Genomic DNA, 105,000 nt, shown 5'->3' with positions numbered 1-105,000 from the left:
AAGATTTTATTAGTACTGCATCTGACTCCTTCAGTTTGAAAAGTGTACCCTAAGCTGAATAAAATCATCAGGCTGTTGCAAGAATAAAATGAACGACGTTTCCTGGCTGAATGGGTTAACACTAACATGATCATTTGCCCCGACATTATCCGATTTATTCACCATCTCGATAACTGACTGAAATTTTGGTAGTCATGGTCGGTGACAGGATGGGGCTTTGACCATAATGGCTTTCAGGTTGGCTCTCATGACTGTACCGTTCACATATTTGCATAAAGATTGTGATTTACACCCTTCCTTGATCAGGGCATGCGTTCTGACGTCGTGCGTTGTGTGAACTACGGGGGGAGGGGGGTGAAGATTGGCAGTACCCCCACCCCCCCACGAAATTACTTAAAAGAAATCATTCGTGTACTCTATTGGATGACGTGGATGTGGACGTATTATAACTACATATTTACACGGCACAGCAATTCCACTATGACACGAGCTGTGGACAATGCTGGTGCTCTTGGGTCTAAAGAAACTATTTTTTCGGTGACAATCCCTACTAAGAAATGAGTTCATTATTCACACACCCGTCCGGCAAGGGAGATACAATAATCCTGGTTAACATCTGTTTATTTCGAAGGTGCCCTGAGGTTTATGAAAAGTCCCAGACACTCCTTGCTAATTAAACAGCCGATGGAAAATATGTTAAATACCATTGTTAAATTTGCCAACATTTACAAACAACCACACTGATATATTTCCAGAGGTGGATTTTTGTGTTTTGGCGTCGTAGCAGTGGCTAATTGTACACACCATCTCTAAACTGTCACCTTCTCTATGCCCGCTACTCCAGTCCCCCTTCCCTACCCCCTCACCTCTTCCCTACCCCCTCACCTCTTCCCTCAACCCCCTCCCCTCTTCCCTCAACCCCCTCCCCTCTTCCCTCAACCCCCTCCCCTCTGCTCTACCCCCTCCCCTCTTCCCTCTACCCCCTCACCTCTTCCCTCTACCCCCTCACTTCTTCCCTCTACCCCCTCACCTCTTCCCTCTTCCCCCTCCCCTCTTCCCCCCTCCCCTCTTCCCTACCCCTTCACCTCTTCCTTCTATCCCCCTCCCCCTTTCCCTACCCCCTCACCTCTTCCCTCTACCCCCTCCCCCTTCCTTACCCCCTCCCCCTTCCTTACCCCCTCACCTCTTCCTTACCCCCTCACCTCTTCCCTACCCCCTCACCTCTTCCCTCTACCCTCCTCCCCTGTTCCCTACCCCTTTCTCTTCTTCCCTACTCGTTCACCTCTTCCCTCAACCCCCCTCCCCTGTTCCCTACCCCCCCACCTCTTCCCTACCCCCTCACCTCTTCCCTCTACCCCCCTTCCCTCTACCCCCTCCCCTCTTCCCTCTACCCCCTCCCCTCTTCCCTCTACCCTCCTCATCTCTTCCCTACCCCCTCACCTCTTCCTTCTACCCCCCCTCCCATCTCCCTGCCACCAGTCAAACCTCCCCTACCCTCACACCTCTGCTCTCCACCTCTCAGGTTGAATTTTTCCATTGACACGAAGAAAGAAGAGGATTTTCGCACGACCAAGCAGGCAGAGGATATTTACACGGCCAGGCAAGCAAAGGATATTTACACCGACACGACAGACGACAGGAGTGGCAAATAATAGCTTTCTTCACAAGTAAAAGGTATTGGAACCATTTTTAAACTTTTTGAAATTTGAAATATTTTTTTCTGAGCTGTTCTCACATCGTACACTTAGTCATGCATTTTGTTTATTGTTAAAAGAGTTATTTTCACACACACACACACACACACACACACACACACACACACACACACACACACACACACACACACACACACACACACACACACACACACACACACACACACACACACACACACACACACACACACACGCACAAATCTCTCTCTCTCTCTCTCTCTCTCACGCAGACAAATTTTGCACGAGAGCACTGATAGCTGTGTGGTGGTTGTGACGGTGGTGATGTCAGCGGTGTTGGTGGTGGTGGTGTGTGGTTGTGGTGGTGGTGGTGGTAGTACGTGGTTGTGGTAGTGGTGATAATGTTATGCTGGTGGTTGTATTACGATGGAGTGTGGTTGTGATGGAGTGTGGTTGTGGTGGTGGTGGTGGTAGTGTGGGTGTGGTGATGGTACAGTATGGCTGTGAAGAACTTAAAGGAAGGATGTGTGGAATGGGAAGGAATTGGATGACAAGTTGGGGTTAGAAGACATTGACGTAAGTTTGCAATATAATGTTGGTGTTATGGAAAATAAATCTCTCAGGGAAATGCGCTACGAAGCCTGCTATGCCACCCAGAATACGGGACATAGGCTCAGCAGTAGCATATAGTGCGTACTTTGGCCTAATTGATATTTGCTCCACAGAAAACGATGGAAACGCCGGAGGACGAGATGTCAACCCTGGCCAGCGAGATGGCAACTGCAGGCGAGGGGGAAGGCGAAGCTGCAGCCCCAGAAGACGAGATGGCAACCTCAGAAGACGAGATGGCAACCTCAGAAGACGAGATGGCAACCTCAGAAGACGAGATGGCAACCTCAGAAGACATGGCAACCTCAGAAGAAGGGGTGGCAACTACGGAAGAAATGGCAGCTGTAGACGACGAGATGGCCGCTCGAGAACATGGCAAGCCCTGCAGAGGAACTGGTGCAGCGTGTGTTGTAGCTTGTACTGATAGGTGATGTGGTAGGGAGGGTAGCAGCAGCTGTGGCGGCACCTGTATAGCGTTACTCTGGTAGGCATTGCATTCCTTAGGCACCTTTGATGTTCCTGTATTTCCCAAGGCGATGCAGAGACGGCTACGAGGGAGAGACGAGACGGCCGAGAGACCAGGGGAGACCGGAGAGCCTGCAGGGAGATCGGAGCGCCGGACAGGACAGGTGACAGGTTGTATTTTTCTTTGTATTTTCCTTTAGTGTGTGTGTGTGTGTGTGTGTGTGTGTGTGTGTGTGCCGGACAGGACAGGTAACAGGTTGTATTTTTCTTTGTATTTTCCTTTAGTGTGTGTGTGTGTGTGTGTGTGTGTGTGTGTGTGTGTTTAGTTCCCAGCATACTAGGCTGGGTGTGGCAGGTAGGTGGGTCTGGGGAGGGAGGTGGGGTGGGGGGAGGCGGGAAAGGGGGAGGCGGGAAAGGGGGGACTTCCTTCCACTTCCATCTTCCTCTCCGTCTGTCCTGTCTGCCTGTCCTCAGCGCAGCCGAACGTGCTGGGATGGTGTGTCTGTCTGTTAGTGTCTGTCTGCTTTAGTGCTTCTTTCTCTTCCCCACCTTTACTTTTTTATGCGCTTTTTCTTTTTCTGTCGTTCTAGAGTGAGCGTGATGGAGAGAGGGTAGAGGGGCGAGTAGGAGCGAGGGAGCGAGTTGGAGATAGACATAGGACCTACTACATAATATTAATTGCTAAAGGTATCTTGCCCGTATTTAACTGATATACTTTGATAATACTTGAAACATTTGCTCTAGTCCAATACTTTTGTGATATACTTTGAGATACTTTAATATATAAAATCTTCTGCCAGAGTAACCTAACAGCTGCTGCCATTGCTACTTGTATACTTTGTAAATGTATTGTAATTGTAAACTCTTGTAAAACACTAAAGATAACAAAAGAATCAGCTGTATATCAACTTTACTTTGCCCTTTATGGTATTACAAATGACTAAAATACAATATCACAGAAAAAGTAAAGTATGCAAAGAAAGCCTACAATGCTATACTCTAGTTGCCAAAGACATGGAACAGAGTACACAGTAGACTCCAGCACAAGTTAAATGATTCTGTCCCGTCATCCTAAGAGGGTTTTCTGAAGCTGTAGGATATCGTCAGAAGCTAGCAAAGAGTAAAAGTGACATCCGCAAACCGAGAGCTCTGCGTCCAGCGCTCCGCGGTTCAAGTCCCAGAGGTGGACAGATGTTTTGACGTGTAGACGTTACCAGGGCGTAGCTTGGTGGCCTACCCTTTAATATTCTGGACTAATGGTGGTCTAGCCTCGTGCACCTGCGCTCCACCTCATAAAAAAAAAAAAAAAAGGAAAGCCAAGGGTCATGAATGAACTAAAGGACTGAACTAAGCGGGGAAGAACAAAAATCGTAGAGAAGATCGCCCCAAATTTGATGAGACAGTGTAGTATAACTGAGTGAAATAGGCGTTGGATATGACGGAACTGTTGGATATGACGGCAATTATACCCACCACTCTTCTGTACCCTACACTACCCTGATTCAAGCCTACCCTACCCTACCTCAGCCCTACACTACCCTACCCAATCCAACCCCACCCTGCCAAGACCGACCCATCCCAACCCTACCCTGCCATAACCTATCCTACCCTCCCCAACGCAACCATAACCTACCCATGCTTACCCTCGCCTGCCCTAATCGACCCAACTCTATTCAACCCTGCCATAACCGACCCATCCCTACCCTACCTCGGCATAATCAGCCCAATCTAACCTCACTCTGTCAAAACCGACCCAATCCTACCCCACCCTGCCAAAACCGACCCAGTCCTACCTACGCCACCCTGCCAAACACGATCCAACCCGTCCCCATCCTGCCAAAACCGACCCAATCCTACCCCACCCTGCCAAAACCGACCCAGTCCTACCCTACCCTGCCAAAACCGGCCCAATCCTACGCCGTCCTGCCAAAACTAACCCAACCTTACCCCACCTGGCCATAACCGACCCAACGCTACCCCACCCTGCCACAACAATCCCATCCCTACCGTACCTTAACCAAACCAGTCTTATCTAACTCATTGTCCACATTAACACTTTTTTCCATATTCATCTTTCTTCCTCCAGACGATTTTCTTCAACACTGGAGAGAAATTTCGTACTGGAGGGGTTAGATACAGTCACCATCAACCCCTTCACTACGAGGGGATCTCCTAAGCTGAATAAAATCGTCCGGTTACCTAGAACAAAGTAACTAAGTCATTCTCTGTCTGAAGGGGTTATTGTGTCTGTCCCACCATCCCGAGAGGGTTTCTTTAAGCTCCAGGAAATCTTCGAAAGGTAGCAAAGTGTAAACATGACGTCAGCAATTGGTCTAGGCGCCACAGATCGAATCCCGGAGGTGAACAAAGGTTTTTATATCATATAGACGTTTTATATTTTATATTTTGCAACTTTCAGAGGCATTTACTCAGTTTTAGGAGTCTTATGGATAGGCTCAATCAAACGTATCGAACCTCCCATGTTAGAAAAAATAGCTTACAGAAATGCGTCCTCGTACTGAAGGGGCGGAATGGACAGATCGAGTGGCTAATATATTGAATTATGTATATGACTGGTTTCGTTGTTATTTCTATTATTATTAGGAGAAATACACTGAGGTGGTTTGGACATGTGGAGAGGATGGAGAATGAAAGACTGACTAAGAGGGTGTATGTAGGTGAGGTGGAGGGAGGGAGAGGGAGGGGTAGACCGAGGATGAGGTGGAGGGATGGAGTTGAGAGGTATATGAGGGAGGGGGGGGTGAGCTGGGGGGAGGGGAGTCAAATGGTGGGTGACAGAGTGACTTGGAGGCGTTTTGTCTGCGGCCACCCTTTGCGGGATTAGGGCGTCGGGCTATAGATAGATAGATTATTATTATTATTATTATTATTATTTCAGGCAAATGTCCCAGGCTTCTAGACTTGCTGACTAGCGAATATTATTAAGTCTCCCGTGGCTCCGTGCTCCTTCCACTCAAGAGCCTGCACTTCACGCATTCCACGCACAAGATGGCGTCACCACTGCATTCCTGCGAAGACGAGAGGTCAAGAGGACGACACTTGCTTTTTGTTTGTTTGTTTACTGTAATTGCTTAAAGTTGTGATCCCTCCAACTTGAATGCTCAGTTGTAACTATAGATAACTAGAATACGATGCTAGTCACGAAGAAGGGCTATGAAAAGATACAGAGCTCGTAGTATTGGCTGGATGAATCACTCTTGCGTGATAATCAAAGACGGTGAATAAAACCCACACTTGTAGACGAAGACTATAATTACCAAACAGTTTCGGTGGACACTGCCACCATCTTCAGTGGTCAAGATAGTGAGAGGGAGTGACATAATGACTATACAAGGGTTCCTTTTTATGCGTGTGTGTGTGTGAAAGGGTGGGGTAAAGGTGAGGTGGGGTGGGGTAGATTGTAAGCGGGGATTAACCCAAGGGGGATTTTGGGGGGGACATTACCGGACAGGTCAGGTGTAATTCCTATCTGACCTTACCTGTGTCGTAGCAGGAAGGGACATCCCTTCCTGCTACGACACAGGTAAGGTCAGATAGGAATTACACCTGACCTGTCCGGTAATGTCCCCCCCAAAATCCCCCTTGGGTTAATCCCCGCTTACAATCTACCCCACCCCACCTCACCTTTACCCCACCCTTCCACACACACACACACACACACAGGCATAAAAAGGAACCCTTGTAGTGTCAGTATGTCACTCCCTCTCACTATCTTGACCACTGAAGATGGTGGCAGTGTCCACCGAAACTGTTTGGTAATTATAGTCTTCGTCTACACGTGTTGGTTTTATTCACCGGCTCGTAGTATTTTTTTCTTTTAACTAAGATACATGAAATAAGCTGCAAAAATACGAAAATACGAGCTTACTTAATGTAAATGAATTATAGTACGTTCAGGATGGAGGGAAGGCATTTTGTATTTTGTTTGTGATGTTATAGTGCAGTGGTTCCCAACCTTTTTGGTCCTGTGGCCCCCCGAGAAAATTATGAGAAGCTCCATGGCCCCTATATAACTCAGATCGTATATTTATATATTTTTAATATTTGATATTGTGCAGAAAACGGTAATTACCCCAATATACTTAAGGCTAAACTAGCACAGTAAGGTATATTTCATACTTGATTTCTGTCAGGTTTTACCCAGACCAAATAACTTATAATATCTTACATTACCAATAAGGCCCATGACCCCCAGTCAATGTCCCATGGCCCCCTTGGGGGCCATGGCTCCCAGGTTGGGAACCGCTGTTATAGTGTCTCTCAGGATCCTAGGATCCTGTCTCGGCTGAACCAAATTGTCTGGCGTCAGCTGGAACATGATGCTAGAGTTATGTCGGTCGTGAGGGGGTTAATGGTGACGGTATTGACACTGTCAGGCTCCTATGACTCAGTCGAATAAAATCGTCTGAGTCAGCTGAAATGGGGTACTAGAGTTGTCCCAAGCACCAGAGGGTTAAGACTCTTAACCTCCTGAGTGATGCTTGTCCGGGTTAATCTTAACCCCCTGAGTGATGCTTGTCCCGAGCATCCATTCAGGGGGTTAAGATTCTTAACCCTCTGGTGCTTGGGACAACTCTAGTATTCCGTTCCAGCTGACAGACGATTTTGTTCGGCTGAGTGAGTCATAGGAGCCTGACAGTTACTACACTGTCACCATTAACCCCCGCATGACCGGCATAACTCTGGTATATCATGTTCCAGCTGATGCCAGACAATTTGGTTCAGCCGAGTGGGTCTGGGGCCTGGGGGGCACTAAATGAAAATATCCAAAAAATATTTAAAGAGGGGGCTATATCAATTTTGCCACAGGAGGTATACCAAAATTGGACTTTTTAATAAAACCCCCTCCTCTCTCACTCCCTGTGTTTTGTATATACCCTTCTCTGTCTGCCTGTGGTGTGTCTGCTGTCTGCCTGTCCCACCCTGTGTGTGTGTGTGTGGTGTGTCTACTGTGTGAAGGTGGCTGTGTACGTGTCTGGTGTGTGTGTGTGTGGTGTGTCTACTGTGTGAAGGTGGCTGTGTACGTGTCTGGTGTGTCTACTGTGTGAAGGTGGCTGTGTACGTGTCTGGTGTGTCTACTGTGTGAAGGTGGCTGTGTACGTGTCGTGTGTGTGTGTGTACTGTGTGAAGGTGGCTGTGTACGTGTCGTGTGTGTGTCTTGATGTGCGTATGTATGTAGTAGTGTGTGTCTTGATGTGTGTATGTATGTAGTAGTGTGTGTCTTGATGTGTGTAGTAGTGTGTGTAAGTGTCTTAAGTGTGTGAGCTGAAGTTTAAGTACGGGGCCTTGTGGTTTTAAGGAAAGCCTGCTACGCAAACTTCCCTCAGCCACATTTTAAAGAAACCTCTATCACACCGGGACTTGAACCCGGGTCCTCCTGATTAGCAAGCCAGCACCATGCTGACCATGCCACCGCGGCCCCACAAGGGTAGCGGCTAAAACTTCTACTGTATTTTATTTCTTTACATGTTACAAAAAATGGGAAATTGGACAACATGCATAGACTTAACTAAATTGTCATGTACCTATTAATGTCGCTTTAGGAGGAGATATCTCGAAATTTCCTGAGCTACTTGGAATACCTAAGCCTGCAGTTTAATGCTAATCATGAACAAGTGCTATGGAAAGAATATAGAGCAGTTGCTACTTATATAAAGGGAGAAAGTAAAAACTGCAACTTAGACTGCTATCCAACGGCAGGACTTAAACGATTAACCATATATTACATAAACTTAACACACTGAGTGACACAGAAACTAAACATATGATACAAATTCTTTAATGAAACTTATAATGAGAGTACAAATGACAAAATATACACTGCACAGGAAGACAGTACAGTACTCATTGGTCATACCTTCTGTGAGAACTGAGAATGAAAGCCTGTCTGTTGTACCGATTTATAAACGGAAGAGATGAATCGCTAAATTTGATCCACAGTAAAAAAATAATAATAATAATAATGAATACATAAAACAATAAAGACAAACCATATAGACTACATGTCCACCCTAAACTGACAAAAACCTGGCATCTCTCCACCTTGAATGCTGAGCTGTTTCTAGAGATAAAGACTAGATTATCATGCAAATCACAATGAAGATCTATGGGGAGGATGCAAAACCATAATACTGTCTTATTCTGCCACTTAGATACAGGAACTAAGCAGCAGAAGGACTAAAATTTGTCAAGGTGAGCCAACTACAATGACACAGATGAAGTCTGAGATTATATAATGTGTAATCATGAACTGATTGCATCATTCAGTAAAGATTACAAAAGGAAAAGCTATCAAATCTGAAAGTGTAAGTACTATACAAGATATGATTAACCTCGTACATCCATGTTCTGAGATATGCTTCCTATATCATAGCCTACACACAAATTCATCCCCCTCAACAGTAATGGTATATTCCTGCTGTCTCCTGACTTCCAATCAACTTATGAAACCTCTCTCCTAATTACAGTACAGTAATATGTTAATGAAGGCTGCTAGTAATTACCTTCAGTATGATAATTCTTATTTAAAGGCAGCAGCAATGGCTAATGAAGGATGTAAGGTATGCAGTCCTTCCAGTTCAATATACTATATCTCCAATCAGGCTTTATCCAGTGTCTCTCCTACACATGTTAATACCTTCAGTCTTCACTAGTTTAACTCACAGAGCAGGGATTTTTTTTTTTCATGCCATCTCATGATTATATTTAGCTTTGTATAGACTTCTGGAAGTGTAGGGGTTAGGCACAGCCTCACTGAACTCCTGCAATAGCAGAGACTTTGCATAAGTTGAATAAAATTGCCTTCTGGCACTATGAATAAACTGAAAAGGGCATCACCGGGATTGCAAGAGTTAAAGGGACTCGCGGAGTTTATATCCCCGATGTAAACAAACTACCCATTACAGTTTTTACACACATCCCCTCATTTTTTCCAGCCAATTAACCTACTATGCCTGCCCATGTACAGGATCACATTCGACCTTAAAACCTAAACAGATGGTGTGAATATCGGGGGATTTAAGTAGCACTGCTTACTCGAGTTTAAAGGGACATCTTGGTCACCTGGAGATACACACCGCCGTATATCATCCTTATAGCTAATAATTACAACTTACATCAACCGACTACACCTCTCGATAATGACAGCAAACACTGATAAACACATGGGCATAAGAATTACCATAATAAGAAGTAGACTAACACCGTAAAGAATAAAATCTTCACTCACCTCCAGCATCTCTCAACGTTGTTCCCATAATGCAACAGTGACGTCACACTTCAAATTAAACATTTACTTATTAAATTTTAAGAAGAAAATTTCGTGAATAGATTATCAGTCTTTTAAACATTAATATTCGTGCAAACTGAATAGAGAGGTAAGTAAAGTGTTTCTTGTTAAATTAAAGATAACCCCATGAATCAGTGGCATCATCATCTCTCTCTCTCAAATTCCATACAGAGTACCAGAGTAGGATCACTATTTACTGTCCTGCCGATATATCGCTATAGTTTTACAAGGGGATTTAAAAATAAACGGCCTGGTGGTGGTGGCAGGGGATAAAATTTTGCGATACCAGTCTCTAATCTGCTGCCATTCCCTACAGAACCTGAGCATAATAGAAGAGAAATTAGCCCAGGTTGATGCAGCAATTCTTAACTCAAAATTGCCCCAAGAACAACTTTCTGAAGATTGTCAAACATTTCATGCAACACCCTGTATGGGAAATTTGGATAAAATATTGGTGAAAGAGAGAGAGATTGTCCAGGTGCTTGAGGGTGCGAAAGTGGATGTATGTGGAATAACTGAAACAAAATGGTGAGGAGAAAGTGTGAGAGAATGGGAGTATGGATGGGGTATATGTGCAGGAGTAGGTGAGAATGAGAGGGCAAAGGAAGGAGTATGTATAGTTGTGAGTAAAAGATGGAAAAGGAGCATAAGACAGTATGGATCAGTTGGGTCAAGGATTGTGTGGGTAAAGTTGAAAGTTGGAATACAAATGTGGGCGATTGTGTGTGTGTATGCGCCAACGCAAGATCGTGCTAGAAGAGTGAGAGAAGAGTTCTGGACAAATGTGGAAGTGTGCATGGAAAAGTTTGGAAGGAATGAGAGAGTGTTTTTGATTGGTGATATGAATGGTAAAGTTGGGAATGTGAAGATGGATGGAATAGTAGGTGAGTGGGGTGTGCCTGCTGAGATAGATGAGAATGGGAGTGCGTTAGTGGACATTTGTGCTGGGAGGGGGTTGGTGATAGCCAATACCCTCTTCAGGCATAAAATGATCCACAGGTATACATGGCGAGTGATGAGAAGGGTGGGTGGTGAACTGAATGAAAGGAAGGCAATGATTGATTATGTGTGTGTGGATGAAAGGATGCGAAGATGTGTAAAGGATGCAAGAGTGTATAGAGGTTGGGGGAGTGGACTTTCTGACCACTACTTGGTGGTGGCCAGAATTAGGATTCAAGTAAGATGGAGGAACAGAAGAAGGGAAAGACGAGAGGAAGGAGTAGTTGCAAGGAGAGTGGAAAGGTTACAAGAGGATGAGAAAAAGGCAGAGTATAAGAGAGGAGTAGAGGAACGATTGGGCAAATATGAATTGGAGCAGATGGGAGACGTGGAAGGTGTGTGTAGGATATTTACAGAAGAAATATGTGCAGCATGTGATGTGGTGTGTGGAAGGAAGAGAAGACGGAGGGGGGTGCAATGAACGGCGTGGTGGACTGAAGAGGTGAAACAGGCTGTGGCACAAAATAAGAAAGCATACAATGAATGGATGAGAAATAGGGGCGTGGAAGAAGTTGAGAGGCGGAAGAGAGAGTTATATGTAGAAAGAAAGAGAGAGGTTAAAATATTAGTGAGAGAGAGTAAGAAGAGAGTGGATGAGGAATTTGGAAGGAATTTGAGTGTAAAGTGGAGGGACTGTGAGAAAATGTTCTGGAAAGAGGTGAAAAGAGTAAGACAGGGTGGAAGTGAAGTTAGCAGGGGAGTGAAAGATAAAAATGGTAGATTACTAGTGGAGAAGGGAGAAAAAATGAGCAGATGGAGAGAACACTTTAAGGAATTGTTGAACATAGAGGATGGAAGTAATGCGAGTATAAGTGGCTGGGGAATGGCTGGGAGGAGGAGGGAGGTGAGAAGACAGGAAGAAATCAGTAGGATAGAAGTTGTGGAAGCAATGAAGAAAGTTAAATCGGGGAAAGCCCCAGGAATTGATGGAGAGTGTGGCGAAATGCTGAAGCATGGGGGAGAGATAGTAGTAGAATGGATGTGGAAGATGTGCAGATTGGCCTGGGAGGAAGGTAGAGTCCCGGAGGATTGGAAGTCAGGTATAATTATTCCCTTGTACAAAGGAATGTCCCCCCCTGTGGCGGGGGGGACACAACCTGGCCGCACTATGGGGTGGTGCTACTACTCTGTGGCCGGGTTGTGTTAGGAAGAATACTGCCACCGTATTCCCTGCGTGTCGTAAAAGGCGACTAAAAGGGGCGGGGTGAGGGGACTAGGGACCCCCTCCTCTGTTTTTTTAGTTCCTAAAAAGAGACAGGCCAGCAGCCCTGAGGGGATATTCTCCCGCATTTGGTCTGATCAGCTAGTCAGGTCAGGTGCGGGTAAGGGGATGGGTCTGTTATGATGTGGCAGGGGTACACCAGTTCTGCTGTCGGGCCCTGCTGTGGATGTCACTGCTTGCATTGCGCAGTTGACCCTTGTGCGGTGTGATGCGGTGAGGATCTGTCCGTTCTCCCCTTTGGGGCTAAGATGCGAATGAATGTGTTTGAATGGATGAGTAAATGGAGAGTGAGTCGTCCTGTCTCGGCTACCTCCCTTTCCTTGGGGGAAGCAGCCTAGGTATATAGATAGATAGATAGACAAAGGAAAAGGGGAAAAAGAAGTGTGTGGTAATCATAGGGGCATTTGTCTTCTTAGTATATTAGGAAAAGTGTATGGTAGGATACTTATTGACAGAGTTAGAGAAAGAACAGAGAAATTAGTTGGAGAAGAACAGAGAGGCTTTAGGAAGGGAAGAGGTTGTGTAGATCAGATATTCATTCTTAGATCTTGAGTGGAAAAGTTTCTAGAGAAAGGAAAGAAGTTGTATGCGGCTTTCATGGATTTGGAGAAAGCATATGACAGGGTGGATAGACAAGCATTGTGGAAAGTGTTAAGAATATATGGAGTAGATGGGAAGTTGTTGAATGCTGTGAAGAGTATGTACGATGGTGCGAAGGCTGCAGTGCGTGTGGATGGTGAACTAAGTGAATTTTTCTCTTTGAAAGTTGGGTTGAAACAGGGATGTGTCATGTCTCCATGGTTGTTCAATCTGTACATGGATGGGGTAATAAAAGAGGTACAAGGTAGGGTAGTGGATGTTGGAGTGGCCCTGGTGAAAGAGGATAGTGTCTGGAAACTCCCTGTACTGTTGTTTGCAGATGATACTGTGTTGTTGAGTGAAGACGAAGGGGAGCTGCAAGGCTTGGTGGATGAGTTTGGGAGAGTGTGCAAGAAACGGAATCTAAAGGTGAATGTAGGGAAGAGTAAAGTGATAGTCTTTGAGAGAGGTGAAGTCAGTGAATCTACAGCGAGGTTGGATGGTGAGGAATTGGAAAATGTGAGTACGTTTAAGTACTTGGGCAGTGTGATGAGTAAGGATGGACGTTTGGAGGGTGAAGTGCTTGAAAGGGTACAGCAGGGAAGAAAGGTTGCTGGTTCTTTGAAAGCAGTGATAAGAAACAGGGAAGTGAGCATGGAAGTGAAAAAGTTACTACATGACAGTATTGTGATACCAACTCTAACGTATGGAAGTGAAGCTTGGACGTTGTTTAAAGGACACAAGTCAAGAGTGAGAGCAGTGGAAATGAGTTATTTAAGAGGAGCCTGTGAAGTCACATGGAGAGACAGGCTGACGAATGAGGATATAAAGGAGCGTTGTGGTGTGGATGTGGATGTGATAGGAAGCGTTATGAGAACACACTGAGGTGGTTTGGCTATGTGGAGAGGATGGAGGGTGAAAGACTGACGAAGAGAGTGTATGTGAGTGAGGTGGAGGGGGGGGGAAGAGGGAGGGGGAGGCCGAGGATGAGATGGAGGGATGGGGTGGAGAGGTATATGAAAGACGGGGGTGTGAGTTGGGAGCAGGGCAGTGAAATGGCGGGGGACAGGGCGACTTGGAGGCGATTTGTTTGTGGCCACCCCAAACGGGATTGAGGCGTCTGGCAATAGATAGAGATAGATAGAAAATTAAATAACTAAAGCTAACACTGATTTGAACTAATACACATCTGGTCCACAGGTCGTGCTGGAGTCTGCTGCCTTGACGCTGCTTCCTTGCCACACTTGTCATACCCTGCTGAAGTTTGATCTGCCCTGCCGTGAGAAGCCTGACGGTGGTGTGGTGTCTTCCCCTACTCTGAGATGCCTGGTGGTGTGGTGGTGGTGGCGGCGGCGGTGGCGGCAGGGTGTCGTGTCTTCCCCAGCCGTGAGATTACTTGCTGCTGCTGCTGGTGATCTGCCCTGACCTGCCGAGAGAAGCCTGGTGGTGATGGTGTGATCTGCCTTGCAAGTCCAGGATGTTCTGTGGACAAATGCTACTTTTGAATGCATATTTTATATTGCTGTCTCTGTTAATGTATTTTGTACTGAAGTATTAATAATGAAAACTTAAATTTTCTGTCTTGTTTCATTACCTTTTTAACTGTGGCTTTGACTTAATATAGGTGATAAGTATATTGCGCTCTGCAGTCTTGTGTGTTGTGGGGACGGCTTTTGTGATGAGCTAAGACATTCTGATCGCTTCACCAAATTACTACTCAGCCGTGTGATCAGTGGACAGAAAAGATTATACAATACAATGATATACAGCTAAGCATAAAAAAGGTTATGGGAATTCTCCACCATGCAATCAGTGGACCTAAATTAAAGCCTATATTATAAAGCTAAGCCTGAAGAGGGTTGTGGGAAATAGATAATGATGCAGGGTAGACACTGGTAATGTTCACTGAGCCGTGCCCGCAACACACAAGAACTGGGTGGCGTAATATATGGACCACCTTGTATAATGAGAGGCCGTAAGTGTGTGCTGACCCACAAAAATGCCCCGTCATAACTATTACTGTGTCTTGTAGGAAGCACAAAGAAAACAGGCCACAGAATACCTCCTTGTCTCTCGTTCCTTCTACACAAACATACACGCCTTTCACTTTAGCTTGACACAGAGTTTCATTTAAAGCATCTGAGAATGTCACGCAGATCAGTAGCAGAAACAGCCAATACTACAGCCCAACATCCTTTCCACGGCACTCATTCGTGACTACCATCATATTCTAGTGACAACTATCGCTACTACTCGGCAAACCGTATGGAAACTAAAAGCTATCTGTCTATCCATCTATCTATAGCCAAACGACTTAATCCCGTAAGAGGTGGCCACAAACAAGTCGCCTCTATGCCACCCTGTCCCCCGTCATTATGCATCACTCCCCCTAATTCACACACACCCTCTCTCATATACATCCCAACTCCATCCTCCACTTATAAGTAATACATTAAAACAACCGTGAATTACTGCCGCACAAGCTGAGCCGTAATCATATCCAACACAAACACGAAGGAGCTTTAAAGAACAGAAAACAATACTTTGATAGCAGAAGACACTAAGACCACAAGTACTGACAGCCTACACCAAGAAACATAACTAATTTCAGTCAGAGACCAAGTGAATATGAGAGGCACACAGTTCATCACTTCAGCTCAAGATCCGTCCCACCTTTGTAACCTTATGTTGCATCATCCTCTCCACAAACAAAATCGAACAACCGCCCAACACTACACAGATTATCTTTGCAACATATCCCCTCCTCCACCAAACTCTACACTTCCCAGACACATACATAAACTCACAAACACCCCAGCCAGCCAAAACTTTCTCTACCAAACACATACATAAACACACAGACACCCCAGCCAGCCAAAACTTTCTATACCAAACACATACATAAACACACACACACCCCAGCCAGCCAAAACTTTCTATACCAAACACATACATAAACACACAGACACCCCCGCCAGCCAAAACTTTCTATACCAAACACATACATAAACACACAGACACCCTAGCCAGCCAAAACTTTTTACCAAACAGCATCCTTCATGTGCCACCACCAGCCATACACCCTTCAGACACTACCGAACCCAGAGACACGAGTACACCAACCTTCCCTGCTACAATACTAACACAAAATATAACACACATACAATCCCCTGTATTCATACTGCAAAGTGGCACCCCCACACCACAGCACACCCACTCACTTCCTGCACCACACTACCACAACACAGACAGTCCTTCAACATAACACTGGGTTCACATCCAGAGGAGCCTAAGATGTAACAAGAACAACAACAACAACTCAGGCCAAGTAAGAGTGAAACGAGTATAGTTACGAAAGGAAAATTATTTCGAGTTATTTTGTAAGCGCTTCGGGTACATAAAGTTACAAGGCCGCAGGGAACGGACTGCATACCGAGGGTTATAATACTGTGGCGGCTTAGGGGGCTTTATACCACCTTTTCTTCAGTGATTTATTGTTCAAGCGAGCGAGCGTACAGAGCAAGCGAGCGAGAACACTAAATGACATTGTATAATAGGGTGGCAGAGAACAGCGCCAAGACTGTGTTGTCTAGGAAACTATTAAAGCAACAACGGATCTATGGACATCATTAGAAACCTAGTAAAAAAATAACAGGAGTTACTTGAGGGACTTTTCTCAAAATTTGCCGCGCCAGTGCTGATAAAATGAAAATAAAAGTACCAAACTGAGCACCAGAACCGAGTTATTCTAGAAGTTTTTAAAGCTACTGCAGATCTGTTCAGACAGCTGGAAAGCTTATGAAGAAGCAATTGATACTAAAGTTAAATAGACTTAGCTTTTAACATCAAGCGAGATGGATGAGTGGATGGATGGATGGATGGATGGATAGGTGGATGTGGAATCGTGGATGCTTGGACCGATGGTAGAGTTCCTGCTGTTTTGTCCTGTCCTTCCACCTGCCGACAAAAATCATCATCAATATCATCATCATTATAATCATCATCATCATCATCATCATCGTAGTTGTCGTCCTCATTACCACCATCATCATCATCATTATTTACACCGTCATTCTCATTATCATTACCATTCTCATCATCATCATCATCATCATCATCATCTTCATCTTCATCATATTATCATCATCACCTACCTATTTATCTATATCGGTTTACCTATAGCCAGACTCCTTAATCCCGTAAGGGGTGACCACAAGCAAATCGCCTCCATGATGTACTGTCCTCTACCATTTAGCTCAAGTATCGCACTCATATGTTTCTTCTCTTTCCCTCCATCTCATCATCGGTCTTCCCATCCCCCTCTATCCTTCCAGCTAACTCATGTGCACTCTTCTAGTCATTCTCTTATTCGCCATCCTCTCCACATGGCCAAACCACCTCGAAGTATTTCTCTTAGCGCTTTCAATCTCATCCACATCAGCATCACAATGCTCCTTCATCTGCCCATTTGTCTGTCTGTCTCTCTATGAAATTCCACATGCTCCTCTCAAGTAGCTCATTTCCACCGCTCTCACTCTTGACTTGTGTCCTTCCAGCAAGATCCAAGCTTCACTTCCATACTTTAAAGTGGGAATCTCAGCATGCAGTGCCCTTTTTTTTTTTTTTTTCATACTTTCATCTTCAGTTCCCTCTTCCTAATCACTGCTTTTTAGAGAATAAGCAACCCTCCTTCCCTGACGCATCATTTCAGTCACTTCATCCTCTAATCTTCCATCCTTATTCATCATATTACATAAATACTTAAATGCACTCATATTCGTCCATTTCCTGACTATGCAGCCTCACTGTGTATTCTGTAACCTCATACGTTGAGATGTTAAAGCATCACCACCATCAGCATCAACATCATTATCACCATCAATATCATCACCATCAGCCTGTGACACACCACTGCATGATAAGGACCCTCTCACCTTTCTCCACTCTGATCCATTGATTGTTAGTCTGTTTTCCGTCCTTGCTCGGTAGATCTGCATCATATGATCTCTCTATCTTGTTCTCTGTGCACCTCTTCTTCTCACTCCATCTCTGGCTTGCCATTCAGTTACGCTCGCTGTCCTTCTGTTATCTCTTCTGTGAAAGACGTGACCTGAGGTGTGTGTGTGTGGAGTTACCTGGAAACAAGCTCAGAATTACTAGATGCGGGAGCTTCAGGACCCTTTGGTTAATCCCCTTGGTGTGGTGTGGTGTGAAAGGGTGGTTGGTGTGGTAAAGTTTGGGGTGGTGTGGTGTGGGGTGGGGTGGTTTGGGGTTGTGTGGTGTGGGGTTTTGTGGTGTGAGGTTTTGTGGTGTGGGGTTTTGTGGTGTGGGGTTTTGTGGTGTTGGGTGGTGTGGTGTGGGGTTGTGTGGTGTAGGGTTTTGTGGTGTGGGGTTTTGTGGTGTGGTATGGTATGGTATGGCGTGTTGTGGTGCTGTGCGGCTTCACTGTCCCTAAAATCTAGAGGAATGTAGAACCTCGTTCGAAAATCATTAGTGAGAAGCAGATGGACATGGCCGCTCTTTGATGTGGCCTGTAAAACGTAAACAAATCGTGTGTTGCATCCTCACAACTAAACCAATATAAATAAGGATAATTATTCCATTTAAATCATTCACGGTCCAGAGAAAGACCAAAACTGAGCTACTATTTCGGACACACATCCATCCCTTTCCTTGCGATAAATAGAGACAGTGAACAATGATTTTTGAAACCCATTGAGTGACCTTAGGAATCCAGTATGTTTTTTCAGAATATAGTGTAAATGTTTAGTATTTGTATGGCCAAGAAGAGCAATATCCCTGACCTCATTTGCACTCTTATGATATAAATAGTTCGAGTGTGAGGGAAATGCAGTACACGCGCACGCACGCACGCAAATACACACAAGCATGCGCGGACACACACACACACACACATTTTCTCTCTCTCTCTCTCTCTCTCTCTCTCTCTCTCCTACACACAGTCACCAACTACATTTGAAGAGAAACGAAAAACAAGAGGTGACTCAGCCATAGACATGAAGATCGTCGCCGTCACCATCATCATCGTCATCACCATCATCATCGTTGTCGTAGTCGTCATCATCATCATCATCATCATCATCGTCATCATCATCATCATCATCATCGCCAGGAGCAACAGCGTCAAGCACAGCAATCATCACAACCCTGTTAAAGAGTTACTACATAAGTTCCATCACCGTCATCATCATCATCATTATTATCCCAACTGCTTCATCATCATTACAATCACCATATTCTCGGTCCAGTTAGTTGGTTCAGGAGTTTCAACATCACTATCATCAGCAGCATCACTATCATCATTATCAATATCATCTCCGACAACCCTATTATCATCATCATCCGCCTGTGACACACCGCTGCAGGATAAGGACCCCTGTTCAATCTAACTTGGCGTAAAATTGCAGTCTCTTTCTTAAATTTTGTGTTGTGACAAGGGGTTAACACTAGATTGGTGCTAGTCACGAAGAAGGGACGTGGAAATGATGCAGAGCTGTATATTTGTCCAAATTTACCACTGCACTACGGGAAATCAGCTGCAAAAAAACGACGATCTCGGCCTAGGCAAATGAAGGAACAACACCGTAATATACTTTGTGTGTGTGTGTGTGTGTGTGTGTGTGTGTGTGTGTGTGTGTGTGTGTGTGTGTGTCTGTGTCTGTGTGTGTGTGCGTGCGTGAGTTCGTGCATGCGTGCGTGTGTGTGCGTGTGTGCGTGAGTTCGTGCATGCGTGCGTGTGTGTGCGTGTGTGCGAGTGTGTGCGTGTGTGCGTGTGTGCGAGTGTGCATGTGTGTGTGTGTGTGTGTGTGTGTGTGTGTGTGTGTCTGTGTCTGTGTGTGCGTGTGCGTGCGTGAGTTCGTGCATGCGCGCGTGTGTGCGCACGCGTGTGCGAGTGTGCATGTGTGTGTGTGTGTGTGTGTGTGTGTGTGTGTGTGTGTGTGTGTGCTTCAGGACAAAATAATTTACATACAATAATTTTTTCCATCACATTGTCCCTCTCATATCTGAATCGCACTTATCAGTATACATTCAGGTCCCAAACTGTACTGTTGGGTGGACATGGACAAGGAGGCAGGCAAGCCTAGTCCACCAGTCTGATCGGCACGAGAATCTACAGGATGACACTCACACTGCTATTTCGCTGGTCTGAGACACCAAGATTGAGGCGGTACAAGGCCTCCATCTCCCTCACACCAACAGCCCCCTTGTCTCATCAGAATTACGTCTAGTAGCCTCATAGGTAATATTTCTTTGGGCCATGATACTTCCTGGCTGTCAGTGCGATATCCTTGTGTCCTAATGTAGTCACCTTAATGGCTAAGAACAGCAAATATCCAACACTTACCTCAGAGGAATGATGCTACAGCAACACACATACACCCTCGCCCTTCCACTGTCATACGGCCACTAGCAAAAGTAGCCAAGTAGCGACGCCTACCAAGACGAGAGACTTGTCCAGCTACTTTTACAACCACTATAGTCTGACAGATCGAAACGTAGGGTTTTGGTGGAGTCACCCCCTCCCTGCACTGTTGCCACGTTTCCGAGCTGACCTCTCCATCAGCGATGACCTTGACACTGTTTCCCTCTTGTGATCTCCGTTTTTCTAATACCCCCTATACCCCTGCCACCAACACCCCCTATACCCCTACCCCCAACAACACCCCCATCAACAACACCCGCTATACCTCCACCACCAACACCTCCTATAAATATAGACCCCCACCATCAACACCTGTATAATAATTAGCCGTTGATAATTGCTATACTTTTATTGAGAGCATACATTCTACCCTATTGCTCAAACTCCCTAATCTTACAATCCCATCTGTCTTAATCCTTCCCACTGCCTTCGTTCCTAAATCCCTTAATTGATCTATTTTTAACCTAAGTGTCCCCACACCTTTTAAACCATTTACCTCTCTGTCACTATTCTCCACCATATGTATCAACTTGTATTATATTGTGTATAGAACTTTCATACTGTATGCTGTACTACTGTATAATGTATAAGAATACCCACTGTTTAGTGGAAATAAAGTTTTATTATTATTATTATTATTATTATTATTTCTCTCTCTCTCTCTCTCTCTCTCTCTCTCTCTCTCTCTCGCTAGATTTTGTTATGTCATCCATGGTTTTTTACTTCCATTTTTATGTATGGATTATAATTTTGACTTTATTTCCGCACCACCCTTGAGGTAAAAGTCACGGCGCGTTTTTTTTATAGAGGTTTCCCCAATAGGCCTAAATCCTGTAGGGGTTGGTGACCTCCCACAGCGTACACACAAACACGTGTCGCGTGAGTGCTGCCACCCCAGAGCTGTTTGATATATTTATTTTAATTATGAAAGGATCGCCTCTTCCCACTTTTATCCCTTCAAATTTTCTTGCAATTATACTTGCTAAATTAATTAGCAATGTTAGAAGTGTTGGGGAAGTAAATAATAATTAGAATATTTTTAGAGCAACACTGCCAAATTTTTATGCCACGTTTCTCTATTATCGTATAATATAGTATGCAGAATAGTTTTATTCTTCCTTGATACATGTCAGCACTTTCATTACAGTTATATTAGTATGAGTTATGTTTATGTATCATTCCTACTACACAAACCACAGGCGTTATACATCGTAGGGTTAGGAAACATGGCAATAGTGTAGGGAGGGGGTGACTCCACCCAAACCCTATGTTACGAGGAGGAACACTATAGTCAGTCTTTCATTCTCCATTCTCTTACATAAAAAATCGCTGGCATCCTTCTCTGCTTTCTCTAACACCCTCCCTCTTTCTCCTTTCTTCCATATACCACTTCATTCATAGGTGTTTGGCTTTATTGTCCTTTTGCAGCTTTTTTCACGTAGCTCAGTGGAGAATAAGGTAGTACTGCAGCTCTACTTCCTTCCCAGAGCGCCTCTTCGTGACTAGCATCGTGTTCTGTCGCAAAACTCTTCATATATTTAAGATGTTTTAAAAGGATTTAGATACCTCTGTCCATGTCCTCAACCTCCCTCATCCTCTCCGGCTGTAGAAGTGATAGATAGATAGATAGACAGGTGGATAGATAGGTAGATATATAGACAGATAGATAGATCGACGTTTACCTTATAACTAACATAAAAGAAAATAATAACGCACTAGATACGGAAATAATCAATATTTCCCTTTGTCTGACAGAATTGGGTCACTCTCACAATTTAATTACAGCATCATGGTTGTATTTCATTCACTGAGCACATGTTATATGGTAGGAATGAATCTCCTTGGTTACTGTAGTCTGACAAATCTAAACGTAGGGTTTGGGTGGAGTCACCCCCTCCCTGCACTGTTGCCACGTTTCCGAGCTGACCTCTCCATCAGCGATGACCTTGACACTGGTTCCCTCTTGTGATCTCCGTTTTTCTAATACCCCCTATACCCCTGCCACCAGCACCCCCTATACCCCTACCCCCAACAACACCCCCATCAACAACACCCGCTATACCTCCACCACCAACACCTCCTATAAATATAGACCCCCACCATCAACACCTGTACAGTATAATAATTAGCCGTTGATAATTGCTATACTTTTATTGAGAGCATACATTCTACCCTATTGCTCAAACTCCCTAATCTTACAATCCCATCTGTCTTAATCCTTCCCACTGCCTTAGTTCCTAAATCCCTTAATTGATCTATTTTTAACCTAAGTGTCCCCACACCTTTTAAACCATTTACCTCTCTGTCACTATTCTCCACCATATGTATCAACTTGTATTATATTGTGTATAGAACTTTCATACTGTATGCTGTACTACTGTATAATGTATAAGAATACCCACTGTTTAGTGGAAATAAAGTTTTATTATTATTATTTCTCTCTCTCTCTTTCTCTCTCTCTCTCTCTCTCTCGCTAGATTTTGTTATGTCATCCATGGTTTTTTACTTCCATTTTTATGTATGGATTATAATTTTGACTTTATTTCCGCACCACCCTTGAGGTAAAAGTCACGGCGCGTTTTTTTTATAGAGGTTTCCCCAATAGGCCTAAATCCTGTAGGGGGTTGGTGACCTCCCATAGCGTACACACAAACACATGTCGCGTGAGTGTTGCCACCCCAGAGCTGTTTGATATATTTATTTTAATTATGAAAGGATCGCCTCTTCCCACTTTTATCCCTTCAAATTTTCTTGCAATTATACTTGCTAAATTAATTAGCAATGTTAGAAGTGTTGGGGAAGTAAATAATAATTAGAATATTTTTAGAGCAACACTGCCAAATTTTTATGCCACGTTTCTCTATTATCGTATAATATAGTATGCAGAATAGTTTTATTCTTCCTTGATACATGTCAGCACTTTCATTACAGTTATATTAGTATGAGTTATGTTTATGTATCATTCCTACTACACAAACCACAGGCGTTATACATCGCAGGGTTAGGAAACATGGCAATAGTGTAGGGAGGGGGTGACTCCACCCAAACCCTATGTTTAGATTTGTCAGACTATAGATGGTACCCGGGCCCTCTCATGGTAGGGGCAACTCTAGTATTTTATTCCAGGTACTGCTGGGCGATAGCATTCAGCTGAGAGTGAGTCATAAGAGTGTTAATACTGTCTCTGTTAACTCTCATGATCATACAGGTCTCTTTACCAGCCCTACCTAAAAATAAATTCTGTGTGTGTGTGTGTGTGTGTGTGTGTGTGTGTGTGTGTGTGTGTGTGTGTGTGTGTGTGTGTGTGGATAGCGGAGATACCTAATGTAAATGATATGTCATACCCAGTGATTCACGATGATGTAAACAGGGCTAACGATAACGCTGAATTGTTGTGTACTATATGTATTGATAACAGATTGGTTGTCATTAATAACCTCATGTATGCTGACAAACATTTTCCTGGTGATAAAACATATCGGAGACGCGGCACCTGGGTTTCGTAGGTGGATACGTGTGTGGCGTCACCGTCTCTGATAGACTATATGAGTGATTTTTCTGTGTTAAGGCGGGGTGACCTCCCTTCCGATCATGCCCCCATTACAGTAACAGTTACGTGTTCAGGCGTAGATTTGGACAGTCTCATGACGAGGGCGGGGTCGCTAGGGGATCACGCAGCCCTTCATGGAAATGCTGGCAAGACTTGTTTAATGAGAAAGTCACTCAGAATTAACAGAATCAAAAAAGAAGCATTTGTGAATAATATTATGCAAAGAGTACCTAACGAAGATTGTGTAAATGTTGATGCTTTTGAGAAGCGCATCACTGACGCTTTATACTCCTGTGCGGAGGACAATGTAGGCAGGGTAGACAGAGCAGTAGAGATAGGTGGTAGCAATCTTGGTAGGTGGGAGAGGCTGCTGGATGACGCTGATGACGCAAGAGTGTGGAGAGCAATTGATTGGAGAGGAGACTTTAACATGGACAGACCTGATGAAATCTTGTGCCCCAGTGATGAGGATTTTAAATTCCATTTTGAGTCTGTGCTGAACAGAGAGGATGTGAACAATGAGGTTGTAGATGAGGTGACAACTGATGTCACTATCCCCGTACTGGATGAGCCCATCTCGCCCGCACAGCTGCGCCAACAAGTAAAGAAAATAAAGCCTGATAATGCGTGTGGGCCAGACGGTCTCCCCCCGGGTGTGTTGACTCTACTCCCAGCGCAGTGGATACTTGCTATTACAACGTTATTTAACAATGTGTTTTTCTCTGGTTTGTATCCTAGCTCATGGAAGAGGGCAAAAATGTTCACTATTTTTAAGAAGGGAAACAGAGGAGACCCTAATAATTATAGGGGAATCAGTGTCATAAATTGCATAGCTAAACTATATGACATGGTGTTATGTGAGCGGTTAGGAAGATGGTTTACTCCTTTCAGGGAACAGGCAGGAGCGCAAAAGAACCGCGGTTGTACGGAACATATAGTTACTTTGCGCCTCCTTATTGATACTGGAAAGAGAAAGAACCTAAAACTTTTTGTAACATTTATAGATTTTTCTAAAGCGTATGATTTAGTTCCGAGACGAAAGTTGTTTTCGGTTCTAAAGAGGTTAGGTTGTGGCGTGGTGATGCTAGCAGCAATAGCAGCGATGTACCGGGTAACGGAGAGTATTGTGGGCGCTGCCGTCATGACTGCTACAGTAGGTGTTAGGCAAGGATCTCCGACCTCATGCCTCTTATTTGTACTCTTTGTCAATGAACTGATAAAGGTAATGAAGGAGAAATGTCACCCAGAAGGATTTCTACAATGGTTACTCATCCTAGTCATGATGGACGATACTGTGTTGCTTTCAACAAGCAGAGATAGCATGATAAGGCAACTAGAGATAACATACCAATACTGTCAAGATTATGGGATGATGATAAACAGTAGTAAGACTAAATTTTTTGTGATAAATGGCGAGGATGGGGACGCGGAGCCGATCTACGTGGGGGACATGGTTATTGAGCAATGTTCTAGTTACGTGTACTTAGGTTCACCTTCACGAGTGTTGGCTCCGTGTCCTCAGCCGTTCAGCTGCATGCAAAAAACAAACTATGTCATGTTTTGAAATATGTGTCTTTTGTAAATAAGAATAATGATGTCCCGTTTATTGTAAAAAGGAGAGTGTTTGATGCAGCCTTGATCTCATCCCTAATGTACGGTTGTGAGTCATGGGTTGGTGGTGACGTTAAACCCGTCATTAAACTTTACAACTGGGCATTGAAACAATTGTTGGGAGTGAGAAGGTCGACATCCAACCTTGTATGCTATGCTGAGGCTGGCTATCCACACCTCAGGACTTTATTAAGTGGTCCCAACACAAGTTTTTTCATAGAATGTAGTTAGAGAGATCTGTTATGCATGACGATCCGCTGTCACTTGCCATCAGAATTACCACTGACGCAAGGACGCACACCGGGAAAATTGTTAAGGAGTTCATTCAGAATGAAGTATCCGGCAATCTTCCTTAATTGTTAATGTTCGCAATATGATTACAGACTCAGTTGCATCTAGGTGTCGTGTTTATAGAGAAATTAATCCTGACTTTGTATTACATGATATATATAAAACAAAACACTTGGTCAGCGAGTCACATCGTATGTCATTCACAAGATTCCGTGCGTGTGGCCATAGCTTGGCGGTGGAGACTGGTAGGTGGAACAGGAGGGGGCGTGGTAGTCTTCCCATTGAGGAGAGATTATGTATCTGTGGTCTTATTCAAACAGAGAGACATGTGGTAGAGGTGTGCCCTTTAACAGAGGATATCAGAGAACAATATAATTTTAGGAGAATGGCGGATCTTTTCGGAGAAGCTTTTACTCTTGAAAAAACATGCAAAGTAATTCATGATATCTTAATGGTGTATCATTAACGTTTGTCAGCTGATTCATCATTTGTTTTGTTATTGTAATTGCTTAGATACCGGTAAGTCTTTTGGCTGTATTTTGATGAATTATTTTGTGGACTATGGCTGTTTAGTATTGTGAATTTGTTATAATCTTTTGTACAAATTATATGCATATATGTTTTTGTGATTATGTATATGAGAATATATTGTAAGCTGTGGTCAATAAACTATCTATCTATCTATCTGTGTGTGTGTGTGTGTGTGTGTGTGTGTGTGTGTGTGTGTGTGCGTGCGTGTGTGTGTGTGTTTCTGTCTGTTAGTTCACTACTCGTCAAAGAACCTCTGCATGAGAAGACATGCTTTTAAAGTTAGGGCACAAATGCAATGTGCTCTGTAGTCATTTACACTAATAATAATGCCACGCTTCGTCTCCCCTTTGTGTCTCCTTGCCTTGTATCTGTCTGTCTTCTGCCTGTCTGTCTCTCTGTCTTCCTGTCCTTCTATTGCAAACCGCAAACTTCTCAACTGTCCACAACGTCCTAGATTATCATTGTAACACGTAGTATATTATTTTTTCATTGTTAAGTGGCCCAAATTTTCGTCCTTTTGCAGCTTACTTCACATGGATCATTGGAAGAGTCGGACAACGCTACGGCTTCCTTTCCATACCACTTTTTTGTGACTTACGTTTTCTAGCATTAATCTATTGCTACAACTCAGCATTCAGGTTGGAGGGATGGAAAATTTGAGCCAAGTTAGAGTAAAACGAGTACAGAATTATAGTCGTGGCGCACGCCTCTGAGGTTGATATTATATGAGACGCATGTGATTCGTGTATAATATGTTCGTGTATAATAACATTTCGTGTATAATATATTCGTGCTTATTATATTGATTCGTGCATAATATGATACGAAATCGGTCGCGCTTTTCAATGGTAAGTTGCCAGGGTACGATAATGACAACCTCAGGGTCGTGAGCCGCGAGTATAGAAAAAGCCAAACAGCATACCTTTGGAGGGTGCAGCGGGAACAAGGCGAGATCACAGACAGGAAGACAATGGCGAGAAAATCCAGCAAAATCTATCCACCAGCTTATGAAGTGACGCCAACAACTCTCGTGCTTCACAGTCGATTCAAACGCCAGTCCACTTTATCAATAAACACCTGTGATTCTAGAGTATTGTAACAGAAAAGCAAATAATCGTGTAGACGTGATGTATTGATGCACTCTCTCCACGGAGTCTATCTCTGAGCTACTGTTTATTACTTGCTCATCACAATGCTTCGAAATTGATGAGCCTCTCGCTCGGACATGACGGCTGACTGAACCTTTATCTTTGTCTTGTACCCCTGACCTTTTACTGAATGCTATAAAAAAAAAAAAACACTTCATCCTAACTTAACTCAAAGTCTAATGACAGAGATGATCTGCTCGCTTGACTTCCCCGCGCACCTTTTGTGACGCAACAGATTAAGTCGGGGTGGCCCTATTCAGAGAAAGCAGTAAAATGGATGGGCAACTGCGAAAAATTAGTCACTGTCCGCTGACTCTTCCTGCTTGGATTCCAGCGACAACGTTTCCAAGTTCGTATGAGTTTGTACAGAATGGTAAATTCAAAAGCTAAATAAAGAAATAAGATAATCTGCTGACTTTTCCTTATAATCTTGCTAACAGACAGGCAGGCAGGCAGGGAGGCAGAAAAGGCAGACAGGCAGGCGGTCAGGCAGGCAGACAGACTGATAGATAGATATATAAACCTGGCCAAACACATAGCTTCATCGGGCTTTCTCGGTTAACTGTAATAACATCCACTAGTAGCAGAAACAACGATTTTTTTTTTCTGGCCGCTTTTCTGATTACATATTTTGTTTTCAGCCATACTCGTACCAGATCACGTCAGTTAACAATGATGTGCGTATCTGAGGATTAATAAAGCTTTAGTTTCACTCTGTATATGAGAAAAAAAGGCAGAGAAAATATCAACAGTACCCCCATTAGTCTAATACCACAGCCTTCCCCCATTCGCCTCTGTCTACGTTTTTTCCTTTAACCATTCTTTTCCCCAGATGGAGAGTTGTGGCAGACTCCTGTATTCCATAAACTAGCAAGTTATTCGTTCCATGTACAGATTATTATGCAAAAATCTAGATCGTCATTGGCCACGAGAATTTAGGTAAAGAGATTTTGAAGTGATGTAGAGGCTGAGAACCCTCTATCTTGACTGCTTTTGGGCTGGGAGTTTCCTGTTAGTTAATATTAAAAAAAAGGTAATTACACAAGATACCAGTTATTTATTTGATGACATGCTCTGATGAGGAGAGAAACTCAGACATAATTGTATTTCACGTTTATTTGTATCAACATCTACACTTCGTGGCTTTGGAAAGACAATGTTAGGTAGTTTCGAAGACGGTGAGTAGAGAGGGACTGGCGGGGATGTGTGGTGGTGTGGGGCGGGATATGGTGACACACTGCAGTAAAGAAATGCCACATAGCTCTCTGTTGGCTGCTCCTGTTACTGGCCGTTCGTCACCCCTGCGAAAGGAATAATATCTTAGTTAACCTTCACTGCCACAGATCTTTAGTATTAAATAAAATCGTCTTGAGACAGTAAGAATAAAATAAAAAAAGTATGATGTAGGATTCATTGGGGTAATCATATCACAACCGGGGTCTTCTATGCCATGTTGTACTGCATGTGACTTTGGAGATATTGTAAGGTGTGGCTGTGTGGAAGTGCAGCTATGTGCAGGTCTGTGTGTGGGGGGGGGGGTGCGTCATAGAGAGGGAGAGAGAGAGAGAGAGAGAGAGAGAGAGAGAGAGAGAGAAATTACATGTCCACATACGTAAATGCTTGCGTGCATTAATCTTTCCGAGCATCACTGAGTCCATTCACCTGTGTGTGTGTGTGTGTGTGTGTGTGTGTGTGTGTGTGGGTGTGGGTGTGTGTGCATCATTCTGCGTGTGTATATATGTGCTCGTATCTGAGTGTGCGTGTATCAGTGCCTGTGTGTATCAGTGCCTGTGTGTATCAGTGCCTGTGTGTATCAGTGCCTGTGTGTATCAGTGCCTGTGTGTATCAGTGCCTGTGTGTGTATCAGTGCCTGTGTGTATCAGTGCCTGTGTGTATCAGTGCCTGTGTGTATCAGTGCCTGTGTGTATCAGTGCCTGCGTGTATCAGTGCCTGTGTGTGTCAGTGCCTGTGTGTGTCAGTGCCTGTGTGTATCAGTGCCTGTGTGTATCAGTGCCTGTGTGTATCAGTGTCTGTGTGTATCAGTGCCTGTGTGTATCAGTGCCTGTGTGTATCAGTGCCTGTGTGTATCAGTGCCTGTGTGTATCAGTGCCTATCAGTGCCTGCGAGTATTAGTGTGCGTGCATGCGCTGATCACTGCTTGTATCAGTGTTTGCGTGAATGAATATGTGCGTGCAGTAGTGTGTGCCTGCTCCGTGTGCGCGTGGATAATACGTACATGCCGCAGCGTGTGCGTTCATCGGTGTGTGCGTGCATTGGTGTGTGCGTGCATCAGTGTTTATGTGCTGAGTTTCTACACGTTCAGTGTGTTCGTTTAGTGTGTGTGGTCACCTAATGTGTGCCTGTTAAGTGCGTACGTGCTCACTGTGTGCGTGCTCAGTGTATTAGTTAACTGTGTGTGCGTATTCAGTGTGTGTGTATCAGATAGGTATATACTGTATCAGATAGGTATATGAGAAGCTACAGAACGTGATGAAAGTTTTTTTTGGTTTATCTGACGGAGCCAGGATTCCGGGGGCTTGACTAATGAGTGAATGGAAGCGTGGTCCATTGAACTGGGCAAACTTAGGTTGTCTGGACGTTGCTACTTCTCACCCTGCCGTAGGGTGGTAAAGGAGGTCTGGATGATGATGATGATGATAATGATGATGATAATGATGATTATGATTATTATTATCATCATTATTATGTGGAGATTGTGAGGTGTGAAAGGACTGAACTTTCTGGTGAGTCTTTTGAGTGTGTGGAAGAGTTTTGTTATCTGGGACACATGTTATGTGCTGGAGGTGGGGCTGGAGCAGCTCTGTGGCTAGAGTGAGCAGTGGTTGGAAGAAGTTCAGGGAGCTGTTGCCTCTCCTGACACTGAGAGGGCTCTCCCTACGTGCTAAGGGGTCTTTGTATGTGGCATGTGTTAGGAGTGTAATGCTGTATGGTAGTGAGACCTGGGCAGTAAAGAGAGAGGATATTCACAGACTCAAACGTACAGAAATGACAATGATTAGGTGGATGTGCAGTGCGTCCCTGAGTGTGAGGCCTGGGGGAGGAGGGGGGGCAAAGTTTGTGACGGAAGAGTTGAGAGGTAGGATTGGACTGGAGTGTACTGGTGGTGTGATGAGGAGGGGTAGATTGAGATGGTTTGGTAGGAAGGATGGGAGTGGAGTGTATTGGTGTGGTGATGAGGAGGGATAGATTGAGATGGTTTGGGAGAATGGATGGGACTGGAGTGTATTGATGTGATGAAGAAGGGTAGATTGAGATGGTTTGGGCATGTGGAGAGGATGGGGGATGACAGTTGGGTGCAGAAAGTGAGAAATGTGAACATTAGAGTTAGGGATGCGAGAAGCAGACCGAAAAAAAAAAAAAAAACCGGGGCGAAGTCATTGGGTGCGACCTCATGGATAAGGAACTGAATAGGGAGGCTGCCAGAGATCGAGCATCATGGAGAGCCGCCAGTAGGTGACTAAGGCAATGCATGCAAACAGGTTGGAGCGTTTATAAACGAAACGAGACGAAAAACGAAGCGATGATAGTACCGTACAACTGGCCTGGACATGGCACTTGTACTGTAGATGCCACACAACAGTAAAAGTGATTTTGTTCCCACCAAACACTACCAGTCTGATGTAGCTATTCAGTCAGGAGATCATTCCATCATTCGAGGTGTTTACTGTGCACGGCCATGTAAGGCAATGCACACACGGGGCTGGAGGTGACTGGGTTGATCACAGAGGACTGGGGTGACCTAGAGGTTCACCTACCACCACAACAGGGGGTCAGAGCTCATGGTACGACACTCCAGCCATTGTGGAAGTGTTGCCACTGAGAGGATATGATAATAAACATAGTGTCAGTGAGGGGCAGCGTCTGTGGCAGCCATCCAACGCGGGTGACGCTAAGCACCCCTGCACACGTCAGTCCTGGCAACACCCTTCACTGGTGCACTTAGGGTACCAGTGCAAGGGGCCAAAAGAACACAGGGGCAAGGTCTGACTGATGATAGGATGAGTGACATTATCTGGCTACCCCACACCACCAAGACATGTCACTCAGCAAAACCATACAGGTGATGGAGCACGAGGAACCTACCGCACTCAATGTAAACATGAGAAGGCCAAAGACACAACACATACGGTAATGAAGAGACCAACACAGCGGCAACTGAGCAAAATATCGGAGGTGGCCGACTACTTCAAGGATCAATGGATATGATTCCAAGGTGGCGACCATCATCCACTCACTTGATGTAGTGCTGCCTACTTCTTTCTTTACCTCTATCATTCTTTTTCTGTGTCTGCTCTCCTCTCTTTCTATTTCTCACCAGCATCCACTCACTTGATGTAGTGCTGCCTACTTCTTCCTTCACCTTTATCATTCTTTCTCTGTGTCTGTCCTCCTCTCTTCCTATTTCTCCCATCTTTCCTGTCACTTTTTGTTACTCCTCTTTCCTTTTCAGGTGGCTTTACATTGAGTGACAAGCCTAATGGTTTCCTGTAAGCCAGGAAACCATTTACAACGCTGGGTGGTAACCATATAACCAACCCATACGTGTTCCTTAAGTGTCAACAAGTGGGTTGGCGGAGGGTTAGTGCCCCTCCCCGTAAAACAACTAACTCAAAGACAAACGGCCACCCCTTGCCGGATTATGGCGTCTGGCGATAGATAGATAGATAGGTACGGGATTAAGGCGTCTGGCGATAGATAGATAGATAAATATATAGATACATGAGGGATTATACCGTCTGGCGATAGATAGATATATAGATAGATATGGGATTATGGCGTCTGGTGATAGACAGATGGATAGATAGGGGATTTTGGCGTCTGGTGATAAATAAATAGATAGATAGATGGATAGATACGGGATTATACCGTCTGGCGATAGATAGATATATAGATAGATATGGGATTATGGCGTCTGGTGATAGATAGACAGATGGATAGATAGGGGATTTTGGCGTCTGGTGATAAATAAATAGATAGATAGATGGATAGATACGGGATTATGGCGTCTGGCGATAGACTGATAGGTAATGAATTATGGGGTCTGGCGATAGATAGATAGAAAGATGGATGGATATGAGATTATGGCGTCTGGCGATAGATGGATAGGTACAGGATTATGGCGTCTGGCGATAGATAGACAGATAGATGGATAGATACGGGATTCTGGAGACTGACGATAGATAGATAGGACGAATAACTGTCTATCTATCTATCTATTGCCAGACGCCTCAATCCTGCAAGGAGTGACCATAAACAAATCGCCTCCATGTCGTCCTGTCCCCCGCCATTTCACTGCCCTGCTCCCAGCTCACACACCCCTCTCTCATATACCTCTCCACTCCATCCTTTCATCTCATCCTTGGCCTCCCCCTCCCTCTCTCCCCCTCCACTTCACTCATATACACTCTCCTCGTCAGTCTCTCACTCTCCATCCTCTCCACATGGCCAAACCACCTCAGTGTGTTTCTCCTAACGCTTCCTATCACATCCACATCCACACCACAACGCTCCTTCACTTCCTCATTTGTCAGTCTGTCTCTCCATGTAACTCCACATGCTCCTCTCATTTCTTTTTTTATGCAAGGAAGGAGGAACCAAAGGCCAGGAGCCGGGAAACCGTTCCTTCCAAGAAAAAAAAAAAAACAATACAAAGGAGAGCCAAATTCAAGATCCTTTCATTTCGAGATGCCTGGACACACTGCGTGTGAAAAACTGGAGATCATAGGATGTAGGAAATACAGACAGAGGGAGACAGTTCCAGAGTTGACCTGTTGCATGAATGAAGGACTGCCCAAAGGATCCTAGTGAGATATACCACCTTCCCCTCCCTCTATAAAACAACGATAATAAATACAAGGAAATTATAGTATATGTAAAGACAGCGAGGAAAACTATTTAGTATGTGTTTGTTTATGTAGATGCATTTCTGATGGATTGATAAGTCTATAGGAAGTTGTTACATAAGAAGATGGAGGGTGAGCAGTTCTTCACATCCCTGTCTATCTGTCTATCTATTGCCAGACGCCTTAATCCCGCAAGAGGTGGCCGCAAACAAATCGCCTCCATGTCGCCCTGTCCCCCGCCATTCATTGCCCTGCTCCCAGCTCACCCCCCCCTCTCATTTACCTCTCAACTCCATCCCTCCACCTCATCCTTGGTCTCCCCCTCCCTCTCCCTCCCTCCACTTCACCTACATACACCCTCTTAGTCAGTCTTTCATTCTCCATTCTCTCCATATGTCCAATATGGCTTAGATACAGTAATACACAACTCTGTACGGTAAGTGTTATGCACAGCTTTGTTTTACTGTTTACATAGAACTATTCCTACTTGTTTTTATATATTTGCTTTAGAATCCATTGTCATTATACAGTGAACTACGCTATGTTGTAGTTTCCTCTTTCTTGCTTTACTATCCTTATCCTTCAGCAAGTAGAATTAGATCTCGTAGTCATAGTCTACTCTGTAACAAAAAGCCTCGAAAGGATCATAAGGTCTGTTGCTGTTTGCTGTTCTTTGTATTCCTTTGTACTCCCTCTTAACACTGTCTTGGAGGGCGCGGGCTATGGCATTATCCCCAGCTGACACCCCCCCCCCCTCCTCTCCTCGGCTCTGTAAATGAGTAGCGTGTAATTTTTCCCACGTGCATGTCCGTCGTGTGTGTGTGTGTGTTGATATTCGCCCTGCACATATAGGGGCACGGGCAAACAGAGAGCCCGTCAGGGAAATGGCGGAATCAAGCTCTCGATTCAGAGCAAAGCGGGAACAGCAGGCGGAAGGACGAGGGGAAGCGGAAACAGCAGGCTGAAGGACGAGGGGAAGGCGGCAGGGGCAGGGGAAGGTGCGATGGTCAGTGGTGAAAAACGGCTGGGCAAAAAAAAGCACCTCAAGTCTGCCCATTAGAGTCCGAGATGTCGGTGTACTCGGAGTCGCGATCTATATCCTCGTACAACTCTAGCTCCCCCGAGTCCCTAAGGCGAGGTGGAACGCCTAATGGGGAGTCTTGAAGGACCCGGCTAAGAGCTAGAGTTATGCCGCGTTCGAGCCTGGCGGCGAGGAGCTCACGAGTACACGCAGCATCGTCGGACTCAGCAGAGGATGGCAGAACAAGGGCAGGTGAGGGGCTTGCAGGCGGCGGATAGGTGGCGGAAGTTGTGAGATCCACTCCCTCAGCAGCAGGTGGAGAAACGGGGGGGGGGAAGGGCCCCTCGACGTCGCGGTGGTCGGGCGAAACGGGGACGGCAGCCCTTTCCCCCTCAGCTGCAGACGGCAAGGAGTGGATCTCAGCAACGGTGGTGAGGGTGTCAAGCTCCATGGCCGTGATCGGTGCCGGGTCGGTAGGGGAAGAGACAGACGAGCCAGACGCCCTGTTGAGGGGTCCGTCCAGGCACAGCCGTTTGCGCGGTGTGCAGCGGGGCCGAGGTGGAGGTGGCCGGGACTTGGGCTGCGCAGGAGGCCGCCGGGGACGACGATCTGGACGAGGGGCTGAATATGCGTCTCCGACAAAGCTCTGGGGGATGACAAGTCTTGGTAGCCCGTTCTCCTCAAAGATCTGAGGGAGGAGAACGTGCAACAGAGCCTTGTCACCCCCACAAAAAGCCTGTGCCGTAGCGACGCACATCGAGACCAGGAGATTAGTCTCCCCAGAACACCCAGGATCACGTGACTGGCGTCTCTGGGCCGTGGGGCGCCGCCGTGCATGGGCAGAGCCCTGCACAGCAGCACCTCCCGGCCCAGTGACATCCGTAGCCTCGGGACCCTTGGGTGACTGACGGAGCCGAAACTCCACAGCCTCACCCTCGCCAAGAGAGCGCCAAAAGTGTCGGTGGTTAGGTGCAACGATCCGGAGTCTGTGCACGAAAACATCAGCACCGGTGTCCCGGCGCTTGATGAAGCCGTACCCAGACTTCACGTTGAACCACACCACCGCACCTGTGATCTTCGTGACTCCCGGCGGCCTAGAACTACTGCTGGATGCCCCCCTCAACGGGTCGTAGGCGGTGGCAGTAGATCGCTGGTCGGGCATAGCTGGGAAGGTCTCACTAAGCCGGCAGTGATCCTCCTACGGCTGCTAGACCGGAACTGCATGTCCGTCGCTTATTTGTTTTTCCACATTAGCAGACGTTTTTCACGGAGCGGCAACTCTGTCAGCCTGTCTGTCTCTCCACGTAGCTCCACATTCTTCTCAGAAAACTTATTTCCACACCACTTTTCACACAAATAAAGATTGGTTAGGAGAAACACATTAAGGTGGTTTGGCCATGTGGAGAGGATGGAAAGAGTGAGACTGACGAGAAGAGTGTATGTGTGGTGGAGGGGCGGAGATGGAGGGCGAGGCCAAGGATGAGATGGAAGGATAGAGTGGAGAGGTATATGAGAGAGGGCGGTGTGAGCTGGGAGCAGGGCAGTGAACTGGTGGGGGACAGATCGACAAGGAGGCGATTAGGTTGTGGCCACCCCTTACGTAATTAAGGCGTGTGGCAATACTGTAGATTGATAGATGGTTCGACTGAAAGAACAGGCAGTATCAAAGAACTGATGAACAATATCCTGCCTCACCTTTGTTCATCTCGGCAAGATGGGCAAGCTGTTGAAACACTATCAACACCGAGAATAGACACACAGCTCGAGCGTCCTTCCCCTCTCACGGTTAGAGGGTGACTGACGGGATTCGAAGCTTCTCTAGGTCGAGATAAAATACTTGTTTTTATTATGCTGATTAATGTTTACCTTTAGTATTATTCCTATCTATATATCCATCTATAGTCAGACGCCTTCATTTGCGTAAGGAGTGGCCACAAACAAATCGTCTCCATGTCACCCTGTCCCCTGCCATGTCGCTACCCTCCCCCCATCTTACACCCCCCCCGTTTATGTACCTCTCCACTCCATCCCTCCATCTCTTCTTTGGTCTCCCCCTCCCTCTCCCCCCTCCATCTCACTCACATACACTCCTAGTTAGTCTCTCACCCTCCATACTCCCAAGTTACATCCTCCGCTCCCTCTTATAGGCCCTATCCTACCGCTCTCCTCCATTCCACCATCTCCTCCTCGGTCTCCGCCTCCCTCTCCACCCTCCACCTCATTCACGTACACTCTCCTAGTTAGTCTCTCACCCTCCATACTCCCAGCTTTCACCCCGTGTCTCATACCTCTCTCCTCCATCCCCCCATCTCTTCCTCGGTCTCCCCTTCCCTCTCCCCTCTGCACCTCACTCACATACATTCTCCTAGTTAGTCTCTCATCCTCCATCCCCGCCATTTCATTGCCTTGCTCAGTGCTCACATCCCTCTCTTTCATATACGTCTCCACTCCATCCCTCCATCTCATCCTTGGTCTCTCTCATATACCTGTAATCTGGTGTATGGATTTTTTTTCATTCATTTGTTTTTCCTTCCTCTCTTCTGTTCTATCTATCTATCTACTGCCAGACGCCTCAATCCCGTTTGGGGTGGCCACAAAAAAATCGCCTCCAAGTCGCCCTGTCCCCCGCCAACTCACTGCCCTGCTCCCAACACACACACCCCTATCTCATATACCTCTCCTCCCCATCCCCCCATCTCATCCTCGGCCTCCCCCTCCCTCTTCCCCCCTCCACCTCACTCACATACACTCCCTTCGTCAGTCTTTCACCCTCCAGCCTCTCCACATGGCCAAACACCTCAGTGTGTTCCTCATAACGCTTCCTATCACATCCACATCTCTTCTGTTATTTACAAAAAAGGTGATGACACTACAGGACTCAGAATTACAGCTAGGTTCAAGCTGCGGCAGCGAGCAATTCTAACCCATAGCTTTCCATCTCAGGTCCTACAGATTGTTCTCTCTCTCTCTCTCTCTCTCTCTCTCTCTCTAAGGTTTGGCCAGTAATTGTCTGATCGTGTGATTTTTGCTGTTGGCTAATGACGTGAAACCGGGGCTGGGACACTTGTTAATTACTCGGGTGTTTAGGCTTGTGTTGGGGGTGGTGGCAGTACGAAGAGCTGGTGGTGGTGGTGGTGGTGGTGGTGGTGTGTGTGTGTGTGTGTGTGTGTGTGTGTGTGTGTGTGTGTGTGTGTGTGTGTAGTTGTAGATGACAGTAAGTAAGTAATAAGGACTGGCACCAAGCCCAAGAGGAGTATATGGCACTAAAACCGCTGCATAAAAATGACGGGTATGCTGTGGTGGAATAAAGGTAGAGGGGAAGACGGGGAAGACACTAAATGTGAGGCAAGATACGGGTTTGAGACAGGAAGCGCATGAGATGTGTGATGGAAAACACAGGGGATTCACCAAGAAGATCGGCTAAGGTAGGGGAACGTCGAAGGGAGTAAAGGAACGGGAGAGTCCGTCTGCTTACGACGTGGAACGAAGGGCAGTCAAGCAAAAGAGGGTGGACCGTGAGTAGGGCCTGAAAACATTGACAGATCGGAGGAGTGCCTCCTGACATTAGAAAGCCATGTGTGATCCGCGTGTGGCTAAGGCGCAGACGGGCTAGGGCTGTTTCCCAACGCCTGTTGCAATGGGAGGACGACTGCCAGTGAGTGACAGTACGTTTGATGGCGCGGAGTTTGTTATCAGTTGTAGACGTCCATTTTGCTTGTCACCGCTGGCCAAGGAGACGGGTAACAATCGGGAAATAATCAGTTGCCGGGATAGGATGAGGTGTGACAGAGCAAGAGGTGACAGCTGCACGTGTTAGGCAGTCAACCCTCTCACTACTCGGTATTCCAACAGGAGACAGACTTCAATCTGGTGTTAATGCGGAACAGCCATTCCTGTATCTTCAGCACTAGCGGGTTGCTGGCTGGGATAGACTGAATACCATGAAGTGCACTAAGTGAATCTGTGAAAATAAAAGTAACCTTGATCGGTATATAACACGAAGGACCAGTAAAATGGCCAGCAATTCAGCAGTGAAAATACTTGAGACTGGTGGAAGGCGGATCTGATAGGTATGGTCTGGGAAAAGAGCAGCAAAATCCGAGCCCACAGAAGACTTAGAGCCGTCTGTGTACACTGGGGTCGCTGAGGAGTGACAAGGCATATGGTCCATAAAAAGATGATAGAGTTCCTGTGGGGTGGAACAGGACTTTGGACAAGAGAGCAGGACATCACAGACAGTAGGGCGAGGAAGAAGCCAAGGCGGGAACATAGAATCTCGCAGAGGGAGAACTGAAATAGCAGGGAAAAAAGGGGATGGAAATAAATTGGAGACCCTACAAGGAAAAGATGAAGCTAACGAGGGCGGAAAAGGAGGGGAGAGGTGCGTAACAGAGGAAGGGAAACCTGCAGATGGGTGTTGCAGAAGGAGAATGTGGTAACGGAGAGTCAACTTGTCACGTCTGGAGGATAGAGTGGACATACCCGACTCGACATATACAGTAGGCTCGTAACCGGGGTGGAGCGAAAAGCACCCAACGCCAGACGTAAACCATGATGAACAGAATCTAGGCGCCGAAGGGAGGCAGATGAGGCAGATGCATAAACCTGACAGCCATAATCAGTCTTCGACAAAACTAAGACTGTATGAAGCCGGAGCAGAGATGTACTGTCTGCACCCTAGGACATATGGCTGAAAGTTTGTAAGAACCGAAGTCTGAGGGAAGCAGAGGTCTTAAGGGAAGTGAGATGCGGGGACCAAGTCAGTCGAGAATCAAGGATATGGCAAAGGAAAGGGGCTGATAATCGATATGGCAGGGGAGTACCATATAGTGTAAGAGGGGGTTGAGGGATTGAATGACGGCTCGTAAAAGTTATAGCACAGGATTTCGTGGGGGAGAATTTAAAGCCATGATCTGTGGCCCACCCTGCAGCGGCATCTATAGCTGATTGAAGTAGGGCTCGTAAGACCTGGACATCCGCTCCAGCTGTGCTATTATTTCTTCAGCGAGAAAGGCAGTTATGTATCCCTTATAGCCTGTAATATATAGCCAACATTTACTGTCCGCAATAGGTCAGGAGTTTTGTGCAATGTCACGCCACTGTATCTAAAAAAAAATGCCTAAAAAAAAATCAACTCGGATTGAACCACCGACGTTAGCGAGCCCGAAAAGTTACCAGACATTTCTAGTAATATAATTATTTGGAATGATTTCAGTGCTAATCAGATGTACTGAGAGAGGAGATTATACTAGTTTTTCTATAACATAATGCTCAACCACGCTAGTATGCCCTTTTTTTGTCCAGAAGTTCAAATATACTAGCTCTTCCAGAATCAACAAGCATGCAAATATAACCATATGGAAATACGAGTTGACGAGCGGTCCATTCAAAACACACAGTCTCAAAGTTCTTATTTTAACATATTTCCGCTTGATTACTGTACCTTAATGCTTCTGCAGTGTGTAATAACGTGGTAGGACATATATAAACGTTTCTGAGATGAGTTAAACGTGAGACTGAAATGATTAGGCTACAAATGAAGAGATTTTCTTGTCGTTCATTCATGTTTTCTCACCCTTTGTTGACGTTACGTTCCATTCATAATTATACTCGTTACGGCAATGTTTACGTTGCAGACCTTTAAATTCATTCATACAAAAGTTTGTACTTCATTCAAGAAAGAAGAAATGAAAGAGAAAGAAGAAAAGGGAATGAAAGAAGAGAGGAGGAAGAAGAAATGACAAAGAAAGAAGAAACAAGAAAATAAAGGAGAAATGAAATAAACATGAAAGGAGAAAGAAAGAAATGGAAGAAATGAAAATAATGAGAAAGAAAGTAGGAGAAAAAGTCATGGAAGGAGAAAAAGAAATGGAAGGAGAAAAAGAAATGGAAGAAAGGAGAAAGAACGAAGAAATGAGACAAAGAAGAGAAAAGAAAGACGAAGGGGGAAAGAAGAAAAACGAGAAAATAGAAGAAAGGAGAAAGAGGAAATGGAAGAAAGAAAGGAGAAAGAATAAAACAGAAGAAAGTAGAAAGACGAAAATAGAAAATGAAAAAAGAAAGAAAGAAGAGGAAGGAGGAAGAAGAGGAAGAGGAGAAAGAAGAAGAGGAGGAGGAGAAGGAGGCAGAGGAGGAAGGATGGGTAAGGACAAGAGAAAGAGGAAGAGGAAAAGAATGAGGAAGAGGAAGAATGGGAAGAAGAAAAATGGGAAGAGGAAGAAGGGAAGAGGAAGAGGAAGAAGAGGGAAAAGAGGATGAGAAGGAACAGGAAGAACAAGAGAACAGGAGGAGGAAAAGTGGAAAAGGATGAACTGAAAAAGGAGGAAGAGGAGATAGAAGAGGGGAAAGGGAAAGAGGAACAAGAAGAGGAAGAAGAAATGAAAGGACAAGAGGAAGAACATGATGACAAGAGAGAAGAGGAAAGGGAGGTACAGAAAGAGGAAGAGGAAAAAGGAGATATGAAAGAAAAGAAGAAGAAAATGAGGAAGAGGAAAGAGAAGAGGAACTGGAAGAAAAAGAAGAAGAACAGGAAGAGGAGGACTTGGAAGAGGAAGAGAAAAATTGAAATGCCTGGGAGGAGGTGTTAGGGAGCTGCCTTAACTGACTAGAGTGTATGCCATGATTTAAAACTCTGGCTAAGCACTGAGTCAAGAGAAGAACATAGCTGAGGATAACTGAAGAAGGCTGGCAGACAAAAACACAGAGCAAAGCACATAAAGAACACAACAGTATAAGATAGGCAGAAAAATGCACATAAACACACAATATGACACTGACAGAAACACAGCACATATAGAACATGCAAGTGTAGCTACAAAAACCTGGAAGAACAAAGAACGTAACCACGAACATGCAAGTTTAACTGCAGAAGACTGGCTGAACAAAACATAAACAAAAAACATGAAAGGATAACTGCAAGAAATTGGAAAAACAAAAAGCATATGAAGGGAAAACTTAAGGTAGGTTAGTCCATGCTAGGCTGCTCCTGTAAGTGACTAAGCAATAAGCGTAAGATGTAAATAGCAAAGAAAAACTATCGCACGAGTGGATGGCACAACCTACATGAGGCCACATTATAAGTTGTATGGTAGGCACTGAAGCTCCTTTTTGTTAGTGATTTAGCTTCCTTTTTGCAACTCAGTATTCTCCTACATCACTGTATTCATTATTAGGTGCACACAAAAGGATGCTGAGATGCAATGAGAATGAATCAAAGAGATGTGTTGAGTCTAAAAAAAGCCTCAACTAAAACGTACATTTCACATGATGGACAATTTATTTTTCACTATGGGATAAAAAATGACAAAAGATACATAATTAAACATTCCTTACCATTCTTACACAACTGCAGTCAACTGACATTCTCACACAACTGCTCAGACATCTAACATTCTCACACAGTTGCAGTTATCTAGCTCTTAAGGGGGAATTAAAAACAGTTTAATGGGGGTTAAAAATTAAACATTCCGACATTTATTTATGCCTTGATGGCATACGTTCTGGGTAGGAAATTCACCTCTTTGATATCTTAGGTGTGTGGTGGGTGGTGACGACCATCATCCACACACTTGATGTAGTGCTGCCTACTTCTTCCTTAGCCTGTATTATTCTTTTTCTGTGCCTGCCCTCTTCTCTTCCTATTTCTCCCATCTTTCGTGTCATTTCTTATTGCTTTTCTTTCCTTTACAGGTGGTTTTACATTGAGTGACAAGCCAAATGGTTTCCTGTAAGCCAAGAAACCATTTACAATGCTGGGTGGTAACCATATAACCAAACCATACATGCTCCCTATGTGTCAGCGAGTGGGTTGGTGGAGGATTAGTGCCCCTCCCCGTAAAACAAATAACTCAAAGTCAAATGGCCATCCCTTACGGGATTGTGGCGTCTGGCAATAGATAGATAGATAGATAGATAGACAGATATCTTAGGTGTGAGGCGCTTCATCTGCCACTGTCAAGCTGCATCAGATGGCACAGGTCTTCTTGGGCAGGAGATCCAGGGGCCTGAACTTCTGTGGGTGGAAAATTCTGAGTTAATACCACATAGATTTCAGTCAATGGAACAGAGCCATTCCTACAACATAGAGAGTCACTGGCCTCTGGTTTCTGCTCCCCCCCCCCACACACACACACAAGGGAGCAATAAATGGCAAATGGAATTTAATGTGGACAAGTGTCATATAATTAAGTGTGGCAAAAGTGAGAAAAGATTAGATTGGGATTATAAGTTATGAAGGTCAACCCTACACATATCAGAAAGGGAGAAGGACCTAAGAGTGACTATCAGTAACAAACTATCTCCAGATGATCACATCAGTGAGAAGCTACATAACATGTATACACTGCTTACTAATATGAGAATAGCATTCACATATATAAATGAAGACAAACTGAGAAAGATAATAACATCATTCATCAGACCAACCCTGAAATATGCATCAGTAGTCTGGAGTCCTCATCTCAAAAAACACATAGATAAGACTGGAAAAGTAAAAAGGGCAACTACAAGATGGGTACCAAGCTTAAGGGACCTAAGCTACGAAGAAAGACTAGAAAAACTGAATCTACCAACACTACAGGAGAGAAGGTAAAGACAAGACATGATCATGCTATATAAATGCATCTCAGGGAAAGAGAAAATAGACATAAATGAATATATAACCTATGGGGAAGCATCAGCAAGAGGACACTGCAAAAAACTACATGTATGTAAAAAGAGAGGTGACAAAGATGCAAGGAAATTTAGTTTCCCAAATAGGGCAATTGATCAGTGGAATGAACTACCAAATTAAATAGTGTGTGCCAAAACTATTCACAAATTTATGGACATGTATGATAAAAATGGTTTAATACACAGAACAGTATGAGCCTGACTCATTCCTGTAAAGATACAATTAGGTAAGAACACATACACACACTTTAAAGAAAAACGTTCAGGCAGACTGGAAGACCCACATCCAGCTCAAAGTACCAGCATCCAGGGCAGCCACTGTGCTTGTGTTATGCAACAGACTGTGCAACTTCTCATTACTGTTCTTTCATTCATTCATTCATTCTCATCCAATCATTACTGTTCTCATTCATTCATTCATCATCCAGTCCTACTTTGCCCCATGAGAAGTGTAGGATCCTGGGGCTAGGCAAGTTGGTCCTGACATTTAAGATGAGAGTGACCAGCCTCACTCATCCCTGAGCGGCATTACTGCTCTACAGGAATAAAAACTCATTTACAATACAGTACACATTACCAAACCCAAACAGCCAATTTTCCATTATATTTTTTCATGCAGTAAGTAAATAAATAAATAAAACAACACATGACTTATAATTCAGGGGCTTAAAAGATTTCCCCTTTTAGCTTATTTTCTTTTTACTCTAACTTGGCCTAAAATTGCCATCTCTCCTTCTTGAATGCTTAGTTGTAACATAAGACTAACACTAAAATAGGGTGCCAGTATGAAAAGTGCTTGGTAAAGGAGGTGGAGCCATACTGTTGTCTTTTTCTATCAATGCGCTATGTGAAATAAACAGCAAAAGGACAATAATCTGGGCCAAGTTAAAGTCAAAAGAGTATAGTAATTTTCCTCCTTGGAAAGCACCATTTGGTGGGAGGTCTGAATAACAACCAATAATCCAGTACAAATTACACTCAGCCATGACTTAAACCCTTCCACACCTGCCCCACAGTCCTTCATTCGAACCCTAACATCCGTAATTATCATTCATATTTGGACTGACGGCATTACAACATTTTCATCCTGAAAAGGGATGCCTTCATGTGGTGGCACTGATGTAGCTAGGTGGTGAAGCTACCTGGTTATACAAACATCCTCAATGCCCTCCCTACCCCTCAAATGGAGGATGATGGGCTGCAGGAGAGTGGCAACCTCAGCCTGCAGTCCACTGGGTTCACAGTCAGATAATCCTGAGGTTACAACTGCTTCTAATTATTACATCGCTCTAACTCCATCACCCGTCACTATACTCTTTTTACACTAACCTGGCATAAAATTGCCATCTCTCCATCATGAAAGCTGATTTACAATACATTAGCATTAGAATATGATGCTAGTCATGAAGAAATGCTACATGGAAAGGATGAAGAGCTGAAGTATTGTCTTTTTCTGCCACTGAGCTATGTAAAATAAGCTGCAAAAGAATGAAAATCTGGACCAAGTTAGAGTACAAAGATTATATACAGCAATTTATATTTGGATGGACTGCATTTCAACACTCCCATGCTTTAGAACTCGAATATCACTTAGTGGATTCCTTTGTAGAGGATATAGGAATGATGTGTGTTGAGTTAGCGGTGGTGGGAGGGATGGAGGAGGGAGGAGGATAGGGGTGAGGCAGTGTGGTGGAGGGGGAAAGGGTGGGTTCAGGGAGTGAGGAAGCAGGAGGGGTGATGTGAGGGGGTGTGGAGGATGGGGAAGGTGACGAGGAGGGGGAAGGGGTGAGGTCAGGAAGTGACGAAGGGGGAGAAGCAGGGAGAGGAGGTGTGGATAGGGGAAGGATGGCCTGCTGGCGACTCCTGACCAAAGCCTGGTATTTCTCCTTTGCAGCTGGTATCAGAGCCATCAACCTGTGGATGGAGTCCTGAAAATAAGCCAATCCAAATCATCATCATCAGCCACTACAGCATTATCAATCTCATATTGCTGTCATCACTATCATCATTGTCATAACAATAATAATAATCATCATAATCATCATTATCATCAACATCATCATCACCATCCAGACCCTTATTCCCACATAAAGCAAGGTTGAGGTAGGATCTAATTATTTGTATCACCATCATCATCATCATCATCATCATCACCCTACTTTACCCTTTCTACTGTAACTTGGTATAAAACTGACATCTCTCCACCTTCACTGCTGAGTTGTAACATGAGAATAGCACTAGAATATAATGCTAGAAATGAAGTACTATGGAAATCATGTTGAGCCAAAGTACTGTCTCATTCTGCCACTGAGATACGTGAAATAGGCAGCAAAAGGATCAAAACCTGGGCCAAGTTAAGGCAAAAGGACTATAGTGAAATGTTACTCTGACAATTATGGCTTAAATGCAAAACCGTCATTTTACTTCATACTTTTTTCCTTTAATGTATCTGACTCTGGACATATGCTTAACAGTCCTTTCCCTGAGGCCCAGCAGTTCTACAAACCATAGCCCTCCACATGTCACCACTTCAGCACTAACACCCGCCACCCATACTGAATACATACTAGGGGTGTCTCATACAGGACTGGTGTAATGGTATTAGTGGGGGTGTTTTTATGGCAGGTCAAATTCAAATCCCTTAAACCATTCCATGCCCCAGCCGGGATTCAAATCTGTGTCCATTGGGATAGTGGATCACCTCTCTACTGATTCACCACCTGCTGACATAATGCTACCTGCAGACATGGAGCAATACCTTTTTTACCTCAGCCTGGCCCAGATGTTTGTCCTTTTGCAGATTACTACAGGTGGCTGAATGGCAGAAAAAGACAATGCTACAGCTCAACACACAGTACTGTACTTTCCACACACTTCTTTGCAACAAGTACCATATTCTAGTGTTCATCTACTGTTACAGCCTAGCAGTCACAATGACAAGATGGCAATTTTAGGTCGTTACCATTTAAACAAAAAAAAAAAAATTATCCTTGCCTTAACCTACTGAGCCTAGGGGATTTTTTTTTTTTTGGTCAGTATCTCATTGTACCATTTTTTTTTTTCCTGCACTCTATTAAACTTCCATCCTTACTCGTCAAACTGCTTCCATCGTTACTCATCACATTGCTTCCATACTACTCATCACACAGCCTCCATCCTTACTCATCATACTGCTTCCATCCTTACTCACCACACACTACTTCCACAAAATAACCAACAAAACCAGCACAAACATCACATGAATTCAAACATAAGTGACTGCACCTGAGCTCCCTGATAATTAATGATGCCAACACAGGAAATGTTTTGCTTGATGTGGGTAAGGCCTCCCAGTTTCTTCAGCGACAGTGCAAATACAACCGGCACCTCTTGCAGTTTTGCTTGTTGTAGTGTCTTTTCCACAGCATCATCTAGACCTCCTGCAGGGGAAGAGTGCCTTATATTACTCTTGCTTCTGCTTGGCCTAAAACTGTCAGCTCTTCATCTTGAATGCTGAGGTGTTGCAAAAGATAAACACTACAAGGTTATACTAGGCTTCTTTTACATTAACAAGGGCCAGATGTTTTGTCCTGTTGCCACTTATTTCACATAGTCCAGTGACAGAAAAAGGCAATGCTATGGCTCTATATTCCCTCCACAGGATTTTTTTTTACTAGCATTATATTCTAGTGCTAATCTGTTGTTACAACTCAGCATTTACAATAGAGAGATGGCAATTTTATGTCAGGTTATAGTAAAAAAAAAAAATAGTAGTCAAGAAGAGGTGCTATGAAGAGAATATACAGCCAGAGTACAGGGCATTGTCTTTTTCAGCCACTGAGCTAGAAATGACAAAACTCTGGGCCAAGTTAAGACAAAATGAGTACCAGGTATAAAGCAGCACTTCAGACTAGGAAAAGGGTCAGTACAGAGATGGCATACATGATAAATTACTGTGCAGGATGGGGACACTGATACCCAAAATAATTATTAAAGTTTGAGATGTCTAAAATTAATAAGCTGTACAATGGGGTGGAGAGGTATATGAGAGAGGGGTGTGTGAGTTGGGAGCAGGGCAGTGAAATGGCGGGGGACAGGGCGACTTGGAGGCGATTTGTTTGTGGCCACCCCTAACGGGATTGAGGCGTCTGGCAACAGATAGATAGATAGACAATAAAAGTCCATCAATCCGAATGGCAGTGGACCGAGAATCATTCGGATTATCAGATTTTTCGGATTTTTGGGTGGGACCCCTAAGACACTTAATTTCATGTTTAAACTGAAATTTTACCGAATGGATCACTTTTCATTCATTCATAATACAATATGGAACATATTACATATTACACAAATTTTTTACTTAATGTATTACTGAACTATATTGAAATATTTATTGTTGTAAAAGGTATGGAGTGCTAATACAACAAAAGAAGGTGGTGGGTTGTGCCACACACCTTATTGAAGGCACAAACTGTAATTGGTAAACTAAGAGATGTCATGGGTTGTTTAACTCACCTGTAATGCACAGTTTGTTGGCCTTCTTCAAAAATTCGTATTATTGGGATTTTCGGATTATCAGCGTTCGGATTAATGGACTTTTACTGTATTTTCATGTGATTGTGCCTATACAAATAATATTCAGTAGGGAAAAGATAAAAGAATGTCACTAGTACATCATTCACTGCATCATTAAGAAGTAGTACTAGTAATGTGGGCTGGGAATAATGGGCATTTTGTAATATCCATCACTTGTGGTGTCATACTGTTTTGTATACAATCTGAGTGATCCTTTTTTTTTACCATGTGTACAGTCAGTATTATTAGCTTCATCTATAACACCATATGTCCTCTTGGGAACCTATCTAAAAGGAATGGCTGTGACTGTTACATCTCCAAGCTTCTTATCCCTGCTACTTAGCCCTTACAAAGTACTGTACTGTATATCTGCAGAAAACTGTACTGCAGAATACTTCAGAGATGGAGAGAACATTTCAACAAGTACCTAAATGTGAGGAGTAAGAAAAATCTGTAATGATGGCAGTGGGGACAACTAAATCAGGGGAATGGATGACTGAGAGAAAATTGATCCATGAGTATAACAGAAAAATATAGGTAAATAAGAGCGAGGTATAAAGCATATGAGGTGAATGGTCCAGTGTATGTGAAGGGATGCTGTACAGGGAACTGAACTGAAATGTATAGATTACCAAAGGCTACACACAACAGAGTGCAGTCAGTAAAAATACACAGAGACCATACAGGTTTTACTTTAATCAAATTTCAGAAATTATTTTTAAAACTGGTTGGCTACAATCGACCCTTTCCATCATTAAACACACTTAAAACGATGCTGAGGGACAAATACCAGTACTGTATTGGGTACATTTTACATTATTTAGGAAGTGGAGAGATGGCATGGGGCACAAGGGCTTAGGAGTAAATGAAGAAAAAACAAAAGTGATGGTATCCAGGGCTAGGGGCAGTACTGTCAAAGAAGAAGGAGAATGGCTATGTGCGATTTGCCACAAGGGCATAGGAAGTAATTCCATCTTGTGCAGTGTCTGTAATAATTGGGTGCATAAGAGATGTAGTGGTATTAGAGGTAGACTGCGAGATAACGCTGATTTCATGTGTGCGGTGTGTCAGAGAGAGCAGGTGGAGATTGACAGGCGTGAAAGGATTGAACTTGCTGGTGGATCTCTTGAGTGTGTGGAAGAGTTTTGTTATTTGGGAGACATGTTATGTGCTTGTGGCAGGGCTGGAGCTAGCTCTGTGGCTAGAGCAAGGAGTGGTTGGAAGAAGTTCAGGGAGCTGTTGCCTCTCCTGACACTGAGAGGGTTCTCTCTCTGTGGTAAAGGATCTCTGTATACAGCTTTTGTTAGGAGTGTAATGCTGTATGGTAGTGAGACCTGGCAGTAAAGGAAGAGGATATTCGCAAGCTCAAATGTACAGAAATGACAATGATTAGGTGGATGTGCAGTATAGGACTACATAATAGATAGATAGATAAATAGATAGATAGAGAGACAGATAGAAGCAGGAAGTCAAATGATGAGAAGGTGTTGTGTTTGCGAGAAGCGAGCAGCGCTAAACGCTTACACGGGGGAAAGCTGACGACAGCGGCCAGTAAGGAGATGATTCAGTTAGCTGTCAGCAGTCCTCTCGTGAGAAAGATCTAGTCCACCCACGAGGAACACATGTGACACACCCCTGCTATACCAGAATTTAGGAAAGAGAGCTCAGACCTAGATTAGCCACCGAACAGGCTAGACAGAAGGAGACAAGCGACCCTAGAGAGAGGTCGAGACGGAGATTAGCTTGAGAACAGAGAGAGAGAGAGAGATAGCGAGACAGGGAGGTAGCTACCCAGGACTTATACTATTATACCTGTTTAATATTTCCAAGACAAATAAAAATAGTCCCATACTATTCTTTACCTCTCCCGTCACTACATGACATCTGGTGGGGGAAACTACTACAAGATATAAAAGCCGCTCGACCACAAGTCTAAAATATACTTCTCTACAATTAACTACAAAGTCTTTATGACATTTGGTAGCAGCGAACGTATACGAACCTCGTCTACGAATCAACATTAAATTCCTACAAAATATCAAGATTGACAACAACCAACAATATCAGCTCCTGCCCCCTCCGTCTCCCAGATCATTACGCTGATGCAGAGGTCAAGAGATCACTCGGCACGCCTTGCAAGTAGCTTAACGACAAATCAGCAAATCTGCGGACATCGTCTCCGAATTAAAAGCAAATTTCTACAAAAGCAACCGAGACTACAAGGTTAGCTCCAGTTCTACAAAGTCTACAGCCATCTACAATCAACTACAATTAACAACTCTACGTCGTCTGTATAATCTTCTACACGCACCTACAAGTAGCGGCGGTCTTCATCCCACACCGAATAAATCACTAGAGAAAAGGACAGAGAAAACTTCCACATAGAATAAAGGGAACAAACAAACGAAGAGTGAGACACGATTTACAACTCATCTTACTCACTCGTCTTCACTCAAGTTACTCATCGCTACTCATTCACTCACCACAGCTACCAGTGTGGGAAGCCGACGTCACCATGTGCTGAGATGACATCACAACGCGAGTCTGCCATGCCAAGCAACGTGTGACGGACACCAGGCACTTCTCACCCACTACTCATTACTCATTATTCACATAGCTCCTACTCATATTCACTTATTTTCACAGTTAAGTTGGAAATTCGACGTTCTATGTTGAGGTTTGCCTGGGACAGCCGTTAACCACTACAAATACCAGGCCATGGAGTTTCCTGAGTAATATCGTCCATCAACACACCACTAGAATTATCAAGAGATCTTCAATCAAACCTGTATTTTCTTCCGAGATCGACTTTTGTAACGACACACCTCTACGATCTGTATCAAGTGGGTAAAATTATACTTGCTCATTTCTTCTCAGTGCTAAAATTAGCTATATTCAACTTATTTAATCATCTAGTTTGCTAGGACATAAATAAACAAGAGGCGTATTTCATAACATCATATCTTAATGACAGGAATATTTTCGCAACCACCCACGTTAATACCAGATGACACACAAATTGCCACAACATCAGACTCACAATTAAGAGACAGCCCACCCATTGTACAACCCACACCACACGTTATAGATAAGGAAACAAATACGGGAGTTTCGGATGATGAGTGGGAAACCCCTTCAGATGTTGAGAGTATCGACTTCGCAGCTGCCTTAAATACGTATGCCAATATACTTAACAGGGTTCACCGGTCCGGTCATACATATTCTACCATTCCCTCACATAACGATAAACTCGTACAAGTTGAATTAACAGGGCAATCATTAAAGATGAATCAAGAAACAAATACTGCTGATCTAAAAACCACACCTCACGTTTTTGTGTATCACGAGGATAAGACTGCCCCAAAATTCTCTGGCACAGACAAGGATCGCATTGATGTCATTTCATTAATCAGTCAGTGCGAACAAATGTTCATCAAGCGCCACATACTAGATGAACAAGAGAAAATTGCTATTTTTTCATCTTGCATAAGCCAGGAAAGATGTCCAGCAAGCAATTTATTGCGCTCCGATAAGCTACATCGTGCTAGGACATATGATGAATTTAAAACTGAATTTCTGAAGAAATTTTCTGGAGGTATGAACTTCTTGCCAGGTATAATTCCAGAATTACATAAAATTGTAGATCTTGTAAGGGAGCACACTACAAACCATGTGCTCAGTGAAATAACTGCTGATGTCTCCACAATCAAGAGAACCCTATTAGCTACTCTGGAGAATTCTAAGTGGATAACAGATGATGGAAAGATGTCCCCAGACCTCGTCGTGGACATCATTGGTTATGTAGCTGCCTTGTGTAAATTACCTGATAGAACCCTTAAGATCGCCAAAACAATCGCGTACATCCCTGGAATGTGCTTACTAGACTTAATGAACGAGGTAGAGATGCAGTGCAGTAAAGCAGGTGTGGTCGACACACATGCACATTCTGGTAGAATCAGGGTACCTGAGACAGTATCAGCTGTGAAAACATCAACACCGACCCCAAACAGAGAACAAAATCGATCGCGACCTGAAATGAGGCAGTCCAAACAGACAAAGACGCCTAGACCTCGTTCCCACACGCCTTCCTACAGGCAGTTTCATAAGTTTTCGCGCAGCCCGAGGCAGGTCTCGCGCTATAAACAACACTTTTTATGGGAAATCACCTCGTAGGTCACAGTCAAGGGATAGGTCCATTCTGTGTCATTACTGTGCAAAACCAGGACACACAAGGTATGAATGCTTTATCAAGGCAAAAGAGGATAATCAAAAGACACAAGGGTTTGGTCCTTACTGTAGGCATCATAGATACCAAGGGCACTGGACTAGTGATTGCAAAACAGTAGAAAAAATTGTGTCTATGTTCAAATCGGGGGAAGACCAAGTCATGACAAAAAACGAACAAACATAAAAAAGAACAAGGTTAAACTTCACATAGGAGGCATGTTGGGAAATGAGTGTATCTTGATACCAGCTGTATGTGAGGATCAAAACGTTTCCTTATTTTTAGATACAGGCTCTCCAGTGAACTTAATAACACATGAAGAACTAAATAGAATTCTTAAAAATAAAAAGAAAGTAACTTTTCTGGATGAAGCTGATTTAGAATTAAACACAGTAGATGGTCAAGAGATTACAGTAAAAGGTATGATAAGATTAAATCTCAGTTTCACAGAAACTACAAGACCATTCTCTGCATTGTTCTATATCGTTGAAAACTTAGCAATTAAAGCTCATATGTTACTGGGCTTAAGATCCATGAGAACTGAGAACATAACTATACTCCCACAAATGAATGGAATAGACTTTGATAATGAATTTATAGAGGAAATAACTTCAGAGCCCTCACCGATTGGTAGAAGAGAGCCAAAAAGAATTGGTAATATTAAAGGCTTAAACAAACATACACAAATAGATGAGTGTATAGATCCACTTACACCAGCAACCCCATCCTCCAGAATTAGTGACCCAGCTAACAGTACTGATTTATCAATTTTTCCAGCCCATCTCACTAATGATTTGGTTATACCACCTAATTCATACATGAAGGTTACCATAAAGAGCAAATTACGGAATAGTACTGTTCTTGTCTTAGAAGAATTATGTAAAGTAAAGGGATTGTCAGTAGAAAACGCATTATGTCATACGAACGACGAAGGGCTAACTCAGATATTCATTATTAATCACATGAATGGGGAAGTTCAGTTGAAGAAGGGAACTTGCATAGTTAATATTGAAAAATGTTTCGCCCCTGTAAAGGAAATAAATATTGGTGGAGTATCAAGTGAGATAAAATCTACGGATAGAGAAAGAATAAAAGAGAATTTAATTCACTCAGGTGAATTTGACGAAGAAAATGATTTGTTAACCCTGCTGGAAACACACAGGGACACCGTAGCCTTGCCCGGAGAACGATTAGGGTGTACTAACTTGATTAATCACATGATTAATGTGCACCCTGAAACACCACCAATTTTCGTACCAGCTTATCGCATACCACACTCCCAACGTACACTTGCTAATCAGTATGTCGATGAAATGTTAAAGCTTGGAATTATTGAGCCTTCAGTTTCTCCGTGGAACGCTCCCCTTTTCTTTGTGCCCAAGAGAAATGGAGAAATGCGTGCGGTAGTAGATTACCGTAAACTAAATAATCACACCATCCCAGACAGATTTCCCATGCCATTGCTAAGTGATGTTCTACAGAATATTGGTCCTGAGAATAATATATTCTCGACCATCGATCTCCTAAACGGATACTATCAGATTCCGGTATCTCAGGAGTCACGTAAATACACTGCCTTTTCAACAAACAGAGGCCATTATCAATATACAAGAATGCCAATGGGACTGAGGACAGCCCCTGGTACGTTCCAGCGTCTTATGAATTACGTATTGTCCGGAATTTTAGGACAAGGAATATTTGTTTATCTTGACGATATTATTATCGCAACGAAGAATATTAAGGATCATCTCAGGAAATTAGACTTACTCTTACAAAAGCTTAGTGATGCTGGATTAAAAATTAAACTTTCTAAATGCAAATTTTGCTTTAAGGAAATAAATTTCTTAGGCCACAAATTAAGCTCTGATGGTATTCACACCACTGATGACAAAATACAGGCAGTGAGAGATTTTCCTGAACCCACTACGACTGACGAAGTTAGACAATTTTTAGGTCTGGCTGGGTACTATAGGTCCTTCGTACCACAGTTCTCTCATATAGCCTTCCCTCTATTCCAACTACTCAAAAAAGATGCTGTATTCCAATGGGAAGAAGAACAAAAAAGGGCATTTAACAATCTAAAAATTAAACTAACGAATGCACCTTGTTTAGCATATCCAGATTACACGAAATCATTTCTTATTTGTACAGACGCATCAGTTAAAGGATTAGGGGCTGTACTGATGCAGGAAGATAAAAGAGGAAAGAATCAACCAATTGCATTTGCCAGCAGACAAACAAGAGGTGCAGAAAAAATTATAGCACTACAGACTTAGAGGCACTTGCAGTGATTTTTGCATTACAAAAGTTTCGAGATTTGGTATATGGTTACGAAATCCACTTATTCACCGACCATAAACCACTGGTGGGTATGTTTAAAGAAAAACTCCTTTCTGGGAGGAGAGCAAGATGGAAATGTACAGTTGAAAACTACAGTGTACAAATACATTATATACAAGGTAAAATGAATATAGTAGCTGACGCATTATCTAGGAACCCGAACACAATTCAGGTTGCGGCGTTAGATCTCAAAGGAAATATCCCAAACCACGAGGATATCGCAAAGGCACAAAGACTTGACCCAGTATGGTCAAAAGTAATATACAAGTTAGAAAGTGGAGATGACATACAATTACCCAAACTGCATGTCCCACTTGAACAATTCACAATGGTCAATAATACATTATACAAAATTAACTCTAAACAACCAAAACGCCAAAGAAATACTAACCAGTTGGTAGTACCTAATGACATGATACCCCAAGTATTACGAATGATACACGACAGCCCACATGCAGGACACCCTGGAAAGGATAAGACATTCAACCAAGCCCAGCTATTATATTACTGGCCTTCATTACGAAGAGATATACACAATCATATAGACAGATGCGAATCATGTGCGAAACACAAAGGATACCCAATCACACCTGCACCGATGGGTAATTACCCAGTACCACATCAACCATGGGACGTTGTCGCTGTTGATTTACTCAAGTTGCCATTATCATACAATAATAACCTATACTTATTCGTAGCAACGGATCATTTTTCCCGTTATGTCATTTTAGCTCCAATTAAAGATAAGACAGCAGAGACAGTAGCAAAGGCAATAACAGATAATGTAATATGTCGCTTTACTACCCCAAAGGTATTAATAAGTGATAATGGAGGAGAATTTAATTCTGAGATCTTACAAGAAATATGTAAACAATACAACATTAAAAAGGTTAACGTTTTGGCCTATCACCCAGCATCGAATGGGTTGGTAGAGAGACAAAATAAAAAGGTATTAGATGTGCTACGACACATTCTCAGTGAAAATTATGCGAGCTGGGATGATTGGATTCCCAGAGTAGAGGCCTCCATTAATGGGTCTATAAATAAATCCATTGGTGACACACCACATTTCATTATATATGGCACGGATAAAAATTACCATATGAGCTCCTAGAAGGTGACAGCATGCCTATATACAATTACGATGATTACTCTAAACTCCGTTTACGTGAATTCCAGGACATACACAAAAGAGTACAAAAACAATTAACGATGTCCAAGGAAGAAATGACGGAGGCATTTAACAAAAAGGCAAAAGATTCACCTATCAGCTTAGGAGACATTGTTTACGGAGTCATTCATACGAGAGACAATAAATTATCCCCTAAATTTGAGGGCCCATACAGAGTAATTAACATAAAGGCAAACAAAGTTTTAATTAAGTCACTTTCAAGTGGCGAGGAAAAACAAGTTCATATTGACCATTTAAAACGAGTTTCAAGGGAATTATCACATAATTATTCAGCCTCGGATACAACCGAACAGGTGAACGTACCTCAAGAAACCAAGCAAGAACACAACAATGATTACAAAAAGAAATTAAGGTCATATACCAAACAATCGAACATAGGTGCAACTATTCCAATGAAATCTACAGTACATCATTTACGAGAATTAAATATCGATTTAAACTCCTTCTATAAATGAAATAACAGCCAACCGTAACGCACATCATCACTATCATCAACCACAGCTTTATAGGAAATTAATAGATTTTTTTTTTTTTCAGTAGGTTACGATGAAGGGACTTATGCTATGGATTCTCCTATACATAGTAAGAGTATATGCGCACCTAGACCCCAAGCATATAGTACGACAAGGATGCCTCATAGCTCCAACGGCCACGACTACAATCGTCAAGGATGTCATGAGTACTGAAATAAGTCTAGATTACTTGTATTCATACAATTATGTTACTTTACAATATTATGTATTTCACTTAATTAGCTTATAAGTTCATTATAATGTGTATGTAGTATGTATTAATATATATTAACTATTAAATGTCGATGGTACGTCATTTTCGGGGGAAAGCTGACGACAGCGGCCAGTAAGGAGATGATTCAGTTAGCTGTCAGCAGTCCTCTCGTGAGAAAGATCTAGTCCACCCACGAGGAACACATGTGACACACCCCTGCTATACCAGAATTTAGGAAAGAGAGCTCAGACCTAGATTAGCCACCGAACAGGCTAGACAGAAGGAGACAAGCGACCCTAGAGAGAGGTCGAGACGGAGATTAGCTTGAGAACAGAGAGAGAGAGAGAGATAGCGAGACAGGGAGGTAGCTACCCAGGACTTATACTATTATACCTGTTTAATATTTCCAAGACAAATAAAAATAGTCCCATACTATTCTTTACCTCTCCCGTCACTACATGACATCTGGTGGGGAAACTACTACAAGATATAAAAGCCGCTCGACCACAAGTCTAAAATATACTTCTCTACAATTAACTACAAAGTCTTTATGACAGCAGTGCATCCCCTAGTGTGAGGCCTGGGGGAGCTAGGTTTATGATGGAAGAGTTGAGGAGTAGGTTGGGACTGGACTGTATTGGTGCTGTGATGAGGAGAGGCAGACTGAGATAGTCTGAGCATGTGGAGGGGATGAATGATGATAAATGGGTGCTGAAAGTGAGAAGTGTTAATGTTAGGGGTAGGGTTGCGAGAGGTAGACCGAAAAACACCTGGGACGATGTCATTCAGTGTGACCTCAGGGATGAGGGACTGAATAGGGAAGCTGCCACAGATCGAGCAGCATGGAGAGCCGCCATTAGGTGACCAAGACCGATGCATAGAGCCTTCAAAAATTAAACAAAACGATGGAGCTAGAAAAGGACACCTACATTTGGCTGCACTGATATAACCGAGCTGCTCCCCTGCCCAGTTATACATACTTCCCTCAACTCCCTCCCTCTCCTCTAAAAGGAGAATGGTGAGCTACAAGAAGATGGCATCTCTGGCCTGTAATCCACTGGGTTCACATTCAGATAAGCCTAGGGTTGTGGTTACTACTACATTACTGTTTATAACACTACTTACAGTACCTGTACTGTACTGTACCATACTGTACAACATTCTCACGCATTCACTCTTAACCCAAAATTTATTGGACCAAACAATGACATGAAATAACAAATAATCAATCACCGCTTACTTCACTCAATTAAGCACATAGAAAAGGGATACAGTAATATAATAACAACTGACACACTATTGTTGGTTAATTTTCAGCTGACAAAGCTGGGCCACTTCCACACCTTGAATACCAAGTCAAGGGCATATGAAATTCTGTAAGCCTTCATTATGAGGTAGGAATCTCCTTGGTTGCTTGTCAAACTGACTCTCATCCAACTACATTTGGCCATCAACTGAGCTGAAAGAGGTTAGGATCTGAGCCGGGTTAAAACAAACATGCAAATATGTTGTTACCTGGTTCATAGCACTTCTGTATATTTGGTGCCATAATGATGCATGACATCTTGCCCATTAACTTGGTTGTCTGCTTCAGCCCACACACAAACCTCTGCCTGTCAAAAAAAAGGGAGTTACAATTTGGCCTAAATTAACAGCATGAATCCAACGATGTATTAATCAACTGTATTTTCATAACTACCAGATTATTTCATTTTCCTTTGGAAGACTTTCTATGGTGATGGGGTTGATGGAGGGTATTTCTAACCTCTCTACTTCAAAGTCTCTCTTATGCTGAATAAAACTGTATCATGAGAGAATAAAATAGAAAATATCACTCTACTTTAATAGGTTAGAGCTGTTTCACTTTAAAAGCTGTTTCATTATTCTGCTGCTGATGAATTAACATCTATTAGTGGTAGGTGGGGGCGCTCACCATCCACTCACTCGACGTAGTGCTGCTCTCAGGTGACTGTTCTCTCCTCTCTTCCTTTCTTCTTTCCTTCCTTCCTCTTGTTTCTTTCTTTCTTTCCTTCTTTCTTTCTTCTTCCTTCTGTCTACAGGTGACTCTCCACTGACTGACATGGCAAATGGTCTCCTGTACATCAGGAAACCATTTACTACGCTGGGTGATAACCACATAACCAAACTATGGCACCTGGTGGTTTAGTGGGTAACTATGGCACTCCTGCCAGATTAAGCCAATGTAGGTTTACATCCAAGGGATGGTTGGGGCTTATTGCTCATGTAATGCCACTCAGGGATGAGTGAGGCTGGTCACTCTCATCTTAAATGTCTGGACCAACTTGCCTAGCCCTGGGTTCCTACACTCCACATGGGGCAACACAGGATTAGATAATGATGATGATGATGATGACGATATTCACTTAAAGTTACTTATGATTCATCATAAAGTTGCTCGCAAGTTAGAAATGAATGTTTTTAAGCTTTAACCACTCAGTCACAAACCAGAAATATGTCTCACTTAGGGCTTTTCACTTGAAGCAGTTGCTGGCAAAGAACGCCTTCATGTGCCAGTAGTCCGGTGCCTATATAACTCGGTGGTTCCACTGCCTGGTTTTACAAACAACCATCAATTTCCTTCCCATCCCCCAATTGAAAAATGGTGGACTGCAGAAAAATGTCAGCTTCAGCCTATAGTCCACTGGCTTCTTGTTTACATAGGCCTGGGGTCACAGTTACTACTACTACTACTACCTGTGCTACAACAGCAACAAAAAAAATTATCAACTGACTTGATGGCACCCTTGGCAGGGTCCCGTGCATACAGTCGCCTCTGGAACAGAACCACAGCTTTGAGCAATTCTGCTGCCACTTCATTAATTTCATCTGTCACAACATGGGTGCAGTACCTGGGGAGAGGCGTCAGATTAGAGGGTTTTCTCATCAATTCACCCTGAAGGTTAATCCATCCTAAGTCATTTCATTCTTACTAACCTAACCTAACTTGACCTAACCTTCACTAACTGAACATTACTACTGGTAAATCTAAGGTAATCTAACTTAACATGCTGGTAATATAATCTTACCTAACCTAACCTAACCTAACCTAACCTAACCTAACCTAACCTAACCTAACCCAACCTAGCCATATCTATGCTAACCTAATCTACTTACATAAAAGCCATAAAAAATAGACCAAAAAAAAAAAACTGTAAAAAGTTTACTAACATGCAGTAAAAAGTTTACTGTATAACAGTGTCATCAACACCAGCCACAGGCACCCACATCCAGTTATGTAATTACATTATCATCATCGTCAACACATGGAAAATAACCCATTCTGCCCATGGTTGTCATTTCTATTTATTCTCGCTACCACCAGATGATATCCAGGTAATTTAGTTATGGGGTATGTCTATCCCCCTTTCTTAATACTGACTATGACAAAACACAAGAATAAGTTTCAAAGCAAGCCTGAGGACAGTAAATCAACCAGGGGGATGAGGGTGGGTTCATGGAATGTGGGAAGTTTGAGGGGAAGAGCAGGGGAAGTCGTTGAGGCATTCAGTAGGACGTGAGTGGATGTGGCGTGTTTGCAGGAAGTCTTGTACAGGGTGGATCAGCCAGAAAGATTGTTGGGAAGGACTGTTACTATATGTTGTTTTGGCAGGAGGGGACAGACGGAGATGGGTGTGTTGGTGTGATGGTTGCGGAGAAATCTATCTATCTATATACCTAGGCTGCTTCCCCCAAGGAAAGGGAGGTAGCCGAGACAGGATGACACACTCCCCATTTACTCATTCATTGCTGTCGGGCCCTGCTGCGGATGTCACTGATTGCGGAGAAATAGGTGGAATATATTATGAATGTTATGAGAGTAAGCAAAAGGATATTGGTAGTGAAAATTCTATCCAGTAGAAAGATAGCTGCAATTATATCGGCATCTGCTCCACAGGCAGGATTGGATGAAGCAGAGAAAGATAGATTTTGGGATGATTTAATACGTGTAGTAGGTGGTATGCAGAATCATGAGATAGTGGTTTTGGGAGGGGATTTAAATGGTCATGTAGGTGAAGCAGCACAAGGTTATGAAGGAGTGCAAGGGGGATGTGCGTATGGTCTAAGGAATGCGGAAGGGGAAAGGATACTCAAGTTTGGGGAGGCAACGGACATGATTGTGTGCAACACATATTTTAGGAAAAGAGAGAGTAGGTTAATTACGTATGAGTCTGGGGGAAACAGCAGTCAGATAGATTATTTTCTGGTTAGGTGGGCTGATAGGAGATTAGTGAGGGATGTTAAAGTTATAGGAAGTGAGGAGTGTGTCCAGCAGAAGAAACTATTGATTTGTGATATGGTGCTTAAAGAATGAGTGATGAAAAAGAGGACTTATGTACCTAGGAGGAAAATATGGAAGCTGAAAAACCAACTACAGTAGTAAGGGATGCCTTCTACAGCGAGATGAGGAGAGTGGTGGCTGAACAGGGAGCTGTAGACAGAGGCATTAATGAACAGTACAGAGCCCTCAAGAACAATCTCTTGACAGTTACTAAGGTAACATGCGGTTGGACAAGAGGACCATCAAAATATAAAGTAACCTGGTGGTGGGATGAGGGTGGAGAAGCTGCAGTTAAGGAGAAAAGAAGGTTTTTCCTGGAATGGAAGAAGGGTGGTAGCAAGGAGGAATACTTGACTGCCAAGCGTAGGGTTAGAAGAGAGGTATACAGGGCGAAGTCAGTCACAGATACTTTACTTGATAACCTAAATCATGAGGAAAGGAAAAATATGACATTTAAGGTGGCAAATCAGATGGAGAGGGATAATCGGGATATTATAGGTGAGCAGTGTGTGAAGAATGATGAAGGAAGGGTAGTGGTGAACAGTGAGGATATTAAAGATGCATGGAGAGAGCATTATAGCCGGTTCTTGAATGGGGAGTTTGACTGGGACAGGGAAGGTTTGAGCCAGCAGATCCAGTGTTAGATCCTTGGCCTATGAATAATGCTGCTACTGTAAGTGAGGAAATAGCAGGATGATGGTGGGGAAGGCAGCAAGTGTGTCTGGGTTGACTGCCGAAATGTTGAAGCCCTTAGGAGATATAGGGGTGAGGTTAGTCACTGACCTGATAAATATGATTATTTGTGAGTGTGTTGTCCCATATGATTGGCTTGAGTATAATTGTAAATGTGTATAAAGGGAAGGGTGATGCCGTGGAAAGAGGAAATTAAAGAGGTACACTCAACCCCCTGCTATCGCGCCTAATTGGTCACAGGAAACGCGCGTGATAGCTGAACTGAACAATCAATGGGAAAATTTCTAATTGGTTTTTCGGTGGCCCATTTTTCTAACTTTAACCACTTTATGCCTAGGATTTTCTGCCAATCTCTCCTCTAACATGAAATAAAGCATTATTACATTAATAATAACAGTATAATAAATAAATAAACAACATAAAAGGCCATCAAACTTTTATAAGGATTATGGCTTGGGTGGTTTGATGGGTTCCGAGGCTTGGGAGTGGCTTAGTTGCCGCCAGATCTCTTTGGCTGTCTCCATTTCTTTAGTGTCCACAGCTAAAGGGGGTATCACATGGTACCTTATATCAGGAATGGCTGAGGAACATTTAAGTGGAACAAAACTTGGACGCTATCACACACGTTCCTCACACTGTCGTCAGAGCCCTGTCTCAGTTGTAAACAAGTGATTACTTTATCGACATCACAGTTTTTTCGCATAAGAAATATTAACTCTTTATAAAGGTTTCAAAATGATTGATATTTATTCTAAAATACAATATTAACAAGTATTCAGCATTAGGCTAAATTTCAATGCTATAGTACGATATATTCTTTCGAGCCGAATGGGTTTTGGTCACTGTTTTGCCTGTCGTGTCCTCGGCAGGAATCCATTCAGATGCATTCCAAATGCCTGTGGTATCATCAGCAATTTTACCACGTTACCGTTCCGATTAACCATCGTATCCTCGGCAAACCTCGTATGAAGGGCCGTGTGAATAAGTTTCGCTTAGCCTGTCTTCAAACTCGACGCGTGATAGCTGTCTTGGGGTGCATGATAGCATGTATGGTTGCGCATTTGATGTGAGCGCGATAGCAGATAACCGCAATAGCTGAACGCGTGATAGCAGGGGGTTGAGTTTGTGTGTGTGTGTGTGTGTGTGTGTGTGTGTGTGTGTATATATATTCTTTCACAAAAGAACAGGGAGAAAGTGGACCTGGAGAAGCCCAAATGGAGAAACCAAGAATGAAATCGACTTCACTATAGCAAATAAGAATAACACAATCACAAATGTCACAGTTGTCAACAAAGTAAATATTGGAAGTGACCATAGAATGGTGGGTTGCACAGCAAGATTTAATTTCAAAAGTGAAAGAAAGAAGATGATTAAAGACAAAAAGATATGCCCAATAAAAGTCAGCAAAAACAAAGCAGCTTTTCAGTTGGAAATAAGGAACAGATTTCAGGCTTTCAGTAATGCTGAATGTGACATTGATGAGCTGAATGACAGACTAACAAAAGTGCTAAAAGAATCAGCGGAGGTAGTAGGAAAACCTAATACAACCAAAGCCTGTGGACGTAAACAAGCATGCTGGTTTTGTGGGCCTTAGTAGCCCACTAAACCACCAGGCACCATAATTTGGTTATACAGTTACCACCCAGCATAATAAATGGTTTCCTGCTGTACAGGAAACCATTTGGCTTGTCACTCAGTGTACAGTCACCTATTGGCAGAAAGAGGAGGAATTTAGCAAGACAGAGGAGGAAGTGTAAAGTCACCCACAGGCAGAAGGAGGAGGATAGAATGAAGGAAATAAAGACAGAAGGGGAAGGAAGGAAGGAAGGAAGAGAGGAAAGGGCAGTCACCCGAGAGCAGCACTATATCGAGTAAGTGGACGATGAGTGCCCCCACCCATCATGTTATTAATAACAAGAAATAAATTAATTGTCAATAGCATGCAAAGTGAAATAAGGAAATGTGTCACATCATTAATCCTTTGTAATTCTCAGATCCTCCTACAATTGTTATTTGTGGAACTTTTGATAATGCCACAAATATTAAAATCTTCAAATGGAACACTTCATGAAAGCTGATGTCTGACTACAGTAAACTGTATCTGAAACTTGTAATAGCTCTTGCATGTCATGCAAAAATCAATTCAATAAGACTATCATCCCAGACCAGACCGACCTGGACATGAGAGCAAAGCCAAGTGGCAACACATATGGGGAGGCAGCAGAGGTGGTATTGGAGGCGGTCTTATAGTTCTCGCACATGCTGCAGTGGAAGTGCTCCTTGCTGTGCTGCTGTCACTACCTCACACAATGCCACACCTGCCACCTGGCACACTTCACTCCATCGCATCATACTGAAAAATGATAAACACAAATTTTTATTCAAGTACAGTATAACTCTGAAATTATTTTACACTAAGGCTGCAACTGTTCTTTCCTTCAATACCTCTGTCATCAGAAGGAGCATATGTGACAGCTTCAATTATAATCATTAATCATCTTCTTAATTCATCATTCAACAAACTCCTCTACTATCCAACTCTTCCATGAGTACACGAACCTGACACTGTGCATATCATAGCTTTCCCATCATTCACTTACTGACAATTTCTTCCTTTCATGAATACTTCCTCTTATTTATTCTCTTATAATTTTCATTCACACTGCTCATTACACACAGCCATACAAGCTTGCCCAGTTTAATTAGGCTCCCAAGTAGGCATGGAGCCCAGCTGTGAAACATCTGCATCATTTTTTTTCTTTTTTTTTTCCCCCAGATCATTCCTGGGTAGTAGGATTCCTAAGGATTCCTAGTCCATCAACCCCATTCCTTTTTAAGGCATTTTATATAACACAGAATAAGTTAATCTATTTTTAAAAATCCAATTGTCAAATATACTTACAATACACACACGTATACAAAAATTATGTTTCTTAATACAGAATCCAAGTATAGGGTTGCCATAGTACACATCAGGCACGGGGCTAAGGACTGGTCTCTGCGTCATGGCCTTGACCTCGGCCTCCAAAACTTGCTCTGTCCTCCACCTCGACTTCAAGGCCACGCAAAAAGTGTAAACGCATTAAGAAATTTAAATTTTTAAGGTCAAATTCTCTCTCTCACTATATATATACTGTATATATACCGTATACAGTAATATCGCGATATACAAAACCCCTAGATGCAATACCCCGGCTTAACCCCTAACACCCTAAACAGCCCTATGGGGGTTTGCATTACTCTGACACCCTGGCCTAAAAAGCACGGTAGATCAATTGCAATACAAAACTGCATTCAAAGTTTCCCGCTTCTTACTTGATGTAACCTGCTCCAAGACCACACCAGCTACGAGTTGAGAGGGAGGGAGGAGGGCTCCAGCCCGCCAACAGAGTGGGGGGGTTAGCCCCCCCTCTGCCATCTCTCTCCCTCTACCTACCCCCTCAGTTGATGCCTTATGTGACATATCCCAATCTTTCTACCCTTCCTGTTGCCACTACAGCATAGAGGTGAGGTTTGGCTGTAGCAGTGACTCCCCTCCTGCCCCCCCCCTCCACTCACCTGACTCCCCTGACATGGCTGCCAAGAGACGTATCCCTCACCACTTCTCTTTCCTACTTGAATGAGTGATGTTTCCACACTCTTCACTTCCTCCCTCCGGAAATTCCCCACCCTCCCTCCACCTTCCTTCTCTGCTACAACCCTACACTCTCGCGTGATGCATCAAATAAGGAGTCTTTTCTCAGCTTTATTACACTTTATAACCTAAAATAAGACTTGGCTTTTTTACTGTAGCAATACCTAGTGTATGTATGGTAATATGTGTGTATGTTATTAGCCCAAAGTAATGTATGTTACTGGAAATTTACCATGCATTACCATATATTTCTGTGGGTTACATCTCTATGCCAAAGCTTTTTACTCCTTTAATGTTGTAATTATTTGTTTTACTATGGTAAGTGAAACATTTTTGCACACATAAAGCCATGTTACACCTTTATGTAGTGGCAGGTGGCAGCGACCATCACCCACTCACTTGATGTAGTGCTGCCTACTTCTTCCTTACCCATTATTATTCTTTTTCTGTGCCTGCCCTCCTCTCTTCCTATTTCTCCCATCTTTCCTGTCACTTCTTTTTGCTTTTCTTTCTTTTGCAGGTGGCTTTATATTGAGTGACATGCAAATGGTTTCCTGTATGCCAAGAAACCATTTACACCACTGGGTGGTAACCATATGACCAAACCATACGTGCTCCCTACGTGTCAACAAGCGGAATGGTGGAGGGTTAGTGCCCCTCCCCGTAAAACAAATAACTCGAAGTCAAATGGCCACCCTTTATGGGACTGTGGCGTCTGGCAATAGATAAATAGATAGATACCTTTATGTTACAGATATATAGTCATATTACAGTTTCCATAACAGGTGAATCACTGTAATGAGGTCACTTTCTGAGAGGTACCTCCTCTCGCCAGACTGGGAAGGGTAACTATTATTTTCTTTGCTGCGCTGCTGTGTGTGAACTACTCGGTCAACCTGGACGAGACTTACATCATCGGGTGTGTAAACTCTTGCTCTTGAAATATACAGTAATCCCTCCACTATCCGACGTGACAGAGCCATAGGCATGTCCAGAAAGTGGTCCCGTCCAGATAGTGGGCCCCAGCCTGCTGGACTAGTACTTGAGGACTCTAACCCAGCCTAACTTTAAAAGCCACCTAAATAACTCCCTACCGGACATGCAAAGCACCTATTTAAACCTATTTCAGACCCTATTCAAACCAATAATGGACATAAAGCATGAAATAAATGAAAAGGAACCAGAGAATGAAGAATTAGAAGTGGTTATGGAAAACAGCAGTGTACAGGGTACTTATAGCACGTCTGTGGCCACCTTCTCTAAGGCTTTGGCAGTGGTGAAAATGCTCTCGAAGTACGTACAGTAATCCAGTGTTGTGTTGCACTTACAGTAATTCTTTGCACTGTGAGTTATAATTGTTTAACATTGCACATTCTGCTCTTAATTGCACCACGCCAGTTTCAACCACCAATTTGCACTCCACAGCTGATCCTTTGCACTCTAAATTCTAAAATTTTAACACTGCACAACACTGTAAATTCCCATGTGGTCTAGTGGCGAGGTATTGCAGTTTATTCACTGTTTATTTACAAAAACGAGCATGTGTGGCATCCATTGTGATAAGCATCCACTTGTGATGACAGTTAGGCGGTAACTGGTGGTGAGGGAGGAGCAGGGTTGCAAGGTTGAAACTCAGCCACATTACCAAACTCCTCAATTTTCATTACCAAATTTAGCTTTTCATTACCAAATTCATAAAGCAAGCATTTATTCTTCACTAATTATATATAAAAGTGTTGTGGTAGGTGGGGGCGCTCACCATCCACTCACTCAACGTAGTGTTGCTCTCGGGTGTCTGCCCTGTCCTCTCCTCCATCCTTCTTTCCTTCCATCTTCTTCTATCTTTCTTTCCTTCATTCTTTCCTCGTCCTTCTGCCTACGGATGACTTTACACTCCCACTTCTGTCTTTCATTCCTTCATTCTTTCCTCTTCCTTCTGCCTGTGGGTGACTCTACACTGAGTGACAAGCCAATTGATTTCCTGTACACCGGGAAACAATTTACTATGCTGGGTGGTAACCATATAACCAAATTTTGGCGCCTGGTGGTTTAGTGGGTAATTATTGTGCTCCAATCGGATTGAGCCGGTGAAGGTTTATATCCAAGGGATGGATGGGGTTTATTGCTCACGTAATGCCACTCAGGGATGAGTGAGGTTGGTCACTCTCATCTTAAATGTCAGGACCAACTGCCTAACCCCGGGCTCCTACGCTCCTCATGGGGCAATGTAGGAATGAATGATGGATGGATGGATGGATGGATGGAATATTAATCACTCTCCTTATAAGTAACAGCATGTTGATTATTTTCATGCTATGTAGGCTAGCAGATTAATCAGAGAGAGCAGACAATCCACCATCTCCATCCTGTGTATCCTCATACGTGTGAAAAATCCGTTTGGTAATGCATTATTCTGATTCATTACCAAACAAATTCTTCAATACCAAATTGGCCCACATTTGGTAGTGAAAAATACCAAATGGCAACCCTGAGAGGGGAGGGGGGAGGGGGGAGGAAGGAAGGGGTGAAGGAGCCATGGTGCAAACAGCTGTTCGGCGCCGAGCGGCAATTTCAAATTACGGGTGGGAAAAAATTCGGATTTTGGGGGGATGTTTTTCTTTTTTTGGCCATTTTTGGATTCCGAAGGTCCAGGCCCATAATGTCCGGTAAGTGGGGTGTCTGGAAAGTGGGCGTCCGGATAGTACAGGGATTACTGTATCCCATATGTGGCAGTTTGTATTTAGCAAAAACCACCGTACACAGCAAAATTGCCCAATTTTACCCTACAGAAGTCATCATCTAAAGATACCCATTCCCTGACTCCCAAACACTGCTCCGTTCTGTCACGGAAAGTGATCACCACTAATAAACCATATGTACACTCTAATTAAGTCTTCTTTATGCACAGTGATGTTCCGAGAGGTTGTATGTGTACTGCAATTAATGTCACATATGATCAGGTGGGGATACAAATTTTTCATGAGAACCAAAGGAGGTACTCTACAAAAATTGGGGGATTTCACCATTACAATATATCATGAGCTTCAATGATGTGATCTCCACATTTCAAGTTGTGCAGTAAAATTTGCAGACACAATAGCGGTGCAAATTAACAGTCTGTTGTACTAAACTGTATTTTTCTTTTCAACAAAAAGATGTAATACTGTGCATGAAACATAAAACAAATTAGTAATTCACAAGTCTGCATAATATTACAGGTCAACCTGGGTTTAACAATGTGATGCATTAAAAAAAAACCCAACGCTAAGTGGGGTATCACATATCGGGGCTGATTTAACATGTAAAGTATAGGGATGCATTTTTGAGCCTTGGGATTCCCCGCAACCAAGTCCTAAACCCACCAAAATGAGTCCAAAAATAAGGTATACAGGCAATCTAAATGGCCTAACGCTGTAAAGCAAGCTAACCTAAGTCTAAAACCTGTTAGTAACTCACTAAAACCAACAAATAAAACCTGAAAATCATAAAAAATAAAAAAATATCATATACCTATCATCACTTACGTCTTGTGAGTCCATGTCTGGTCCTGGTCGTCATCCTTGCTATCTCCCCCAAGGCTAGGGTACATGTGGTGCTCCTTAGCACTCACTCCTCCTCCTCAAAGCCTTCAAACCCCATCTCCAGGGGAGGGTCAGAGGGGAAGGAAGCCTGGCGAGGTGGGATGATGGTAGTGGGAGACTGATGCAATGGCTCTGGGGGTGGCAATGGGGTGCAATGCAAAGACTCACTAGGTGGCGATGGGATGCAATGCGATGGCAGACAAGGTGGCAAGGGAGACAGCTGCGATGACTGTTTGAGGTGGTGAGGCAAAGAGATAGATGCAGTGGCTCACATGGTGGTGAGGGAAACAGAGACAGTGGCCGAAGTGGTGCCAGAGATCGAGGCTAAGGCGAGGAAGATAGTGATGGAGTGGCTGAGTTCAGCAGTGGAAACTCAGGTGACGCGGAAGATGGGGATCGGCTTGAGGTGAGGTCCAGAACCAGGGCCCATACTTATAAAACACTAAGACTGAGTCATAAGGCGAAAGTCTGTCCTAAATTCATAGGAGCGAGTCATAAGTCCTTATGTTCGACTTAAACTGAGTCATAGCTTAAGACCCCTCCCGAGTGGTTATAGCGCTTCGGACGCGGCTTATGACTCGATTATAACAGTAAAGATGGCCGCCGCACCACAACAACAACAAATTCGCCAGCGCCAACCAAGACGTTTTCGTGAAAGGAAAGATGTGCTTAACGAGCTAAATGATGCAGAACTGGTCAAGAGATATTGTTTGGACCGTGCAGGCATAATTTTTGTGACCGATTTGGTGCGGGAGACCTTAACAAGACCAACGGCAAGAAACAAGGCTTTAACCCCCTTCAGCATGTGTATGTTCTCAAGATACAACTGTGCCAGCTTATATGTGGCATCAGGGTCCAATTTTGCTTTCTGGAACGTTTGCTTGTTACACTGTTGGAGTTCTCCATGCTTGGGTGGCGGTGGTGGTGTTTGTTTACAGAGTGGTGTGGAAAGGCAACATGTCCTCGTCCACAACACAAAGTGGTAAATTAATAATTCCTCAAAAATGACATTAATCTTTTTTTTTTTTTTTTTTTTTTTTTTTTTAATTGCGAGGAAGAAGGAACCAAAGGCCATGAGCCCGCAGTAACAGTTCCCTCCAAGAGAAAAACAAAATACAATATAGAGCCAAATTCAAGATCCGATCATTTTGAGATGCCTGGACACACTGCGTTTGAAAGACTGGAGATCATAGGCAGCAGGAAATACAGACAGAGGGAGACAGTTCCAGAGCTGACCTGTTGCATAAATAAAAGACTGGGAGTAACGGTTAACTCTTGCATTAGAGAGTTGGACAGAAAAGGGATGAGAGTTTGCTGCTAGACGGGTGCTATGCGCCCGTCGTAGAGGTGGAGGAATGCAAGCAGACAGTTCAGAGAAGCAGTGACCATTAAAGTAGCGATAGAAAAGAGATAAAGATGCAACAGTGCGGCGAAGAGACAGAGGTTGAAGGGAGTCAGTAAGAGTAGGAGAGTTAATGAGACGAAAAGCATTTGACTGTTTACTTTACCCTGAAAACATTTAAGAAAATATTGTAGTAATTTCTGATTTTTTGTAGCATCTTTTCTCTGTTGCTTTCTTAGATTTTTCTTCATTTTTCGAAACTCTCAAGTGCTACGCAGCGCCAACCGCTAACTCAGCAGCTTGTGACTTTGACCTAACAAAGTCTCAACTTAGTTATGATGAGGTGCTCCTTAAGTCTCACATTTATGACTTTCACCTAACTATGATGTAGTTTTTATAAGTACGGGCCCAGGGGCTGAGCACAATGTCCTCGGCGGGAGAAAGCCCTCAGTGTTCCTCTGCTGAATGATGACTGGGGAGATTCTCCGCTGGTCAAGGGCTGGAGAGATCCTCTACAGGTCACTGGCATGGTGGGGGCCTGTTTGAAGAAGGCAGTGATGGTAGTCTGCCTGGCTGCCCTCTTCGTTTCCTCCAGCATCATCCAGTATACCTTCATCCCCTCCACCAGCTGATCTGATGTGTCCTTGCTTTGTCCTGAGACAGAGTCGTGAGTATGCACAAGTGCGATGGCCTTGTCAACCTTGGCCATCATCACCTCCAGAATTTTCATACTAAGGGCTCACACTTCAGGAGTGACCTTCTCCTCCTCTGCCTCCTGGTGCCCCCGCTGAATCCCCACAATGAGGAGCTCCTCGTTGTTGAGCTTCTCCCTGTGGTTGTTCAGGACCTCCTCCATCTCCTCCTTGTCGACCTCCCCGAAGCCCACCTTGTCCGACAGCTGCACAATGTCCTACAGCACCCATTCTACCAGCGGTGCTTGCATGCCCTCGGGGAAGCCGGTGAAGGAATGTATGCACTCCAGCTATAGCTTGTGCCACACACCACTCATGGTGGGCTGGCCTGCTTCCCTCCATGCAGCTGCGATGTTTTTGATGGCGTGGCATATGTTATAACCCTTCCAGAATGACTGGACCATCGTCTTGTCGTCGCTGGCACACACCCGCTGCAAAGTGCGGCAGCAGATGCACCCTCGCCTTTGTCGTGGTGCTCTAGAATGTCTAACTTCACTTCAACCGACAGAGCTTTACGAGGGCGCTTCATGGGAACATCACCAGCTCCAACACTAGCAGGCGGCTTACCACCCCAACTAGGGTTACCACTACCACCACTAGCCCCACCACATGCAATGCCCTTACCAGACATGATCACAATCAATTAGGTCAAAATTAACAAAAAATCGCACTCCACACACGGTTAGTATCACTGTCCTACTCACAGTACTCCTGGGACACAATTACGAGGCACTATGACAGCGGCTTGCATAATATTGGTGATACAACACGATGTGGGGAAAGCAAGCGTAAGAGAGATCCTCACTCCGTGACGGGCGGTGTAAGAAGAGTAATATGGGTTCATGCGGGGGTCAGCAATGGGTGCGCGGCTGCGCGAGTGTTTCCGCACATCCTGGCAAGTGGGCGGGCTAAGTCTGCTGCGGAAAAGTGTGTGATTTAAACTTTGAGCCCATCGCTCCCGGACGATACAAAGCAGGACACACTGCAAAACCGGATCTCAGCCATTGTTAGGTGGGGTATGGTGGTATTTCTACCCACATCATTAAGCTTGGGTATCACTTATTGCGGGATCACATATCGGGGTTTGACTACTGCAAACACCGAAGTAAGAGACAAAAGCACAGAAAACACACAAATACACACGCTTAACCATATATAAAATACATCAGATGAATTATAAACATACACAGAAAACTGTCTTTGTGATGATATAGGTTTTACCCAACTTGGATCCTCTTCTGATAGGATCAGACTTGGTTGTACTTTCACAATAACCACAGTTTTAGTATGAGTGTGCCTCCTTTGTGGACAATTCAAAGGACTGTGAAATCAGAAAACTTAACACATATGAATCGACTAACTTGTACTTATGCTCCAAATCTGTTACACTGACCTCCCTGATGAACTCTTCAACGGCACTCTGGTCAGTGCGTGTGGCCACAAGAGGTGCCTTGACTCTGCCAGGCTCTGGCATGTTCTCCTTCATCCACTGCTCCACAAAAGTTTCACACTTTTCTGAAACCACCACCTGAAGTAGGAATGAAAAAGGAAGATCATTCTACTTGTTATTTCCATCAAGAAAAGCATAAGAAGAAAATAATCTTCTGTCTTAACAAATGTATTCCAATGTTCTTAGATTTTCTCTACAGCATGTACTTATTATTTTAAAGAGGGCTTCACTAAAGTTAATATTACACATATCAGAATGATCCCACACTGCTGAGTGAGGGAGGGAGCACAGCCTATGACAACTCTCGCCGAGTGACCCACATTGTACTTATTACTTTAAAGTGGGCTTCACTGAAGTTAATATTACACATGTCAGAATGATCCCACACTGCTGAGTGAGGGAGGGAGCACAGCCTATGACAAACTCTGGCCGAGTCACCCACATAATTTATTGTAGTTTCACACTTCTCTGAAACCAGCACCTAAAGGAGGAATGAGAAAGGAAGATCATTCTACTTATTATTTCCATCAAGCAAAGCATAAGAAGAAAATAATCTTCTGCCGTAACAAATGTATTCCAATGTTCTTAGATTTTCTCTGCAGCATGTACTTATTATTTTTAAGTGGGCTTCACTAAAGTTAATATTACACATATCAGAATGATCCCACACTGCTGAGTGAGGGAGGGAGCACAGCCTATGACAAACTCTGGCTGACTGACCCACATGATTTATTGTCCTAGTTTTTATGGCCATGCAGAATGCTGTCCATAACCCCACATGGCAGGTGGAGATGTCATTATGGCCAAGACTTCATTGTTTCTTATCCTATGCAATCTACAATACTCCACATACCATCCATCCATCCATCATCTAAACCTGTGCTGCCCCATGAGGATTGTAGGAGCCCGGGAAAGGTAAGTTGGGACATTTAAGATGAGAGTGACAAGCCTCACTCTTCCCTGCATGCCATTACGTGAGCAATAAACTCCAACCACCCCTTGGATATGAACTGACACAGGCTCAATCAGGCTGGAGTGCCTTAATTACCCACTACACCACCAGGTGCCATAGTCTAGATATATGGTTACCACCCAGCATAGTAAATGGTTTCCTGGTGTACGGGAAACCATTTGGCTTGTCACTCATAGACAGAAGGAAGAGGAAAGAATGACATAAGAGGAAACAACGAAGGAAGAGAGGAAAGGGTAGCCACCCAAGAGCAGCACTACATCGAGTGAGTGGATGTTGAGTGCCCCCACCTACCACCCCAATGCTCCTATTCCTGACTGTTAGTTCTTATGCCACTAACACATTTTAATGTACTAATAATCCTATTGCAGCCTCCAAATGCAGAATTTTCTTTCAAGTATAACAAATTACAGAACTGTATTGTTATAAAAGATGCTTTTTATGCCGAAAAGGACAAATGAGACCTGGGACATTTAATAATTTTATGCTAGTTGTTACCAATTTCACTCTGCTGATGGAAACATCCCATCTCCAAAGGGTTAAAGCTTATGAACAGATACTACTGTACTACATTATCTCAACCCATTCATCACAATGGGTTTTCCTTAGCAAACTATTATAGTCTAACAGTAACATGAATTAAGTACAAATTGTGTTATTGCATGGAGAAGGTTAATTGGGATTTTTTTTACTCCTTCATGGTAAGGAATCTTTCTTAAGCTGTATAACAATGACTGGTAGTAGCAAAAAATAAAAAATAAATATCATTCATTCATTCATCATCCAATCCTACATTGCCCCATGAGAAGCATATGAACCCGGGGCTAGGCAAATTGGTCCTGACATTTAAGATGGGAGTGACCGGCCTCACTCATCATTAAGTGGCATTACATGAGTAATAAACCCCAACCATCCCTTGGATATAAACCTTCGCCAGCTCAATCCGATTGGAGCACCGTAATTTCCCACTAAATCACCAGGTGCCAAAAGAAAAAATAAATTGAAAAAATAAATATCATAATAATAATAATAATAATAATAATAAATATAAAGTCTTCTTAGTTAATCATCAGACTGCTGTACAAGTTATGTTTTTGTATTATCAAACAACAAAGATATATAAGACGACCTCTACAGAATAGAGAAGAGAGCTTACTTACATCAATTCCATACAGATGGACAATGTGACACAACAGCAGGAAGGAGATGTCAAACATAAGAGCACGGTTTGCAGCCATCTTTGAAGTTTCACCAGGCTGTGGATCCTGTGCAGAAGACAGTATTCAATCCTCTATATTTCTACCCAGCTTACAGATACATACAGCAAGAAAAGCTGAGAGGCAGCATCATGATTAAAGGGGCTAATAAATGAAAATTACTGATACAAATGTATGTCTGTTACGACATTACAGAACTACAGTACAGTAAAACCTCAATACGTTGACCCTGCAGAAGGCAGAGTTTCCAGTTAGTCGAACTCTGGCTGAGGCATGGCTTAGTGTTTATTCAAAAGGTTACATTTTACTTTCTTATATTCCAAGTGCTACATTTTAGTTTATTATATCCCAAGTGTTACATTTTAGTTCAACTGATTGTAAAGTGAAGTATATAAGTGCAGAACTTTACGTAATTAAGTGACTACTGCATCCCTCCACCTATGCAACCTCCTATCCTGGCCTAGCCTATAACATGTGCCGAAATGTTTATTTCTATTGCTTTAGAATGCTTCCTTAGTTTAGCGTTAATAAACAAGTAATTGTACATAACTGGTGATTACTGAGGGGGAGGGGGCTAATATAGTTTTTTACAATTATTTCCAGTTAGTCAAAAAATTTGTAAGTTGAACTACCCTAGATCCACATATAGTTCAATTTATGAAGGGTTTACTGTATTGTGAATATGTAGTGCTGCCTACTTCTTCCTTAACCTTTATCATTCTTTTTCTGTGCCTGCCCTCCTCTCTTCCTATTTCTCCCATCTTTCCTGTCACTTCTTATTGTTTTTCTTCCCTTTACAGGTGGCTTTACATTGAGTGACAAGCCTAATGGTTTCCTGTAAGCCAAGAAACCATTTACAATGCTGGGTGGTAACCATATAACCAAACAATTATGTGCTCCCTACGTGTCATCAAGTGGGTTGGTGGAGGGTTAGTGCCCCTTCCTGTAAAACAAATAACTCAGAGTCAAATGGCCACCCCTAATGGGATTATGGCATCAGGCAATAGATAGATAGATAGACAGATAGAATTTTAGCATTCTGTGTAACACAGCATGAAGTAACATAAAACTTATCATTATCATTTAGAATCATTTTCCCACTTAAAGATGGGGTCAGATAGGAACCTGAAATGGTGAAAGAAAGTATAGTGAGTCCTTGATATACGAAAGGGATAGGGACCAAAAAAAACCTTCGTAATTCGAAATTTCATATATCGGAACGATTTTCCCCATTGAAATATACATATAAATGAGGGGATGTGTTCCAGGACCCCCTCGGACCCCCACCTAAACTTCACTCCCCTCTGTTAAGAAGTAAGCAATACCTGTATACAACTGTAGAGAAAGAGGTGGCCATATTCTTGTACATCTCCTTTTTCTTCGTCACAGTCCCAATGGTGGAAACAGCAACGCCTAAAGCACGCCCAATCTCCGAGACTTCCTGCCCCTCCTTATGGGGTCTTATAATTTCCAATTTCCTTTCCAGAATTAGAGTACGGTGCTGCTCCCCCAATGCTGGAGATGATGCAGGGCGCTTGGGAGGCATGGCGGAACAATATGAAAAGGTGAAGGGCTGCGAAAATATCCTCTCGTACAGTAAGGCTGTGAAGAGATGAGGGACGTGGACTCAACTGAGAAGCACGCGAAAATTTGTTTACCAGAGAGGGGTTAGTTTGTTTTCTCTCGGCAGCGAGTGCGGCGCTATGCACCGCGCCCATTTTGAATTTTCATACAGTATTCCATTAACCCCTTCATAGCTGCCGGCCCTGAACAACACTTCACTGTTTCGGTGTCAATGACGTTGAGTTAGGGCATTATAAAAAACTGTGAACAATTACGGGAAGGGAACGAAGGTCACTGGTGTGTGTACATGACCCTACTCTACCATACCATCAGTCAGGCGTTCTCTTCACTCCAGAAGTATTCGCCAATGTTTAACATGCTTATGTTACATGTGTCCTAATTTTGAGTAAGTTTCTTTCTGCAAGGGAACATAATTTACTACCCTCAAAATAGAAAAGTATAGAAGACAAACTAGAGGAATATGAACTGAATTGGTAAGGTCTTTAGGCTGTATGCTTACACGAAAGATTATGGGTTTTACAATTTTAAGAGACGAAATGGAACAAAAGTATATGCTAATCAGAAAAAAAATTACTTTTTCATCCCACATGTTCTCGTAGGTTAGCATTCAGTTCCACATTCTTCGTTCGGTATCACTCTTCCCAATATATTTCGGACCGACTGAGCACAGTTATTTCTGCTCCTTTGAGTTAGTGTAGATTTACTGCTCATTCTATTGTTTGTTCTTAAGTGTATGTGTGAAAGAGAGAGGACTGATACAAACAATAATGTATTCCATTATCGCTTTCATAGCTGCTGGCCCTGAACAACGCCTTACTGTACTGGTGTCAGTGACGTTGAGTTAGGGTGAGCTAAAAAAAACTGCGAGCAATTATGGGAGGGGAATGAGGGTCACTGGTGTGTTTACACGACCGTACTCTACCACCTCAAGCAGTCTGGCTGCTCACAGTTCACTTCGTCCCAGATGTTTCGGTTGATGTATACATGCTGGTGTAACACGCATCCTAATTTTATTAATTCTTACACGAATCATAGCAAATCACAGGATGGGTTTGGGGGGGGGGGGAAGCCAGGTGTGCCAGAGGTGTCTTTTCACATATGGAAGAAAAATAAATTGATTTTAGAACTTTGAAAAAATGGTCCCAAGGCTGACCACCGGAGCAGGCAAATATCTGAACCCACAGCCATTGAGGGGGCTAAACATATGTGTTACTTTAAGCAGTAAGAGCACCTTACCAAATCAGTTCTTCCTGATAGTCGGTTGTATTTTTCAGATTATTTCTGGGTTGATAAATACAGTAAACGTTTCTTATTAAATCTGTTTCCCCATCATTTTTAGCTGTTCTGGTGTGACAACTCTTGTTTATTTCGTTAACATAATGACGGAAAGGACTGTTCTTCCCTCAGTGTTTAACTAAACCTGGCCTAACCAAGCTTATCTGTACCTAATAATTTTAACCTAACCCAACCTCCAGTTGGGAAATTGGGAAACGATATCCACCTTTGAGCACGCTGAGTTTCTTCCACTGCGCTGGAAACAATTGTAGGGGAAAGTGACGATAATAACGGGGAGGAAATTTTTCAGCAAAGAAAAAATAATTTGCCAAACTGAAAGTTGTCAGAAAATTACAGAAACAAGCTGGAGGATTATGAATTGAATTGGTAAGGTCTTTCTGCTGCTTCAAATGTACAATGAAAGACACAAGTATCTTCCCAAAGTCTGACGAATACAGCGTGGAAAAATCGAACCATTTGAAACACGCACTAGTAGAAACAGGGTTTTCATTGTATTTCACCTGGTGTAAATTTTCTTCAGACTGAACTGGGAAGATAGTTGTGTCTATCATTGTACATTTACTGGTAAATAAATCAATCTAACAGTACTTGTGTTTTGTTTCCGCCAGATTAATCGTTATTTCGTGACTATTCAGGCACTTCTTCACGTCATATAGTCTGGATAATCGGGCTATCTCTGCATTTCCTTTCATATCGAGTATCGATTTTCGTATCATCCAGACAGATATTTTCGTACTGTGGAATCTGTCCTATATTAATCGATTTTGTACCATCGAAAATTCGTACTTCGGGTTTTTGTATTTCGAGGGCTTACTGTACAGGACTCTTCACATCCAAGGGGAGACCCCAAATTTCCTGGAATTGTAAACATAAACCTTCATTACAAAACTTACAGCAAATCCATTTTAGTTCCATTCATAGTAGTCCCCATGGGACTCTGCACACTTGTCCTGGCACTTTTCCCATTCCTGGAAACACTTCCTGTAGTTTTCTTTTGTCACCTTGTCCAGAGACTCCTGGATTTTTTTCCTGGATGTCTTGTAAGTTGTAAAATCTTCCACTTTTTCGTTATAACTTAATTTCAGGGAACAAGAAAGAATCACAGGGAAAGAGATCCGGTGAGCATGACGGGAGGTGCAGAGCAACAATGACTGTTTGTGGCCAAAAACTGCAGAATTGACATTGCAGTGTGTGTGATGGAGTTTTGTTGTGATGCAATGCAAGAACCATTTCTGGGTGCATCACTCTCTCGATGTTTGTGCCTGATGCTCTCCCACAGATGCTTCAGCACTGTAATGTAAAAATTATGGTTCTGAGTCTGTCCGCAGGGAACATATTCTTTGTAATAACTACCTCAATGTCAAAAAACAAGACTAACAGTCTTGATGTTGGACTTGACCTGACATGCTTATTTTGGCCTTGGAGATGTTAGCGTCTTCCACCGACTGGACTGTTGCTTTGTTACAGGGTCACACCCATAAACCCAGGTCTCATCACCTGTGATAACACTTGAAAGAAATTATGGGTCATTACTCAACTGTTCTTTCAAGATCAGACACACATTCACACGATTTGTTTTTTGATCTTCCATTAGATGACGGGAGATGAATTCTGCCAAGACTTGGTGCATGCAAGGATATTGTGTCAAAATCCATTGAAATGAACTCCAAGAAATGCCTGTGGCCTCCAGTAGTTCATCAATAGTGATCTTCCAGGCTTGCCTGTCAAATTTTCTCAATGCTTTCATCTGTCTGAGAGGTCAAAAGGTGGCCAGGACAAGGAGAGTCTTGGACTGACATGTTGCCTTTCTTAAAACATGCCTCCCATTCATAAACTTGTGTTTTTTTATAGCCTACTCCTGGAAAGCTTGTTCAAGTTTGCAGATGCTACAAAGATCACGAGGAGAGTAGAAGTTGAAGAGGAATGTAAAATGCTACAGGAAGGTCAGGACAGGATTTACGATTACAGCCAGGTATGGGAAATGAAACTCAATGCAAAAAAGTGCAAAATACTGGAAATGGGTAAAAGTACTAGGAGGCCATCACTAAATTACTCGAAGAGAAAGGACCCAATCACAAAAGCAAGAGAAGAGAAGACCTGGGAGTGTTGGTCCAGGATAATTTGTCTCCCAAAAAACACATTAATAAGACTGTCAGACGGACATATGAGCTCCTAACAAACAAGAGTGGCATTTCAATACATAGATGAGGAGATTATGAAAAAACTGGTAGTGGCTATGATCTACCCAAGGCTGGAATATGAGGAAGTGTTGTGGTCCCCACATATAAAGAAAGATATAAACAATATCAAGAGAATATAAAGAAGAGCAACAAAGGTGGTCACCAGTCTGGCAGATCTATCATACCAGGAAAGACTAGAAAAGCTGGGTCTGCCTTACTTAGAAGGAAGAAGAGAGAGGGGTGACAAGACTGAAGGGTTCAGGGCCATATTGGGAGTAGACACAAATGACAGGGATGATCTGTTTGTATGGGATGGGGGAGGAACACGAAGACATGGAAAGAAATTGAAAAAGGCAAGTTGCTTGAAGGGTATCAAAACATACAGTTTTACATACAGATGCACTGACCTGTGGAATAGCTAGGACAAAGAGATCATCCACTCCAAAAACTTACACGAGGTTAAAGCAAAGATTAACTGGTTGAGAAATGGAGATGTGACCATACGAGCATAGCTCATTTCCTGTATATCACAACTAGATAAATCTATCTATCTATCCATTGCCAGATGCTACAATCCTATAAGGGGTGGCTATTTGACTTTGAGTTATTTGTATTATAAGAAGGGGCACTAACCATCCACCAACCCACTTGTTGACATGTAGGGGGCATGTATGGTTTGGTTATATGGTTACCACCCAGCGCTGCTAATGGTTTCTTGACTTACAGGAAACCATTTGGCTTGTCACTCAATGTAAAGCCACCTGTAAAGGAAAAAAAGTAATAAGAAGTGACAGGAAAGATGGGAGAAATAGGAAAAGAGGAGAGCAGGCACAGAAAAAGAATGATAAAGGCTAAGGAAGAAGTAGGTAGTACTATATCAAGTGAGTGGATGATGGTCACCACCATCCCACTAACTACAACTAGATAAATATATATACACATGCACACACACACACACACACACACACACACACACACAAATTGACAAAGAAGATCTGTTTATATGGGATAAGAGAGCAACAAGAGGACATGGAATGAAATTGAAAAAGTCAAGCTGCTTGAAGGATATCAAGAAATATAGCTTTCCTTACAGAAGTATAGACTTATGGAATAGCCTGGACAAAGAGATCGTCCAGTCTAAAAACTTAAACGAGTTTAAAGTTAAATTCGACTTATTGAGAAACAGCGACGGAAACCCACGAGCATAGTACATTCCGTGTATATCACAATTAGGTATATTCTTAAATATTTGGAACGACTTAGACAAAGAGGTGGTGCATGAGAAAAACATTCATGTGTGTAAAGGTAGACTTGATAAATGTGGATAGGGAGACAGGACAACACGAGCATTGCTCAATTCCTGTATACTACAAATAGGTAAATACACATACATGCACACAAGCGCACACGCATGCACGCATGCATGCACACACACACACACACACAAAATAAAATAAAATTACACAGGGTCGGATATCCAGCTTTGATCTGATTTCAGATCATGAAAAGAGCTCACTTACTTTTTCAAATTTTCAAGTTCAAAAGAATCTGTGCAAAGAATCTTTAAAATCTTACCATACTAGCTTCATTGAACTTAACAAATTTCTGTGCAAATATGTGTAAGCTTCCTGATGCAGCTGCAGCAGCCAACAGAAGGTCCCGACTCTTGCCACTGATAAGCAGGTTCATCACTGGTAACACTGACTCCTGAAAAAAAAAAAAAAAGTCACATACATATATAGATAACATATTTGAAGCACCACATTAAGATAGGAACAAACCCCTCCTCTCCCCATCCCCTCAAAAAAACATAAAAATGGCAGTTATGGTTTGGTAATACATAATTTACTATATCTTGTGAACCAGACTAATGTGGAGCCTACTATAGTGCCTCTATTAACTGGATGGAGAGATGCAAATATGGCATCCATCCATGAACCAAACCTCCATTCTTCCCTATGCCTCGCTATAGTGAGGCACTGTCTGCCAACATGGAACACTGGTTCACCGGTAATACAAACTCGAACGACTGGACCCAGCAGCCCAATTCTTGGCATAAAGAATCACATGACCTCCAGGTCCGACACAAGCTATGTGAGGCTGATCTCCAAGGTCATCTGAGGTCACCGGTTGAAGGTCATTTGGGGTCACCGGTAAAGCCCTGGTCATACACAAGCAACTCAAGGTCCAACTGCCGTGCGAGTCACAGTCGTAACGCATTTTCTCATCGATCGTCCATTGATTCGCCGGCAAAGCCTGAAATCTTTCGGGTGCTCGTGAGCTGATGGGACAACTCGTCGGGCCTCACGATTTTTTAACGTTTGACTTGCCAAAAATCATGTCACAGTTGCGTTGCAGTCAGGAGTGTCGTACATTGGTCGTGAAGCAGTCTTAGCTCAATCAGAAGCACTGTGATGCAGTAGTTGCGTGTCATGATGCTGTTGGGGAAAGAAAAAAAAACATTACGACTGCATGTCATGAGCAGTCTCTTGTTTTTGACAGTGAGTGGACCACAGGAGAGGTGCATGGTGATGCACTGGGTGTCACTGGTGATCCAGGTGTGATGCCCTGCCCCACACTGGGTGTCATTGGTGGTCCAGGTGTGATGCCCTGCCCCACACTGGGTGTCATTGGTGGTCCAGGTGTGATGCCCTGCCCCACACTGGGTGTCATTGGTGGTCCAGGTGTGATGCCCTGCCCCACACTGGGTGTCATCGGTGGTCCAGGTGTGATGCCCCGCCACATGGGTTGGTTGTGGGGAGGTTGGGGTGCATTCCCCAAACGAGTCATGCAGTTGTCTTGCGTTCGTGGGCAGTCGTGTCACAGTCGTGGCTGACAAAAATTTGTTAAATTTCAAATTTGAAAACCCGTAGCTCCGTCACCTCACGGTCGCCTCGTGATCTTGTCATGTTCTTGAGGACGTCACGCCCGGTCATCAGGCAGTCGTGAGCAGAGCAGATTCGAGGCCAGTCAGAAGGAGTGGGAGCCAACTAAGACATGACCTTGAGTCGCTAGTGTGTAACCGGGGCTTGAGAGTAAACAAGTGCACACAAATACTGTGCATTAGTCTGTGAAAGCTGAAATGGAAAGTTTCTGGACCTCTTATAACCCCCCTTCAAAACCACAAGAAGCACATGGTCTTTCTGGAGTAGAGAGAATGATTGAACCAGAACAAATAAGATTAGAGTGTTTGCCTTTTTTTTGGCCCGGCAACACCGGGTACCTTTGCTGGCAAGTTATAGCTCTTTCAATGTTTTAGCTGATGATGGGTATAAGTAGGGGGTAATTTATGTGGGACTGGGTGGTAAGAAGAGGTAAAAATAAGAGTTTTGGTAAGACGTCATACTACACTGAACCATTAAATAAACAAACATATTGTCTGAGTGACACAGGCTTGAGCACCACGGTCCTTGTCCAGTGTACAGTATGTCGTCCGTGTTACTCGAAGACTGAGTGTAATTGCTTGTCAACTATTATCAGCAATTCTTTCTGATAGCCAAAGCTCACACCTGCCAGCATCTGTAGTGTCCTCAGTTCATGTAGGAGCACTGCACCAATGTTGTTTGCATGCTAAGAAAAAGTCACATGTGTATCCAGTAAGTCCCAAGATTCTGCGGTCTGCTGAACTGGAGGGGCTGGCCAGAGAATGTGACTTGTGGGTAACTCTGAGACTCATACAGACTGAATACTGACAGCTTATTCTGTTGATGAAGCAGCTAGTTTGTTCTACATAAACCAATTTTTCTCGTAAATGCCAGTGAGGGAGTGATAAAATTTTTAAGTGAGTACAGTATATCTGAGTGATTTGGATAGGAGGAAGAAACATATCCTTCAGCTGAATCAAAAGAATAGCATTCAGGTGAATATGCTGGAAGACAATTACTGTATATTATACACAAATGAAGAGAGGATTCAAGATGAGGAAGAAGTGTTGCATTTAGTTTTTCGACACAAAAAAGAAAGTGGTATATACCTACTGTATACAAGTACTGTACATGGTTCAAGTTACCTTTAATGAGCAGAAGTTATGAACCTACCTGATAGCAACAATTGCTTGGGCATCCCTTTCTGGGATGAGGTTTTTATTGACATGGATCAGCTCATTGAGAAGGTATTCTAAGCAATTGCAATTGATACGAGAATCCACCTGATCCATCAAAAGGGTCATCTGAGAGAGCCGCTGTACTGCTTTTGCAAGGTCTTCACACTCGCCTCCACTACCAGAGTCACCTACGGTACACCAGCAAGAATACATGCATTACTGTACTATAAGTGTGAATATCATCTTTGTAAACAGGTGAGAAGAAAAGAGATAGGACACTAATCATAATGATGTTAATAACTTATTAATGCTTGTTCCACACTAACTACTGCTGAGCACAACATACAAATCAGCATAGCACATAATTCACATGTGCATTTCTTTGTTTTGCTCTGTCTGTTTCATCCAGTTATATTTGGCAATGGGATGCAGTGCTGCAGTAACCATGGAAATTACCATCCGGAACAATTAAATGGCAGATCTTCCATTTCCAAACCCTACAAGTTTCTGCTCTTCACATCATACAAAGGTATAATGCAAAGAGCAGAAGCTCTTCACAGAGTAAACTGAGTCTCACTCTCTACTGTAATTAACCTTTGATCAAAATTTACTGCTTCAGCATTTGCAAAACTGCAATAAATTTAAACACCATGTTCAGCACTGGCTCAATAGTATACAGAAATATCACCCAGTTCAACAGTACTGTATATAATATTATATATGTAACTGAGAAGTGAATGAATCTGTTATCACCATAACACTTGTAAATCATCTTGAACTACAAGCTATGACTGGTAACTCCAATCTACAACTTATAAGCCCATACTGTATATAATATGTTTAACAGGTGAAAAAACAAACCTAAGAACATCAAACAGAAGTAAGAGGTTGAATAATGACTGTATAGAAGGACAAAAAAATAAAAATAAAAAATATGAGGGGAAGAGGTACCAGCATTAGTGAGAGAGAGAGAGAGAGAGAGAGAGAGAGAGAGAGAGAGAGAGACACACACACACACACACACACACACACACACACACACACACACACAAATGTAATGAGCTTACTGAAAGAAGTATCAGAGGAAATCTGTAGTAAAGACATAGAGGAACACAAAAGGTTAGGGAAATACGAGAAAAGCAAGTCAAGACCCCTAAAGGTAACCTTCCAGAGTGTAAACACCGTGGAGGAGATACTAAAAAATGCAAAGAATCTTATGGAAAAAGAGGAGTTCAAAAATGTATGGATAAAAAGATGCCTAACACAAGAGGAACTGGAATTACTGAAAGAGAAAAGGGAGGAAGCAAAAACAAAAAATGAGGGAAAATCAGAAGAGGAGAAGAATACAGTTTTTTACAAAGTACAGTAATAGGATTGCAGGTACGAAAGTGGTACATAAACAGGAGGGAATAAAAAGGAGGAAGGTTGTAGAACCATGTCATGACAAGTATATAAACAAGATGATTAAGTTGATGTACTCAAATGTGGATGGAATTGTAACTAAATTATTAGAGATGTTGATTATGTCAGAGAAAATGAACCACATATAATATGCCTAACTGAAACAAAATTAACACCAAGGATATCAAATGACCTACTAAACTTAGAGGAATATAATATATGGAAAAGAGATAGGAACTTAAAAAAAGGAGGAGGAATTATAATATTAACTAAGAAAAACAAAAAGTCAAAGAAATAGAACTAGATATACCCTCACAAGTAGAACTGATTGCAGTAGAGATCAATACATCTGAAAGGAAAGTAATTGTAGCCATTTTGTACATGCCACCCAGATCAAACACATGGGAAAGAGACGAATATGAGGACCTGGCAGAGAGTACAAGTCAGAGTTTAAGAGCATTACTCCATAAAATGGAAGAGAAATCGGAAAGAATTATACTAACTGGAGATTTTAATACAAATATAAATTGGAATACTCTAGATATAATAAGCCAAGAAAGCTGTTGGGACCAAAATCTCCTGGATCTCGTGCAAGAGTGGAGTACCCCAGGGCTCTATATTAACCAGAATAATGTTTCTGATATATGTAAATGATTTGCCAGAGGATCTGAATAGTTACACGTGTATGTTTGCAGATGATGCTAAAACCACAAAACATTTTAAATGTACTGATAGTTGTAAAAAACTGCAAGGGGACTTGGACAAACTCCACAGATGGAGCCAGACTTGGAAAATGGATTTTCATGCCAAGAAGTGTCATGTGTCAGAAATAGGAATGAGTGAAAAAAGACCGCACTGGACATATAAAATGGGCAATGAGATAATATTAAAAGAAAAGATGAGAAAGACTTGCGAATCATTATTCAGGATGACTTGAAAAGCATACAAACAGAATCACTGGAGAGCTCAAGGATTACTTACCAACATGAGAGTCGCTTTTAATTATATGGACGAGGAAATGCTGAGGGAGTTAATGGTGACCATGATAAGACCAAGACTAGAGTATGCAGCTGTGGTATGGTCACCTCATTTGACGGATAAAATTCACAGTTTAGTTGTGTGTTCTCTGGAAGAGGGGAAAGTGCCACAAGAATGGAAGAGAGCAAATGTGGTACCAATTTATAAGGGAGGAAACAGGAAAGAACCCCTGAATTATAGACTAGTGTCCTTAACCAGCATGGTCGCGGAATTGTGTGAGAGAATCCTGAAAGACAGATGGATAAAATATCTAGAAGAGATTAATATTTTGGCTGAATGTCAGTTTGGATTTAGAAGTGGAAGGTTATGAGTTTCCAACTTGTTGAGCTTTTACTCAAGAGCAATTGACGTGGTACAGGAGAGAGACATACCACTTCTACATGAATGTGCAAAGGAGTTAAGTAAACCATTATCTTTAATTTTCAAGGATACCATGGGACAAGGTAAACTACCTGATATTTGGAAGAAAGCAAACATTGTCCCCTTATTCAAGAAAGGGAACAGACAAAATCCACTCAACTACCAACCAGTATCACTAACCAGTGTTGTAAGCAAGGTATTAGAAAAGCTGTTAAGAAAAGTTTGGGTAAATCATCTAGTCACTTTCATCTTAAATGTCGGGACCAACTGCCTAGCCCCGGGCTCTTACTCTCCTCCTGGGGCAATGTAGGATTGGATGATGGATGGATGGATGAAATCATCTAGAACAACACAGTATTATAACAGAAAGACAGTTTGGTTTCAGAAAGGGAAAATCATGTGTTACTAATCTGTTGAGCTACTATGACAGAGTAACAGAAACATTACAGAAAAGAGAAGGATGTGTGGACAGTATCTATTTACATTTCAAGAAAGCATTTGACAGTACCACATCAAAGACTTTTATAGAAACTGTACCATCAAGGAGGAATCCAAGGCAAACAGTATTGTTGGATAAAGGATTTTCTCAAAAAAAGAGAAATGAGAACAGTACTAAGGGGAAATTACTCATCATGGTGGGAAGTGACTGGTGGAGTTCCACAGGGCTCAGTGCTGGCACCAATTATGTTTTTAGTGTATATAAATGATACAGATAGCAACACTGGAAATGAAAGCTATCTAAATATGTTTGATGATGATGCAAAAATACAAAGAAGATTTACTAACACAGACTCTTGTAAAGAGCTACAAGAAGAATTATATAAACTTCAAGAATGGAGCAATACATGGCAAATGGAATGCAATGTGGACAAGTGTCATGTAATCAAGTTTGGTAAAAGTGGAAAAAGACCTGATTGGGATTATACGGTACGAAGTAAAACCCTACACACACCAGAAAGAGAGAAGGACCTAGGTGTGATTATCAATAACAGACTATCTCCGGCTGACCACATCAGTGAGAAGGTACGGAACATGTATACACTGCTTGCAAATATGAGAATAGCATTCACATACATAAATGAAGACATGCTAAGAAGGATAATAACATCATTCATGAGACCAACCCTGGAGTATGCATCAGTAGTCTGGAATTCTCATCTCCAAAAACACAGAGATAAGATTGAAAAAGTTCAAAGGGTTGCTACAAGATGGATACCAAGCTTTAGGGATCTAAGTTATGAAGAAAGACTAGAAAAACTGAATCTACCTACACTACATGAGAGAAGGAAAAGAGGAGACATGATTATGCAATAAAAATGCATATTAGGGAAGGAGAAAATAGACATAAATTATTACATAACCTATAGGGATGTATCAGCAAGAGGACACTGCAAAAAACTGCATAAAAAGAGAGGTGATACAGACATAAGAAAATTTAGTTTCCTAAATAGGGCAATTGATCAGTGGAATGCACTACCAAATGAAACAGTGTGTGCCAAGACAATTCATAAATTTAAGGGTATGTACGATAAAAATGGCTTAAGACATGGGACAGTAGGAGCTTGATTCATTACTGTAAAGATACAATTAGGTAAGAACAATTATGTAAGAACACAAACACACACACACACAAACCAAAGCAGAGCTGATGGTAAGAGAGGGCTAACCTGGTCCGTTTAACGTAAGGTGGATAGTATTGAGGATGGAGGGGACCTTGATGAAGGTGAAGCCCACCCACTTCAGCTCCTGGTAGGGCTGATACTCTGGGCAACTCAGACCCAGAAAACTACTCCGCAATAATTCCAGGAACAATTCTTCAGTGCTCAGACCCTGAAAGTGACAAAAAAGGTATTATTACAATACTATCAGACTGGTGCTTGCAGAATACTGTCAGGTACAGCACAATAACAAATAATCAAGATCATCATCAGTGAAATTCAATTTTTCCTCCACTTACTATGAAGTGGGAAAGATTCTGAAACAGGAGAGAAAAGTACAAAACCTGGAAAATCTATCAACATAGTCTATCAGTTTATCTATCCATATATCTATTGCCAGACACCTTAATCCTATAAAAGGTGGACACAGATTAATCACATCCATGTCACTGTTCTCTGCCATCATGCTGCCTTCACTCCAACTTACACCCCCTCTCATATAGGCCTACAGTACCTCTCCACTCCATCTCATCCTCAGTCTCCCCCTCCTTTCCCCCCTCCACCTCACTCACACTCTCAGAGTTAACCTCTCATTCTTCAACCTCTCCATGTGACCATCCTCTCAACAGTGCTCAGTGAAACTGGACACACATCAATGTGCTTCACACTGAAGTCAACTACCTTAAAATGGTGATGGGGCTCGAAGCATGGTCATCGACAACCTTTCTTTTGGTGGCCTAGTTGTGGCAACTGGATTAATCTTCATCAATCTTGTGAACCAAGTGCTCCCCCTTCATCACCAGGTAAGGGAGCCAGCTAATGTTGATGATGTTCCCTGCCCTAGTCGTCTTAGGACACGGATGTAGCCCCCCCCCCCCACACGTCTGCTGTAAGTGGCCTCCTATACTGGGCAGCTAAAGAGACAAGTTGCCTAGTGTTTTAGCAATGCTTCACACTGCACCCTGCGGCAAGCAACATACTGTACATCTTTGGTTGCCTGGCCCAGCAATACAGGTGGCCTGGTGAAACCCAACCAAGTCAACCAGCTGGTCATTTTTTACTACAGTGCTCGTCAGAAGTATCGAGCGCCCTGCGTCCCTCCTACGAAACAAACCTTTCAACAATCAAAAAACATATAAATAATGCATTTTATTTACCTTTAGTGCTTCGTAGAGTATCCTTTACTCCAGGTAAACATCCTGATTCACTCTTATGTTCTTCGGAAGCACAACAAGCTTCCCCAAACCTTGACCAGAAAAACAAGCCCATACCATGAGTGAATCAGGATGTTTAACTGTGCTCTCTACATACCGTGGGTCAAGTGGGTCACTACCTTTGCGTTGGTACACACGTGCTCCTCTGTTACAGGTGACACTAAACGTTGCCTCATCAGACCACAACACTGACAACCATTGCTCCTCACCCCAGTTAAGATATTTATTAGCAAAGGCAAGCCTACGAAGTCACTGGTTTTTTTGTGAGAAGAGGATTCTTCACAGGCCTGTGACTTGTGTAACCAAGTTCATGGACCCTACAAGACACTGTTCTCACAGACACCTCACCAAACACTTCCAGGTTGCTCTCCTTTATTTTCCTTGCACTCACACGAGGATTAAACTCCACTGCATGTTTTAAAACATTAACAGACCTTGGGGAAGTTTTAACAGGCCTACCAGGCCTCGGTTTCTTTGTGGGAACTTCACCACTGTTTTCCACTCGAAACCACGTGCACCACCGGCCTTGCACTGTCAATCGAGCCACACCAACCAATTCACTAATTTCCTTTGCCTGGTGGCCTGCCTCCTTTAGAGCAATGATCTGGGATATGATTTCACTCAATAGTTCACGGGTAGGTGCCATAACAAAGTGGTGAAAGCCAAAACACTGCAGGACACTCGGTAAAAAATGGCGCCAAAAGAGAGGGAGACGCAGCAGAGTTCCTCTCTCAGGCAGCCCGTGGGCAACTGAGGCGGGAACCAACCAGCACCAACCAGCGCGTTGGAAGGCCTCAGGGTAGCGTGACATCATGCTAGCACAACAAACTTGTGGCTCAATTTTTACCCCCAGAAATGGGTGATTTTTTTTTGGCCATAAGTAATGCGCGCCCGGCGGTAGGCGCTCGATAATTTTGATGAGCACTGTAAATGTTTATATATATATATGTGTATATATATATATATATATATATATATATATATATATATATATATATATATATATATATATATGTGTATATACAGTATGTGTATATATATATATATATATATATATATATATATATATATATACAGTATATGTAGAGAGTGAGAGCAGTGCGAGTATAAGTGGTTGGGGAATGGCTGGGAGAAGAAGAGATGAGAGGAGGGAGGAAGAGATCAGTAGGGCTGAAGTAGTGGAAGCGATGAAGATTAAGTTGGGAAAGGCCCCAGGAATTGATGGAGTGTGTGGTGAAATGCTGCGGTATGGGGGTGAGATTGTTGTGGAGTGGATATGGAAGTTGTGTAGCTTGGCCTGGGAAGAGGGAAGGGTTCCAGAGGACTGGAAATCAGGTATAATTGTTCCTTTACTGTATACAAAGGAAAAGGGGAGAGAGAAGTATGTGGTAACCATAGGGGTATTTGCCTTCTTAGTGTGACTGATAAAATATATGGTAGAATACTCATTGATAGGGTTAGGCATATGACAGAGGAGCTACTTGGAGAAGAACAAGGGGGATTTACGAAGGGAAAAGGGTGTGTAGATCAGATATTTGTTCTAAGACGTTTAGTTGAGAAGTATCGAGAGAAGGGAAGGAAAGTGTATGCTGCTTTCATGGACTTGGAGAAAGCTTATGACAGAATAGATAGGCAAAGTATGTGGAAGGTATTAAGAATATATGGAGTGGAGGGGAAATTGCTGAGTGCTGTGAAGAGTATGTACGAGGGAGCTAGGGCTACGGTGTGAGTGGATGGTGAGCTGAGTGAGTTCTTTGATCTCAATGTGGGACTGAAACAGGGTTGTGTGATGTCTCCATGGCTGTTTAATATATACATGGATGGGGTTGTAAAGGAGGCGCAAGGTAGGGCAGTGGATGTGGGGGTGGCTCTAATGAATGAGGGTGAGATTTGGAAGATTCCGGTGTTGCTGTTTGCTGATGATACAGTATTGTTGAGTGAAGATGAATGGGAGTTGCAAGGTTTGGTGAATGAATTTGGGACAGTGTGTTGGAGGAGGAATCTGAAAGTTAATGTAAACAAAAGTAAAGTTATGGTGTTTGAGAGGAATGAAGTCACAGAGTGTGCAGTGAGGTTGGATGGTGAGGATATGGAGAATGTGAGTGCATTCAAGTACTTGGGTAGTGTGATGAGTAAGGATGGAACTTTGGGGGATGAAGTGCGTGAAAGGGTACGGTAGGGAAGGAAAGTTGTTGGTACACTGAAAGCAGTGATGAGAAATAGGGAGGTGAGTACGGAAGTTAAGAAGTCACTGCATGATAGTATTGTGATTCCTACCCTGACGTATAGAAGTGAGGCGTGGACCTTGCAAGAGGGGAACAAGTCAAGAGTGAGAGCAGTAGAAATGAGTTACTTGAGAGGAGCATGTGGAGTGACGTGGAGGGACAGTTTGACGAATGAAGAAGTGAAGGAACGTTGTGGGGTGGATGTGGATGTGGTTGAGAAGATTAGGAGAAATACACTGAGGTGGTTTGGACATGTGAAGAGAATGGAGAATGAAAGACTGACTAAGAGGGTGTATGTAGGTGAGGTGGAGGGAGGGAGAGGGAGGGGTAGACCGAGGATGAGGTGGAGGGATGGAGTTGAGAGGTATATGAGGGAGGGGGGGGTGAGTTGGGGGGAGGGTAGTCAAATGGTGGGTGACAGAGTGACTTGGAGGCGTTTTGTCTGTGGCTACCCTTTGCGGGATTAGGGCGTCGGGCTATAGATAGACAGATAGATATAAATATAAATATATATATATATATATATATATATATATATATATACAGTAAAAGTCCATTAATCCAAACACAGATAATCCAACACTCCCAATACAGTATTCTGAATTTCTGAAGAAGGCTGACAAAAACTCCCAAAAGTAAAAAAAATCAAACTTAAAACATTCAACTGGGTGCCAAATGTGCCAAAGTGCCAAGCAGTGTTGTCATGGAGGATTCATGGAAGGAAGCATCTGTATACTTTGATAAACTGGTGCATTTCATTGAAGAAAATAATCATTACAATGGGGATGAGGTGACCAAATTCCATATCTTGTGAAATGAGTTCTACATGAAACGTGCACAGACTGTCAGGCAGGCTAATAGCTGTGAGTAGCTGAAGTGCATGAGCAACCATTCAGGTACATCCACTGATGACTACCCAAGACCACCTACCCACACTCCAAAGAAAGCACCTCTAGGATCTCTAGAAGAAACAGGTAGTCCTAAGCTGATGCTTGAGGACGATTGAGTGAAAGTGACAAACAAAGTGAAATACAGTATACTGTACCGTATGTTTAAGGAATTTTCCACAGTAATATATATTAAGTTTTTGTGCTTTGACAATACATGCATATTATTAATAATCCTGGACTTACTCTCTGTACTTGGATTTACCTGCCTGCAACTGCTGTTTTCAACACTATACATTACAGGTGCATTAACAAACCCATAACATCTCTTAATTTACCAATTACAGTTCGTGTCTTCAGTAAACATTATTAAGTACAAAATTTGTGTATTACATAATGTTAATATGTCATATTGTATTATGAATGAATGAAAAGTGATCCATTAGGTAAAATTTCAGTTTAAACATGAAATTGTCTCTGGGGTCCCACCCCAAAATTAGAAAAATATGATAATCCAAATGATTCTCGGTCCACTGCCATTCGGATTAATGGACTTTTACTGTATATGTATACATATAGATAGATAGATAGACATATGTTTGGGTGGCAAAAATAAGGCCAGAATACGTGTTTTCATAGTTGCGCAGGGGAGCTGGTGGAGAAGGGGTGGAATAAAATCGTGAGCCAGAAAACTCACCGAAACTTACCGTGTGCAAAAGGGTTCATTTGAATTAGGAATAGGGTTGAAGCCAAAATTTATCCTTGTGGCACAGCAGCATTAATCAAGTGGAAATGGGAATATACATCAACTACTTAAACTGTTATCTTTCTGTTACTCAGATATGTGGAAATCAGAGGAACAAAAGATGTTAGGCCATAGCAAGGGAGTCTCGATAGCAAGGAGCGGTGCCACACTCCGTCAAAAGCTTTAGAAATATCAAGGGCTACTGCAAAAGTTTCTTCAAGTTGGTCAACTGACTGATGGATCACATGAGTCAGGAAATTATGTATATCAATAGCGGATCTTTTGTGGTGAATACCATACTGTCTATCAATAATCAAGCTGCTGGATTCAAGATGTTTACCTATGTGCTTATCAATTACAATTTCAAACACTTTACCAAGAGAAGACATGATAGCTCTTGGTCTGTAATCAGGGGGGTTAGAGGAATTTCCTTTCTTCGTAATTGGGTGGATATTGGCTTCTTTCCAAGAATCAGGGAATGAAGTGGTACGTATGCATAGTCTGAATAATTTAGCTGCAGCAGGAGCAAGTTCAGGGAACAGTTTTTCAAAACAATTGGAGGAATTCCATCTGGACTTGGAGCTTTGTTAGCTGGTAAGTTGTCTAGGATGGAGTTTACATATCCAAATAACATCATCCAATCAGATGTGAGAGGTGTAAGGCTGAGAGGAAAACCATGAGTAGTGTGAAGAGAGTGTTGGATGCGAGAGGGATGTCTGTTGAGCATGGAAGAGTGGCTGCGCGTGATAGAAATGATTGGAGAGAAATTGTGGAAGAATAAATGACGACACACCTGAGGGGATATTCTCCCACATTTGGTCTGATCAGCTGATCAGGTCAGGTGCAGGTACGGGGATGGACACCGATTGAACTGCGCAGTTGACCCTTGTGTGGTGTGGTCCGGTGAGACTCTGTCCCTCCTCCCCTTTGGGCTAAGATGCAAATGAGTGTGTTTGTGTGGATGAGTAAATTGGGAGTGTGTCGTCCTGTCTCGGCTATCCCTTTCTTTGGGGGTAGCAACCTGGGTATATAGAGATATACAGAAACAACATCATCTGCAAGTAGCAAGATGATCCATAAAACAAATCAACAGACTGAAAGGGTTAATGAACAGTAATAAAAGAAACAGTGAGCATACCTGGAGCTGCTGAAGAAGAAGTAGTTGTTGTGCAAAAGTTGAGGCATGGCGGGTGGTGTGAGAGAGGACCTCCAACATGACCAGGCTATGCATGGCGTGGCAAAGAGGCACCTTCATGCTATCAAATTTGTGCTTTTTCCCCACACTGTCTAAAGGTTGGTGATCACGTAGTTGGCTGTACACAACACCATTCATATTAATGAAAAAGAGTGTAATCATTAAAGCTCAGTTACAGCAGAATACATGTGTTGCATACATTACAAGACCAGTATTTCATACATGTTTCCTTATGCAAATTATGTAATCTTGACATATTCTTTACAACTATATATCCATGCATTAATTCAGCAGATACTTCTGTCATAAAGTAAGCAACTGCAACTTACCAGACAGTCTTAATAAGATTATCTTTGTTCTCAACAATACCACCAGCACCTGCTAGCAATGTCTCAACTTCTACCATTTTCTTAACACAGCTGCCCCAGGTACCTGAACAAAAGTATTGCATATTTTAGTTTTACTTCTGAATCATCATCATCATCATCATCATCATCATCACATCCTAATTTTCTGAATGATAATTATATGGGTGGGTATGATCAAGAGAGAGAGAAAAAAAAAAGAATGCAGAGGAATATGCTAACAATGTCCAGTTTAATGGAACATATATCTGTTTGCTTGTCATTTATGTCTTCAAAACCCTCAGCTGTCTGACATCTGTTTGCTTGTCATTTATGTCTTCAAAACTCTCAGCTGTCTGACATCTGTTTGCTTGTCATTTATGTCTTCAAAACTCTCAGCTGTCTGACATCTGTTTGCTTGTCATTTATGTCTTCAAAACTCTCAGCTGTCTGACATCTGTTTACTTGTCATTTATGTCTTCAAAACTCTCAGCTGTCTGACAAAATACAGTATATCAATCACAAACAGCTTCAGTCTCTCTTTGTCATAACAAGCAAACATCCAACTGGCTATCACACTACAGAGTAACATGGCTGGAACAGTTCAGCATACAACAGTTACCTTCACCAGAGATATTCATCAATGATATAGCTTTTTCAAGGCTGTAAGAAAGGAATAAAAACTTTAAAATGTATCAACCTGAATTGCATTTATGTCAAATTTGCACTCAAGAAGCAGTGATCATTGCATATGCACTTTGTAATGATACAGGTTAGGAAGAGAAAGCAAGGTTTTGGGACCAACTGCTGCATATAAGGTGACAGGACAGATGCCTAAGAGTTGTTGCATGTTTGTAATGAGAGACCTGAATAGGAGAGCTGAAAGTATTACCATGAAGTGAAATCCAGTTACCAGCCTGGTAACCAGAGTCACCATTCATATGCAGGAAAAACACCCACAAACAGAGACAAAATCCATGCTGGGATTTTCATAATCTTGTAAATGTTATTACATATGACCAAATAATGGGGTGATGTGAAGCCTACTATGGTGCCCATAAACTGTGTGGAGATGTAAATGAGGCATCCATCCAGGAAACAAATTTCCATCCCCTTTCCTGCACCTTGCTGTGATGAGGCACTGTCCAGTGTCCACTGCAAGAGAATATTAGTTCGCTGAATGGGGCAACCCTGCAGAGGCAGTTTTGCTTGTGGCTGGTGGGTCTGCTCAGCCAGACAGACCAAGGTTACTCAATAACCACCACCACCACACCATTGCTTTGTTTTTCAAATTCTCCACCTGCAAAAAAAAAAAAAAAAAAAAAAAAAAAAAAAAAATTACTCAGTTTACTAATACAATAATTGATGCGCTTGGAGGGAAAACCAGGTAAGCACCATCCCGGCCAGAAACGGAGTTACATATACAGTAGGCTCGCACAGTGCACGTCATCGCAGTGCGCGATTCGCCTTGTGCACGAGTGACCAAAAATCATAACCAAAAACCCTTCAATGCGCGAGTTTACCGCATAGAACGCGAGGCAGAGGCAAGGAGTGGCTCAAAAATGCCATTTTCTGCTCAACCATACTGCATGAAACAGCCAGAGCATTTACTTCTCAAAGTGCAATTACCCATAACTGTGATATCAAGTGCAAATATAAATGCCTTAGTAGAGGGAAATGATTATATTTGACGCAAGAACTAAGTACAGAAAATCAAAGAGCTGTTCTTTTCCCACACACCTACAGGGCACAGTGACACTATGAAATGGGCAGAAAACTCTATGGGGAGCCACATGAACAGAGTGATGACTCATCCTTACGATGGTGAGCAATGAAAAGTCAAAGACTGAGTGGAAAATTCCAGTTTTCCTCAAAGGAAGTCTGGACAGTGTTACAATCACCACACCAGTCAGTGCTGCCAAAGCTGGCCAGCGAGTCCAAGGTCACTGCTAGTGGCACGCGCTCGGAAACAGCCAGCCAAAACACAGAAAACCAGTCATCTTTAACTTATCCTTACTCATTGATGGGACCACCTGGAGACCTGAAGGTACTTTCATTTGAAAGGGTTGGTGAGTCTTATGTATCTTTAATTTTTTCTCTAGCTAATATAGTTTGGCAGATAACAGGGTTTGATGTAAGGGTATTTTTCCCAAAATCATGGAAATCCCCTGTTGGGAGGAGTGGGTAATGTCGGAAAACCCCTGGCGTGTAGGGGTTAAGGAAAGTTTTGACATACATAAAACAATCTTTACAGTCATGTAATATCTCCATTAGTAAACTTCCATTCTTACTTGGTTCTTCTCGGCGTCCAATTTCAAGCATACAGGTGAGGAAAGGTGAGCTGAGAATGTGGACAAGAATAGAAGCAGCCAAGCTGAGATTTGTCGAATGTTCAGGGGCTGTGCGCAGGTCCACCAGCTGTTGTATAGTCCATGCCATCACCTGTACAAAGTACAAAGCTCTCTTATATACACGCTACCATTTCCTTTCCTGAGCACACTACAGGTGTTCATATGTGATTATACAAAAGAAATTTCTGCTACATTTAGAATTTTTCATGTGAATGGCTTTAGCTACTGTTCATATGCAGTACTTAGCAATGATCCTTCCCTGCACACATACTCTTTAGATAGGTGTATGTACATGCTGTTGCCTAATAATATTCAGTGATATAAGCAAGACGACCTGCCATTCGCACCTTGCACAAGCTGATTAGCAGGAAGGGAAGGAAATTCTCTTCACCCACAAAAGCATCACGTGAACACAGAAAACTATCCTGTTATGCTTGTGAAAGGCAAAGAATGTGTAAAATGATTCAAAGCAGTGCAACAAACCCGACCAAATCGGTAAAGATACCAAACAAAAATGAATCTTTCTTTTATTTTCATGTCTTTTTTGTTTATGCCTGTGTTTATTTATAACCGTAAACAGGGAGGTTGTGTGTTTTGCAAGGGAGGAAAAAGATGATATTTTCTGTCTGTGTCGAGATAATGGGTGTAACTATGTGTGTTTAGGCACGGCCACGAGCGAAAAAATCGCACATCCACTCGTCACAGCAGCAGGTGGCGAACTGGCAGCAACAGATGAGGTGTGAGAGTGTGAAGGTCAGTCTCATGTCCCAGATGTTCGTTCACTTCCCGAAAGTTTTCACAGTTTTCTACAAGTCGTGCTGCATTGAATGATCCAAACCAGTACAACAAACCTAAGCAAATAGGTAAAGATACCAAGACAAAATTGTATTTTTCGCATATTATCAAGTAATGTTTGTTTGTGCCTGTATTAATTCATAATCGTAAACAGGTGGTTGTGTGTGATTTGCAAGAGAGGACAAAGATGATATTTTTTGCCTGGGTCGAGATAATGGGTGCAGTTCTGCTTGTTTAAGAATGGCCAGGAGCAGAAAAATTGAAAATCCACTCATTACAGCACCAGGCTCTGAACTGGTCGATGAGGTATATGGGAGTGTATTGTAGGTCAGTCCGAAGACGTTCAGAATGTTCGTTCACTTCCCAAAAATGTTTGCAGTTTTTTATAGGCCGCGCTCAAACGACGCCTGCGGCCATTTATCGGCTAAACATCATTTGACGCCGGCAGCCATGAAGGAGTTAAGTTTACTGTGTGGTGGGTGGAGGAAGGTATAAAATGGGTGGGATGGGTGGTGAGGAAAAGGTAGGTTAAGGTGAGACGGTAATGGGCAGTGGGATAGGCCTAGCATGGAGAAAAGTTTTGTAGGTCTGTTGGTATGGATGTGGCAAAAATTGAATGCAAAGTTTTCTCCACATAAAACTAAATATAAGCATATGCTACTCTCCCATACTGAACCTGATGGTTCACACATGCATAAGTAAAATACAAGAAGAACTACCAGCATAACAAGGAAGTAACTCAGAAAACTAAATTTGCTACATTATAACTAAAGGAGACAGTTAAAAGTACAGGTACCAGTACTGGATATGACACTTTACTGTACTTCCACTCACCTGTGCCAACCATTTTACACCACCAACAATGGAAGTAGCTAGCATCAGACAATCCTCAGGTTTTCCTCTGCATGACACGCTTTTCTGAAACCATTACATTACTTTACTAATTTTTTGTAAGTACTGTAACAATAATGACTAAAAATCATCACTATCATCATCGAATCTAATAATAATAATAAGTGGTAGGTGGGGGCCCTCACCATCCACTCACTCAATGTAGTGCTGCTCTCAGGTGACTGCCCTTTCCTCTCTTCCCTCCTTTTTTTCCTTCCTTCCTCTTCTGTCTTTCTTTCCTTCATTCTATCTTCTTCCTTCCTTCTACAGGTGACTCTGCACTGAGTGACAATTCCAACGGGTTCCTGTACACCAAGAAACCATTTACTATGCTGGGTGATAACCATACAACCCAATTACGGCACCTGGTGGTTTAGTGGGCAATTAAGGTGCTCCAATCGGATTAAGCCTGTGCAGGTTTATATCCAAGAGGTAACTGGGGTTTACTGCTCATGTAATGCCACTTAGGGATAAGTGAGGCTGGGCACTCTCATTTTAAATGTCAAGACCAACTTGCCTAGCCCTGGGCTCCTACACTCCTCATGGGGCAGCATAGGACTGGATGATGGATGGATGGACAAGAATAATGACTAATAATAATCGTGTGACATGATCAGAACAAATGCCACAAGGGAAACCTGGACTTACGCACAAAAAAAACATTCCCAAGGATTTTATTTGCCCCCCAAATTGGTTATATTGGTATAAACTGTATACTATCATTTTCAATGATGTTTATATTATACGATACACTACTAAAAACAGACAAAGTTGATGAGTAAAAAACCACCAGGCACCATAGTCTGATTATATGGTTACCACCCAGCATAATAAATGGTTTCCTGGTGTTCAGGAAACCATTTGCCTTGTCACTCAGTGTAAAGTCACCCACAGACAGAAGGAAGAGGAAAGAATGGACAAAAGTAGGACAGAACAGGAAATGTAAAGTCACCAGCAGGCAGGAGGAGGAGGAAAGAATGAAGGAAAGAAAGACAGAAGATGAAGGAGGGAAGAGAGGAAAAGGCAGACACCCAAAGCAGCACTACACTGAGTGAATGGATGGTAAGCACCCCTACCTTCCACAATAATAATAATAATAATAATAATAATAATAATAATAATAATCTATCTATCTATCTATTGCCAGATGCCTCAATCCTGTTCAGGGTGGCCACAAACAAACTGCCTCCACGTCGCCCTGTCCCACGCCATTTCACTGCCCTGCTCCCAACTCACACCCCCCTCTCTCATATACCTCTCCACCCCATCCTTCCATCTCATCCTCAGCCTCCCTCTCCCCCCTCCCCCCCTCCACCTCACTCACATACACTCTCTTCATCAGGACCAACTTGCCTAGCCCTGGGCTCCTATGCTTCCAATGGGGCAACAAAAGATCGATGATGAAGATAATAATAATAACAGCAAACAACAACAATAATAATAAAAATAATAATAATTCAAACTGTATTAACAAATACAAATTTCAAATGAAATGAATGTCTGAAAGCTACATATTCCATTATGGTTATACACAATGGCTTACAGTACTGTATCCATCCATCCATCATCTAATCCTACAATGCCCCATGAGGAGCGTAGGAGCTCGGGGCTAGGCAGTTGGTCCCGACATTTAAGATGAGAGTGACCAGCCTCACTCATCCCTGAGTGGCATTACATGAGCAATCAACCCCAACCATCCCTTGGATATAAACCTTCACCGCCTCAATCCGATTGGAGTGCAATAATTACCCACTAAACCACCAGGCGCCAAAATTTGGTTATATGGTTACCACCCAGCGTAGAAAATGGTTTCCTGGTGTACAGGAAACCATTTGGTTTGTCACTCAGTGTAGAGTCACCCACAGGCTGATGGAAGTGGAAAGAATGAAGGAAAGACAGATGAGGGAGTGTAAAGTCACCCGTAGGCAGAAGGATAATGAAAGAATGAAGGAAAGAAAGACAGAAGAGAATGGAAGGAAAGAAGGATGGAGAGGAAAGGGCAGACACCTGAGAGCAGCACTACATCGAGTGAGTACTGTATATCATTAAAATTCATCATTCTTCTATCAAAACATTTAGCAATAACTCAAGTACTGAGTAATTGTACAGTTCTATGCAAAACACATGAGATACACAAACACTAATGGAGTACCATCATTGACTGCAGAAGGGTGAGTAAAGCATGAATACAGTGTGGTTTGTGTAGTCCATCATACTTGCTGATGCTCTCAATCACACCACCATACGAAACAATCTGAGAAAAAAAATATAAACTACAGTATAATATTGCAATAACAGCAATTCATTACTTTGCTAATGTGTGAATTAGATAAGAAATAATTTCACATAACCAGTAAGAAATTCAAAAGAATAATATCCAGCATTTCAGAAAGAGCTTCCCATGAAATCCATAAACACTCAGTCTTGCCATTATTCTCCCACAGAGTTAGTTAAACCCAAAAACCAAAAGAAAAATACAGTATTGCAAGTTAAAAACTTACCATACTGGTGAAATTTCATACACATGAACAAACATAAACATGACCATAAGCAATAATCATAGCATATTTCATTCAATTATAAACTGTGATATCCCAAAACTTTTTAGGTTCAAAATTCAATCATATTACTGTACAATGAAATCTAACATAATATAGTACTGGATGGAAATGTTCATACTTTCATACAAACCATAATTGTACAAAAACCTCTCAGTTTTATGACAGCATCATAAAATTTTAATTATGACACACCACATCACTCAACCTACCGGAGGAACGTCACTCAACCTACCTGAGAACTAAGAGAGTGTCTGAGGTAGGACAGGATAAGGGTATTTGGCAGGGGTCCCATTAGAGCCTGCTGCAGAATGTAATCAGCTAAGTGGTAGATGTCTCCACTCACACCCCAAGGCAACACCTGAAAAAACAAAACTTCTTGGAAACTATCATAAGTGTCCTCTAGTTGTATTATTCATACAAGAATGGTGTTTGGCGGCATTTCTAAAGTTCTCACAGCGCTGACACATAAGCCACACTTTTCTTCTCAATCAGTAACATTTTTCATCCTGAATTACTATAATCATGGTACCGTACTCACAGCAAGGTTTTAGTTTGCTATATAAAACTCCTAAACATAAAATAGTGACTGTTTTCTTCTCACCGTCTTTATATGTATTCCCCACTGCAGGTCTGACCATCGTTCCCGCCAAGCTCTGATAAGCAGGGAGCGAATAGTGCCCGCCTTACTGCTGGTGACTGGTTCTAGGACCATGGTGATCAATGTTCACCTCAACCCTCTACACAGCCAACAGGCTATGCACTCAGGATTAAAATCAGGCCTTCATCTCCTCTTCTGGAAAAAAAATATATATATATGTATATATACAGTAATCCCTCCACTATCCGATGTAACAGAGCCAAAGGCATGTCCCAAAAGTGGTCCTGTCCGGATATTGGGCCCCAGCCTCCTGGACTTGTACTTATGGACCCTAACTCAGACAAACACCTATACAACTCCCTCTGGACATGCATAGCATCTATTTAAGACCCAAATCACACCAATAAGGGACATAAAAGACTGAAACAAATGCAAAAGAACCAGAGAATGAGGTTTTAGAGGTGAGTTTATACAATATTTAACATTCTGGGTACTTACAACAAGCCTCTGGCTCCTGGACTGGTAGTTATGGACCCTAACCTAGCCTAACTCAGAAAAACACCTCCCTACTGCACATGTATAGCACCCAAGACTCTATTCACACCAATAAGGGACATAAAAGAGTGAAATGAGGTTTTAGAGGTAAGTATGGAAAATACAGTACAATATGAAACATTCTGGGTACTTACAACAAGTCCCTGGCTCCTGGACTGGTATTTATGGACCCTAACCCAGCCTAATTTTGAAAGTCACCTAAATAACTCCCTACCGGACATGCACAGCACATATTTAAACCTATTTAAGACCCTATTCATGCCAATAATGGATATAAAGCTTGAAATAAATGAAAAGGAACCAAAGAATGAGGAATTAGAAGTGTCTGTACCTCAGCCAGGGTACTTACAGCACCTCTGTCCTTCTCTAAGGCTTTGGCAGTGGTGAAAATGCTCATGAAGCACACACAGTAATCCAGTGTTGTGCTGCACTTACAGTAATTTCTTGCACTGTGAGTTATAATTGTTTAACACTGCACATTGTTAATTGCACCATGCCAGTTTCAACCACCAGTTTCAATCGCCAGTTTGCACTCCACTGTTAATCCTTTGCACTCCAATTCTAATTTCTTAACATTGCACAACACAGTAAATTCTCATGTGGTCTACTGGCGAGGTATTGTAGTTTATTCACTGTTTATTCACAAAAAACGAGCACGTGTGGCATCCACTGTAATAAACACCCACTCGCGATCGAAGTAAAGCAGTAACTGTTGGAGTGTTGGTGACGGGGAAACAGAGTTGCCAGATTGCAACGGCCACATTACCAAACTCCTCAATTTTCATTACCGGTACCAAAATTAACTTTTCATTACCAAATTCGTAAAGCTAGCATTTATTCCTCATTAATTATATATACAAGTGGAAATACAGTACATGCAATCACTCTTCTTATAATTAACAGCATGTTGATTATTTTCATGTTATGTAGGCTAGTAGATTAATCAGAAAGAGCAGACAATCCACCATCTCCATCCTGTGTATCCTCATACATGTGAAAAATCCATATGGTAATGCATTATTCTAATTCATTACCAAATGAATTTTTCATTACCAAATTGGCCAACATTTGGTAATGAAAAATATCAAATGGCAATACTGGCAGGAGAGGGGGGAGGGGGGAGGAAGGAAGGGGGGAAGAGGCCATGGTGTAAACAGCTGTTCGGTGCCGCGCGGCAATTTCAAATTACAGGAGGGAAAAAAAATTGGATTGGGGGCGGATTTTTTTCGTTTTTTGGCCATTTTTGGGTTCTGAAGGTCCAGGCCCACAATGTCCGTTAAATGGGGTGTCCGGAAAGTGGGCGTCCGGATAGTATAGGCATTACTGTATATCACACTACAGTATGATCATGGTGAAACCATAGACCTCATTCTGTTTAACTTCCAAGAGACTTTCTACAAGGTTTCTCATCAGATACTGTTGGACAACCAGCAAACCATATGAATATCTGGAAATCTTTTTGCATGGATTAAGAGCTAGTGGGAAATGGGAAACAAAATCCACCTTTATGTGGTTTCTTCCATTATGCCGGAAACAAACAACCTCAGGTACTGCTTCAGGAATGTGATGATAATAACAGGAAAAAATTTTCAGCAGGAAAAGGTCATTTACCACCCTGAAAGCAGCCAGGAAAAAACTGAAACCAAGCTTGAGGAATGTGAATTTTAACTGGTAATGTCTTTCTGCTGCTTAAAGCGTACATTCACCAAAAATCCTTCATATAGAAAGGAAATCAAAATGAACATACATGAATTAGGTACCATATGTAACAAACATGCCACGCTCTCCTACGATTCTATTTTGACCAGTTTTTCCTATAAGCCCTCAGTTCTGAAATTTAACATTAGGCTTACCAACAGAGTAACTTACTGTACGTCCCACACAATGTATCTTGATTCTGACGCCACAACCAGATAAATGAGCCGGTCTTAATAAAGTAAAAACAAAAATAATCAAAGTTTCTATAATCTCCCACCCACAACAAGTCTAACTCACTAGATGTTTACTGTTTGTGATGTGATGTTGTTGAGGTATTGCCTTTACAACGGCACCTCTAAACGATTTCCTTCTTTCTCTTTTCTCTTTCTTATATGTCTTTCTGTGGTCACACCTCCTCTTCTCTTACTACGTGTAAGCTATAATCAGTCGCCTGAATTTCTGAGCTCCTTCACTTTCCTTTCTCTTTTTTTCCAGCATTTAAATATTATTAATTTCTTTTTTTCAATACCACTTGTATTAAATAGGAGGTTCCCAAGTATATTATTTCTTTCCTCTATATATGGCTGTTGTAATTCTACCAGTTGTGTTCTTTCTTCCATATATCCTGTGCAGTCTAATAAAAAATGTATCAAGTCTTCTGTCTCTACATTACACATCGGACAATTTGTCTCAGTTCCCTTGAATCTATTTCTATTTGCTAAATTTAGTGTATTAGATCTGCATTTAAACAGAATTATGGAGGCTGGTGAATTATCATATATTTCATCTACTCCACCTATTCACCTATTTCTTTCTTCCATTTTTTTATATACTTCTAAGCTTGATTTATTTTCCATGTGTTTTCTCCACCTTTTTGTGTCCTCATCATATATTTTCCTGGTTAGTTCATCTTTTGTTATATTTTTTAACCCTTCTGTATTTAGGTCAAGATCTTTTAGTGCCTTCTCACATTCCCTCATCCACTTACTCTTGCGTTCCCTCAGCTCTTCTACAATTTCAATTAATAGTGCATTATTTCTTCTCTTTAAAATGCCTTGGAGATATTGAAGCTTTGCCCTCTTTATTTTCGTTTCCATTAGACATGCATGGAGTCTGTTTTGGAAGCTGTCTGTTTTGCAGGATGGTCCCCTGCTGGGAGACCCCGACCCACCCCCCACCACCCACCACGTCACCGACACCTCAAATAACTCCGGCCACCACCCCTACACCCACCAAATTTTCCCCCAAGCACACCCACTCCCCAACCACCTCCGATGCCAAACCACACACCAGCCCCTTGCTCATCACTGCCACCACAACTTCACACTCCACCACCTAGACCAGTGGTTTTCAACCTTTTTTCTCTCACGGCACACCAAGCCAGGCGTAAAATGGGCGAGGCACACCATCAGTATTTCAAAGTAGAACTAATGATCTTCATACGTCAAGCATGTTAATTACTGTTAATTATTTATTATTT

At 42.7% G+C, this 105,000-nt stretch overlaps 1 protein-coding gene across 1 annotated transcript; it reads right to left on the bottom strand.

Annotated features, from left to right (window-relative positions):
• Positions 1-42,256: 42,256 nt before the first annotated feature.
• LOC145390046 (mediator of RNA polymerase II transcription subunit 24-like) lies at positions 42,257-101,391 on the bottom strand. The gene is given in 18 exon segments (XM_080265124.1): positions 42,257-42,327; positions 57,539-57,636; positions 58,777-58,893; positions 60,738-60,745; positions 63,192-63,369; positions 71,627-71,793; positions 73,846-73,950; positions 80,538-80,669; positions 81,030-81,123; positions 83,000-83,192; positions 87,471-87,633; positions 93,671-93,845; positions 94,057-94,159; positions 96,363-96,513; positions 98,052-98,135; positions 100,261-100,362; positions 100,902-101,027; positions 101,271-101,391. Coding segments are annotated over 18 exon segments (2,178 nt in total). The 5' UTR covers positions 101,382-101,391.
• Between the last annotated feature and the right edge of the window lie 3,609 nt (positions 101,392-105,000).

Source organism: Coenobita brevimanus, unplaced genomic scaffold (assembly GCF_032717465.1).
Source record: "Coenobita brevimanus isolate Jiangsu-jjx unplaced genomic scaffold, ASM3271746v2 jjx.HiC_scaffold_2767, whole genome shotgun sequence".
NCBI lineage: Eukaryota > Metazoa > Arthropoda > Malacostraca > Decapoda > Coenobitidae > Coenobita > Coenobita brevimanus.
This window is presented reverse-complemented; position numbering and strand designations above follow the sequence as displayed.